Below are 114,684 nucleotides of genomic sequence, written 5' to 3' on the forward strand. Positions count from 1 at the left end.
TGGCGCAATACCTGTCCAGTTTTTTGTTGAGGCGAGACGCCATCATGTCCACCATCGGTCTTTCCCAACGGGTTACCAGCATGTGGAAAACTTCTGGATGAAGTCCCCACTCTCCCGGGTGAAGATCGTGTCTGCTGAGGAAGTCTGCTTCCCAGTTGTCCACTCCCGGGATGAACACTGCTGACAGTGCTATCACATGATTCTCTGCCCAGCGAAGAATCCTTGCAGCTTCTGCCATTGCACTCCTGCTTCTTGTGCCGCCCTGTCTGTTCACATGGGCGACTGCCGTGATGTTGTCCGACTGGATCAACACCGGTTTTCCTTGAAGCAGAGGTTCTGCCTGGCTTAGAGCATTGTATATTGCTCTTAGTTCCAATATGTTTATGTGAAGAGACGTTTCCAGGCTCGTCCATACTCCCTGGAAGTTTCTTCCTTGTGTGACTGCTCCCCAGCCTCTCAGGCTGGCGTCCGTGGTCACCAGGATCCAATCCTGTATGCCGAATCTGCGGCCCTCCAATAGATGAGGACTCTGCAACCACCACAGAAGAGACACCCTTGTCCTTGGAGACAGGGTTATCCGTAGGTGCATCTGAAGATGCGACCCTGACCATTTGTCCAACAGATCCCTTTGGAAAATTCTTGCGTGGAATCTGCCGAATGGAATTGCTTCGTAAGAAGCCACCATTTTTCCCAGGACTCTTGTGCATTGATGTACAGACACCTTTCCTGGTTTTAGGAGGTTCCTGACAAGCTCGGATAACTCCTTGGCTTTTTCCTCCGGGAGAAAAACCTTTTTCTGAACCGTGTCCAGAATCATCCCTAGGAACAGCAGACGAGTTGTCGGCATTAACTGGGATTTTGGAATATTCAGAATCCACCCGTGCTGTTTTAGCACTTCTTGAGACAGTGCTAATCCCATCTCTAGCTGTTCTCTGGACCTTGCCCTTATTAGGAGATCGTCCAAGTATGGGATAATTAATACGCCTTTTCTTCGAAGAAGAATCATCATCTCGGCCATTACCTTTGTAAAGACCCGAGGTGCCGTGGACAATCCGAACGGCAGCGTCTGAAACTGATAGTGACAGTTTTGTACAACGAACCTGAGGTACCCTTGGTGTGAGGGGTAAATTGGAACGTGGAGATACGCATCCTTGATGTCCAAGGATACCATAAAGTCCCCCTCTTCCAGGTTCGCTATCACTGCTCTGAGTGACTCCATCTTGAACTTGAACTTCTTTATGTACAGGTTCAAGGACTTCAGATTTAGAATAGGCCTTACCGAGCCATCCGGCTTCGGTACCACAAAAAGAGTGGAATAATACCCCTTCCCTTGTTGTAGAAGAGGTACCTTGACTATCACCTGCTGAGAGTACAGCTTGTGAATGGCTTCCAAAACCGTCTCCCTTTCGGAGGGGGACGTTGGTAAAGCAGACTTCAGGAAACGGCGAGGTGGATCTGTCTCTAATTCCAACCTGTACCCCTGAGATATTATCTGCAGGATCCAGGGATCTACTTGCGAGTGAGCCCACTGCGCGCTGTAATTTTTGAGACGACCCCCCACCGTCCCCGAGTCCGCTTGAGAAGCCCCAGCGTCATGCAGAGGCTTTTGTAGAAGCCGGGGAGGGCTTCTGTTCCTGGGAAGGAGCTGCCTGTTGCTGTCTCTTCCCTCGACCTCTGCCTCGTGGCAGATATGAATAGCCCTTTGCTCTCTTATTTTTAAAGGAACGAAAGGGCTGCGGTTGAAAGGTCGGTGCCTTTTTCTGTTGGGGAGTGACTTGAGGTAGAAAGGTGGATTTCCCGGCTGTAGCCGTGGCCACCAAATCTGATAGACCGACTCCAAATAACTCCTCCCCTTTATACTGCAAAACTTCCATATGCCGTTTTGAGTCCGCATCGCCTGTCCACTGTCGCGTCCATAAAGTTCTTCTGGCCGAAATGGACATAGCACTTACCCGTGATGCCAGTGTGCAGATATCCCTCTGTGCATCACGCATATAAAGAAATGCATCCTTTATTTGTTCTAACGACAGTAAAATATTGTCCCTGTCCAGGGTATCAATATTTTCAATCAGGGACTCTGACCAAACTACCCCAGCACTGCACATCCAGGCAGTCGCTATAGCTGGTCGTAGTATAACACCTGCATGTGTGTATATACTTTTTTGGATATTTTCCATCCTCCTATCTGATGGATCTTTAAGTGCGGCCGTCTCAGGAGAGGGTAACGCCACTTGTTTAGATAAGCGTGTTAGCGCCTTGTCCACCCTAGGAGGTGTTTCCCAGCGCTCCCTAACCTCTGGCGGGAAAGGGTATAATGCCAATAATTTCTTTGAAATTATCAGCTTTTTATCAGGGGCAACCCACGCTTCATTACACACGTCATTTAATTCTTCTGATTCAGGAAAAACTATAGGTAGTTTTTTCACACCCCACATAATACCCTGTTTAGTGGTACCTGTAGTATCAGCTAAATGTAACGCCTCCTTCATTGCCAAAATCATATAACGTGTGGCCCTACTGGAAAATACGGTTGATTCGTCACCGTCACCACTGGAGTCATCGCCTGTGTCTGGGTCTGTGTCGACCGACTGAGGCAAAGGGCGTTTCACAGCCCCTGACGGTGTTTGAGTCGCCTGGACAGGCACTAATTGATTGTCCGGCCGTCTCATGTCGTCAAACGACTGCTTTAGCGTGTTGACACTATCCCGTAGTTCCATAAATAAAGGCATCCATTCTGGTGTCGACTCCCTAGGGGGTGACATCCTCATATTTGGCAATTGCTCCGCCTCCACGCCAATATCGTCCTCATACATGTCGACACACACGTACCGACACACAGCAGACACACAGGGAATGCTCCTAACGAAGACAGGACCCACTAGCCCTTTGGGGAGACAGAGGGAGAGTTTGCCAGCACACACCAAAAGCGCTATATATATATATCAGGGATAGCCTTATAATAAGTGCTCCCTTATAGCTGCTTTGTTATATCAAAATATCGCCATAAATTTGCCCCCCCTCTCTGTTTTACCCTGTTTCTGTAGTGCAGTGCAGGGGAGAGACTTGGGAGCCGTCCTGACCAGCGGAGCTGTGAGAGGAAATGGCGCCGTGTGCTGAGGAGATAGGCCCCGCCCCTTTTCTGGCGGGCTCGTCTCCCGCTATTTAGAGAAATCAGGCAGGGGTTAAATATCTCCATATAGCCTCTGGGGGCTATATGTGAGGTATTTTTAGCCTTTATATAGGTTACATTTGCCTCCCAGGGCGCCCCCCTCCCAGCGCCTTGCACCCTCAGTGACTGCCGTGTGAAGTGTGCTGAGAGGAAAATGGCGCACAGCTGCAGTGCTGTGCGCTACCTTTAGAAGACTGCAGGAGTCTTCAGCCGCCGATTCTGGACCTCTTCTGACTTCAGCATCTGCAAGGGGGCCGGCGGCGCGGCTCCGGTGACCATCCAGGCTGTACCTGTGATCGTCCCTCTGGAGCTTGATGTCCAGTAGCCAAGAAGCCAATCCATCCTGCACGCAGGTGAGTTGACTCCTTCTCCCCTCAGTCCCTCGCTGCAGTGATCCTGTTGCCAGCAGGAATCACTGTAAAATAAAAAACCTAAGCTAAACTTTTCTAAGCAGCTCTTTAGGAGAGCCACCTAGATTGCACCCTTCTCGGCCGGGCACAAAAATCTAACTGGAGTCTGGAGGAGGGTCATAGGGGGAGGAGCCAGTGCACACCACCTGATCTGGAAAAGCTTTACTTTTTGTGCCCTGTCTCCTGCGGAGCCGCTATTCCCCATGGTCCTTTCAGGAACCCCAGCATCCACTAGGACGATAGAGAAATAATAGTTATATAGTGAGTAGGGTACACAGGGTGATATAATAAGTATATAGTGAGTAGGGTACACAGGGTGATATAATAGGTATATAGTGAGTAGGGTATGCAGGGTGATATAATAGGTATATCGTGAGTAGGGTATGCAGGGTGATATAATAGGTATATAGTAAGGCAGGTACACAGGGTGATATAATAGGTATAGTGAGTAGGGTATGCAGGGTGATATAATAGGTATAGTGAGTAGGGTACACAGGGTGATATAATAGGTATATAGTGAGTAGGGTACACAGGGTGATATAATAGGTATATAGTGAGTAGGGTATGCAGAGTGATATAATAGGTATATAGTGAGTAGGGTACACAGGGTGATATAATAGGTATATAGTGAGTAGGGTACACAGGGTGATATAATAGGTATATAGTAAGGCAGGTACACAGGGTGATATAATAGGTATATCGTGAATAGGGTACACAGGGTGATATAATAGGTATATAGTGAGTAGGGTATGCAGAGTGATATAATAGGTATATAGTGAGTAGGGTATGCAGGGTGATATAATAGGTATATCGTGAATAGGGTACACAGGGTGATATAATAGGTATATAGTGAGTAGGGTATGCAGGGTGATATAATAGGTATATAGTGAGTAGGGTATGCTGGGTGATATAATAGGTATATAGTGAGTAGGGTATGCAGGGTAATATAATAGGTATATAGTGAGTAGGGTATGCAGGGTGATATAATAGGTATATAGTGAGTAGAGTATGCAGGGTGATATAATAGGTATATAGTGAGTAGGGTATGCAGGGTGATATAATAGGTATATAGTGAGTAGGGTATACAGGGTGATATAATAGGTATATAGTGAGTAGGGTATGCAGGGTGATATAATAGGTATATAGTGAGTAGGGTATGCAGGGTAATATAATAGGTATATAGTGAGTAGGGTATGCAGGGTAATATAATAGGTATATAGTGAGTAGGGTATGCAGGGTGATATAATAGGTATATAGTAAGGCAGGTACACAGGGTGATATAATAGGTATAGTGAGTAGGGTATGCAGGGTGATATAATAGGTATAGTGAGTAGGGTACACAGGGTGATATAATAGGTATATAGTGAGTAGGGTACACAGGGTGATATAATAGGTATATAGTGAGTAGGGTATGCAGAGTGATATAATAGGTATATAGTGAGTAGGGTACACAGGGTGATATAATAGGTATATAGTGAGTAGGGTACACAGGGTGATATAATAGGTATATAGTAAGGCAGGTACACAGGGTGATATAATAGGTATATCGTGAATAGGGTACACAGGGTGATATAATAGGTATATAGTGAGTAGGGTATGCAGAGTGATATAATAGGTATATAGTGAGTAGGGTATGCAGGGTGATATAATAGGTATATCGTGAATAGGGTACACAGGGTGATATAATAGGTATATAGTGAGTAGGGTATGCAGGGTGATATAATAGGTATATAGTGAGTAGGGTATGCTGGGTGATATAATAGGTATATAGTGAGTAGGGTATGCAGGGTAATATAATAGGTATATAGTGAGTAGGGTATGCAGGGTGATATAATAGGTATATAGTGAGTAGAGTATGCAGGGTGATATAATAGGTATATAGTGAGTAGGGTATGCAGGGTGATATAATAGGTATATAGTGAGTAGGGTATACAGGGTGATATAATAGGTATATAGTGAGTAGGGTATGCAGGGTGATATAATAGGTATATAGTGAGTAGGGTATGCAGGGTAATATAATAGGTATATTGTGAGTAGGGTATGCAGGGTAATATAATAGGTATATAGTGAGTATGGTATGCAGGGTGATATAATAGGTATATAGTGAGTAGGGTATGCAGGGTGATATAATAGGTATATAGTGAGTAGGGTATGCTGGGTGATATAATAGGTATATAGTGAGTAGGGTATGCAGGGTAATATAACAGGTATATAGTGAGTAGGGTATGCAGGGTGATATAATAGGTATATAGTGAGTAGAGTATGCAGGGTGATATAATAGGTATATAGTGAGTAGGGTATGGAGGGTAATATAATAGGTATATAGTGAGTAGGGTATGCAGGGTAATATAATAGGTATATTGTGAGTAGGGTATGCAGGGTAATATAATAGGTATATAGTGAGTAGGGTATGCAGGGTAATATAATAGGTATATAGTGAGTAGGGTATGCAGGGTGATATAATAGGTATATAGTGAGTAGGGTATGCAGGGTGATATAATAGGTATATAGTGAGTAGGGTATGCAGGGTGATATAATATGTATATAGTGAGTAGGGTACACAGGGTGATATAATAGGTATATTGTGAGTAGGGTATGCAGGGTGATATAATAGGTATATAGTGAGTAGGGTATGGAGGGTAATATAATAGGTATATAGTGAGTAGGGTATGCAGGGTGATATAATAGGTATATAGTGAGTAGGGTATGGAGGGTAATATAATAGGTATATAGTGAGTAGGGTATGCAGGGTGATATAATAGGTATATAGTGAGTAGGGTACACAGGGTGATATAATAGGTATATAGTAAGGCAGGTACACAGGGTGATATAATAGGTATATAGTAAGGCAGGTACACAGGGTGATATAATAGGTATAGTGAGTAGGTATGCAGGGTGATATAATATGTATAGTGAGTAGGGTACACAGGGTGATATAATAGGTATATAGTGAGTAGGGTACACAGGCAGGAGCGGATCTTGCCACGGGCAAGCAGGACTTTTGCCCGGGGCGCCGCCTTCCGGAGGGCGCCGGCGCCATCCAGAGGGCGCCGCACCACGGCAAGATCCGCTGCTGATGTGCCGTGCGCCCCCCGCTGCCCGCCGCCGCGAAGGTAACTAGACGCGTAGCGTCTAGTTTTCCTTCGTCGAGAGGACGTTTACTGTGCGGTGCGCGATGACGTCATCGCGCACCGCACATCTTTCATCGGCGCTACTACTGTACAGGGGGCGTAAGTGACAACGCCCCCTGTATGAAGCCACGCCCCCATCGCCTGCCCGGGGCGCTCAAAACCCCGGAGCCGGCCCTGTACACAGGGTGATATAATAGTTATATAGTGAGTAGGGTATGCAGGGTGATATAATAGGTATATAGTGAGTAGGGTATGCAGAGTGATATAATAGGTATATAGTGAGTAGGGTACACAGGGTGATATAATAGGTATATAGTGAGTAGGGTATGCAGGGTGATATAATAGGTATATAGTGAGTAGGGTATGCAGAGTGATATAATAGGTATATAGTGAGTAGGGTACACAGGGTGATATAATAGGTATATAGTGAGTAGGGTATGCAGGGTGATATAATAGGTATATCGTGAATAGGGTACACAGGGTGATATAATAGGTATATAGTAAGGCAGGTACACAGGGTGATATAATAGGTATAGTGAGTAGGGTATGCAGGGTGATATAATAGGTATAGTGAGTAGGGTACACAGGGTGATATAATAGGTATATAGTGAGTAGGGTACACAGGGTGATATAATAGGTATATAGTGAGTAGGGTATGCAGGGTGATATAATAGGTATATAGTGAGTAGGGTATGCAGAGTGATATAATAGGTATACAGTGAGTAGGGTACACAGGGTGATATAATAGGTATATAGTGAGTAGGGTATGCAGGGTGATATAATAGGTATATAGTGAGTAGGGTACACAGGGTGATATAATAGGTATATAGTGAGTAGGGTATGCAGAGTGATATAATAGGTATATAGTGAGTAGGGTACACTGGGTGATATAATAGGTATATTGTGAGTAGGGTATGCAGGGTGATATAATAGGTATATAGTGAGTAGGATATGCAGGGTAATATAATAGGTATATAGTGAGTAGGGTATGCAGGGTGATATACTAGGTATATAGTGAGTAGGGTACACAGGGTGATATAATAGGTATATAGTAAGGCAGGTACACAGGGTGATATAATAGGTATAGTGAGTAGGGTATGCAGGGTGATATAATAGGTATAGTGAGTAGGGTACACAGGGTGATATAATAGGTATATAGTGAGTAGGGTACACAGAGTGATATAATAGGTATATAGTGAGTAGGGTATGCAGGGTGATATAATAGGTATATAGTGAGTAGGGTATGCAGAGTGATATAATAGGTATATAGTGAGTAGGGTACACAGGGTGATATAATAGGTATATTGTGAGAAGGGTATGCAGGGTGATATAATAGGTATATAGTGAGTAGGGTATGCAGAGTGATATAATAGGTATATAGTGAGTAGGGTACACAGGGTGATATAATAGGTATATAGTGAGTAGGGTACACGGGGTGATATAATAGGTATAGTGAGTAGGGTATGCAGGGTGATATAATAGGTATATAGTGAGTAGGGTATGCAGGGTGATATAATAGGTATATAGTGAGTAGGGTATGCAGGGTGATATAATAGGTATATAGTGAGTAGGGTACACAGGGCGATATAATAGGTATATAGTGAGTAGGGTATGCAGGGTGATACAATAGGTATATCGTGAGTAGGGTATGCAGAGTGATATAATAGGTATATAGTGAGTAGGGTACACAGGGTGATATAATAGGTATATAGTGAGTAGGGTATGCAGGGTGATATAATAGGTATATAGTGAGTAGGGTATGCAGGGTGATATAATAGGTATATAGTGAGTAGGGTACACAGGGTGATATAATAGGTATATAGTGAGTAGGGTACACAGGGTGATATAATAGGTATATTGTGAGTAGGGTATGCAGGGTGATATAATAGGTATATAGTGAGTAGGGTATGCAGGGTGATATAATAGGTATATAGTGAGTAGGGTATGCAGGGTGATATAATAGGTATATAGTGAGTAGGGTACACAGGGTGATATAATAGTTATATAGTGAGTAGGGTATGCAGGGTGATATAATAGGTATATCGTGAGTAGGGTATGCAGAGTGATATAATAGGTATAGTGAGTAGGGTATGCAGGGTGATATAATAGGTATATAGTGAGTAGGGTACACAGGGTGATATAATAGGTATATAGTAAGGCAGGTACACAGGGTGATATAATAGGTATAGTGAGTAGGGTATGCAGGGTGATATAATAGGTATAGTGAGTAGGGTACACAGGGTGATATAATAGGTATATAGTGAGTAGGGTACACAGGGTGATATAATAGGTATATAGTGAGTAGGGTATGCAGGGTGATATAATAGGTATATAGTGAGTAGGGTATGCAGAGTGATATAATAGGTATATAGTGAGTAGGGTATGCAGAGTGATATAATAGGTATATAGTGAGTAGGGTACACAGGGTGATATAATTGGTATATAGTGAGTAGGGTATGCAGGGTGATATAATAGGTATATAGTGAGTAGGGTATGCAGAGTGATATAATAGGTATATAGTGAGTAGGGTACACAGGGTGATATAATAGGTATATTGTGAGAAGGGTATGCAGGGTGATATAATAGGTATATAGTGAGTAGGGTATGCAGAGTGATATAATAGGTATATAGTGAGTAGGGTATGCAGGGTGATATAATAGGTATATAGTGAGTAGGGTACACAGGGTGATATAATAGGTATATAGTGAGTAGGGTACACAGGGTGATATAATAGGTATATAGTGAGTAGGGTACACAGGGTGATATAATAGGTATATAGTGAGTAGGGTACGCAGGGTGATATAATAGGTATATTGTGAGTAGGGTATGCAGGGTGATATAATAGGTATATAGTGAGTAGGGTACACAGGGTGATATAATAGGTATATAGTGAGTAGGGTATGCAGGGTGATACAATAGGTATATCGTGAGTAGGGTATGCAGAGTGATATAATAGGTATATAGTGAGTAGGGTACACAGGGTGATATAATAGGTATATAGTGAGTAGGGTATGCAGGGTGATATAATAGGTATATAGTGAGTAGGGTATGCAGGGTGATATAATAGGTATATAGTGAGTAGGGTACACAGGGTGATATAATAGGTATATTGTGAGTAGGGTATGCAGGGTGATATAATAGGTATATAGTGAGTAGGGTATGCAGGGTAATATAATAGGTATATAGTGAGTAGGGTATGCAGGGTGATATAATAGGTATATAGTAAGGCAGGTACACAGGGTGATATAATAGGTATAGTGAGTAGGGTATGCAGGGTGATATAATAGGTATAGTGAGTAGGGTACACGGTGATATAATAGGTATATAGTGAGTAGGGTACACAGGGTGATATAATAGGTATATAGTGAGTAGGGTATGCAGGGTGATATAATAGGTATAGTGAGTAGGGTACACAGGGTGATATAATAGGTATATAGTGAGTAGGGTACACAGGGTGATATAATAGGTATATAGTGAGTAGGGTATGCAGGGTGATATAATAGGTATGAAGTGAGTAGGGTATGCAGAGTGATATAATAAGTATATAGTGAGTAGGGTACACAGGGTGATATAATAGGTATATAGTGAGTAGGGTATGCAGGGTGATATAATAGGTATATAGTGAGTAGGGTATGCAGAGTGATATAATAGGTATATAGTGAGTAGGGTACACAGGGTGATATAATAGGTATATAGTAAGGCAGGTACACAGGGTGATATAATAGGTACTAACTGATTTTGTGCAGTTTCTGAGTATCCCAGGACTTACTCAGCCGCTGCGATCACATCAGCCTGTCCGGGACCAGAATTGACGTCAGGAACCCTCCCTGAAAATGCATGGACACACCTGCGTTTTTCCAGACACTCTCTGAAAAAGGTCATTTGACACCCACAAATGCCTTCTTCCTATCAATCTCCTTGCTATCGCCGTTGGGAATGGATCCGTCGCACAAACCCATCATTGAGCGGCGATCCGCTTTGTTCCCGTGTGATGTGCCTGCGCATTGCGGTGCATATGCATGTGCAGTATTGTACCACAGCCTGTTCCAGTTGCGCTTCCCAGCATTCTGTTCCAGCTCTTCTGCAAAGAGGTAAATACTGTAAATTCTACGCTTACCTAATACTCCAGCTAATAGGCAAATCCTGAAAACCTGCACTTGCCTAACACTCTAGCTAATAGGCAAATCCTGAAAACCTGCTCTTGCATAATCCTCTGGCTATTGGCAAATCCTGTAGACTTGCAACTGCTTCATGGGCCATCCTGCAGGCCTGCCGTGTATCCAGCCTTATAGGCATGTTTCTGCTAAAGTGCAGGTATAGTAATGTAGAGATGTTGCCGATATGAACCAATCATATTCTATTATCTTCTAGAAGGTGCTAGATAAATAATTGGAATCTGCTTGGTTGCTAATGGCAACATCTCCACAGATGGCAACATCACAGGGTGATATAATAGGTATAGTGAGTAGGGTATGCAGGGTGATATAATAGGTATAGTGAGTAGGGTACACAGGGTGATATAATAGGTATATAGTGAGTAGGGTACACAGGGTGATATAATAGGTATATAGTGAGTAGGGTATGCAGGGTGATATAATAGGTATAGTGAGTAGGGTACACAGGGTGATATAATAGGTATATAGTGAGTAGGGTACACAGGGTGATATAATAGGTATATAGTGAGTAGGGTATGCAGGGTGATATAATAGGTATGAAGTGAGTAGGGTATGCAGAGTGATATAATAAGTATATAGTGAGTAGGTACACAGGGTGATATAATAGGTATATAGTGAGTAGGGTATGCAGGGTGATATAATAGGTATATAGTGAGTAGGGTATGCAGAGTGATATAATAGGTATATAGTGAGTAGGGTACACAGGGTGATATAATAGGTATATAGTAAGGCAGGTACACAGGGTGATATAATAGGTACTAACTGATTTTGTGCAGTTTCTGAGTATCCCAGGACTTACTCAGCCGCTGCGATCACATCAGCCTGTCCGGGACCAGAATTGACGTCAGGAACCCTCCCTGAAAATGCATGGACACACCTGCGTTTTTCCAGACACTCTCTGAAAAAGGTCATTTGACACCCACAAATGCCTTCTTCCTATCAATCTCCTTGCTATCGCCGTTGGGAATGGATCCGTCGCACAAACCCATCATTGAGCGGCGATCCGCTTTGTTCCCGTGTGATGTGCCTGCGCATTGCGGTGCATATGCATGTGCAGTATTGTACCACAGCCTGTTCCAGTTGCGCTTCCCAGCATTCTGTTCCAGCTCTTCTGCAAAGAGGTAAATACTGTAAATTCTACGCTTACCTAATACTCCAGCTAATAGGCAAATCCTGAAAACCTGCACTTGCCTAACACTCTAGCTAATAGGCAAATCCTGAAAACCTGCTCTTGCATAATCCTCTGGCTATTGGCAAATCCTGTAGACTTGCAACTGCTTCATGGGCCATCCTGCAGGCCTGCCGTGTATCCAGCCTTATAGGCATGTTTCTGCTAAAGTGCAGGTATAGTAATGTAGAGATGTTGCCGATATGAACCAATCATATTCTATTATCTTCTAGAAGGTGCTAGATAAATAATTGGAATCTGCTTGGTTGCTAATGGCAACATCTCCACTTCTAAAAACCCACACTTTAGTAAATGTACCCCCTAGTGTTTGTTCTGCAGAATACACCCCTAGAATTCTGGCTGTGGATACCTCTCAGTGGCATCAGCCTCCCCCTACCACTACCAGTGGTCTGCATGAAGAATTACCTCATAAGACCATCCGGCTTCAGTCTTACTCCAGTATGTTCAGCTTGCCCAAGGGGTCTAATCCCAAATGTCAATCCTCCTACTGCCATGACAGTTAAGTTACCTAAGGCTCCATGGAGTCTTACCATGGCTGTGGTTGTAGGTACCTAATTACTATGACCTAATGAAACCCCTTTTCAGACATACAGTAAAACCCTGGCTTCAACATGACAAACCGCTGCGTGCGAACGGGTCGGAATGACCCCCCATGTGCAGTGCAGGTGGGGCAGATGTAACATGTGCAGAGAGAGTTAGATTTGGTTGGGTAATTTTGTTTCTGTGTAAGAAAAAACAATTTGTGTTCCCTAATGCATACTGAGTGAGAAATAATAATACTACATAATAGTCAGATAATACGGAGATCTTAGTTGCGTATATTTGCAGATATAAGGTTAAGCCCCCCGGCCGTTCGGCAAGGCGTAGCCGACCTGTGCCGACGTGATGGGGTCCTGCACCCCGGACCCATACCTAGTGTTAGGGACCCCCAGTGACGGAGACGCCTCAGTGTGCATTAGGGAACACAAATTGTTTTTTCTTACACAGAATTACCCCTCCCTTTTAGCACCTGAGTGACATCAAAATCTGATTGAGCAGCTTTCCATTTTGTGCATTGTAATTTTGTTTCTGTGCAGGGTAAATAGTGGCTGCTTTATTTTTACACTGCAATTTAGATTTCAGTTTGAACACACCCCACCCAAATCTATCTCTCAGTGCACATGTTATATCTGTCCCACCTGCACTTCACATGGGGGGTAATTCCAAGTTGATCGCAGCAGGATTTTTGTTAGCAATTGGGCAAAACCATGTGCAGGACACGGTTTCGACTGTCATAATCCCAACAGCCATTGGTCTATAGTCAAAATACAGACACGCAGGGCCGGATTAACAATGGGGCGGATGGAGCTGCAGCTCCAGGCATCCCCATCACAATAGGCCCACAGCATCTGCTGTGCTGCTGCTGCAAGGAAAGTTTTTTTCCCTGCTACAGCAGCTTGCAAGTGACAGTCTGAAGCACCGCTCCCACCTGCGCGTAGATGTATTGTAGTAGTAGTGGGACTGACTGCGTCTGCTGCTGCTGGCCGAACGGCTCAAAACGCCAGCAGTACACAGCCACACTTCCGCAGAGGATCAGGAAACTCGTCAGGGGGCGTGGCTACACGGAGTCCATGGGGGCGTGGCTACACGGAGTCCAGGGGGCGTGGCTACACAGGACTATCTCAGGCTAGGGATGGACATCGAAAGCAAACCATCATATGATGGCAATGTTCTACCATTGAAACTTTCGATGCAAAGGTTACTAACCATCACATCAAAAGTATTAGATGGTGAAAACTATTTATATGACTAGTTCATGCGCAAAAGCCTGTATTTTCGTTTGCAATGTGGGAATTGGGATCGGGGGCAGGGCCAGACTCTGAGCAACATATTACTTTATCACTGGACATTGTGTGTATAATATACATATATAATATACACACACAATGCCCAATGATGAAGTAACATTACCCCATCAGTGCCAAATATACAATGCCCCCACTGTGCCAGATATACAATGCCCCCACAGTGCCAGAGATACATTGCCCCCACTGTGCCAGATATACAATGCCCCCACAGTGCCAGAGATACATTGCCCCCACTGTGCCAGATATACATTGCCCCCACTGTGCCAGATATACAATGCCCCCACTGTGCCAGATATACAATGCCCCCACTGTGCCAGATATGCAATGCCCCCACAGTGCCAGATATGCAATGCCCCCACAGTGCCAGATATACATTGCCCCCACAGTGCCAGATATACATTGCCCCTACAGTGCCAGATATACATTGCCCCCACAGTGCCAGATATACAATGCCCCCACAGTGCCAGATATACATTGCCCCCACAGTGCCAGATATACAATGCCCCCACAGTGCCAGATATACATTGCCCCCACAGTGCCAGATATACATTGCCCCCACAGTGCCAGATATGCAATGCCCCCACTGTGCCAGATATGCAATGCCCCCACAGTGCCAGATATGCATTGCCCCCACTGTGCCAGATATACATTGCCCCCACAGTGCCAGATATACATTGCCCCCACAGTGCCAGATATACATTGCCCCCACAGTGCCAGATATACAATGCCCCCACAGTGCCAGATATACAATGCCCCCACAGTGCCAGATATACAATGCCCCCACAGTGTCAGATATACAATGCCCCCACTGTGTCAGATATACAATGCCCCCACTGTGTCAGATATACAATGCCCCCACTGTGTCAGATATACAATGCCCCCACTGTGTCAGATATACATTGTCCCACTGTGCCAGATATACATTGCCCCCACTGTGCCAGATATACATTGCCCCCACTGTGCCAGATATACAATGCCCCCACAGTGCCAGATATACAATGCCCCCACAGTGTCAGATATACAATGCCCCCACTGTGTCAGATATACAATGCCCCCACTGTGTCAGATATACAATGCCCCCACTGTGTCAGATATACAATGCCCCCACTGTGTCAGATATACATTGTCCCACTGTGTGCTCATTGCCCCCCACCCCTTACCGCTGGCTGTTTCTTCTATGTGAGGGGAGGAGAGCGTAGCATAGTGTCTCTCTTGCCCCTCAATTCTCTTTGATGCCCGGTCTCACTCTCCAACGGCGGCGGGGTCTATCTGAAATGATGCGCCGGTTTGTTAGCCAATCAGAGCTCGCGGACCGGCAGCCAATCAGGAGCCGCGGCTGCCGGTCCATAAGCTCTGATTGGCTAGTAAACCGGTGCCTTATTCAGATTGACCGCGCCGCCGCCGTTGGAGAGTGAGACTGGGCATCCAAGAGAATTGAGGGGCAGGAGAGGCACTGCGCTGCGCTCTCCTCCCCTCACACAGAACGAAGCCAGCGGAATGCAGTATTGTGGACGACCCGGTGGTACGGCGTACCGGCTGGGAATTTCTTACAATAATGTGGATGGCAACTTGCTCAGTGCACGGTTTGCTTTGCTGTCTCACATGGGACCAATTCCGATGATTATGGTGTGGAGTTTGTATGTTCTTTCCATGGTTTTGTGTTTTCTCTTGGTTTTTCCCACAGTCCAAAACATACTCAAGCAAGGACTTTGTCCATAGCCCTCCTAAATTATTCCCCCTGAATCTGATCAATGGTGGTGTATAGCTGGAGTGATATAAATATCAGTGAGGTCACTCTGTCTCCTCTGAATCCTCCTGAGCTCCGAGTGTCTGTGGCTTCTGCTGCTGCAGGGTAAGGTCTGGGATCTGATTGGCTCTCTGAGTCAGTGAGAGCCAATCAGAGCTTGCAGTGGGCCCTGTTGCCTAGCAGCAGCCTAGAGAGGGGAGGGGGTGAGGGGTCTGGCTGAGCAGGCTCATGTCTGAAACAGACAGCCTCCAATGGACTTAGGAAGTTTCCCTGATAGACACAGCAGCAAGAGGAGGCATAGCTATTTGGAATTAGAAAAAAACAAGCCACCATCGGAAGAACATCAAATGACTATCATTCGATGGTGAAAAACATCGGGAGGGCACCATTAAATGCTAAAAACACTACCATCGAAATGAAACATCGATGGTTCGGAAACATCGACCATCGATGTCCATCCCTATCTCAGGCTGCCTGCTGCTCACATGGCTGCTGCTGTGCTGTGAGAGGGAGAGTTGAAGCTGATGCACATGCAAGGCAGCCAGTGAGAGTACACTCTGCTGTAGTGTGTAAGGTAAGAGTGAGTGGGGGGGAATTGAGTGTGTGAGCTTCTGTGAATGTGATTTCCATGTGAACTTCTATATGTGTGTGTGTCTTGTATGTGAGGTTCTGCAGGGAGTATGATTTAATATAGCAAGGGTGAGAGAGTGCAGGTGCAGGGAGTGTGGATAGCGCAAGGGTAAGAGTGTGTGATACCCCTTTTCCACTAACGAGCACGGGTCGCAGCCGGGAGCCTGACACGGGAGCTGCCCCCTGCTGCGACCCGTGCTCGGTCCCTTTCTCATTAGCAGTCACAACCCGGCAAATGCCGGGTTGGTGATGCTTCTAGTGACACGGCAGGGGCGGCGCAGGGAGATCACATGATCTCCCAGCGCCGCCTTCCCTATGCACTGTGAACGGGAGCCGTGTCACCTCGACACGGCTCCCGTTCACACTAGACAGCTAGCCGGGTTGAACACGTGTTCAACCCGGCTAGCTACCAGGGTAGGATTCCCGGATCACTTGATCCGGGTTTACCCTTTTCCACTTGCAAAAAACACGGGTAAATGCGCGCCCCCGTGCATTTACCCGTGTTTTTTGAGCTAGTGGAAAAGGGGTATGAGGGTGATACAGCGCTGGGGGCTGGAGTGAGTGACTGTAATAGAGTGCAGGGGGCAGGGAGTGTGTGAGTGTGATACAGCGCTGGGGGCTGGAGTGAGTGACTGTAATAGAGTGCAGGGGGCAGGGAGTGTGTGAGTGTGATACAGCGCTGGGGGCTGGAGTGAGTGACTGTAATAGAGTGCAGGGGGCAGGGAGTGTGTGAGTGTGATACAGCGCTGGGGGCTGGAGTGAGTGACTGTAATAGAGTGCAGGGGGCAGGGAGTGTGTGAGTGTGATACAGCGCTGGGAGCGGGAGTGAGTGACTGTAATAGAGTGCAGGGGGCAGAGAGTGTATGAGTGTGATACCGCGCTGGGGACGGTAGTGTGTGAGTATAATAGAGTGCAAGGTGCGGGAGTGTATGAGTGTAATAGAATGCAGGGGCGGGAGTATGAGTGTAATAGAGTGCGGGGGGCAGGGAGTGTGCGAGTGTGATACAGCGCGGGGAGGGAGTGTGTGAGTGTAATAGAGTGCAGGGGATGGGAGTGTGTGAGTGTAATAGAGTGCGGGGATGGGAGTGTGATACAGCGCTGGGGGTGCGAGTGTGTGATTGTAATAGAGTGCCGGAAAGCAGGGAGTGTGAGAGTGTGATACAGCGCTAGGGGCGGGAGTGTGTGAGTGTAATAGAGTGCAGGGGTGGGAGTGTGTGAGTGTAACAGAGTGTAGGGGTGGGAGTGTGAGTGTAATAGAGTGCAGGGGTGGGAGTGTGAGGGTGTATTAGAGTGCGGGGGTGGGAATGTGATACAGCGTGGGGGGTGGGAGCGTAATAGAGTGTAGGGGCGGGAGTGTAATAGAGTGCAGGGGCAGGAGTTTAAGGGGCCGACTAGATGGGCCAAGTGGTTCTTATCTGCCGACAAATTCTATGTTTCTATGAGTGTATGAGTGTAATAGAGTGTAGGGGCGGGAGTGTGTGAGTGTGATACAGCGCTGGGGGTGCGAGTGTGTGATTGTAATAGAGTGCCGGAAAGCAGAGAGTGTGATACAGCGCTAGGGGCGGGAGTGTGTGAGTGTAATAGAGTGCAGGGGTGGGAGTGTGTGAGTGTAACAGAGTGTAGGGGTGGGAGTGTGATACAGCATGGGGGGCGGGAGTGTGAGTGTAATAGAGTGCAGGGGTGGGAGTGTGAGGGTGTATTAGAGTGCGGGGGTGGGAATGTGATACAGTGTGGGGGGTGGGAGTGTAATAGAGTGCAGGGGCGGGAGTGTATGAGTGTAATAGAGTGCAGGGGCGGGAGTGTATGAGTGTAATAGAGTGCGGGGGTGGGAGTGTGTGAGTGTAATAGAGTGCAGGGGTGGGAGTGTGTGAGTGTAATACAGCGCTGGGGGCGGGAGTGTGTGTGTAATAGAGTGCAGGGGTGGGAGTGTGTGAGTGTAATAGAGTGCAGGGGGCAGGGAGTGTGTGAGTGTGATACAGCGCTGGGGGCGGGAGTGTGTGAGTGTAATAGAGTGCAGTGGTGGGAGTGTGAGGGTGTATTAGAGTGCGGGGGTGGGAATGTGATACAGCATGGGGAGTGGGAGTGTAATAGAGTGCAGGGGCGGGAGTGTATGAGTGTAATAGAGTGCAGGGGCAGGAGTTTAGGGGCAGACTAGATGGGCCAAGTGGTTCTTATCTGCCGTCAAATTCTATGTTTCTATGAGTGTAATAGAGTGTAGGGGCGGGAGTGTGTGAGTGTGATACAGCGTTGGAGGCGGGAGTGTGTGATTGTAATAGAGTGCAGGGGGCAGGGAGTGTGTGAATGTGATACAGCGCTGGGGGCGGGAGTGTGTGAGTGTAATAGAGTGCAGGGGGGAGGGAGTGTGTGAGTGTGATACAGCGCAGGCCGCGAGGGGTGGGAGTGTGGGGCCAATGTGTTTTTCTTACTGAGGCCATTCATTTTTTTTCCGCCCCTTTGGGGTCCAGTGTGTTTTATTTTACCTGTAGGGGCCAGTATTTTTATTTGTATTTTTCTGGCGGTGCCAATGTGTCTTAAGAATGATGACTAGCTCAGTGGTATAAATATGAAGTCCACTGTTTTCCCATAACTGTTCGGCGATTTCTCAAGGTGATATAAAATTGAAAAGTGGTTATATCATTTATGTATCGGTGCCCTGTTAGTGGAAAACCGTCTGCATGTGTTCACCGTTTGATGCGGTGACATTACAGGTAGCCAGGGCCGGATTGCCCATTGCTGTTACCGGGGAAGTCCCCGGTGGGCCGAGTGGCGTGAGGGGCCGCCTCTCATATGTGGCTCCGCCCCCCTCCTTTGTGTCACCCTGCGTCGCGGCAGCTATAGAGAGCACAGGGCAGGCTCTCTAGGGAGGAGAGACTGTGCAGTCCTGCAGCAGAGCCGGCCCCCCCACCACCTCCTCCCCCGGGCTCCAGCCTGCAGCTTGCTATCGGGTAATTTCTAAAAGGGGGCGTGGCCACGGGGGGGGGACCGTGATTAGGCCACGCCTCCAACTATGCCTGGGGTCAAGTGATCGTCTGTGTGTCCCGTAGCCTGCCTCCCTCTGTGCTGTGGGGACCTGGAGGTAACATTTGACATATATGTGTGTATGCATACATACATACATATATGGGCCTGTGTGGAGGGTGGGTGGATGTGTGTGGTGAATGGGATGTATCAGGATGTGTGTGTGTGTGGTAACTTGGCGGGTAACAGGCTGTGTGTGTGTGTTACTGGGATGTAATAGGCTGTGTGTGCGTCTGTGAAGTGTAAACGTGCCCCCCCCCCCAGTGTCCTGTGACGTGTCTATCCCCCCTCGCCCCCCCCCCAGTGTTCTGTGAAGCGTCACCCCCCCCCCCAGTGTTCTGTGAAGCGTCACCCCCCCCCCCCAGTGTTCTGTGAAGCGTCACCCCCCCCCCCCCCCAGTGTTCTGTGAAGCGTCACCCCCCCCCCCCCCAGTGTTCTGTGAAGCGTCACCCCCCCCAGTGTTCCATACCCTCCAACATTTTACACAGAAAAATCGGTACAAATCCGAAAAAGGGGCGTGGTCGCGTGTAAAGGGGGCGTGGCCACGCCCCTTTTCCTATACTTTCAATGGAAGTTTGGAGAGGCAAAAATCGGTACAGACCATGAAAAAAAGGTACTGTACCTATTAAAAAGGTACAGTTGAAGGGTATGGTGTTCTGTGAAGCGTCACCCCCCCCCCCCCAGTGTTCTGTGAAGTGTCACCCCCCCCATTGTTCTGTGAAGCGCCAACCCCCCCCCCCCATTGTTCTGTGAAGGGTCACCCCCCCAGTGTTCTGTGAAGCGTCTCACCCCCCCCCCGTGTTCTGTGAAGCGTCAACCCCCCCAGTGTTCTGTGAAGTGTCACCAGCCCTCCCAGTGTTCTGTGAAGTGTCACCAGCCCTCCCAGTGTTCTGTGAAGTGTCACCAGCCCTCCCAGTGTTCTGTGAAGTGTCACCAGCCCTCCCAGTGTTCTGTGAAGTGTCACCAGCCCTCCCAGTGTTCTGTGAAGTGTCACCAGCCCTCCCAGTGTTCTGTGAAGTGTCACCCCCCCAGTGTTCTGTGAAGTGTCACCCCCCCCATTGTTCTGTGAAGCGTCAACCCCCCCCCCATTGTTCTGTGAAGCGTCAACCCCCCCCCCCATTGTTCTGTGAAGGGTCACCCCCCCAGTGTTATGTGAAGGGTCACCCCCCCAGTGTTATGTGAAGTGTCACCCCCCCAGTGTTATGTGAAGTGTCACCCCCCCAGTGTTATGTGAAGCGTCACCACCCCAGTGTTATGTGAAGCGTCACCCCCCTGTGTGTGGGGTAACTTGGTGGGTAACAGGCTGTGTGTGTGTGACTGGGATGCAATAGGCTGTGTGTGTGCCTGTGAAGTGTAAATGTGCCCCCCCCCCCCCCCCCCGGTGTTCTATGAAGTGTCACCCCCCCCCAGTGTTCCGTGAAGTGTCACCCCCCCTAGTGTTCCGTGTTCTGTAAAATGTCACCAGCCCTCCCAGTGTTCTGTGAAGTGTCACCAGCCCTCCCAGTGTTCTGTGAAGTGTCACCCCCCCCAGTGTTCTGTGAAGTGTCACCCCCCCCCAGTGTTCTGTGAAGTGTCACCCCCCCCCAGTGTTCTGTGAAGTGTCACCCCCCCCCAGTGTTCTGTGAAGTGTCACCCCCCCCCAGTGTTCTGTGAAGTGTCACCCCCCCCCAGTGTTCTGTGAAGTGTCACCCCCCCCAGTGTTCTGTGAAGTGTCACCCCCCCCAGTGTTCTGTGAAGCGTCACCCCCCCCAGTGTTCTGTGAAGCGTCAACCCCCCCCCCCCCCATTTTTCTGTGAAGGGTCACCCCCCCAGTGTTCTGTGAAGCGTCACCCCCCCCCCCGTGTTCTGTGAAGCGTCACCAGCCCTCCCAGTGTTCTGTGAAACATCACCCCCCCAGTGTTCTGTGAAACATCACCCCCCCAGTGTTCTGTGAAGTGTCACCAGCCCTCCCAGTGTTCTGTGAAGTGTCACCAGCCCTCCCAGTGTTCTGTGAAGTGTCACCAGCCCTCCCAGTGTTCTGTGAAGTGTCACCAGCCCTCCCAGTGTTCTGTGAAGCGTCACCCCCCCCCCCAGTGTTCTGTGAAGTGTCACCCCCCCATTGTTCTGTGAAGCGTCAACCCCCCCCATTGTTCTGTGAAGCGTCAACCCCCCCCCATTGTTCTGTGAAGGGTCACCCCCCCAGTGTTCTGTGAAGCGTCAACCCCCCCAGTGTTCTGTGAAGCGTCAACCCCCCCAGTGTTATGTGAAGTGTCACCCCCCCAGTGTTATGTGAAGCGTCACCACCCCAGTGTTATGTGAAGCGTCACCCCCCTGTGTGTGGGGTAACTTGGTGGGTAACAGGCTGTGTGTGTGTGACTGGGATGCAATAGGCTGTGTGTGTGCCTGTGAAGTGTAAATGTGCCCCCCCCCCCCGGTGTTCTATGAAGTGTCACCCCCCCCCCAGTGTTCCGTGAAGTGTCACCCCCCCCTAATGTTCCGTGTTCTGTAAAATGTCACCCCCACCCAGTGTTCTGTGAAGTGTCACCAGCCCTCCCAGTGTTCTGTGAAGTGTCACCAGCCCTCCCAGTGTTCTGTGAAGTGTCACCAGCCCTCCCAGTGTTCTGTGAAGTGTCACCAGCCCTCCCAGTGTTCTGTGAAGTGTCACCAGCCCTCCCAGTGTTCTGTGAAGTGTCACCCCCCCCAGTGTTCTGTGAAGTGTCACCCCCCCCAGTGTTCTGTGAAGTGTCACCCCCCCCAGTGTTCTGTGAAGTGTCACCCCCCCCAGTGTTCTGTGAAGCGTCACCCCCCCCCCCCCCCCAGTGTTCTGTGAAGCGTCACCCCCCCCAGTGTTCTGTGAAGCGTCACCCTCCCCCCAGTGTTCTGTAAAGCGTCACCCCCCTGTGTGTGTGGTAACTTGGTGGGTAACAGGCTGTGTGTGTGTGTGTGTGTGACTGGGATGTAATAAGCTGTGTGTGTGTCTGTGAAGTGTAAATATGCCCCCCCCCAGTGTCCTGTGAAGTGTCTAACCCCCCCCCCCCCCCCCCTGGTGTTCCGTGAAGTGTCACCCCCCCAGTGTTCCGTGAAGTGTCACCTCCCCCTCCCCAGTGTTCTGTCACTGTGCCTCCCCCCCAGCGTTCTGTCACTGTGCCTCCCCCCCAGCGTTCTGTCACTGTGCCTCCCTCCCAGCGTTCTGTCACTGTGCCTCCCTCCCAGCGTTCTGTCACTGTGCCTCCCTCCCAGCGTTCTGTCACTGTGCCTCCCTCCCAGCGTTCTGTCACTGTGCCTCCCTCCCAGTGTTCTGTCACTGTCACCCCCCCCCCCCCCCCACTGTTCTGGGAAGCGTCCGTCCCCCCCCGTGTTCTGTGAAGAAGTGTTTCACCACCCCAGTGTTCTGTGAAGTGTCACCCCCAAAGTGTTCCGTCATTGTGTCACCCCCCCCAGTGCTCTGTCACTGTGCCTCCCCCCCAGGGCCCTGTCACTGTGCCTCCTCCCCCAGTGTTCTGTCACTTTGTCACCCCCCCCCCCCCCCCAGTGTTCTGTCACTTTGTCACCCCCCCCCCCCCCCCCCACTGTTCTGGGAAGCACCCGTCCCCCCGTGTTCTGTGAAGCATCACCCCCCCCGTGTTTTGTGAAGAAGTGTTTCACCCCCCCAGTGTTATGTGAAGTGTCACCCCCAAAGTGTTCCGTCATTGTGTCACCCCCCCCCCCCTCCCCAGTGTTCTGTCACTGTGCCTCCCCCCAGGGACCTGTCACTGTGCCTCCTCCCCCAGTGTTCTGTCAGTTTGTCACCCCCCTCTGTGTTCAGTCACTGTGTCAACCCCCCTGTCTGTGTTCTGTGTCTGAACAGGTCAGGGCTGTAACTAGGTGTGTGCCGATGGTGCCTTGCCCGCAGCGCAAGTGCAGTGAAGGCGCACCATCTGGTAGCACACCCCTACCTACGGCTGTTTTGGTCAGTGATGGAGTAGTGAAATTTACGCTGTCCACCGGTGCCTGCCTCTGTAAGCGACGGGGAGCGTGCCATTTGGTGTTACCCTTTGTGCAGTAATTCTGGCTGTGAGCTCCGCTGCCACCTCTGAAGTGGAGAGGGAGCGCTCCTTCAGCCACCTGGTCCCATATAGGAGCCGCCTCTGCCTCTATTGATGCCACCAGGGAGACCCGCCGCCGCCACCTCTGAAGTGGAGAGAGAGAACGCTCCATCAGCCGCCTGGTCCCGTATAGGAGCCGTTGCTGCCTCTACTGTGACACCCGCTGCAGCCTGAGCACTGGAGAGGGGACTGTGAGCGCCAGTAAATGAGCGTCTGCGCCTGGTAGTCCTGGATGCCACATCGCCCTAACAGGTGACTTGAGACACACTCACACACCAACACTCTCTCTCTCACTCTCTGTTGCTGTAATATATAACAAAGGGTGACTGCTGCTATAATGTGTAAAATGGTACTCTACGTGCCGTACTGTGTTAAATACCTGCCTAATGTGTAAAAGTGGACTCTACCTGCCGTACTGTGTAAAAGGGAGCTATGTGGACACGCCCCCTTCCCCATAAAGTCACGCTCCTATATTTTGGCGCGCGCATTGGCCCGGTTTTATATTTGGGGGGAGGGGGCGCCGATGCTGTTTTTTTGCACACAGCGCTAAAATGTCTAGTTACGGCACTGGTACAGGAGCCTCACCCCTCCATGCCACGCGGGTCAACCTGCCTCACAGGCACCATGCAGAAGCAATGCCTGGCATGGGCTGTCAACTCCGGCACGCTGTCCATTTGTGAAGTATGGGAGGGAGGGTGCAAATTTATAGTTTGCAGGGGGTCGTCGAACACCCTAGCACCGGCCCTGCCCCTATAAGTAAAGTCTAGATCCGCCACTGGTATAAGTCTACTCTGACCTCTGCCAGCACTGTGCTCCCGGCCACCACCAGACTGTAATGCCAGACTGTCTGCAGGGAGGGGGGACGAAGCTGGAAGAAATGGTGACATGGAGCCTGTCCTGATTGCAGCAGTCAGACATATCTCCATCTACCACTATCAGGTACTGCAGTTTGCAGGACATTTTTTTTAAAGATTGAGAGCTGCAGTGCCAGTGTAACATGGAGATCGGGATGGGGGGGGTGTAACAGTATGCAGAAGAGGAATACTCTCAGTTCAGTTTCCTCCACCCCACTTTGTCCAGCCATGAGAATTCTTTAGTGCAGCGCTGTAGTGTAGCCGCAGCTCCCACACAAATAGAAGGGATGGTGGGCAGGCGGCGCTAGACTTATACCCTTAGCCCACCTCCCTAGTCCTCCTCCAATGGTGCTGGACTGCGGAGGGAATAAGGAGCTGGTGGCGCACTGAGAGCAGACACCACTGAGAGATGAAGCAAGTGGAGTGGGGGTGACATTTATTATGTGTAAAAGGTGCATGCTTCCGTGGACATGTGTATAAGCAGCACTGCTACAATGGCCATTATTATGTGTATAAGCGGCACTGCTACCGTGGGCATTATGTATACAAGCGGTACTGATACCGTGCTAATTATGTGTATGAGCGCCACTGATACTGTGCCCATTATGTGTTTAAGCGGCACTGCTACCGTGGACATTATGTGTTTATAAGCGGCACTGATACCATGGCCATTATGTATATAAGCGGCACTGCTACCGTTGGCATTATTATGTGTACAAATGGCACTGATACCGTGGGTATTGTTATGTATGTAAGCAGCACTGATACCGTGCCCATTATTATGTGTATAAGCGCCACTGATACTGTGCCCATTATGTGTATAAGCGGCACTGCTACCATTGGCATTATGTGTACAAATGGCACTGATACCGTGGGTATTATTATGTATGTAAGCAGCACTGATACCATGGCCATTATGTGTATAAGCGGCACTGCTACCATTGGCATTATGTGTACAAATGGCACTGATACCGTGGGTATTATTATGTATGTAAGCAGCACTGATACCGTGCCCATTATTATGTGTATAAGCGCCACTGATACTGTGCCCATTATGTGTATAAGCGGCACTGATACCATGGCCATTATGTGTATAAGCGGCACTGCTACCATTGGCATTATGTGTACAAATGGCACTGATACCGTGGGTATTATTATGTATGTAAGCAGCACTGATACCATGGCCATTATGTGTATAAGTGGCACTGATACCGTGGGTATTATTATGTATGTAAGCAGCACTGATACCGTGCCCATTATTATGTGTATAAGTGGCACTGTTACCTTGGGTATAAGCGGCACTGATACTGTGGGCATGCGTATAAGGGGCGCAACGGTGTAGCATAGCGTGAATATAGGGCACTACTCTGTGGTGTAACATGAAATAGAGGCACTATGGGGGTCATTCTGAGTTGATCGCTACGGATTTTCGCAGCTCAGCGATCATGTCGAAACGGGGCTGATCTGCGCATGTGCTTTTGCACAGGATCTAGAAACGCTTTGAGTCGCACTGGCGTGGTTAGGCGTTTTGCAGGGCGGGTATCTGACATCAATACCACGTCACTCGTTGCAGCAATCATCGCACAGTATAAGTAACTGCAGGGCTGGGTTGGGGGCTAACACCCTACCATCGCCCCTGCCTCTGCTTAATGGGAGGTGAGTCAGTGGCGGGGGAAATGAGTTCCACCACCTCTCCAGAACCACTTTAAGCCCTGGTAGGGAAAGACAACACACAAGGAGGAGGGGAATAGGGAAGAAACTGGAGACAAGAAGGTAACAGAAGGTGAAAGACAGACAGGTTATAGATAGATGAAGACATACACACAGATAGGGAACAGACAGCAGAAAGTGGAACAATTGTCAAAGCATGGGGAAGCGAATTGCTCAGAATTCTTCACCCAGTGGAGATGCAGTAAAGGTAGGATCAGGTGGTACAGCAGTAAGCTGTGCCCCCTATTTAAACAGGGTGGCTGCATGATTCCAATTGTGGCTGTCCCATTGGCGTAGAAGCCTCAAGTGACTGGCCGAAGCTTGGCAGATAAAAGGGGAGAGAGGCAGAAACGGTGCAGAAGGAGAAAGGCAGGTGGTCAGTGAATAGACAGAAGGAAACATGCATAAGGGAGAATGATATAGGTGTGAAAATGAGAAAAGAGAGGCTGGGAGAAACATGCAGGAGATGGACTGAGAGGGAGGAGGAGACGCACGCAGAAGATGGACTAAGAGAGCAAACATATTCAGAAGATGGACTTAGTGGGGGAGATAGACTAAGGGGTTCATTCAATTCAATGCGGATTGGATAGCACCTGGAGGGAGCTTCTGGAGCTAATCAATGCAGCGTGATGCTAAGTCTGAGAATACACACATATTCATGGACTAAATAAGGTGTTTAGTCGCGAGAATGGGCATTCTCCGACTAAACTGCCTCGCCGTGGTGCTGTTTGCACAGCGTTAGGTCACAAAGCAGCACTGAGGACCTAGTTTTGTTGAATTTCGGCTCGCACCCTTAGAAGGGTGCAAGAAGAAATCCTCTAGTCAGGGATAGCATCGCTCAGAATTGAATAGCACCAGGAGCTCCCTCCCAGCGCTATTCAATGCGTGTTGAACTGAATTGACCCCTTAGAAGCAGAGACAAATGAAGAAGATGGACTGAGATAGGAGTGCAGAGGATTAAATGTCACCCCAGTTTTAATTTAACTACTCCTGCTACAACACAATACTTTCTAAACTTTTAATGTGTTAGGTCCAGCTAATTTGACATGCTCCGCCTTTTGTTGGTGTAACTCCGCCTATATTCAATGTTGAAGTAATCCCGCCTACTTTGGTATTGGCTCCGCCTGTAGTTGGTTTGGTGCCGCCCACATGAGGCCACTTCTAGAAACTTTTCCAGGGCCACTTTTGTTTCCCAATCCGTCCCTGCAGGTAGCCTTCCACCCTTACTGATGAGACTGCAGGAGGAGTGCATCTTGCTTTAAATAACAATTCATATATATATGTGTTTATATAAGCATGTATTTTACACAGAAATTAGGATCAAGAACTCGCTTTTATAAAACGAGGGTCTCAGGAGATGCGCTCTATGTACAGCCAATCACTGCGTGCCTGTGACTGCGGCCAATCTCTATCACCCCATATCTAGCCACTGCCAGCGTATGGCTGCTGAGACCTTAGCACCCCACAGTACATGTAAGGGCTGGATAAAGAAAACATTTGTGTATAGTAAACACTGATTGGGGGAGGGAGCAAACAGAGTGTGCTGCCTGTAGTGTTTTATATACTGTTTGTGGGCCCTTATTTGTGTATTGCCAGTCCACTTCAATAAAAACCAAAGCCCACTCCCCTGTCCACCCAAAAATAGTTTGTGCGTGTAGCACCAGAATATAATATACAGATAGTCCTCTCATTTTGCATTATACATTTTAGCACCATTAAAACGGGATCTGGTTAGGATCCCTGTGGTCGGAATCCCGACATTCGAAATACAGACGCCAGAATCCCGAGATTACTCAGAGTGCTGGAGCCAGGATCCCGACATTATTGATCACTACCCGGCGTCGGAATCTCGAACACTGATTACAGAGACCACCAGAGATAAGCAGCGGGGGGGGGGGGGGGGGGGGGGTGTTCGGGAGGGGAGGTGGGTAGTTAGGTTTAGTCTGCGAGGGGGGGGGGGGGATTTGAGGAAAGGCTCAGGCTGCAGGGAGGGTGGGCTAGGGTTAGGAACCCCGGGGATGGTTAGTGTTAGGCTGCGGTGGTGGTGGGGTGTTTAGGTTTAGGGTACGGGAAAGGTGGGTTGGGGTTAGGGGGGTTAGCTTAGTTAAATAGTTCATGTCGGTATTTTCAACATCGGAATGCCTATGTCGGTATTTTGACAGCCAGCATGCCAACCATCGGGATCCTGATACCAACCCCATTAAAACATATATAATAACCCAAAAATTGGGCCTGATTTTGAGTGAAACTCAGGCACATCTGTGTGTGCATCTTCTGCCGCTGTAGTGTGTGCGACTTTATGCTGATCTTACAACACAAACGTCAAAACCTGCACCTGCCCCATGCTATGTGCAGATCTCTGGTAGACTACTGCCTTCAATGTTAGCGATTAATCATCTGATTCCGCTACAACTGCAGTAACACTCCTATAACATGTCCATAAGATAGTGCGTCTCCGTGTGTCTTATGCCATTCCCCAGTCAGGAGCCCCTAATACATTATACTGTAGCTATGTATTGGATATTAGCAATTTGGGTTTCTATCTATCTATCTATCTATCTATCTATCTATCTATCTATCTATCTATCTATCTATCTATCTATCTATCTATCTATCTATCTATCTATCTATCTATCTATCTATCTATCCATCTAACTATATGCTGGGTCACCTCAGTTTTCCCTGTTCTGCCCTGTCTAGGCGACACCCTCCATCCAGCCCCACCATTCCTTCTCAGTATAACTACTTATTACAAAAGTAAACTTTTTTCTCTGACGTCCTAGTGAATGCTGGGAACTCCGTAAGGACCATGGGGAATAGCAGCTCCGCAGGAGACTGGGCACAAAAGTAAAGCTTTAGGACTACCTGGTGTGCACTGGCTCCTCCCCCCATGACCCTCCTCCAAGCCTCAGTTAGATTTTTGTGCCCGGCCGAGAAGGGTGCACACTAGGGGCTCTCCTGAGCTTCTTAGTGAAAGTTTAGTTTTAGGTTTTTTATTTTCAGTGAGACCTGCTGGCAACAGGCTCACTGCATCGAGGGACTAAGGGGAGAAGAAGCGAACTCACCTGCGTGCAGAGTGGATTGGGCTTCTTAGGCTACTGGACACCATTAGCTCCAGAGGGACCGAACACAGGCCCAGCCTCGGAGTCCGGTCCCAGAGCCGCGCCGCCGGCCCCCTTACAGAGCCAGAAGCAAGAAGAGGTCCGGAAAATCGGCGGCAGAAGACATCCTGTCTTCACCAAGGTAGCGCACAGCACTGCAGCTGTGCGCCATTGCTCCTCAGCACACTTCACACTTCGGTCACTGAGGGTGCAGGGCGCTAGGGGGGGGGCGCCCTGAGCAGCAATAAAAACACCTTGGCTGGCGAAAATACATCACATATAGCCCCCAGGGCTATATGGATGAATTTTAAGGGTGCATACACACGGTGAGATTCGGACTTATCCGATTCTCACCGTGCGACAGGGGGCCGGGTCGGCACTTAGCCAGTATCGCAAGCACATAATGAGTGTGCTTGCGATGCGATTTTGGCTAAGTGTCAATCCTGACTATCTCTTCTATAGAGATAGTCAGGATTGACTTGCCTGCACAGCCTATTTTTTCGTCCGATGCCGACCGAGCGGGGCCGCGCATCGGCATCGGATCGGGATCGCAAGGTGACTGTCACCTTGCGATCTGCACTATATTTTCTTCCGATTCTGACTATATAGTCAGAATCGGAAGAAAATATCGTACCGTGTGTACACACCTTAACCCCTGCCAGATTCCACAGAAAAACGGGAGAAAAGGCAGCCGAGAAGGGGGCGGAGCCTATCTCCTCAGCACACTGGCGCCATTTTCTCTCACAGCTCCGTTGGAGGGAAGCTCCCTGGCTCTCCCCTGCAGTTACTACACTACAGAAAGGGGTTAAAAAAGAGAGGGGGGCACTAATTAGGTGCAGTATAACAATACAGCAGCTATAAGGGGAAAAACACTTATATAAGGTTATCCCTGTATATATATAGCGCTCTGGTGTGTGCTGGCATACTCTCCCTCTGTCTCCCCAAAGGGCTAGTGGGGTCCTGTCCTCTATCAGAGCATTCCCTGTGTGTGTGCTGTGTGTCGGTACGTTGTGTCGACATGTATGAGGAGGAAAATGATGTGGAGGCGGAGAAATTGCCTGTAACAGAGATGTCACCCCCTAGGGAGTCGACACCTGAGTGGCTGAGCTTATGGAAGGAATATGTGACAGTGTCAGCTCTTTACAAAAGATTGATGACATGAGACAGCCGGCGACTCAGCCTGTGCCTGTCCAGGGGTCTCAAAAGCCACCAGGGGCTCTAAAACGCCCGTTACCGCAGATGGCAGATACAGACGCCGACACGGATACTGACTCCAGTGTCGACGATTAAGAGACGAATGTGACTTCCAATAGGGCCACACGTTACATGATTGAGGCTATGGAAAATGTTTTTACACATTTCTGATAATACCAGTACCACTAAAAAGGGTATTATGTTGGGTGAGAAAAAACTGCCTGTAGTTTTTCCTGCATCTGAGGAATTAAATGAAGTGTGTGATGATGCGTGGGTTTCCCCCGATAAAAAGTTATTAGCATCATACCCCTTCCCGCCAGAGGATAGGGCACATTGGGAAACACCCCCTAGGGTGAATAAAGCGCTCACACGCTTGTCTAAACAGGTGGCACTACCGTCCCCGGATATGGCCGCCCTTAAGGAACCTGCTGACAGAAAGCAGTAAAATGTATATACACTCACACGGGTGTGATACTGCGACCAGCAATCGACTCAGCCTGGATGTGCAGTGCTGGGGTGGCTTGGTCGGATTCCCTGACTGACAATATTGATACCCTAGATAGGGACAGTATATTACTGACTATAGAGCATTTAAAAGATGCATTTCTATATATGCGTGATGCACAGAGGGATATTTGCCGACTGGCATCAAGAGTAAGTGCGCTGTCCATTTCTGCCAGAAGAGGGTTATGGACAAGACAGTGGTCAGGTGATGCTGATTCCAAAAGGCATATGGAAGTATCGCCTTATAAAAGGGAGGAGTTATTTGGGGTAGGTCTAACAGACCTGGTGGCCACGGCAACGGCTGGGAAATCCACATTTTTACCCCAGGTAGCCTCTCAACATAAGAAGACGCCGTATTATCAGGCGCAGTCCTTTGGGCCCCATAAGGGCAAGCGGGCAAAAGGCTCCTCATTTCTGCCCCGTGGCGGAGGGAGAGGAAAAAGGCTGCAGCAAACAGCCAGTTCCCAGGAACAGAAGCCCTCTCCCGTTTTCTGCCAAGTCCTCAGCATGACGCTGGGGCTTTACAAGCGGACTCAGGCACGGTGGGGGCCCGTCTCAAAAATTTCAGCGTGCAGTGGGCTCACTCACAGGTGGACCCCTGGATCCTTCAGGTGGTATCGCAGGGGTATAAATTGGAATTCGAGACGTCTCCCCTTCGCCGTTTCCTAAAGTCTGCTTTACTGACGTCTCCCTCCGACAGGGAGGCGGTATGGGAAGCCATTCACAAGCTGTATTCCCAGCAGGTGATAATCAAGGTACCCCTCCTACAACAGGAAAAGGGGTATTATTCCACGCTGTTTGTGGTACCGAAGCCGGACGGCTCGGTGAGACCTAATTTAAATCTGAAATCCTTGAACACTTAAATACAAAGGTTCAAATTCAAGATGGAGTCACTCAGAGCGGTGATTACAAACCTGGAAGAAGGGGATTATATGGTGTCTCTGGACATCAAGGATGCTTATCTCCATGTCCCAATTTACCCTTCTCACCAAGGGTACCTCAGGTTTGTGGTACAGAACTGTCACTATCAGTTTCGGACGCTGCCGTTTGGATTGTCCACGGCACCCCGGGTCTTTACCAAGGTAATGGCCGAAATGATGATACTCCTTCGAAGGAAGGGAGTTTTAATTGTCCCTTACTTGGACGATCTCCGGATAAGGGCAAGATCCAGGGAACAGTTGGTAGTCGGGGTAGCACTATCTCAAGTAGTGTTGCGGCAGCACGGTTGGATTCTTAATATTCCAAAATCGCAGCTGATCCCGACGACACGTCTTCTATTCCTAAGGATGATCCTGGACACAGTCCAGAAAAAGGTGTTTCTCCAGGAGGAGAAAGTCAGGGAGTTATCCGAACTAGTCAGAAACCTCCTAAAACCAGGCCAAGTGTCAGTGCATCAGTGCACAAGGGTCCTGGGAAAAATGGTGGCTTCCTACAAAGCAATTCCATTCGGCAGATTCCACGCAAGAACTTTCCAGTGGTACCTGCTTGAAAAATGGTCCGTATCGCATCTTCAGATGCATCAGCGGATAACCCTGTCACCAAAGACAAGGGTGTCTCTCCTGTGGTGGTTGCAGAGTGCTCATCTTCTAGAGGGCGCAGATTAGGCATTCAGGACTGGGTCCTGGTGACCACGGATGCCAGCCTGCGAGGCTGGGGAGCAGTCACACAGGGAAGAAATTTCCAGGGCTTGTGGTCAAGCCTGGAGACATCACTTCACATAAATATCTTGGAACTAAGGGCCATTTACAATGCCCTAAGCCAAGAAAGACCTCTGCTTCAAGGTCAGCCGGTGCTGATCCAGTCGGACAACATCACGGCAGTCGCCCACGTAGACAGACAGGGCGGCACAAGAAGCAGGAGGGCAATGGCAGAAGCTGCAAGGATTTTTCGCTGGGCGGAAAATCATGTGATAGCATTGTCAGCAGTGTTCATTCCGGGAGTGGACAACTGGGAAACAGACTTCCTCAGAAGAAGTTTTCCACATGATTGTAAACCGTTGAGAAAAACCAAAGGTGGACATGATGGCGTCCCGCCTAAACAAAAAATTGGACAAGTATTGCGCCAGGTCAAGGGACCCTTAGGCAATAGCTGTGGACGCTCTGGTAACACCGTGGGTGTACCAGTCAGTGTATGTGTACCCTCCTCTTCCTCTCTTACCAAAAGTACTGAGAATTATAAGACGGAGGGGAGTAAGAACTATACTCGTGGCTCCGGATTGGCCAAGAAGGACTTGGTACCCGGAACTTCAAGAGATGCTCACGGAGGACACGTGGCCTCTACCTCTAAGAAGGGACCTGCTCCATCAAGGACCCTGTCTATCCCGAGACTTACCGCGGCTGCGTTTGACGGCATGGCGGTTGAACGCCGGATCCTGAAGGAAAAAGGCATTCCGGATGAAGTCATCCCTACCCTGATCAAAGCCAGGAAGGATGTAACCGGAAAGCATTATCACCGCATTTGGCGAAAATATGTTGCGTGGTGCGAGGCCAGTAAGGCCCGATGGAGGAATTTCAACTAGGTCGATTCCTGCATTTCCTGCAAACAGGAGTGTCTATGGGCCTAAAATAGGGGTCCATTAAGATTCAAATTTCGGCCCTGTCAATTTTCTTCCAGAAAGAACTAGCTTCAGTTCCTGAAGTTCAGACATTTGTTAAAGGGGTGCTGCATATACAGCCTCCTTTTGTGCCTCCAGTGGCACCTTGGGATCTCAATGTAGATTTGGGGTTCCTAAAGTCACAATGGTTTGAACCACTTGAATCTGTGGAGTTAAAATATCTCACATGGAAAGTGGTCATGCTGTTGGCCCTGGCCTCGGCCAGGCGCGTGTCAGAATTGGCGGTTTTATCCTGTAAAAGCCCTTATCTGATCTTCCATTCAGACAGGGCGGAATTGAGGACTCGTCCTCATTTTCTCCCTAAGGTGTTTTCAGTGTTTCATCTGAACCAACCTATTGTGGTACCTGCGGCTACTAGTGACTTGGAGGACTCCAAGTTGTTGGACGTTGTCAGGGCCCTGAAAATATGTTTCCAGGACGGCTGGAGTCAGAAAATCTGACTCGCTGTTTATCCTGTATGCACCCAACAAGCTGGGTGCTCCTGCTTCTAAGCAGACTATTGCTCGTTGGATTTGTAATACAATTCAGCTTGCACATTCTGTGGCAGGCCTGCCACAGCCAAAATCTGTAAAAGCCCATTCCACAAGGAAGGTGGGCTCATCTTGGGCGGCTGCCCGAGGGGTCTCGGCTTTACAACTTTGCCGAGCAGCTACTTGGTCAGGGGCAAACACGTTTGCTAAATTCTACAAATTTGATACCCTGGCTGAGGAGGACCTGGATTTCTCTCATTCGGTGCTGCAGAGTCATCCGCACTCTCCCGCCCGTTTGGGAGCTTTGGTATAATCCCCATGGTCCTTACGGAGTTCCCAGCATCCACTAGGACGTCAGAGAAAATAAGATTTTACTCACCGGTAAATCTATTTCTCGTAGTCCGTAGTGGATGCTGGGCGCCCATCCAAAGTGCGGATTGTCTGCAATACTTGTACATAGTTATTGCCTAACTAAATCGGGTTATTGTTGTTGTGAGCCATCTATCCAGAGGCTCCTCTGTTATCATGCTGTTAACTGGGTTCAGATCACAGGTTGTACGGTGTGATTGGTGTGGCTGGTATGAGTCTTACCCGGGATTCATAAATCCTTCCTTATTGTGTACGCTCGTCCGGGCACAGTATCCTAACTGAGGCTTGGAGGAGGGTCATGGGGGGAGGAGCCAGTGCACACCAGGTAGTCCTAAAGCTTTACTTTTGTGCCCAGTCTCCTGCGGAGCCGCTATTCCCCATGGTCCTTACGGAGTTCCTAGCATCCACTACGGACTACGAGAAATAGATTTACCGGTGAGTAAAATCTTATTTTTTTACATATAGAAAGATTTCACATTCATGACATCGCTGAGCGACCTGTAACCTCTTTCGTTGAGAGGTTTCATATTTATGTCATCACTAAGCACCATTTTCTATATTACAGTCACGTTAACAAGAGATGTTTTCCTTTGGTCATTTTTAGATTGTCACATTACACTGTTGATATAATTGAAGAAGTGAGGGAGACTGAGGTTTTTCAAGGTAGGTGCTAGTCACACCCCCTGTGCAGACCACACCCTCACAACATCAACCACACCCCTAACATTACTAGTCACACACCCATGGTGTTTTCACATCCCCTGCCGTGGCATAAAATAGGCCCTTCATAAATTTCAGCTCCAGGCCCATATGGACCTTAATCTGGCACTGGATGTATTATCACCTCGTGGTCTTAATGAATATATAAGCTTTGCTTGTTTCAATTAGTCAGTTTCTATTTATAACTCATTTGCTGAGTATATATTTGTATTTAAAGTAATATGATTTTTTTCTGGTGTAAGTCAGTTCCTGTTTTATATAGGAACACATAATTGCACTGTTTCTTAAAGTAATATGAACTCTTTTCCGATGCAGGTCTGTTCTTTTCGCTTATGTGTTGTCATCGTGATGGTTTGTGAGCGCAAACGCGCTGACGTCACACGTTATTGTTTCCGGAACGGGACCCTGAGCGGGTTTTCCGAACCGGCGTCTCACATGGGTGTTGATCATATAAAAGGTATGTAGATGTTATCTTGTTTTTAACCTGATGATAGTGCAATAAAAAGGAGCACTCAAACGTTGTTATACACGCCAATCTACTGGAATTTCTTCTCGAGCCGAGTGCCGCACCAGCAGTGATTGTATGTATATACAGAGGTATATGTGAGGGCACCAGCTGTTCATTATATTCATCGGAGTGCCGGTCTGAACATTGTGTGTGTATATATATATATATATATATATATATATATATATATATATATATAAAGGCGTGCATACTCCTGGGAAAGTGGACATGGTCTCACAATTTTATATTATGATATCAAACTATAAGTATATAATCACCCCCCCGACATATGCACACACACAATTAGCAGCCTTACACACAATACCCACAGTAGTTCTCCTTACACATAATATCCCCAGTATAGTGTCAGATGCACATAATGTCCCCCAGTATAGTGCCAGTTACACATAATGACCCCAGTAGTGCAGTGCCAGATACACATAATGCATCAGAGTATAGTGCCAAATACACATATGCCCCCACAGTGCCAGATACACATATGCCCCCTCAGTGCCAGACACTTGTATGCCCCTACAATGCCGGACACACAATATCTGCTCATAATTCCTAATTGGTTTCTAACAGGGTTAATCTATCCATCCAAAGTACACACATGAGTACTAGCCAAAAAGGGACATTATTATAGTCCATGTATTGTACTTGTTTAAGTGGTTTATTATATTAACCATATGTGGTGACAATATACTGTAGAGATTTAATCTATTATTAACTCCTTGCTATACATGAGTATTATACTCCAGCATAATTCCTAATTGGTTTATAATCACATCAGGGTTAATATATTCATCCAAAGTACACACATTAGTACTAACCAAAAAGGGACATTATTATAGTCCATGTGTTGTACTTGCTTAAGTGGTTTATTATATTAACCATACGTGGTGACAATATATTGTAGAGAATCCTAGTGATACCTTTCAATAGGGACAGATTGCATAATCGGAGGTTTGTATCAATATCTGTCAAGGATATAATCAGTGGTTCAGAACATATTACAGATGGGAGATCCAATATTGAGAACCCCGTGTTAGACAGTGATATTTCATATTAAATTGTCCATCAAGATTTTTGTTTTGGTACATACTGTATTTACTTCTACATAATATTGAGCATCAATTCACGATAAGGATAAAATATGACTGGTACATGAACTTGAATCACAAGCCTTTTATTCTAGTGAGGGAACTACGGCGTAGGGTATTACTAACATTGCAACCCACATAATTAGCCCTATGGACAAACATTGATAGTAGGCATATTGATTTTGTCTGATTTATTAAGAACAAAATTATTTAGTATATATCGAATAAATTTGAGACCAGTGTGTGTTCAAGCTTGTTTATTTAATTTTTCTGTCACACATTCACTTTTTTTACACATATTTTTTCTTTGAATACTTCGCAAGCTATTAAATATTGGTATTTTATACAAATAATAATAAATGTTATGTTTTATGGGGAGGTATTCTGCACCTCGATTGAGGACTATTAGTCTAATCAGTTACAAATGAGTGCCCCATTGTGGAATACTTTTTCTTCTTTGTTTTTTTTAATGCCGGACACACGTATGCCCCCACAGTGCCAGATACACGTATGCCCCCACAGTGCCGGATACACATATGCCCCCACAGTGCCAGATACACATATGCCCCCACAGTGCCAGATACACGTATGCCCCCACAGTGCCAGATACACGTATGCCCCCACAGTGCCAGATACACGTATGCCCCCACAGTGCCAGATACACGTATGCCCCCACAGTGCCAGATACACGTATGTCCCCACAGTGCCAGACACACGTATGTCCCATGTTGATTTTACTATTAAATGCATAGGTAGATTCACTTTTAGAGGCAGTAGCTATCCCCCCACCCCCGTGTAGTTCCTCAACATCAGGGATGCCCATTAATGATCAAAGAGTGTAGCAGCAGCAGCCACTGTAATTGGCGCCAGGGTCCAGCACCGCACCGCAATACAGACAAGAAACTCTACATAAACTACACCTTTCAGCAGCCGCTGCTGCATGCTGTGGTCATTACTGGGCATCCCTGCTGATGAGGAACTACACAGGGGTGGGGGATAGCTGCTGCCTCTAAAAGTGGATTTACCTACTGCCTGCGGGTGGCACCTCTGGGCGGCGCCCCTTCTCAGCTGGCGCCCCTGGCGAGTGCCACCCTGGCCAATAGGAATATACACCCCTGTTGACAGATCACTCAGTATACTTCTCCGGGAGAAATCTCCCCATCAGTACTGGCTTTTATGGTCACTGGGGGATCTGTCGGTGCCCTTTACACAACAGATAAGCAGTTGCAGACAATCAAGGTTTCCTTTAATGCATTTAAGAGTCAAAATATATCACTCTCCTTTCCTCCTATTGCTCTCTGAGAAGTTTAGCAATGTTTAGTTCAAGTGACAGGTTAACGTCTGATAATTGAGACACTATCCCTTCCTGAGTGGAAATAGGTTGGTTAGGTATTAATATCCGAAATCTATATATATAAAAAGCAAATACCACTGACTCCTAACAAATTATCCTGAACTATAAGGCTGCACTTCCTTGCCAGTGGCAGTTGCAGAGTAGTCGATTATTCAAATAGGGGAGCCACACTCAGCGAAGTTTGCCAGTGTTTAGGGGGTGGCAGTTGATGTGGTTCCCCTATTTAATTAATGGACTGCTGTGCAACTGCCACTGGCAAGTAAGTCCAGGAACAGAGCACTGTGTCCTCCCTGCTCTGCAACTTGGTATTGCCGGCACCATGCATTCTTTATAACCCCGGCTTGGTGGGCTGTCTTAACTCTCCTCTGTGATGGGGGAATTATCTCACCCCTATTAACCTCTTTGTGGGCGGAATTTTGAAAAATCCCACCTTACTGGGTGGCTACGTCACAAAAGCAAGCTATTTTCCAAATCTCAAGTTCCTAGTCATTATGGTTCAGGAGATCTTGTGATGAGTCAGGGGTATTTATATATATATATATATATATATATATATACATACATACATACATACATACATACATACATACATACATACATACATACACACACTGTATATAGGAGGTCATTCCGAGTTGTTCGCTCGCAAGGCGAATTTAGCAGAGTTGCTCACGCTTTGCCGCCGCCTACTGGGAGTGAATCTTAGCATCTTAAAATTGCGAACGATGTATTCGCAATATTGCGATTACAAACTACTTAGCAGTTTCAGAGTAGCTCCACACTTACTCGGCATCTGCGATCAGTTCAGTGCTTGTCGTTCCTGGTTTGAGGTCACAAACACACCCAGCGTTCGCCCAGACACTCCCCCGTTTCTCCAGCCACTCCTGCGTTTTTTCCGGAAACGGTAGCGTTTTTATCCACACGCCCCTAAAACGCTGTGTTTCCGCCCAGTAACACCCATTTCCTGTCAATCACACTACGATCGCCGGAGCGATGAAAAAGCCGTGAGTAAAAATACTATCTTCTTAGCAAATTTACTTGGCGCAGTCGCAGTGCGAACATTGCGCATGCGTACTAAGGAGAAAAACGCTGCGATGCGAAGAAATTTACCGAGCGAACGACTCGGAATGAGGGCCATAGATAGATAGATAGATAGATAGATAGATAAGTATAATGGAAACAAGATATTTACTATTCCATGTTTATTATTCGATTTTGTACTAAAGCCGACTTGATACATTTCTTTCTTTTCAAAAAATGTCAATAAACAAATGTTAAGGAGTCGCTTCAGTGGTTTTTAATTCCTAACTTCGCTTTTTTTTAAACAGAGTTAATATTTTATTTTGAGATCAATCTACATGACCTCCGTTTATTGCAATGACAACAATTCTCATACAGACCATAATAGTTAAATGTAGAAATCCTGTGATATATTTAAAATAAAACTATCACCCCTTTGGATAACAGGGCATTCTTACCATGTATGAAGAAAGAAATTGCATTCATATTATATTATTATGTCATAAAGAGTTTTATTGTTGTAATCTGCATGTTCTAGGTTACATGTTCCTTTGCACATACATGTAGCAATTGGCCGGTATGTTGACCTGATCATAGTAAATATAAATGTGGAATGGATAAAATAAGCAGCAACAACAAATTAAAGCAGAGACCAGAACTTCCGTTGGTGCAGGCGTAACGCGTTGAATACGCAATACTTTTTGGTGCTTCAATGAAAATACCATCACATATGTCTTTTGTAGCACAGCCACTCCATGATGATGACGACTGAACTGGTTCTGTTGAAGTAAGCATAAGAATATAGCAGTAATAAAATATACTAACATGTAGACTGAAATATCCGATGTAACAATCATAGCATGCGTAGCATTTTATGTTCTGACAATCAACAATGGGGAAGATGTAATAAGACTGGGGAAGTGATAAAGCAGTGATACAGGTTGAGTATCCCTTATCCAAAATTCAAAATCACACATTTTTGGTTCCCCTACTGAGATAATGACACATATATGTATATATTATATTACTAGGTGATACATCGCGCCCTACGGGCGCTCTTCACACCGTCGGTTGGGGCTACGCCCCATTAACCCCTGCACGCCTTTGAACATACACAGGCCAGTAGATAGGTGGTCAAGAGGTGCTGCGGGTGGGGAAGGGGAGGGTGTGGTAGGTCCGCAAATGGGGGAAGGCAGAGCCGGATTAAGAACATGGGGGGCCCGGGGTGCTTTAGACAGTGGGGTCCCTATTGAAGAGAGGGGTGGGGGGTGCACCTATTAACGGGGCCTGATGCCCACCATGCGCCCTCGGGCCGGGAGGGCCCGACTATAAATGGCCACAGGCCGACTACATACCCACAGGCCGGGAGGGCCAGACTGTACCTACGGTCCTAGTGCCCGATCCCTGACGGTCTAGGGAGGAAAGGGGGGGTGAGTGAGAAACCACCTCACTGAGGCCTCACCTGGTCCGGGTCATTTTCCATCAGGAGCACGGCGTCTTCCGCTCTTTTCAGCGGGCACCGGAGCTCTTCTCCCTCCATCCAGCTGTTCACCGCTCTTCAGCGCGGCCTCCCTCTTCGGCTCCCACCCGGCATCTGACGTCAGATGACGTGGGTGGGGCCAATGACCCGGCGAGACAATCTGATTGGCCGGTGCCCCGCGAGCCATGATTTACTCGTGGATGGTGCCGGAAAAGAACTTCCGCCGCCAGCGCTTCAGATTGGGGCAGGGGGGTGCTACAGGAGGGGAAGGGAGTGCTGCGGGTGTTGGAGGGGAGTGTGGGGTGGAGGGTACCGGTGGGGGGAGAAGTGGTATGGGGGTGCTGCGGGTGGGGGAGGGGTGGGGGGTGCAGCAGGAGGGGGAGGGGACGGGAGTGCAGTGGTTGGGTGAGGGGTGTGTGCCGCGGGTGCTTTGGGTGCCGCGGGTGGGAGGGTGCGGGGTGCCGCGGGCCGTGTGCCGCGGGTGGGCGCGGGCCAAGTGCCGCGGGTGGGGGGCTGGTGTGTTGGATGCTGTGGGTGGAAGGAGGGCCGTGCACCGAGTGTGGGAGGAGGGCCGTGCGGCGCGGGTGGGGTGCTGCGTGTGGGAGGAGGGTCATACGGCGCGGGTGGGGTGGAGGGTGCGTGGGTGTAGGGGGGGGAGATGGGGTAGGGGGGGTGCTGCGGGTGGGGGAGAGAGAGGGTGGGCTTTTTGGGTTGTGGGTGCTACGAGTGGGGGATAGATGTGGTGGGTGCCACTGGTGGGGAAGGGGTAGGGGGGGTTCTGCGGGTGGGGGAGGGGCGGGGGGGTGCTACAGGAGGGGACGGGAGTGCTGCAGGTGTTGGAGGGGAGTGTGGGGTGGAAGGTGCGGGGGGGGGGAGAAGTGGTATGGGGGTGCCGCGGGTGGGGGAGGGGGGGGGGTGCAGCAGGTGGGGGAGGGGACGGGAGTGCAGTGGTTGGGTGAGGGGTGTGTGCCACGGGTGGGAGGAGGGCCGTGCGGCGCGGGTGGGATGCGGTGTGCGGCGCGGGTGGGAGGACGGCCGTGCGGCGCGGGTGGGATGCGGTGTGTGCCGCGGGTGAAAGGAGGGCCATGCGCCGCGGGTGGGGTGAATGCTGTGGGAGGGGGGGGCCTCCGGACTGTGCGGTGACGGCGAGTCCGGCTTACAGTCCCCGCTCCCCGGCTGCAGGATCACCAGGGTACGTACAAGGAGTGTACGGGTAGGAGAGAGACAGGGCACTGGGCGGAGACGGGGCGGGGATGGGCGGACCAAGGGAGGGGACTGTTCCTGGCCTGCATGCAGCCACTGTGACTCCGCCCAGTGTTACGGGCACAGAGTCACAGACTAAGGCAAATATATAGGAGATATATCTATATAATATTTCTGTATATACACATAATATATAATATATATGTTATTATCTCAGTAGGGGGGCCAAAAATGTGTGATTTTGGATAATGGATTCTCAACCTGTAACACATCAGCCAATCATTATGGGTTTGGAAAAAGACAGGAGCTGATTGGCTGGAGTATTATCACCTTCCACGTCTTTATCACTGCTTTAGCACTTCTCCAGGCTTAATACATCTGCCCCAATGGCTCCTAGCATAAACTCAGACCCCCAGCCTATCGCATGGCCGGCTTGTCAAGCATCAGGAACCTTATCCCTGTGTACAGACAGCATTTTTAAAGGCAGCTAACAGGTGCTACTAATCAACTTGGCTGAAGTACATTCCTGGCATCAATGAAAACCTTGATTGGATACTTAACAACTTAACCACTTAACTGACAATTTCCCCCCCCAAAAAGCTCAGAAATTGTGTTGTTTCTATGAGTGAATTAGGTGAAGAACATGAATTTAACCCTATCCAAAATGATTTTAGTTACAAACAAAGAAAATTCTTTTTTTTTTAATCTTTTTTTTTAACCATCGGAATATTGATCGGGAACATTGCAATCATCGGAACATTGGTAACATCGCGACTTTAGTTTTTAGAGCCAGGACAGCTGCTAGGTACACAGGGGGGAGGGCATGGGTGGCGATGATTTACACTTACCAGTAGCTGCTACAGCCGCCATTCTCACCGGTCAGCAATGATTGCAGCACGGCAAAACTGAGGGCTGGGTGCTGGAAGGTACTTACCTACATTTATTTTCTCCTCTCCGGGAAATAGTCAAAGAACAGAAGCAGGTGGGCGGCGACGAAGGTGGGGCCGAGCCAATGATGTCATTAGGCCCCACCCACAACACAAGCAAATACTGCGATTGGATGTTATTTGCATATGGGCAGAGCTTCGATGATGCTATTATCAGATAATCGCATCCCTAAGCCCCACCCCTCCGCCAGGCCTGCAATTTGGCACTATTTATCTCCCCATTCTGCCCACTTACCTAGGAAGTGGGCAGAATGCGGGAGGGGTGTCCACTCTTCCAGGGCTGCAGGGGACTACTCAAAAAACCGTGCGTCTCCCGCAGAATCCGGGAGAGTAGGCAACTATGAGTGGAAGGAAGTTTCCCTTCCCTGCCGCTGCTAACACTGTTTATCTGACCGGTCGCATCCTGTGCGACCAGGTCAGATAAGACACTTGCAGGCATCTGATGCCAACATGCCAGGCAAGTGGTTAAACAGGGAAATCCTGCTGTCCCACAGTTGCTAAATATTTTGTTGATGAAACAAAGTTGTCACTATCTCAGTCACGCATACCCAACCCGCTCAGTCAAGCTCAGAAAATTCTGTATTTCAAAATATTCCATATTCTGGAATTTGGGATATGAGAGACTCAATTTGTATCTGTCTGGCCAGACAATAAAAAAAGAGGCATATTAAATACATGTAGGTATTTGACACCGATTAACACTTAATTACTAAATATATTTATGAGAGCGCAATTTATTTAATGAATTGATTATTGAGGGCAAATAAACAACCTAAAATAACAATTGATTACACAGATAATTTTAATTGAATGGGAAATCCTTTGTGAAACCAGCCTTGTGTTAGCCTAATAGGCCCTACACACTAGGTGATATCACTCAAAGATATGAACGATCTCGTTCATTAATGAACGAGATACCGTCATATCTTTGAGTGTGGAGGCACCAGCGATGAATGATGTGCGGCCCCGCGCTCGTTCATCGCTGGTGCCCCGTCGGCTGTGCATGCAGGCCGATATGGACGATCTCGTCCATATTTGCCTGCACTTCTATGGAGCCGGGTGACGGGGGGAGTGAAGAAACTTCACTCCCCCCCCCCCCCCCGTCACTGCCCCCCCTCCGTTGGGTCACCCGTGATCCGTATCCGCCATTGGGCAGATCGGCGGCGGATCGGTCAATGTGTAGGGCCAATTAGGAACTTCCAGTAGATGATGAAACTACACAAACTGTATATTGTAAGAATAATGATTTACCTGTCACAGTTGTAACTTGAGAAATACATTTTCTCTCGTTTCCAAGACATTCCACGAATACATCAGAATGACACTGTTCAGTTTTGTTGTCGGCACAGGTCATGCAGGTGATGCCATTCTTATTGAAGTTATCTGGTGGCACTTAATTGTAAGAAAACACTAGAGGTTAGTAGGCTGATTAATCCTGGGTGAAGAATTAAAATTTATTACCAAAGCCAGTATTTAGCCTTGGCTTAAACTGGATGAAAACTGAAAGAAAACATCTAAAAACTCATACAACAACAGACGGACTTCTTTACAACTTCCATTGTGTGTTCATATTTATTGCTCTGCAATTCTCACTCTGTGAACACTATGCAAGCAATTTCCAACAAGGAACATTTGTAAGATGAAGATTCTATCTATAATCAGGATCACACAAGATCTTCATTGACACAACAATTGTGCTTTCACCTTTTCACCACACCAAAAGTCTCCTGCGCGTGTAACCTGGACAATCAGCACTGTATTTCTATGTTTTTGATGCAGCTACAACTTTCCATTTCTCCTTCAGTTCCTTGTACAGTATGTTTATTTGCAGTATTCACAAACATCTTCGAGCACATGCTGAACCTATGTCATTTTGTCTTTATACAGCTGCAAATCCAGTCTGAATTTCCTTTTTTTGCCAACTCTCACATTTCTAACATCTCATTCAACTTCTATTTCTGCAACAACATAAACTCTTTCTGCTTGAAACCAAACTGCTGCCAATAAACACTTCCAACACTGCACTTTCACCTGCAATTCTACTGCTCTGTTTATCATACATACATACTGTACATCACTCCTATTTCCAAATTTATACCCCTATTTACCTAATCCACATTACAGTATGTCCAGCCTGTCACTAACGTCACCCAACACTCCTTGTCTGCCCTGTCCTCTATTCTGTCCACTTCTCCAGAATCTATTCTTCTCTCCTAGGGGGTCATTCTGACCCATTCGCTTGCTGCTTTTTATCGCAGCCAAATGAATGAGTACCCACTGCGCATGTGCCGGTGCATGCCAGAAGGCCGAAGGCGGGAGGGGGCGGAACGGCGGCATTTGGCCACCGTTTCGTGGGGGCAGTCTGGCCAACTCAGGTGTGGCGGGACCGTGTGGTGGGCGGGCCGCAGCGGCTGCGTGACGTGACACGCAACCGCTGTGGGCCGGGGAGTGACGAGTAGCTCCCGGCCAGCACGCTAAAGCTGCGCTGGTCGGGAGCTACTCTTGAAGTGCAAAGGCATCGCCGCCGTGCGATGCCTTTGCACTTCTGCGGAAGGGGGGGGCGGCACTGACATGCGGGGCGGACTAGCCCTGTGCTGGGCGTACCCCCACATATCAGTGTGAATGATCGTAGCGGTGCTAAATTTAAGCACCGCTACGATCATCTCGGAATGAGGGCGCTAGTATCCTTCATCTCCCCTTCTCTCCCCTCCTCTATCTCCCATCCACCCACTGGTGAATTTCCCATTAGGCACTTGAGTCACGTGCCTAGGAGCGGCATCTGTTTGGGGATGGCAGATGGATGCCTGTGTTGGTACTGTCAGCCTGAAATGTACCAGCAACTGCAAAACATTTCCACTGTACTGTAATTTATGCCTTTCGAATGGAGTGTAACCGAGTAAGAAATGCACAGACTGCCCCAGGAAGCTGCCCTACTTAGTAACTATGTATACATAATTTAAGAAAAAGTTATAGTTAGTAGATTTTATTTATTAACTATTGTCAAATGAGGGCTTATAACCAACTAAAATACTAAAACTGGGTTAAGGGGCATTCTGTTGTGCCTATTCATGCCCTCGCCCCTAAATCTGCCTCTGCTTAAACCGTACTGCTTCCTTTCAACTCCTCCCCTGTTACCCCACTGTCATTCACCTCTGCCCCCACCTTGGGCCCACTCCTCCACCACTCAGCCATGCTTCCTCCCTCTTCGTCCTGCCACCTCACCTCAGTTCCCTCACTACCAAGCTTTACTCCCTCAGTGCTCAACTCCAACAACGTCCCTTCCTAGCCCTGGAGCCAGGACTATCAATACAAACTCTGTATTCCTGCCTTCTAAATCCATCTCACCTCATTTCTACAGCAACCCTGATAATCTCATTCACATCCCTCCCTCAGACTCTCTCCCTCTCTCCTGTGCCCCCTGGAATGCCAGATCTGTCTGTAATAACTGGTCCCCACCCATGACCTTTTCATCTCCAATTCCCTGCATCTCCTAGCCATCACTGAAACCTGGATTACCCCCTCTGACACAATTTCTCCTGCTGCTCTCTCTGCTAGGGGTCTCACGTTCTCACACACATTCTGACCCAGGGGTCCCCATTGTGATGTTGTTGTTGTTCTACTGCCTCTAGATACTCATGCCAACTCATACCACTAGTGCTGTCCCTTACATTCTGTCTATTTGAGGTCCATATTGTACACCTCTAGAAATCTGTTAATCTTCAAGTAGCTGTCATTTACTGCCCCCTGGCATTCCCTCCAAATTCCTTGACAAATTTGCTTCCTCACTTCCTCTTATCTGATATTACCTCCATTATCCTAGGTGATTTCAACATCCCTATTGATATCCCCTCTGTCTCTAAACTCCTTAACCTCACATCTTTGCTTGGTCTCTCTCAGTGGACCTCCTCCCCCTCCCATGCAAATGGGAGCTCACTGGATCTGCTCTTCACTTACCCCTGTGATATTTCTGATTTCTCCAACTCCCTGTTCCCCCTCTCTGACTATCAACTCCTCTCTTTTAACTTATCTCTCTCTACTTCTCCATCACTACCTCCTAAGGCTTCCATCACTAAGCGTAACATTGAGATTATTGACACCACTTCCCTATTCTCCCTGTTTGACTCACTCCTCTCTCCTGTTATCTCTCTCTCCTGCCCTGAAAAAGTTACTTCCCTATACAGTGCATCACTTACTTCTGCTGCCCCACTGACCACGATTTACCCTCGCAGATTGACACCTCAACACCGGCACTCCAAATACACCAGATATCTGCAAAATGCTGACATACCACTAAGCGACAGTGGAGGAAATCACGCTTTAAGGCAGACTTCCTCCATTATAAATTTATGTTCTCATCCTGCAGTGCTTCCCTTTCCCTTTCTAAACAATCATACTTCAAGAACCTCATCTTCAACCAGTCCTCAAAACCTTGGTTCCTTTTTGCCATTGTCAACTCGCTCCTCTGTCTCCCCCACCTCAACTCCCCTCTTCACTTTCTGCTCTTGTCTTTGCCACCTACTTCACATCCAAAATTGACTCCATATGTCAGGACAGAACATCCCACCAGAACCTAAGCAATACCCCTTCTCCATTCCCTGACCTCCCCTCTCCTTTCCTCTTACCAACTCTGACATCTTACTTCCCTGTATCTGTAGAGGAAGGCATGGGCCTCATCCATTCTTCACCCCCTCCACTACCCACTTGACACTATCCCCTCCCACCTCCTCCGCTACCTCTCTCTTTCTGCCTGTCACCTTCACATCAGGCACTGACCCCCTCTGCCTTCAAGCATGCACTCGTCTCGCCTATTCTTAAAAAAACCTACCCTTGATCCAAACACCCTCCGCAACTACCAACTCATCTCTCTCTTTCTTTTGCCTCCAAATTATTTGAGCATACTGTATATAACCATCTCACTGACTTACATTCCTCCCACTCACTGCTTGACTCATTCCATTCTGGGTAACGTCCTCCCCACTTCACTGAAACTGCCCTCACAAATGTCTGCAACGACCATCTTACTGCTAAATCCAAGGGCCACTACTCTCTGTTTATTCAACTTGACCTCTCTGCTGCATTTGACACTGTGGACCACCCTCTCCTCCTGCAAATACTTTACTCACTTGGTTTGTGTGATACTGCCCTCTCCTGGCTGTCCTCCTACCTTTCTGACCATTTCTGCTCTGTCTCCTCTCATGACTCCAACCCCCCACTTCCTCTACAAGTAGGTGTCATCCAAAGATCTGTTCTGGTTCCTCCTATTTTTTTCTCTACACAAACAGCTCATTAGTTGTTCTGACTTACAATATCATCTCTATGCTGATGATACTCAACTCTACTTTTCCTCCCTTGACCTCTCCCCCACTCTCCTCACTCGTATTTCCAACTGTCTTGGATTAATCCTTGACTCCTCTCTCTCCTTCAAACCACACAGTCAAACCTTCAGTTTCCATCTCAAAATAATCTCCAGGATCAGACCCCTTCTCACCCAGGATGCTACTAAGACACTCATCCACTCACTGGTCATCTCAGATAGGACTACTGTAATCTACTCATATCTGGCATCCCTGATAAATGCTCTCCACTCCAATCTGTCCTCAATACTGTTGCCTGTCTTATCTTCCTCACCAAGCATAGCACATCCACCTTTCCTCTCTTGCAGGACCTTCACTGGCTACCCTTCTCATTCAGAATCCAATTCGAGCTTCTCACACTCACCTACAAAGCCCTCACCCACTCTTCTCCCTCTTATATCTCTGACCTTATCTCACATTACATTCCCACCCGTCCTCTTCGCTCTGCTAATGCACGCCGTCTCTCCTACAACTGATTATTTTCTCCCACTCCTAACTATAAGATTTTTCATCTGCTGATCCCTAGCTCTGAAATCATCTACATCTCTATCTCCACATCTCTACAAAGATTCAAATGGGCTATCAAGACCGACTTCTTCACCAAACCCAGCCAGCTGTCCTCTTAATCCTCTTGTCTGTGCACACTGTCTACCCCTTCTGTCCCCCCAGTCTGTTAGCCCTTCACCTTTCAGATTGTAAGATCACAAGAGCTCCTGTGCCTTTCCTTCTCTTACTTACACTAACTTATACTCCATACTTTCTATGATGGCACCTGGTTTTCCATACTTGTCCTATATTGTCTTGAAATGTAAGTGCTATTTTCTTGTTTTGCTCATGTGTTTATGTACTTTTTAATGGTCCCTGGGGAATCCTTGTGAGTGTGGCATGTTTGCAGTTTATGCGCCAGAGGACTCGAGGTAGAAGAGGAAACGGCGGGAATAGGTAGATGAGCTGAAACGTCCAAGGCTTCATTAAGGTATCCAACACCTCGGCTTCTGGGACCCGAGTTCTGGAGCAGTACTGAGGGACCTGATGGTTTTGCCTGGAAATTAAGAGGTTTATTTGAGGCTATCCCCAATGGCAGACCAACTGCGCTAAGACCTGTGGATGTTATGCCCATTCTCCTGGATGAAGATCCTGTTTACCCAGGTAATCTGCTTCCCAGTTGTCTACTCCGGGGATGAAGATTGCTGAAATCTCTGTGGCATACTATTTGTCCCAGAGGAGAATGCAACTTACTTCCTGCATGGCTTCTCTGCTTCGAGTCTCCTTGTCTGTTTATGTATGCTACCGTCGTGACATTGTCTGACTGGGCTCTAATTGCCTAACCTCTGAGTAGAGGAAATGACAGACAAAGGGCATTGAGCTCCAGAATTTGATTGACAGGGATGACTCATGAAGACATCACCGCCCCAGGAAGTGACTGTCCATTGTCACCGCACCTCAACCTTGGAGACTGGCATCCATCATGAGGAGAACCCAGTTCCATATGCCAAATCAACAACCTTCTTGGAGGATAGAGGTCTACAACCACCAGAGGAGCGAGACCCATGTTCTGGGTGTTAAGCGAACTAGGCGATTTAGCTGTGAGATCCAGTTGAAAGAGTCGTGAATGAAAATGACCGCACTGGATGTCTTTGAATGTAGCCACCATCGTGCCCAGCCGGCAGATACAAAGGTGTACGGAGATTCGCTGAGGTTGGAGAACTAGCTGGGCCAGCTCCTGTATCGCAAGAGCTTTGTCCAGAGGAAGGAAACCCTTACGAGTAGAACTTGGTGACAAGCAATAATGATAAGTGCGTAAATGCTTGCAAAGATTAATATGAGATGGACAGTAGTGTGGAAACGTTCTGAAGATTCTGATGAAATTAACAATTATGTGGTTTATGAATAAGCATAATATTTTAGCCATTACCTGATTATGGAATTTATAATGAATACATGGATTATGTAATTTTCAAAAGCCTCTGATTGCACCCTGGAGATTCCTCATTATTTAATTATTGTTTAAAAAAATCATAATTTATGTATAACTAGATATATATATGTATATACAGTGGGATATAGTTATGTCACCGGCGGCTACATCCCGCCCCCCTCTAAATCCTGGCAGTTGGCATGCCGACTAGGAGGAACTGTTACCACTCGAGGGTGTCCATGACACCTGCGTTCGCCACCGGGCCCACAGCGCGGCAAGTGCAGTGAGCCCACAAGGGGCTCCGTTGCGCTCACCCCCCCCTTAATGGAATTCTGATGGGATCCCGCGGTCGCTATGCTGACCGCCGGGATCCCCAGTGCAAGTAATCCATACCCAAACCTATACAGTATAAATAATACATGCTTTGTACTTACCTCGTAATACCCAAATTGTATTTCATTTAAATTCAGGGAATGTTTGTTACAAAATATTGCAATCATTTATCGAGCTGGACAACTACATCAAAGTCTCCCCTTCTGGCTAGTCCCTACACTGACTCACACAGGCTGGACAATGGTTCTGCAGCATTGCCATACAGATTTTATACACAGACTACGCTATTATGATGGGTAGACTTGCTAATGTTGTGGTCCCACTCCTGGTGTTCATTAGCAAATATCCATTCCCACCTCACTCTCTATCCAGCAATTTATATAACCACATACCACAGTTTCATAGAAATCAGTACTGACAATGACATCCCTTCTATCTCTGACTCTTCTATAAACATATTCCAATTTGTATATTTAGGTTTATCCTGCAATTCAGACATAGCCTCCTTAGTCCAAACAGTAATAAGCCTATATGTAAGCCTGATCTGCTTAACCAGAGGTTTATATGCTAAAGCTAAAAATAGAGAAACATGATCAGAGTGACTGATACAGTATCTAAACATGACGTCACGTACAGTATGCATCTCTAAGACTGGAGTATTCATGGTCCAGTAAAATCTCTCCTCCTGGTAGGTATGGAGACATACAGCATACCTCCCAATTGTCCCAATTTTCACGGAACACTCCCATTTTATGGGGACTGTACTGCTGTCCCACCTGTGGGCCGCAGTGTCCCGCGGTGGTGGTGTGTGTGTGTGTGTGTGTGTGTGTGTGTGTGTGTGTGTGTGTGGGCAGTTGGGAGGCTCCTTTTACTGTTCAGAGCAGTGGTGAATAGACACTGTCCACAGCTTCTATTCACGAGTGACAGAGGTAGAGCCTACCTGACCCTCTCCATGAGGGAGAAAATTCTCTGTTCCTGGACTTTCCTGGTAATGTATGATTGCCATCACCTGTGGTGAGCTGGGTAATTGATAAGAAAGGCGTTTCACCACAGGTGATGGCAATCATACATTACCAGGAAAGTCCAGGAACAGAGCATTTTCTCCCCCATGGAGAGGGTCAGGTAGGCAAGTATGCCATAGGGGTACAGAGGAAACCCCCGGTGGGCCCTACTACCTGAGGGCCCACACTTTCCTCTAGGGATCAGGTTATAGACTGTGTGCTTGAATTACACATTGGGGGTCATTCCGAGTTGTTCGCTCGCAAGGCGATTTTAGCAGAGTTGCACACGCTAAGCCGCCGCCTACTGGGAGTGAATCTTAGCATCATAAAATTGCGAACGACGTATTCGCAATATTGCGATTACACACCTCGTAGCAGTTTCTGAGTAGCTTCAGACTTACTCGGCATCTGCGATCATTTCAGTGCTTGTCGTTCCTGGTTTGACGTCACAAACACACCCAGCGTTCGCCCAGACACTCCCCCATTTCTCCGGCCACTCCTGCGTTTTTTCCGGAAACGGTAGCGATTTTTCCCACACGCCCATAAAACGGCCTGTTTCCGCCCAGTAACACCCATTTCCTGTCAATCACATTACGATCACCAGAGCGAAGAAAAAGCCGTGAGTAAAAATCCTAACTTCATAGCAAATTTACTTTGCGCAGTCGCAGTGCGGACATTGCGCATGCGCACTAAGCGGAAAATCGCTGCGATGCGAAGAATTTTACCGAGCGAATGACTCGGAATGAGGGCCATTATACATATAATATATTATACCATACTTGCCTACCTGACCCTCTCCATGAGGGAGGAAATGCTCTGTTCCTGGACTTTCCTGGTAATGTATGATTGCCATCACCTGTGGTGAAACACCTTTCTTATCAATTAACTAGCTCACCACAGGTGATGGCAATCATACATTACCAGTAAAGTCCGGGAACAGAGCATTTTCTCCCTCATGGAGAGGGTCAGGTAGGCAAGTATGATGTCTACGAGCTTGCAAGTTCCAGATATTGGTTATTAAAACAAACTGTTTTACAATGGAGATAAAGTGCAATAATAAACAGTAGCAATAGTTTAAGATTAGTTAGTAAAATTGCTGGGATAAATGTGTCTCCTGAAGGATATGTAAGACTGCACCACTTGCATCCCAGTGGGGTTGTAATGTTAGTAATTCTCTGATTAGGCTCTCACAGTACATGCACCTAATGAGTAATGACTAGTAACAGCATGCAGTCACGTAGTAACATGTATAGTTACCACCGTGCTGGTTCCTGTATAGCAGTCAGGGATCCTGTAGCAATAATGCATACCTCCCAACATGGGGGGTAATTCTGAGTTGATCGCAGCAGCAAGTTTGTTAGCAATTGGGCAAAACCATGTGCACTGCACGGGGGACAGATAATAATAATAATAATAATAATTTTATTTATATAGCGCTCTTTCTCCAATAGGACCCAAGGCGCTTAACAGATACATAGCATAATATAGTACAGAAAATAATGAAGTACATTTTCATAAAATACAGAAGCATGAAGATACTAAAAGGGACATTATGGAAATGCTTGAGAAAAAATAAAAGTCTTGAGTCTACTTTTGAAGGATTCTATAGTTGGGGCCTCTCGCACTGTGCGGGGGAGTGAGTTCCATAGAGTCGGAGCCGCATGACTAAAAGCTCCACCCCCAGATGAATTACGGTAGATTCTAGGTACTGCTAAAAGTCCTTCATCTACAGATCGCAGTAATCGAGTGGGGCAGTATGGGATCAGAAGCTGTTTCAGGTACCTTGGGCCTTGGTCATGTAATGCTTTGAAACTCAGTAAGCCAATCTTGAAGATGATTCGCCATCGTACAGGCAGCCAGTAAAGGGAGTAGAGGATGGGTGTTATGTGGCTAGAACGGGGCTGGTTGGTTAATAGCCTGGCAGCTGTGTTTTGCACCAGCTGTAAGCGCTGCAATTCTTTTGCTGGTAGACCAAGGTAGAGGGCATTACAGTAGTCTAAACGAGATGATACAAATGCATGTATTACTTTTGGCAGATCATCTGAGGGAATTAAGTGCTTGATTCTGGCTATGTTCCTCAGGTGAAAGAATGAGGATTTGATTGTGGCTGATATCTGATGTTTAAGTGTCAAGCCACCATCCAGGACAACGCCAAGATTCCACACATGATCACTAGTCTGTAATTCTGAATCCCCGAGTGTAAGTCCAGTTGGTTGGCTATGCTGCAGTCTTGTCCTTTGATGTTGCGGTCTTATCATAAGGACCTCTGTTTTATCCGGGTTCAGTCGCAGCCAACTGGCGCTCATCCACTCCAGTAGTTCAGCTAGACAGCCATTTAGGGTTGCTATTGGGTTATCAGTGCCCGGAGCAAAGGACAAGTACAGTTGTGTATCATCTGCATAGCAGTGGTAGACCAGGCCATGGCGCCTGATTATTTCGCCCAATGGGAGCATTTATACTGCAAAAAGCATGGGGGATAGTATAGAACCTTGTGGGACACCACATGGCAATGGCACTGGTGGTGATGAGTATAATCCAGATGATACTCTCTGTGACCTGCCTGTGAGAAATGATTTGAACCAGCTTAGGACTGTGCCATCCAGACCACAGAAATATATCAGTCGCTCAATCAGAAGCCGATGGTCCACGGTATCAAATGCTGCAGAGAGATCCAGAAGGATTAATATTGAACAGTCACCTCTGTCTTTTGCAATCAGAAGATCATTTAGCACACACACACCAGGGCTGTTTCAGTGCTATGTCTTCTCCTGAATCCTGATTGAAATGGATCATAAATATCATGGGTTGTCAGGCGGGTTTCCAGTTGATTTGCAATGACTTTCTCAATGACCTTTCCTAGGAAAGGAAGGTTTGATACCGGTCTGTAGTTGGTCATGCAGTCGGGATCTAAATTAGGTTTTTTAAGAAGCGGTCTAACAATTGCTTCCTTTAGGGGTCCAGGAAAAATGCCTGTCTACAAAGAGCATTGAACAATTTTTGTAAAGACAGGACCAATTATATCCATACAACCTATTAGAAGCTTGGTTGAGGCTGGATCCAGATCACAGGTGGTGGGACGCAAAATCCGGACAATTTCTGCAGTGTCCTTTACATCCACTGGATCAAAGCTGGTCCATGAAGGCAGGTAGCTTATATTGGCAGGCTTTGTAGTTTGGCACTCCTTTGATGGCACTGTGGAGATTCCAGCCCAGATGGTGGATATTTTATCTGCAAAGAAGTTTGCAAACTCGTTGCATCTTGCCTGGGAGAGGGTCTCATCAGTCTGCAGGCATGCTGGCTTGCAAAGCATCTCCACTGTGCGGAAAAGTTGAGCTGGCCTATTGTTTGCTGCTGTGATCTCATTTGACAGGAACTGTGCTTTCTTACGAGTGATTGTCGATTGATATTCTACGTTATGCTTTATTAGTTTTATTTTGTCATCCACTAGGTTAGTCTTCCTCCATCGTCTTTCCAGTCTACGCCCCCTTTTCTTGAGCTCACTAACACTGTTGTCGAACCATGGAGCTTGACGTTGTGGTTTACGAGGTCTTAAACGCACAGGGGCGATAATATCAATTGCAGCCTTAACATCCATATTATAATAATGGACTAGGGAACAGGGATCTTCACAGGCACCCAGTATAGCCAGTATAGCAGAGAGATCCAGATTTGCTGCAAGAGCAGAGGGAATGACCTGTGTGAAGCCCAGACCATTCATTGTGCACAGGAGGTCTTGGCCAAGGCGTGAGAGCTCATCATCCACCCATGCATTGAAATCCCCGAGGATGAGCCATCTTTGGTGTTCCAGAACCAGGCCAGTGACAGTGTCTGCAATTTCTTGCAGAAATATCTTTCCATCTCCAGGTGGCCGGTAAATGAGAAGTACTCTGAAACCTAATCCTGTCGAACTCCAGGCAGCAATGCACTCAAATGAGCGAGTAGTTTCAATAGGGTGGACCCTAAGTTTAAGTTCTTTTTTTGAAGCAGATAGCCACCCCGCCACCCCTGCGGTCCAGTCTTGGGTTGTGGATGACAGAGTAGTTTGTTGGTACTGCAGCCTCCAGTATAGGTGCTACATTTTCATCTAGCCAGGTCTCTGTAATACAGGCTAGATCTGCAGATTCAATAAGGTCAGCAATTGTTGCAGTCTTGTTTCTTATAGATCTGGCATTACAAAGGACTGACCTGATTGGGCATACCAGGGGGCCTTCAGTTTTCTTTATGTTAAGTGCAGGAGCTCTGGGTATGGGGGTCACAAAGTGAGAGTTGACAGTTCTGTCCTTCCAAACACAGGGCCGTCTTTTGGGTATCACTTCTATTTGATTGTTCTTTGAGTATAGGGGTGAGCAGGTGGGCAAAGGACTTAGATGGTTATCGGAGGAAATACATTTCCGGCCTGCTCGCTTCCCACGAATGCACCAGTGTTTTCTTTTTAAAATGCCAAGGGATTGGAGAATAGAAGCCTGTGATGGTGTGATAGGAACTGCAGAACGTGATGGGCGGAGTGAAAGAATGAAGCTGGAGCAATACGTATACATTTGGTCATCAATGACAGATTACTATAAATTTTAGCTGCATATGACGATGAGAGAGGGAGAGAAAGCAGTGTTTTTTGATTTTTTTTTTTTTTTTCCTTTTTGTGTTTTGTTTTCCCTTAATTCGGTATAACATTTGCAGAGAGAGTTAGATTAGGGTGGGTTATTTTATTTCTCTGCAGGGTAAATACTGGCTGCTTTATTTTTACACTGCAATTTAGATTTCAGTTTGAATACACCCCACCCAAATCTAACTCTCTCTGCGCATGTTATATCTGCCCCTCCTGCAGTGCACATGGGGCCTAATTCTGAGTTGATCGCAGCTTCAAATTTGTAAGCAGTTGGGCAAAACCATGTGCACTGCAGGAGGGGCAGATCATAGGTGTGCGCAGGGGGGGTGCCTGGTGCGCACAGGCACCCCCTAATGTCCGGCACCCCGATATCTGTCCCCTCTTCGCTGCACACTGTCAGGACTGCATTACTGACCAGACACCTGGGGTAATCAAGGGTGCCACTGCCACCGGCTTTCAAACTCCCGGCTCCATCTCCATGTAGAAAAACTGCGTGATGTGACGTGATGACGTCATGCTGCTCGCATGCCCACCTGTCACACCCGCCACACACCCACCTCTCTCTTATGTAGACAAATTCAATACTGGCAGGCGGTCAGCAGTAGCATTGACACGTCACTCGTTTTTCCAGCAGCAGCAGCACTACTAGTCTGCGACTGTCACTGTCAGTGTCAGTGAGTTACTGACTTGTAAGTAAGCTGCTGGAGCTTGCAGGGGAAAGAGAGGGGTAGCCTGACCAGGCTGAGGAGGAGCACTGTAATTGCAGTGAGTGCCATCAGGAGTGTTTGTTTGGGGCACACCACAACATCTGACAATCCATCTGTATTATTAGGATTGGTACATGGGTGGATATTTTATATTGCGTTGACCATCAATAGATGGTGCTAGACTTGACCAAAAGGCGGTGCTAAACACACCCCTCCAATGGTGCACCCCCTAATAAAATGTGCTGCGCACGCCTATGGGGCAGATATAACATGTGCAGAGAGATTTAGATTTGGGTGTGATGTATTCAAACTGAAATCTAAATTGCAGTGTAAAAATAAAGCAGCCAGTATTTACCCTGCACAGAAACAAAATAACCCACCCAAATCTAACTCTCTCTGCACATGTTACATCTGCCCCCTTGCAGTGCACATGGTTTTGCCCAATTGCTAACAAACTTGCTGCTGCGATCAACTCAGAATTACCCCCCATGGTTTTGCCCAACTGCTAACAAAATTGCTGCTACGATCAACTCAGAATTGCCCCCATGACCCTCTCCAGGAGGTACACAATGCTCTGCTTCTGTACTTTTCGCTTAATTAATGATTGCCTGCATCTGTTTTGAACAGGTTAATGGATTAGAAAGGTGTTTCACCACAGATGATGGCAATCAGAAATTAAGAGGGAAGTCCAGGCAGGGACGGATCTAGACTTTTCTTTTAGGTGGGGCGGTTTATTTATTCCTGACTCCTACCCTACACCACCAGAGGCGTCACTCACCTCTGTGACACCTGGTGCGGCAGCGAGGAGAAAAGAGGCGGGGCTTCGCGGGAATGGACGGGGCTTAAATAGAGGGGCGGGGCTTCGCGGGTGGAACCTATTTTTACACCATTGCAGGTACGCAAAGGGGGCAGGGCTTTGCGGATGGGCGGGGCTTCGCGTCCCGACACCCGTTTTTTTTTTCACTGAGGGGTGTGGGAGGTGAGGGCTGACTCTCGGGAGGTGCTGTCCCTGCAGTGCTGGCTCCTACAAAGTGACAGGAGCCGAGTGCTGCACATAATATAACAGTGCAGCACTCGGCTTCTGTCACTCTGCAGGAGCCGGCATTTTGGTGTCACCCCTCGGCGGGTGACACCCGGGAGCGGGCCGCACCCCCCGCACCCCCCTTGTGACGCCACTGCCCTACACTCATTACTCCTCCCACTTCCCATTGTTGTACTGTAGTGTAACGTGTATAAGTAGCTCTTCTGTGGTGTAACGTGTATAAGCTGTTGTACTGCGGTGTAACGTGTATAAGCTGTTGTACTGTGGTGTAACGTGTATAAGTAGCTCTCCTGTGGTGTAACGTGTATAAGCTGTTGTACTGTGGTGTAACGTGTATAAGTAGCTCTTCTGTGGTGTAACGTGTATAAGCTGTTGTACTGTGGTGTAACGTGTATAAGTAGCTCTTCTGTGGTGTAACCTGTATAAGCTGTTGTACTGCAATGTAACGTGTATAAGTAGCTCTTCTGTGGTGTAACGTGTATGAGCTGTTGTACTGTGGTGTAACGTGTATAAGTAGCTCTTCTGTGGTGTAACGTGTATAAGCTGTTGTACTGTGGTGTAACGTGTATAAGTAGCTCTTCTGTGGTGTAACGTGTATAAGCTGTTGTACTGTGGTGTAACGTGTATAAGCTGTTGTACTGTGGTGTAACGTATATAAGTAGCTCTTCTGTGGTGTAACGTGTATAAGCTGTTGTAAAGTGTAACGTGTATAAGTAGCTCTTCTGTGGTGTAACGTGTATAAGCTGTTGTACTGTGGTGTAACGTGTATAAGTAGCTCTTCTGTGGTGTAACGTGTATAAGCTGTTGTACTGTGGTGTAACGTGTATAAGTAGCTCTTCTGTGGTGTAATGTGTATAAGCTGTTGTACTGCGGTGTAACGTGTATAAGTAGCTCTTCTGTGGTGTAACGTGTATAAGCTGTTGTACTGCGGTGTAACGTGTATAAGTAGCTCTTCTGTGGTGTAATGTATATAAGCTGTTGTACTGCGGTGTAACGTGTATAAGTAGCTCTTCTGTGGTGTAACGTGTATAAGCTGTTGTACTGCGGTGTAATGTGTATAAGTAGCTCTTCTGTGGTTTAACGTGTATAAGCTGTTGTACTGTGGTGTAACGTGTATAAGTAGCTCTTCTGTGGTGTAATGTGTATAAGCTGTTGTACTGTGGTGTAACGTGTATAAGTAGCTCTTCTGTGGTGTAATGTGTATAAGCTGTTGTACTGTGGTGTAACGTGTATAAGCTGTTGTACTGTGGTGTAACGTATATAAGTAGCTCTTCTGTGGTGTAACGTGTATAAGCTGTTGTAAAGTGTAACGTGTATAAGTAGCTCTTCTGTGGTGTAATGTGTATAAGCTGTTGTACTGTGGTGTAACGTGTATAAGTAGCTCTTTGGTCTAACGTGTGTGTATAAGCTGTTGTACTGTGGTGTAACGTGTATAAGCTGTTGTACTGTGGTGTAACGTGTTTAAGCTGTTGTACTGTGGTGTAACGTGTATAAGCTGTTGTACTGTGGTGTAACGTGTATAAGCTGTTGTACTGTGGTGTAACATGTATAAGTAGCTCTTCTGTGGTGTAACGTGTATAAGCTGTTTTAACGTGTAACGTGTATAAGTAGCTCTTCTGTGGTGTAACGTGTATAAGCTGTTGTACTGCAGTGTAATGTGTATAAGTAGCTCTTCTGTGGTGTAATGTGTATAAGCTGTTGTACTGCAGTGTAACGTGTATAAGTTGTTGTACTGTGGTGTAACGTGTATAAGTAGCTCTTCTGTGCTGTAACGTGTATAAGCTGTTGTACTGTGGTGTAACGTGTATAAGTAGCTCTTCTGTGGTGTAACGTGTATAAGCTGTTGTACTGTGCTGTAACGTGTATAAGCTGTTGTACTGTGGTGTAATGTGTATAAGTAGCTCTTCTGTGGTGTAACGTGTATAAGCTGTTGTACTGTGGTGTAACGTGTATAAGCTGTTGTACAGTGGTGTAACGTGTATAAGTAGCCCTTCTGTGGTGTAACGTGTATAAGCTGTTGTACTGTTGTGTAACGTGTATAAGTAGCTCTTCTGTGGTGTAACGTGTATAAGCTGTTGTACTGCGGTGTAACGTGTATAAGTAGCTCTTCTGTGGTGTAACGTGTATAAGCTGTTGTACTGCGGTGTAACGTGTATAAGTAGCTCTTCTGTGGTGTAACGTGTATAAGCTGTTGTACTGCGGTGTAACGTGTATAAGTAGCTCTTCTGTGGTTTAACGTGTATAAGCTGTTGTACTGTGGTGTAACGTGTATAAGTAGCTCTTCTGTGGTGTAATGTGTATAAGCTGTTGTACTGTGGTGTAACGTGTATAAGTAGCTCTTCTGTGGTGTAATGTGTATAAGCTGTTGTACTGTGGTGTAACGTGTATAAGCTGTTGTACTGTGGTGTAACGTCTATAAGTAGCTCTTCTGTGGTGTAACGTGTATAAGCTGTTGTAAAGTGTAACGTGTATAAGTAGCTCTTCTGTGGTGTAATGTGTATAAGCTGTTGTACTGTGGTGTAACGTGTATAAGTAGCTCTTCTTTGGTCTAACGTGTGTGTATAAGCTGTTGTACTGTGGTGTATCGTGTATAAGCTGTTGTACTGTGGTGTAACGTGTTTAAGCTGTTGTACTGTGGTGTAACGTGTATAAGCTATTGTACTGTGGTGTAACGTGTATAAGTAGCTCTTCTGTGGTGTAACGTGTATAAGCTGTTTTAACGTGTAACGTGTATAAGTAGCTCTTCTGTGGTGTAACGTGTATAAGCTGTTGTACTGCAGTGTAATGTGTATAAGTAGCTCTTCTGTGGTGTAATGTGTATAAGCTGTTGTACTGCAGTGTAACGTGTATAAGCTGTTGTACTGTGGTGTAACGTGTATAAGTAGCTCTTCTGTGGTGTAACATGTATAAGCTGTTGTACTGCGGTGTAACGTGTATAAGTAGCTCTTCTGTGGTGTAACGTGTATAAGCTGTTGTACTGTGGTGTAACGTGTATAAGTAGCTCTTCTGTGCTGTAACGTGTATAAGCTGTTGTACTGTGGTGTAATGTGTATAAGTAGCTCTTCTGTGGTGTAACGTGTATAAGCTGTTGTACTGTGGTGTAACGTGTATAAGCTGTTGTACAGTGGTGTAACGTGTATAAGTAGCCCTTCTGTGGTGTAACGTGTATAAGCTGTTGTACTGTTGTGTAACGTGTATAAGTAGCTCTTCTGTGGTGTAACGTGTATAAGCTGTTGTACTGTGGTGTAACGTGTTTAAGCTGTTGTACTGTAGTGTAACGTGTATAAGCTGTTGTACTGTGGTGTAACGTGTATAAGCTGTTGTACTGTGGTGTAACGTGTATAAGTAGCTCTTCTGTGGTGTAATGTGTAAAAGCTGTTGTAACGTGTATAAGTAGCTCTTCTGTGGTGTAACATGTATAAGCTGTTGTACTGCGGTGTAATGTGTATAAGTAGCTCTTCTGTGGTGTAACGTGTATAAGCTGTTGTACTGCGGTGTAACGTGTATAAGTTGTTGTACTGTGGTGTAACGTGTATAAGTAGCTCTTCTGTGCTGTAACGTGTATAAGCTGTTGTACTGTGGTGTAACGTGTATAAGTAGCTCTTCTGTGGTGTAACGTGTATAAGCTGTTGTACTGTGGTGTAACGTGTATAAGCTGTTGTACTGTGGTGTAACGTGTATAAGCTGTTGTACTGTGGTGTAACGTGTATAAGTAGCTCTTCTGTGGTGTAACGTTTATAAGCTGTTGTACTGTGGTGTAACATGTATAAGCTGTTGTACTGTGGTGTAACGTGTATAAGTAGCTCTTCTGTGGTGTAACGTGTATAAGCTTTTGTACTGTGGTGTAACGTGTATAAGCTGTTGTACTGTGGTGTAACGTGTATAAGTAGCTTTTCTGTGGTGTAACGTGTATAAGCTGTTGTACTGTGGTGTAACGTGTATAAGCTGTTGTACTGTGGTGTAACGTGTATAAGTAGCTCTTCTGTGGTGTAACGTGTGGGATTATATATATATATATATATATATAATTGTATTTTAATTATAATGATCTTTTTTTATTTTAATTTTTTATTTTATTTAATTTTATTTAGGGTTTTTTATTTATTTATTGTAAAATATATTTTTATTTGTGTTCTTTTTTTTTTGTTTGTGGGGGGGGGGGGGCGCAATTTTACTGTCTTGCCTCGGGTGAGAGCAATCCTAGTTTCGGCCCTGGCCACCTTCCATGTCACAGTTACATGTGTTATATACAGGGTGTAGCTACCATAGGTGCAGGGAGTGCAGCTGCTATGGGGCCCAGAGCTGAGTGGAGCCACCTTCCCTGTCACAGTTACATGTGTTATATACAGGGTGTAGCTGCCATAGGTGCAGGGAGAGCAGCTGCTATGGGGCCCAGAGCTGAGAGGGGCCCACCTTCCCTGTCACAGTTACATGTGTTATATACAGGGTGTAGTTACCATAGGTGCAGGGAGTGCAGCTGCTATGGGGACCAGAGCTGAGAGGGGCCACCTTCCCTGTCACAGTTACATGTGTTTTATACAGGGTGTAGCTACCATAGGTGAAGGGAGTGCAGCTGCTATGGGGCCCAGAGCTGAGAGGGGCCACCTTCCCTGTCACAGTTACATGTGTTATATATAAAGGGTGTAGCTGCCATAGCTGCAGGGAGTGCAGCTGCTATGGGGCCCAGAGCTGATAGGGGCCACCTTCCCTGTCACAGTTACATGTGTTACATACAGGGTGTAGCTACCATAGGTGCAGGGAGTGCAGCTGCTATGGGGCCCAGAGCTGAGAGGGTCCACCTTCCCTCTCACAGTTACATGTGTTATATACAGCGTGTAGTTACCATAGGTGCAGGGAGTGCAGCTGGTATGGGGACCAGAGCTGAGAGGGGCCACCTTCCCTGTCAGTTACATGTGTTATATACAGGGTGTAGCTACCATAGGTGCAGGGAGTGTAGCTGCTATGGGGCCCAGAGCTGAGAGGAGCCACCTTCCCTGTCACAGTTACATGTGTTATATACAGGGTGCAGCTGCCATAGCTGCAGGGAGTGCAGCTGCTATGGGGCCCAGAGCTGATAGGGGCCACCTTCCCTGTCACAGTTACATGTGTTATATACAGGGTGTAGCTGCCATATGTGCAGGGAGAGTAGCTGCTATGGGGCCAGAGCTGAGAGGGGCCACCTTCCCTGTCACAGTTACATGTGTTATATACAGGGTGTAGCTACCATAGGTGCAGGGAGTGCAGCTGCTATGGGGCCCAGAGCTGGGAGGGGCCCCCTTCCCTGTCACAGTTACATGTGTTATATACAGGGGTATAGCTACCATAGGTGCAGGGAGTGCAGCTGCTATGGGTCCCAGAGCTGAGAGGGGCCACCTTCCCTGTCACAGTTACATGTGTTATATACAGGGTGTAGTTACCATAGGTGCAGGGAGTGCAGCTGGTATGGGGACCAGAGCTGAGAGGGGCCACCTTCCCTGTCACAGTTACATGTGTTATATACAGGGTGTAGCTACCATAGGTGCAGGGAGTGCAGCTGCTATGGGGCCAGAGCTGAGAGGGGCCACCTTCCCTGTCACAGTTACATGTGTTATATACAGGGTGTAGCTACCATAGGTGCAGGGAGTGCAGCTGCTAAGGGGCACTGAGCTGAGGGGTGCCACCTTCCCTGTCACAGTTACATGTGTTATATACAGGGTGTAGCTACCATAGGTGCAGGGAGTGCAGCTGCTATAGGGCCCAGAGCTGAGAGGGGCCACCTTCCCTGTCATAGTCACATGCAGAGGCGGATTTAGACCTCATGGGGCCCTAAGTGAAACACTGATCTGGGGACCCCCTTTCTCAAACAGTCTTCAGTGTACCTCCCCCCACCAATTGTAGCAGACAGGCCACCGCTCATTGTGCCACCCCCCAAGTCAGAGTACCCTTCCCAATCTGCTCCCTCCCACCTCATTATAGCAGGCAGGTGGCAGTTGTACTACTAGTGTACTTAAGATCACACTGTAGGCACTGCGCACAGGCAGGTACAGGCAAGTGGCAGCTGGCAGCCATCTAGTGACTGGCAGTCTGCTGAGAGTATTCAGCCAGAAATCAGAAATGCCCTCCTGAGTCCATGACCTGTCAGCACGGCCCCCTGGGACACCTTTGCAGCTGCTTTAGCTGCTTAGTGGTAAATCTGCATGGTGGTGAGTTGGCATACTTAATTGTCAAATCTGGTAAAATGGAGTCACACTAAAGGCACTGACTGATCTATAGTCACTACAGTCACTGACTGAGGGGATGGTGACAGTGGAGGCTGGAGATGAGCAGAATCGTCCCTGAAAGTTTCCGTATCGACTGACCTTCATGTCTTAAAGTAATGATGGACTGTCGATTCTCTTTGCTGAGTTGAGTGGTTTGTGCCATAATATGGATTACAACAGTAGTCAAATAGGGGTGTCCACTGTGTACTAACCCTACCTCTGCACACAGAGCTGGCCCTAACCAATATGATGCCCTAGGCAAGATTTTGGCTGGTGCCCCCTAGCACCGCCGCTAGTTCTGCAGGAGATGCCTGGCATGAGTCAGCTGGCAGCTCTGCTAATGTTGGGCGCCTTTTGTTTATGAAAATGCATCTTCTTTGCATTACTGTGTGGCTAGGATGCACAAGCAGCTTCCGCTGATAAAAATTATATGCAGCATGCCTATATTCTGTGTGCGACTGCGGCTGTATCTGCATATGAAATGCTACATTACAGTGATTTCCAGGAATACACTATAATGTAGCATTTTGCATACAGATACAGCCGCAGTCACACTCAGAATATAGGCATGCCGCATATCATTTTAATCAGCAGAAGCTGCTGGTGCCCCTAAGACAGGCATGTCCAAACTGCGGCCCTCCAGCTGTTGTGAAACTACATATCCCAGCATGCACTTACACAGTTTTGCTATCAGAGAATGCTAAAGGTGTGTCAGGGCATGCTGGGATTTGTAGTTTCTAAACAGCTGGAGGGCCGCAGTTTGGACATGCCTGCCCTAAGCATACCAAATTCCCTAGGTATTTGCCTAGTTTGCCTATGCCTAAGGCCGGCTCTGTCTGCCCAACACAACTGATGGTCTCAAACACATTAAGAAGGCAAGTCATTCCACAGATTGACTCTTGACAAGGCACACCTGTTAATTCCAAACCATTCCAGGAGACGACCTCATGAAGCTGATTGAGAGAATGCCAAGAGTGTGCAAAGCTGTCATCAAAGCAAAAGGGGGCTACTTTGAGGAATCTCAGATATAAAACATTTTGATTTGTTTAACACTTTTTTGTTTACAACATAATTCCATATGTGTTCTGTCATAGTTTTGATGTCTTCAGTATTAATCTACAATGTAGAAAATAATTCAAATAAATACACGTAACAACCATTGAATGAGAAGGTGTGTCCAAATTTTTGACTGGTGCTATCTATCTATCTATCTATCTATCTATCTATCTATCTATCTATCTATCTATCTATGCCACCTTTGATCTGGCAATCCAGTGTGCCTTTGCTCAATTGTACATCCAAGTGTAGGGATACCTGAGAAGTTAGTATCACGCATGGCACTGCTGTTGTATAAAATCAACTGTATTCAATAAGTATTACAGCATTGCAGTCAGCAATAAGTGATACTTATTGAATACAGTTGACTTTATTAACATCAGTGCCGTGCGTGATACTCTTTTCTAAATTATCTTTACACTTGGATATATATATATATATATATATATATATACATGTAACAAGGAGAAGCGGCACTCACGGCTGGATGTAAATAAATACAGAGACCACAGCAGTACGTATCAACGTTTCAATTCCAAAGAATTTTCGTCAGGATACAGATAACATGTAAAAAATAGCTCACCTTATATCCCTCACCAATTGTGTCCAGGTGTGCTCGCTGGGCGGCCCGGTGGTCCGGAAGCGGCACCTGAGGAAGACGTCACCGCGCATGCGGCTGACGTCAGTGCAACCCATCACCATAGAAACCCGGGAGCGTGTATACAAAAAGGAACTGGGGAAAATACAAATAACTACATATTGAAAGGACAATCTTAATCCATATGTTACAATAAATAAAGAAACATGAAAAGAAACATAAAAGGAACACACTGATACCTGCTTGTCAATTTAGAATTAAATATAAACTGAACATTAGATATATTAGCTTGATATTTTATAGCCCTGTCACGCAGTATTATATCCTAACACGGTAATATATCAATTAAAGCCAGATAGAGGTAGTGCATCATTAAGCCCCCTAGGATTAATGGTATCTAGGCGAAGAATCCAACGGGATTCACATCTTAATAAGGCAGCTCCCCGATCACCGCCCCTCAAAGACTGGGAGATATGGTCGATCATCCTGTATTTTAAACTGCATAGACTATGTCTAGCAGTCACAAAATGACGTGCGGCTGGTTGGTCGCTCGAACCACTGGCCAATGCTGATCTAATCGCAGAACGGTGAGCCGTCATCCGCTCCTTGAATTTACGAGTAGTTTTACCTACGTATACCAGTCCGCAGGGACATACGATCTGGTACACGACAAAGGTTGATTCACATGTCAAATGATGTCTAATTAAAAATTTCTTACCAGACCAGGGGTGACAGAAAGTATCACCAGTGAGCATGAATTTTCATGTAGTACATGCACACTTAAAACATCCATGCGGTTTGTGTTTCAAAAAACCTGTAGAGGATTTACCCTTACCTGCTATATCGGTTTTTACTAATATATCGCGTAGATTCCTCGCTCGTTTATAGCAAGGCATAAGTCTAGTATCAGATAGGCCAAGATTGCTATCCGATTGGACAATGGTCCAGTGTTTTTTTGAGATTTTATTCACACCACTGGACAGGGTGTTAAATTGATTGACCCAGGGTAAAATGGCTTTAGATCCACTATCCTGTTTTTTGCAGAGAAGGCTGATTCTATCCATAGCAAGAACCTTTTCTTTGATTGCTATTAATTGTTTTAAACTATATCCTCTGACCAGAAATTTATCAATTAACTCATCCATTTGTAATACTGCTACCTCTCTATCACTATTAATGCGCATAATGCGCATCATTTGTGAATAAGGTAACCCACGTTTCAGACTGACAGGATGACAACTAGTGTTGTGCAAAAAGGTATTGCGGTCTGTGCTTTTAGAAAATACCGTGGTGTGAATTCTGGATTGTTCAATCTTAATAAGGACATCTAAGAATTCTATTTCACATTGACTCATTTTGTATGTTAATTTAACTGGACTGGTACTTTCATTGTGATTCTCCAGCACCTGTGTCAATTTTTCCAGGGGACCATTCCAAAACAAAAGCAAATCATCTATATATCTGGTATAAAAAAACACCATAGATGATATAGATGAATCACTAAAAAAGATGTCACGTTCGACGTCCAACATATATATATTTGCATATGTCGGAGCGACGGCAGATCCCATCGCACAGCCACGATTTTGTAAAAAGAACTTGTTGTCATACAGGAAAAAATTCTTACTGAGAATCAATTCCAATAGGATCAAAATCATATCAATATGGGACAATGACATTTCACTCTTAGACGTCAAAAACTTCTTAACCGCCATTAACCCTTCATGGTGGGGGATCACAGTGTAAAGGCTAGCTACATCTATGGTAACTAACCACATATCATCAGGTAACTCTCCTAAATTGGCTAATTTATTAAGCAGCATCGTAGTGTCCATTAAAAACAGTGGCTGCTCATGTAATAAAGGTTGTATCATACAATCCAGCAATATGGATGTCGGTTGAAACAATGATCCGCGAGCGGATATAATTGGACGGCCTGGAGGCGGGTTCATGCCTTTATGTATTTTTGGCAAAGTGTACAACAAAGGGACTAAAGGGTATTCCGGGATAAGTAAATCAAAAACATCATCAGAAATGAATCCCACATCTTTAGCCATAATTAATGCTTCTTTGAGTTCATTTGCAAAAATGGTAGTTGGATTGCCACGTAATTTACAATAGACTCCAGGTTCGTCCAACTGTCGTTGGATCTCATTTTTGTAATCCGGTAGGTCTTGCAACACGATGGCTCCCCCTTTATCTGCTGGACGTATAATTATTGAATCATTTCTGGACAAAGAGTTAAGAGCTAATCGTTCAGATTTAGTCAAATTGGCATGAATCTTATCAGCCGAGGTAAATAGAGCACTAACATCCTGATCTAATACCCTAATAAAAGTTTTAATGCTGGCATTATTAGAAAGAGGATCAAAAGACGACTTCTTCTTGAACTGACACAATTTTTTTGGAATCGCAGAAGATATAGATGTTGGTTTATCAAAAAATAATTCTTTTAATTTCAACTTGCGGTTGAGTTGGTTCTTCTCAACTTGCCACTGTAACGGATCAAACTGATTGCTAGGAACAAATGAAAGGCCTTTGGATAGGACCTTTATTTCATTAACTGAAAGCTCATAGCTGGACAGATTGCAAATCAATTCTTCTTGTTTTTCGCGGACTTGTTTCTTCCACGCCCGGCTGCGCTTGTACTGGCCTCCTCTCCTTGTGTGTCTATTTTGTGTGCATATTTTCTGCGGGTGGTCATCCCTAAAGGGACATTCCTCCCACCACCACGCTTTCCACTAGTTGATTCATATTCACTGTTGGTACTGCTGTTCTCAGCCGAGGTCTCAGTATCAATGGCAGAGCGTGGATATCTCCGTCCACGAAAGAACGGGCGTCGGTTCTCATCTTGATTAGAACCTGATAGCCAACGATATACCTGATGGTTCTCGTAGTCCTTTTCCACTTTAATGAATTTGTCCTTTTTGAACTTGATCAGGTCTCTTTTGTAGGTGGCAATCTGGTTATTGAGCTTAGATATCCAATCACCCTCATTATCTGAGATGAGTGTTGACATGTGTATTGTCTCAAAATTACTGATTTTGTCTTTTAATGTTTGTACCTCTTTGTTAGAAAATTCAATTACCAGTAGCATTAGATCAGAAGAACATTTATTTAAAATGGATACCCATTTACGACAAAACACCGGATCGAATCTGCCAATAGTAGGGCAATTCCGTACCCTGAATCCACGAGGGATTTTTTTAACACGGAAATAGTCACTGAGTGTAATAGAATGTAAATTAAAATCAACCTCCTTCTTCTTTAATTTTAACAACTCCTTGAAAATACCATCTAATGATAAAGCTTCTGGCTGATCAAGAAGCTGTTCTTTATGTAAAATTTCTTCTGTTTCAGTTTCAGAATAACTGAAATGCTCTTGTAGTGGTATTAGCAAAGGGTTAAACTGTTCATCAATAACAGCAGCAGATTCAGTCATGGTTCCCAAAGTGCAGTTTGGATAAGTCGGCTAGATCAATATGCAGGAAAACAAGATTCCCCAGACGTTAAAATATACTGAGAGCAGTACAGCACATATATACTGAACTCAATTAGTCCTGGAATTAGTGCATAAACAATGAAACAGTATGCAGAGTGTTGCCTTGTCTGGATACAAATCCTGTGGCAGGGATTTGTGCAATAGATATCGACACCATAGAAGACCGGCACTCACTTAACAGACATTATGGTGCCCGGTGCCCTCAGCAACAAAGTTTAGACACATGTAACAAGGAGAAGCGGCACTCACGGCTGGATGTAAATAAATACAGAGACCACAGCAGTACGTATCAACGTTTCAATTCCAAAGAATTTTCGTCAGGATACAGATAACATGTAAAAAATAGCTCACCTTATATCCCTCACCAATTGTGTCCAGGTGTGCTCGCTGGGCGGCCCGGTGGTCCGGAAGCGGCACCTGAGGAAGACGTCACCGCGCATGCGGCTGACGTCAGTGCAACCCATCACCATAGAAACCCGGGAGCGTGTTTACAAAAAGGATCTGGGGAAAATACAAATAACTACATATTGAAAGGACAATCTTAATCCATATGTTACAATAAATAAAGAAACATGAAAAGAAACATAAAAGGAACACACTGATACCTGCTTGTCAATTTAGAATTAAATATAAACTGAACATTAGATATATTAGCTTGATATTTTATAGCCCTGTCACGCAGTATTATATCCTAACACGGTAATATATCAATTAAAGCCAGATAGAGGTAGTGCATCATTAAGCCCCCTAGGATTAATGGTATCTAGGCGAAGAATCCAACGGGATTCACATCTTAATAAGGCAGCTCCCCGATCACCGCCCCTCAAAGACTGGGAGATATGGTCGATCATCCTGTATTTTAAACTGCATAGACTATGTCTAGCAGTCACAAAATGACGTGCGACTGGTTGGTCGCTCGAACCACTGGCCAATGCTGATCTAATCGCAGAACGGTGAGCCGTCATCCGCTCCTTGAATTTACGAGTAGTTTTACCTACGTATACCAGTCCGCAGGGACATACGATCTGGTACACGACAAAAGTTGATTCACATGTCAAATGATGTCTAATTAGACATCATTTGACATGTGAATCAACTTTTGTCGTGTACCAGATCGTATGTCCCTGCGGACTGGTATACGTAGGTAAAACTACTCGTAAATTCAAGGAGCGGATGACGGCTCACCGTTCTGCGATTAGATCAGCATTGGCCAGTGGTTCGAGCGACCAACCAGTCGCACGTCATTTTGTGACTGCTAGACATAGTCTATGCAGTTTAAAATACAGGATGATCGACCATATCTCCCAGTCTTTGAGGGGCGGTGATCGGGGAGCTGCCTTATTAAAATGTGAATCCCGTTGGATTCTTCGCCTAGATACCATTAATCCTAGGGGGCTTAATGATGCACTACCTCTATCTGGCTTTAATTGATATATTACCGTGTTAGGATATAATACTGCGTGACAGGGCTATAAAATATCAAGCTAATATATCTAATGTTCAGTTTATATTTAATTCTAAATTGACAAGCAGGTATCAGTGTGTTCCTTTTATGTTTCTTTTCATGTTTCTTTATTTATTGTAACATATGGATTAAGATTGTCCTTTCAATATGTAGTTATTTGTATTTTCCCCAGATCCTTTTTGTATACACGCTCCCGGGTTTCTATGGTGATGGGTTGCACTGACGTCAGCCGCATGCGCGGTGACGTCTTCCTCAGGTGCCGCTTCCGGACCACCAGGCCGCCCAGCGAGCACACCTGGACACAATTGGTGAGGGATATAAGGTGAGCTATTTTTTACATGTTATCTGTATCCTGACGAAAATTCTTTGGAATTGAAACGTTGATACGTACTGCTGTGGTCTCTGTATTTATTTACATCCAGCCGTGAGTGCCGCTTCTCCTTGTTACATGTGTCTAAACTTTGTTGCTGAGGGCACCGGGCACCATAATGTCTGTTAAGTGAGTGCCGGTCTTCTATGGTGTCGATATCTATTGCACAAATCCCTGCCACAGGATTTGTATCCAGACAAGGCAACACTCTGCATACTGTTTCATTGTTTATGCACTAATTCCAGGACTAATTGAGTTCAGTATATATGTGCTGTACTGCTCTCAGTATATTTTAACGTCTGGGGAATCTTGTTTTCCTGCATATTGATCTAGCCGACTTATCCAAACTGCACTTTGGGAACCATGACTGAATCTGCTGCTGTTATTGATGAACAGTTTAACCCTTTGCTAATACCACTACAAGAGCATTTCAGTTATTCTGAAACTGAAACAGAAGAAATTTTACATAAAGAACAGCTTCTTGATCAGCCAGAAGCTTTATCATTAGATGGTATTTTCAAGGAGTTGTTAAAATTAAAGAAGAAGGAGGTTGATTTTAATTTACATTCTATTACACTCAGTGATTATTTCCGTGTTAAAAAAATCCCTCAAGGATTCAGGGTACGGAATTGCCCTACTATTGGCAGATTCGATCCGGTGTTTTGTCGTAAATGGGTATCCATTTTAAATAAATGTTCTTCTGATCTAATGCTACTGGCAATTGAATTTTCTAACAAAGAGGTACAAACATTAAAAGACAAAATCAGTAATTTTGAGACAAAACACATGTCAACACTCATCTCAGATAATGAGGGTGATTGGATATCTAAGCTCAATAACCAGATTGCCACCTACAAAAGAGACCTGATCAAGTTCAAAAAGGACAAATTCATTAAAGTGGAAAAGGACTACGAGAACCATCAGGTATATCGTTGGCTATCAGGTTCTAATCAAGATGAGAACCGACGCCCGTTCTTTCGTAGACGGAGATATCCACGCTCTGCCATTGATACTGAGACCTCGGCTGAGAACAGCAGTACCAACAGTGAATATGAATCAACTAGTGGAAAGCGTGGTGGTGGGAGGAATGTCCCTTTAGGGATGACCACCCGCAGAAAATATGCACGCAAAATAGACACACAAGGAGAGGAGGCCAGTACAAGCGCAGCTGGGCGTGGAAGAAACAAGTCCGCGAAAAACAAGAAGAATTGATTTGCAATCTGTCCAGCTATGAGCTTTCAGTTAATGAAATAAAGGTCCTATCCAAAGGCCTTTCATTTGTTCCTAGCAATCAGTTTGATCCGTTACAGTGGCAAGTTGAGAAGAACCAACTCAACCGCAAGTTGAAATTAAAAGAATTATTTTTTGATAAACCAACATCTATATCTTCTGCGATTCCAAAAAAATTGTGTCAGTTCAAGAAGAAGTCGTCTTTTGATCCTCTTTCTAATAATGCCAGCATTAAAACTTTTATTAGGGTATTAGATCAGGATGTTAGTGCTCTATTTACCTCGGCTGATAAGATTCATGCCAATTTGACTAAATCTGAACGATTAGCTCTTAACTCTTTGTCCAGAAATGATTCAATAATTATACGTCCAGCAGATAAAGGGGGAGCCATCGTGTTGCAAGACCTACCGGATTACAAAAATGAGATCCAACGACAGTTGGACGAACCTGGAGTCTATTGTAAATTACGTGGCAATCCAACTACCATTTTTGCAAAGGAACTCAAAGAAGCATTAATTATGGCTAAAGATGTGGGATTCATTTCTGATGATGTTTTTGATTTACTTATCCCGGAATACCCTTTAGTCCCTTTGTTGTACACTTTGCCAAAAATACATAAAGGCATGAACCCGCCTCCAGGCCGTCCAATTATATCCGCTCGCGGATCATTGTTTCAACCGACATCCATATTGCTGGATTGTATGATACAACCTTTATTACATGAGCAGCCACTGTTTTTAATGGACACTACGATGCTGCTTAATAAATTAGCAAATTTAGGAGAGTTACCTGATGATATGTGGTTAGTTACCATAGATGTAGCTAGCCTTTACACTGTGATCCCCTACCATGAAGGGTTAATGGCGGTTAAGAAGTTTTTGACGTCTAAGAGTGAAATGTCATTGTCCCATATTGATATGATTTTGATCCTATTGGAATTGATTCTCAGTAAGAATTTTTTCCTGTATGACAACAAGTTCTTTTTACAAAATCGTGGCTGTGCGATGGGATCTGCCGTCGCTCCGACATATGCAAATATATATATGTTGGACGTCGAACGTGACATCTTTTTTAGTGATTCATCTATATCATCTATGGTGTTTTTTTATACCAGATATATAGATGATTTGCTTTTGTTTTGGAATGGTCCCCTGGAAAAATTGACACAGGTGCTGGAGAATCACAATGAAAGTACCAGTCCAGTTAAATTAACATACAAAATGAGTCAATGTGAAATAGAATTCTTAGATGTCCTTATTAAGGTTGAACAATCCAGAATTCACACCACGGTATTTTCTAAAAGCACAGACCGCAATACCTTTTTGCACAATACTAGTTGTCATCCTGTCAGTCTGAAACGTGGGTTACCTTATTCACAAATGATGCGCATTATGCGCATTAATAGTGATAGAGAGGTAGCAGTATTACAAATGGATGAGTTAATTGATAAATTTCTGGTCAGAGGATATAGTTTAAAACAATTAATAGCAATCAAAGAAAAGGTTCTTGCTATGGATAGAATCAGCCTTCTCTGCAAAAAACAGGATAGTGGATCTAAAGCCATTTTACCCTGGGTCAATCAATTTAACACCCTGTCCAGTGGTGTGAATAAAATCTCAAAAAAACACTGGACCATTGTCCAATCGGATAGCAATCTTGGCCTATCTGATACTAGACTTATGCCTTGCTATAAACGAGCGAGGAATCTACGCGATATATTAGTAAAAACCGATATAGCAGGTAAGGGTAAATCCTCTACAGGTTTTTTGAAACACAAACCGCATGGATGTTTTAAGTGTGCATGTACTACATGCAAATTCATGCTCACTGGTGATACTTTCTGTCACCCCTGGTCTGGTAAGAAATTTTTAATTAGACATCATTTGACATGTGAATCAACTTTTGTCGTGTACCAGATCGTATGTCCCTGCGGACTGGTATACGTAGTTAAAACTACTCGTAAATTCAAGGAGCGGATGACGGCTCACCGTTCTGCGATTAGATCAGCATTGGCCAGTGGTTCGAGCGACCAACCAGTCGCACGTCATTTTGTGACTGCTAGACATAGTCTATGCAGTTTAAAATACAGGATGATCGACCATATCTCCCAGTCTTTGAGGGGCGGTGATCGGGGAGCTGCCTTATTAAAATGTGAATCCCGTTGGATTCTTCGCCTAGATACCATTAATCCTAGGGGGCTTAATGATGCACTACCTCTATCTGGCTTTAATTGATATATTACCGTGTTAGGATATAATACTGCGTGACAGGGCTATAAAATATCAAGCTAATATATCTAATGTTCAGTTTATATTTAATTCTAAATTGACAAGCAGGTATCAGTGTGTTCCTTTTATGTTTCTTTTCATGTTTCTTTATTTATTGTAACATATGGATTAAGATTGTCCTTTCAATATGTAGTTATTTGTATTTTCCCCAGATCCTTTTTGTATACACGCTCCCGGGTTTCTATGGTGATGGGTTGCACTGACGTCAGCCGCATGCGCGGTGACGTCTTCCTCAGGTGCCGCTTCCGGACCACCGGGCCGCCCAGCGAGCACACCTGGACACAATTGGTGAGGGATATAAGGTGAGCTATTTTTTACATGTTATCTGTATCCTGACGAAAATTCTTTGGAATTGAAACGTTGATACGTACTGCTGTGGTCTCTGTATTTATTTACATCCAGCCGTGAGTGCCGCTTCTCCTTGTTACATGTGTCTAAACTTTGTTGCTGAGGGCACCGGGCGCCATAATGTCTGTTAAGTGAGTGCCGGTCTTCTATGGTGTCGATATATATATATATATATATATATATATATACACACACACACACACACACACACACACACACACACACACACACAGCAGTGCCATAATTAGGCATTTTAGCGCTGCATGCAAGAGACGGCATTGGTGTCCCTCCCTTATGTAAAATACGTGCAGTGAGCGCTTCACGCAAAAACTTTAGGGGCATGGCTTCACGGGGAAGGGGTGTGTCCACTCAATAATACCAATTCATACTACGGTGCACAGTAGTCTCCATTATTCAAATTACGCCGCTCAGTAGCACCACTACACCAGGTAGAGCCCCTTTTACACATTATGGCAGACAGTCCCCCTTTTTACACATTACGGCAGCCAGTCCCCCTTTTTACACATTACGCCAGACAGCGTCCCCCTTTTTACACATTACGGCAGCCAGTCCCTTTTTTACACATTACGGCAGACAGCGTCCCCTTTTTACACATTACGGCAGCCAGTCCCCCTTTTTACACATTACGGCAGCCAGTCCCCCTTTTTACACATTACGGCAGAGAGTGCTCCTTTTTACACATTACGGCAGACAGCGTCCTCCTTTTTACACATTACAGCGGACAGAGTCCCTCTTTTTACACATTACGGCAGACAGCGTCCCCCTTTTTACACATTACGGCAGACAGCGTCCTCCTTTTTACACATTACAGCGGACAGAGTCTCTCTTTTTACACATTACGGCAGCCAGCGCCCCCTTTTTACACATTACGGCAGCCAGTCCCCCTTTTTACACATTACAGCAGACAGCGTCTCCCTTTTTACACATTACAGCAGACAACGTCCCCCTTTTTACACATTACGGCAGACGGAATAGATAGACAGATAGACAGAGATAAATAGAGAGAGAGAGAGAGATAGACAGACATACAGACAGATACTTACCATCCCTCCCCGCTGCCAGTCAGGCTCCTCGGTGCTGGCAGATCCCGGGAAGGTGAGGAGGAGGGAGGGGGACTGGAGCCGCAGCAGCGCTGTGTAATTGGTAGAGGCGCCACTGCAGCTGTCCCTCTGCTTCCGCACTGGCTGCCCACCGCCGCTGTGAATGCTGGGATGAGGGAAGCGCATCCCAGCATTCACAGCAGCACCGGCCAGCTAATGCGGAAGGAGAGGGACAGCTGCAGCGGCACCGTTACCAATTACATAGAACTACTGCGGCTCCAGTCCCCATCCCTCCTCCTCCGGGTCCTCCCCTGACGCTGGTCCTCTCCTCTTCTCCGGCGGCGCACACAGCACAGGTGGCTTATAATGAGTCAATTTGACTAATTACAAGCCGCTGACATAGTTGCTGGCCGTGCGTCCTCAGGGCGACTGCGCCAAGCACCACACATAGTTACAGCTCTGATACACAGTATATAAAAAGTCTCTATTAAATGTTGCATTCAAAATAGTTGAATCTCTATGGTAAGCACTGTGCACTCACAGACAGGCATCGGAGGAGAACATTTGTTAGTGGAACAGCAGCTGACGCTGGTCTTGGTTGTGGTATTAAGGACACTCACACTTCCTTGCTTAGAACAAAATTTTTGCGCTCGACATCCTCTATCAAAAACTTCAAAGAGACGTAACCCATCTGCAAATCAGTGAGGAGACAAAACAAATGATCAGGCATGTGTACTGTACTGTACTTTTTTTGTTGCAGGTAATAGAACATGGCTTTGACCAAAGAGGAGAGAATTGAGGTCATTTTGATGTCTGCAGCAAAAGAAGTGTTGTAACTTTTGAACCGTTACCGCTATTTAAAATCTGTTTGCAGCAATAAACTTTTCAGCAAATTCCCATGTTGTTTGACATGTTACATGATCCCCTTTCTATTTGAAATAAAAAACATGGTGCCCTACCACTGCACCCCCCCCCCCCCCCCCCCCCATAGGCCCTTCATGCTCCAGTCCGACAATGTGTATAACTTAAGGTTATGGTATCTTTACAGAGCATTTTAGCTTTCAAAAGACTTATATGTTTTCCATGTTGGTGTACCTGTATAGGGGGAATTCAATTCAGCACTATGTTCTGCTATTGCTGTACTGACCCAATGACCAGATGGGACAGATGTGTTAACCTGGAGAAGGCATAAGGAAGTGATAAACCAGTGATAAGTGCAAGGTGATAAATGCACCAGCCAATCAGCTCCAATATGTAAATTAACAGTTAGGAGCTGATTGGCTGGTGCATTTATCACCTTGCATTTATCACTGGTTTATCAGAACCTGTGGCGGGAGCAGCGAAGATTAAAGCTGAAGTCGGTTATTGTGCATCTATCAGTTTAGACACAGAACAATTTTACGAATCTTGAATGAGATTAATAAAATTGGTGTGTGAGTAAATATAAAAAAAAGAACTTATTGTTGCTATTACATAAGCTTGCTGCATTATGCTATGCGATTAAATTTTATGTGATGTCATGAGTCACATAATTAATATGATGTCATCAATCACATGTTATCTCACGTCATTTGCTAAAATGTCATCATTATCAATTTTTTTTAAGTGGACAGTAATTATAGTTATGTGCAATGTTATCCTTAAAGGTTTTCTGTATTCCCCTTCTCTCAGGATCGGTATATTTTATTATCACAATTGTATATCACATTTGGGAGCTAGACAGACTCCATGCTACTTATAGAACATAACCATACCAGAGGATGAGGTCACGGCATGAGTGGAAGCGCAAGCAGCATCTGAAAAGCCGCAGTTTACTGTAGAACCAGAACACAGCGTACCATTAAAGTTTGTGCATTTTACACAGGATAGGGAATAACCTATAAGATAAAAAAGTGCATTTTATTTATTAGCAGTTACTTATATAATGCACACATATTCCGCAGCTCTTTACAGAGAATAATTGTGTCATTCACATCAGTCACTCTCCTATGGAGCTTACAATCTATATTCCTTTACCACATGGTCACACAAACACACTAAGATTACTTTTTTGTCAGAAGCCTGTTAACCCATACCTCCCAAATTCTGTCCCTTGGGAATCGGGACATGCTGCTCCAGAGGTGCGACCACGACCAAAAAGGGGGTGGAGCTCCAGACAGAGGGGTGAGGTCTCGTAGCAAGGGGGCGTAGCCTATTGTAGCAACCCTCGTTTTAGTCATTTTGGGGGCGTGTCCAACGCTTCATGAGCTGCTGGACAGCCCCCGGCTCCCCTCCTTGTGCTGAGCGTGATCACCGGCCGCTTTGCAAAGCAGAGCAGTGGTGATCGCTACCTCTCCCAACTGCATCCCCCGCCCCCACCCGCGGGACACTAAAACCCGCAGGAGGGACAGCGGGACAGTGTCCAATTAGCAGGTCTGTCCCGCTGAAATCAGGACAGTTGTGAGGTAAGGTTAACCTACCCTACCTATGTTTTTGCAGTGGGGGAGGAAACCATAGCTCCCAGAAGAAATCCACAAAGCAAGGAGAGAACGTGTAAACTCCACACACATGGTCCATGACTGGGAATTGAACTCATAACCTCAGCGCTGTGAGGCATTAATGCCATCCGTGTTTCCCTCATTTTGTATACAACATTTGTACAGGATGTGCACTGGCCAACAGCTTGGTCATTATACAAGAAGAAACCCCAAACTGGGCCTTCTCTAGCAGTAAAGTGATTTGAGAAAACATATTTCAATCTTAGTGTTATACAGTATGTATGCCATGCAGAGGGATAGCAGCAGCAGTAATAAATGTATGCAGAGGGATAGCAGCAGCAGCAGTAATAAATGTATGCTATGCAGAGGGATAGCAGCAGCAGTAATAAATGTATGCCATACAGAGGGATAGCAGCAGCAGTAGTAATAAATGTATGCAGAGGGATAGCAGCAGCAGCAGTAAATGTATGCCATGCAGAGGGATAGCAGCAGTAGTAGTAATAAATGTATGCAGAGGGATAGCAGCAGCAGCAGTAAATGTATGCCATGCAGAGGGATAGCAGCAGCAGTAGTAATAAATGTATGCAGAGGGATAGCAGCAGCAGCAGTAAATGTATGCCATGCAGAGGGATAGCAGCAGTAGTAGTAATAAATGTATGCCATGCAGAGGGATAGCAGCAGCAGTAGTAATAAATGTATGCAGAGGGATAGCAGCAGCAGCAGCAGTAAATGTATGCCATGCAGAGGGATAGCAGCAGTAGTAGTAATAAATGTATGCCATGCAGAGGGATAGCAGCAGCAGTAGTAATAAATGTATGCCATGCAGAGGGATAGCAGCAGCAGTAGTAATAAATGTATGACATGCAGAGGGATAGCAGCAGCAGTAGTAATAAATGTATGACATGCAGAGGGATAGCACCAGCAGTAGTAATAAATGTATGCCATGCAGAGGGATAGCAGCAGCAGTAGTAATAAATGTATGACATGCAGAGGGATAGCAGCAGCAGTAGTAATAAATGTATGCCATGCAGAGGGATAGCAGCAGCAGTAGTAATAAATGTATGCAGAGGGATAGCAGCAGCAGCAGTAAATGTATGCCATGCAGAGGGATAGCAGCAGTAGTAGTAATAAATGTATGCCATGCAGAGGGATAGCAGCAGCAGTAGTAATAAATGTATGCCATGCAGAGGGATAGCAGCAGCAGTAGTAATAAATGTATGACATGCAGAGGGATAGCAGCAGCAGTAGTAATAAATGTATGACATGCAGAGGGATAGCACCAGCAGTAGTAATAAATGTATGCCATGCAGAGGGATAGCAGCAGCAGTAGTAATAAATGTATGACATGCAGAGGGATAGCAGCAGCAGTAGTAATAAATGTATGACATGCAGAGGGATAGCACCAGCAGTAGTAATAAATGTATGACATGCAGAGGGATAGCAGCAGCAGTAGTAATAAATGTATGACATGCAGAGGGATAGCAGCAGCAGTAGTAATAAATGTATGACATGCAGAGGGATAGCACCAGCAGTAGTAATAAATGTATGCCATGCAGAGGGATAGCAGCAGCAGTATTAAATGTATGCAGAGGGATAGCAGCAGCAGTATTAAATGTATGCAGAGGGATAGCAGCAGCAGCAGTAATAAATGTATGCCATGCAGAGGGATAGCAGCAGCAGCAGTAATAAATGTATGCAGAGGGATAGCAGCAGCAGCAGTTCTAAATGTAAGCCATGGAGACTGATAGCAGCAGTTGTAATAAATGTATGACATGCAGAGGGATAGCAGCAGCAGTAGTAATAAATGTATGACATGCAGAGGGATAGCAGCAGCAGTAGTAATAAATGTATGCAGAGGGATAGCAGCAGCAGCAGTAAATGTATGACATGCAGAGGGATAGCAGCAGCAGTAGTAATAAATGTATGCCATGCAGAGGGATAGCAGCAGCAGTAGTAATAAATGTATGCAGAGGGATAGCAGCAGCAGCAGTAAATGTATGCCATGCAGAGGGATAGCAGCAGTAGTAGTAATAAATGTATGCCATGCAGAGGGATAGCAGCAGCAGTAGTAATAAATGTATGACATGCAGAGGGATAGCAGCAGCAGTAGTAATAAATGTATGACATGCAGAGGGATAGCACCAGCAGTAGTAATAAATGTATGCCATGCAGAGGGATAGCAGCAGCAGTATTAAATGTATGCAGAGGGATAGCAGCAGCAGTATTAAATGTATGCAGAGGGATAGCAGCAGCAGCAGTAATAAATGTATGCCATGCAGAGGGATAGCAGCAGTAGTAATAAATGTATGCCATGCAGAGGGATAGCAGCAGCAGTAGTAATAAATGTATGCAGAGGGATAGCAGCAGCAGCAGTAAATGTATGCCATGCAGAGGGATAGCAGCAGTAGTAGTAATAAATGTATGCCATGCAGAGGGATAGCAGCAGCAGTAGTAATAAATGTATGCAGAGGGATAGCAGCAGCAGCAGTAAATGTATGCCATGCAGAGGGATAGCAGCAGTAGTAGTAATAAATGTATGCCATGCAGAGGGATAGCAGCAGCAGTAGTAATAAATGTATGCAGAGGGATAGCAGCAGCAGCAGCAGTAAATGTATGCCATGCAGAGGGATAGCAGCAGTAGTAGTAATAAATGTATGCCATGCAGAGGGATAGCAGCAGTAGTAGTAATAAATGTATGCAGAGGGATAGCAGCAGCAGCAGTAAATGTATGCCATGCAGAGGGATAGCAGCAGCAGTAGTAATAAATGTATGCAGAGGGATAGCAGCAGCAGCAGTAAATGTATGCCATGCAGAGGGATAGCAGCAGTAGTAGTAATAAATGTATGCCATGCAGAGGGATAGCAGCAGCAGTAGTAATAAATGTATGCAGAGGGATAGCAGCAGCAGCAGTAAATGTATGCCATGCAGAGGGATAGCAGCAGTAGTAGTAATAAATGTATGCCATGCAGAGGGATAGCAGCAGCAGTAGTAATAAATGTATGCCATGCAGAGGGATAGCAGCAGCAGTAGTAATAAATGTATGACATGCAGAGGGATAGCAGCAGCAGTAGTAATAAATGTATGACATGCAGAGGGATAGCACCAGCAGTAGTAATAAATGTATGACATGCAGAGGGATAGCAGCAGCAGTAGTAATAAATGTATGACATGCAGAGGGATAGCACCAGCAGTAGTAATAAATGTATGCCATGCAGAGGGATAGCAGCAGCAGTAGTAATAAATGTATGACATGCAGAGGGATAGCAGCAGCAGTAGTAATAAATGTATGACATGCAGAGGGATAGCACCAGCAGTAGTAATAAATGTATGACATGCAGAGGGATAGCAGCAGCAGTAGTAATAAATGTATGACATGCAGAGGGATAGCAGCAGCAGTAGTAATAAATGTATGACATGCAGAGGGATAGCAGCAGCAGTAGTAATAAATGTATGACATGCAGAGGGATAGCAGCAGTAGTAATAAATGTATGACATGCAGAGGGATAGCAGCAGCAGTAGTAATAAATGTATGACATGCAGAGGGATAGCACCAGCAGTAGTAATAAATGTATGCCATGCAGAGGGATAGCAGCAGCAGTATTAAATGTATGCAGAGGGATAGCAGCAGCAGTATTAAATGTATGCAGAGGGATAGCAGCAGCAGCAGTAATAAATGTATGCCATGCAGAGGGATAGCAGCAGCAGCAGTAATAAATGTATGCAGAGGGATAGCAGCAGCAGCAGTTCTAAATGTAAGCCATGGAGACTGATAGCAGCAGTTGTAATAAATGTATGACATGCAGAGGGATAGCAGCAGCAGTAGTAATAAATGTATGACATGCAGAGGGATAGCAGCAGCAGTAGTAATAAATGTATGCAGAGGGATAGCAGCAGCAGCAGTAAATGTATGACATGCAGAGGGATAGCAGCAGCAGTAGTAATAAATGTATGCCATGCAGAGGGATAGCAGCAGCAGTAGTAATAAATGTATGCAGAGGGATAGCAGCAGCAGCAGTAAATGTATGCCATGCAGAGGGATAGCAGCAGTAGTAGTAATAAATGTATGCCATGCAGAGGGATAGCAGCAGCAGTAGTAATAAATGTATGCCATGCAGAGGGATAGCAGCAGCAGTAGTAATAAATGTATGACATGCAGAGGGATAGCAGCAGCAGTAGTAATAAATGTATGACATGCAGAGGGATAGCACCAGCAGTAGTAATAAATGTATGCCATGCAGAGGGATAGCAGCAGCAGTAGTAATAAATGTATGACATGCAGAGGGATAGCAGCAGCAGTAGTAATAAATGTATGACATGCAGAGGGATAGCACCAGCAGTAGTAATAAATGTATGCCATGCAGAGGGATAGCAGCAGCAGTAGTAATAAATGTATGACATGCAGAGGGATAGCAGCAGCAGTAGTAATAAATGTATGACATGCAGAGGGATAGCAGCAGCAGTAGTAATAAATGTATGACATGCAGAGGGATAGCACCAGCAGTAGTAATAAATGTATGCCATGCAGAGGGATAGCAGCAGCAGTATTAAATGTATGCAGAGGGATAGCAGCAGCAGTATTAAATGTATGCAGAGGGATAGCAGCAGCAGCAGTAATAAATGTATGCCATGCAGAGGGATAGCAGCAGCAGCAGTAATAAATGTATGCAGAGGGATAGCAGCAGCAGCAGTTCTAAATGTAAGCCATGGAGACTGATAGCAGCAGTTGTAATAAATGTATGACATGCAGAGGGATAGCAGCAGCAGTAGTAATAAATGTATGACATGCAGAGGGATAGCAGCAGCAGTAGTAATAAATGTATGCAGAGGGATAGCAGCAGCAGCAGTAAATGTATGACATGCAGAGGGATAGCAGCAGCAGTAGTAATAAATGTATGCCATGCAGAGGGATAGCAGCAGCAGTAGTAATAAATGTATGACATGCAGAGGGATAGCAGCAGCAGTAGTAATAAATGTATGACATGCAGAGGGATAGCACCAGCAGCAGTAATAAATGGATGCCATGCAGAGGAATAGCAGAAGCAGCAGTGTCGGACTGGGACATGAAGGGCCCACTGGGGGATGCAGTTATAGGGGCCCATACTTAGGGGTGTGGCCAGCCTACAAAGGGGTGTGTGGCCAGCCCATAGATGCCGACTTTTGGGCTGCTGTCTCCAGGAGAGAGCAGCCCGTCGGCTCAGCAGGGGGAGGCGGGCAGTGAAGTGACGAGCCAGGGGGGGGGGGGGGGGCAGAGGCGGGGGGGAAGCGGACCAGAGGCGGGACGGGGCGTGGCTTCCGGGTCGCATCATTTAAGCCACGCCGCCCGCTGTGTAATGCCGCGATTACCGGCATTATACAGCATTATACAGCATGGGGCGTGGTTATGATGACGCGATTCAACAAGAATCGCGTCATCACCTACCCGGACCGCCCACGTTACTCGTTAAGTGGGCGGCGGGCAGGGGGTGACCCCCATAAATCGGGAGACTTGCCTGCGCTTCCGGGGGGCCGGGAGGGTCACCCGTTTTTCGGGAGCCTCCCAGCCATTCCGGGAGGGTAGGCAAGTATGGGCCAGCCTCCACAGAGACATGAAATACACAATAGTCTAGTGCAGTGTAATGCGACATATCTACCATGTATAATACAATTGCACAGTCTGGAACCTGATCCCTAGAGGAAGGAGTGGGGCCCTCAGGCAGTAAGGCCTACCGGTGGTTTCCCGGGTTCAGTATGGTATGCCGGCGGTCGGGCTCCCGGCGACCAGCCCGACCGCCGGCTTACCAACAGTGTGGTGAGCGCAAATGAGCCCCTTGTGGGCACGTTGGTGCGCTACTCACACCACACTATTTTATATTCCCTCCAGGGGGGTCGTGGAACTCCATGAGGGAGAATAAGTGTTGGTATGCCTGCTGCCGGGATCCTTTCAGTCGGCATACTGAATACCACCCTGGTTTCCCCTGTACCCCTGTGGGCCAGTCCGACCCTGAGAAGCAGTAATGCTTTGTCAAATTAGAAAATGCACCAAGGTGTGATATGGTCTGAGAACTTCATCACGTTATTACCAGTGTTACACAGCGTGCATGTCATGGCAATGTAGACAATCAGTACAATACTCACACTCCTTGATTGGGAGAATGCAACTGTCTGACAACAGTCTACATTGAACGTTATTGATCTATGTTGATTATTGAAATGTAACTTTTATTATTATAACTAACTGAAATCAGGTTACTATACAACACCAGACTGATGTATGATAAAAAGTAAAAACACATGGAAAAAATTCCCAATTAAACACAATAAAGGGGGCATACTATGAACACAGGTGTGCTAAGTGACTGTGCAAAGCACAGCAGTAAAGAGGAGCCATAGTTCTATGACCCTATTAGGGGCTAATAACCAAGGGGGAAATTCAGACCTGATCATAGCAGCAATGGCCCTCATTCCGAGTTGTTCGCTCGCTAGCTGCTTTTAGCAGCATTGCACACACTAAGCCGCCGCCTACTGGGAGTGAATCTTAGTTTAGCAGAATTGCGAACGAAAGATTAGAAGAATTGCAAATAGAAATTTCGTTGCAGTTTCTGAGTAGCTCGAGACTTACTCTGCCACTGCGATCAGCTCAGTCAGTTTCGTTCCTGGTTTGACGTCACAAACACACCCAGCGTTTGCCCAGACACTCCCCCGTTTCTTCAGACACTCCCGAGTTTTTTCCAGAAACGATAGCGTTTTTTCGCACACACCCATAAAACGGCCAGTTTCCGCACAGAAACACCCACTTCCTGTCAATCACATTACGATCACCAGAATGATGAAAAATCCTCGTAATGCCGTGAGTAAAATACCTAACTGCATAGCAAATTTACTTGGCGCAGTCGCACTGCGGACATTGCGCATGCGCATTAGCGACTAATCACTCCGTTCCGAAAAAAAATAACGAGCGAACAACTCGGAATGAGGGCCAATGTTTGCTCGCTATGGTTTTTTGGCAGCCCTGTGCTCAGATAGTCGCCGCCCATAGGGGAGTGTATTTTAGCTGTGCAAGTGTGCGATCGCATGTGTAGCAGAGCTGTACAAACAGATCTTGTGCAGTCTCTGAGTTGCCCAGAACTTACTCAGCCGCTGCGATCACTTCAGCCTGTCCGGTCCCGGAATTAACGCCAGGCACCGTCCTGCAAACGCATGGACACGCCTGCATTTTTCCAGACACTCCCAGAAAATGGACAGTTGCCACCCACAAATGCCTTCTCCCTGTCACTCTCCTTGCAACCGCCTGTACAATCGCTTTTTTCGCACCAATCCGCCGCAATGCCCCAATGCCCTGTGCAGTCGTCCAACGCGCCTGCGCATTGCGGTGCATATGCATGCGCAGTTCAGACCTGATTGCAGGCTGTGAGAAAACACAGCCTAGCGATCAACTCTGAATTACCCCCATGTAACATGTGCAGAGAGAGTTAGATTTGGGTGGGGTGTGTTCAAAATGAAATCTAAATTGCAGTGTAATAATAAAGCAGCCAGTATATACCCTACACAGAAACAATATAACACACCTGAATCTAACTCTCTTTGCACATGTTACATCTGCCACACCTGCAGTGCACATGGTTTTGCCTATTAGAGAAAGATTTTGCTTTTGTGATCAGGTCTGAATTAGAAAAAAAAGAATGATGTGGGCGCTCGAAGGGGATAATAGTACAACGGCTGCTGGTTTTGTAAATAATAAATTTGTTTATTGGTAAAAGAAATTCCTAACAAATAGACACTAAATGGCTGGAGTGCCGTCTGTAATACATATACACAAAAAAATAAACCTCTGAAGAAACCGCCCACCTTGGGGGCTGAGAAACGCGTCAGATGACCAGTTACGACTGTGGAACGCAAGTGGACCGCAGCCAGAAGCCTGAAGCTCCGAACCCGGAAGCCGCGGAACGCGGCATCACAGCGTCCCCTGCTACCCAGGACTTGCACGTTTAACTCCCTGTCTCTGTCTCCATCCTGGCTTAGTGCTAGCTGACAGCACACCACGCCACCTACAACAGACATTGCTAAAGGGAACCGCCGCTGAGCGGTTTGTCACCAAACCAGTGAGTGGATCAAACAAGCCTCACGGACATGAGACGGATGCAAGATTGGCTCGTTTTACATTCAGCCACACCACTGAATGCTTCGTCCATCAGCTCCTTCTGGTGAAGTATCAACAGGCTATAGTAAATACTAACCAGCCTTTTCTCCTTCAAAGTGCAGTTTGAGCTTACTATGCACTAACCTCTGTTGCCAATAACAGCCGGCTTATGCATGCAAGAAAATTAACACTAATTAGGGTTGGTGTTTAAATACCAGCAAGTTCTGAGGCCCAGGACACAGTCATTTATTTTTAATCATTGTTTTAATTTGTTTTTTATTTTTTTGTGTATATGTATTACAGACGGCACTCCAGCTATTTAGTGTCTATTTGTTAGGAATTTCTTTTTCCAATAAACAAATTTATTATTTACAAAACCAGCAGCCGTTGTACTATTATCCCCTTCGAGCGCCCACATCATTCTTTTTTCCCTTCTGTTTAGTACGGTGGTTATCCAGGTCCACCATTGTGGGCAGCCAGAAGGGTGATTGGTCTTTTTTAGAAAATCATACAAAATATAAAAAATATTACTAATTAATTCTTTTAATATTCAAATTAATCAGCGCCCACTTTTGTCTTCGGACTCCCTCTCTTTTTCAGGTCTGAATTAGGCCCAGCGAGCTGTAAGTGTACTTCTCAACTGTGCAACACTTGTAGTGTCTAGTAATGTGTGTACACTAGGGGCATTATACACAACATTAGAGAGTGTAACTTACAGTGTGGGAGAACGGAAGAAGTGTAGTGGTATCTGCTGGAGGGGGAGCAGCCCAAAATTAACCCCCAGCGGAAACCAGCACGGGATCAGTCAGGCTGACTGTAACCAGTGAGAGTGACAGAATACATCACACAAAAAAAGGAAAAAGGAAGCCATTTTGTTTTTGCACTTGAAAAAGCCTTGATGGAATGGCCGTCAGCTCTCCGATGGTTGTACTGTTTAAACTGAGCTGTTATCGTAACCTCATGTAATAATTCCGATTGGCAAAATATTGGTACATTTAAGCCTATTACACACTAGGCGATCCCAACAAACTGAAATCTAAATTGCAGTGTAAGAATAAAGCAGCCAGTATTTACCCTGCACAGAAACAAAATATCCTACCCAAATCGAACACTCTCTGCACATTTTACATCTGCCACACCTGCAGTGTACATGGTTTTGCCCATTAGAGAAAGATTTTGCTTTTGCGATCAGGTCTGAATTGGGCCCAGTGTGCTGTAAGTGTACTCCTCAACTGTGCAACACATCTAGTCTCTAGTGTGTGCAGGGACGGATTCAGCCTTGCACATAAAACAGGGGGACCCCAGTGGAAGATTGTGCATACCTTCCAACATGACCCATTCCAGGAGGCACAAATGCTCTCTACCTGGACTTCCCTTTTAATATGTGATTGGCGTCACCTGTGTTAAACTATTTAATTGTAAAGAAGAAGAAAAAGACAACTCTCTTTGTCGGGGCACTCTTTAGAATAATTAAAACTTAACTTTTAATAATTATATATCAATTATGGGACTTATACAGACATAACAATGAAAAACATATAATAATAATACCCACAGATGAAACCAAATATTATTGGACTCTCTCCTATAGAATAATTTTTTTTAGGGATGTAGCACTGTTGTTAAATAATTTCCTATTGTATCTTATAAATGAAGCTGTTTACATTTTAGACATTTATACCCCTTTCACATCGCACAAATAACTCGGTATCGACACGGCATATTGCCGTGTCGACATGGGTCAGTGTGCGATGTGAAAGCACTTTCTGTGAATTAGCGGGTCGCCTGACCCGGTAATTAAACCCGGTATAAAAGAAGGATTATACCCGGGTTGAATACCGGGTCAGGTGCAGTGTGAATGGGAGCCGCGTCGATGCGTCACGGTTTCCATTCACAGCATAGGGAGAGGCGGCGCAGGAGATGAGCTCATCTTCCAGCGCCGCCTCCAACCCCGACCTGCTGCTGCTGCGCCCCCCCCCCCCCCCCCCCCCCGCTGCTATGGCAACCGACCCGGTATATTGCCGGGTCGGAAAGCCAGCAGAGGGGAGCAAATGCCGGATCCCACCCGGTAAGGACATGTTTCTTTTACAGGGTGGGAGCAACTAGAGTTCTCCAATACTAAGGCTCATGCAAGAGTATTTTCACCAGGATATGTTCCTACTGTATGTGTCTAAAAATTAATAACAATAGTAACAATTTATCAAAGCAAGACTGACTGGTACTTTAGATACAGTTATTTAACAGTCTCACATATTAGAAACATTTCTTATACCCCATTTACACTCGCACTCCCGGGTCACTCGCAGGATGCATTCCCGGGACTGACCCCTTTCACACTGCACTAAGACCTGCGATCGACCCAGGACAGCCCCATTTACACTGATCCCGGGATATCCCTGCAAATGCATATGTATGTCATTAGAAATGGCCTTTTCTGGCTCACATAGATGAGGTCACACTAGTCAACAAAAGGGAGGGGTGAAGAAGAATCAACACAACATGTTTGGTGAATTAATTTTTTTGTATTTTTATAGGGTTTGCGGTGTATCTCTAGGTGTTTTGTGTTGTGTGTACTTTGTACCCCCAGCGCGGCGTTTGTGCACAAAATCCGTTTACCGTGCGGGACTCTGTAAGCAAACGGTGTACAAAGTACGTAGGTTGCGTACAGAGTACAGCGGCCGCTGCGGCTTTCTCTTACGCTTTCTGGACGCTCTCCAGGGCTCTGAAAAGTGACATCATCTTTTCAGAGCCCAAGAAAGCTCCAATCCGAGGCATTTTAACAGTCCCGGGATAGTGAATCCCGGGACGGGCCCTTTCACACTACACAGCTTCCCGGGACGGTCCCAGGACCAACCTTGGACGAGACCTGGGTTGAAATCCCGGGATGCTCGTCCCGAGAAATTGACCCTGTACCCTTTCACACTGAGAAAAATCCTGGGATGATGCGCGTTCACGTGCAATATCCCGGGATATTCATGCGAGTGTAAAAGGGGTATTATTATTTATTAGACACATTCATTCCATTGCTGGCTTCTTTGGCACCTTTAGTTTTAACACATATGTGGTGATTAAAGGTATCAGTCAGAAGGAAGAGGGGATATATATTATGTGACTGGTTTCTGCTTTTGAAAATCTGCTAATTAGCATTGAATTTTCAATGAGAGAACCATTTTTGACACACATATAGATCCCAAGATCTGTATCTGCTTTTGACCTGTCGTGTGACCATCGCTTAGCACAAGTCAATGAGAGTACAGAGGAGAGGTCCCTGATAAAAATAAGTATTCTTTTTCATTTTTTTAATGTTTAAGTGGTGCCCACCGAAAAATATATTAAATATTTATATCATAACATGTAAAAGCATGCTTACATTTTTTTGAACAGAGTAGAAATTCTTAATCAAAAGGTGTAAAATTGTTGAAAATTGTGCATGTCAAATATCCTATTGGCTGGTATTGCTAGAAAGAAGCTTCACATGTGCTTCTTCTGTCGGTATCCAGACATCCAGATACCAATGAGAGGGCACAGAAACAGAAGTTATTGGCAACAAAAAAGGGGAAAATACAATATATGCTTTTAATATCAATTATACCTATACTCATATAATGTACAAAATTCACACAACACGCTTATATATCATCTATGTGTGAGTTTATAAACCACAGGTATTGGTGATTAGTAATTTAATTGGGTCCTACATTCAATTAAACAAGGACATCTGATACTCATCCAACCACTTTGTTGGAATATAATTAGCATATAATTAGCATCCCCTCTTGATGTAAGTATTTATAGAAAGTCCCGTGGGTCCCATAAATTCTGTACCACATTATATACAGTACTCCACATCCATGCGTATAATCCATAAATGACTTGTTAATCATGTGAATAGTTAAATGAGTATCTGAGTCAAATAAAGGTATGTAATATTTCCCCAGCACTGTGTTGGGAAATAGTAGACAAACCTGCATATATAAATAACCAAATAAATTACTGGCATCGATGAATAGAGACAAATTATCTAAAAAGTGATACGCCTATATTGGTCATAGGATATATTCTCAAAAATTCATAGGTAAACTTTTATATCCTATGTACACGTCTATCCAAACTATCCATATAAGACCACAGTAGTTGGAGAAATATGTGCCTATATTGGTCATATGATAAATTCCTGGTTAGTGAAGGCATTATCACACCTCTATAGAATGGTAAATTTTGGCCCAAATGTTTTAGATTTAATCAATTTGTATACATATGTAAATATCTATTTAGACTTTGACAAATGTCCAAATAAAGAATTTCCTAAATGTCAACTCATACATGTACACATAATTATTTATACTATTTCAACATGATTATTTAGCAACAAGGATTTCAGTTCATGTATATACACACGCACATATTTATTTTTTCTATTTCAGCATGATTTTTTACAAGAAAAAATAATAACTAAAAAGTAGAAAGAAATTCAAATTCATTCATATGATTTTGATTCTCCTCAAAGGGCGCTCTGCTCCTGCACTTCCTGTGTCAGGGCACGGAGACACGGAGCGGCTGCTTCCCCGGTGTGTCAGGACGGACAATCGTCCTTGAAATAAGTAATACTATATTTGTTGTTAGGGATCTAATTACCAATCTACGCATTATTTGTTTCTTCAGCTTTACACGTCTCCTTATGAGATATGAATTGAGGTGACTTAGCGGCCCGGCGTCTCACCTTCTATTTTCTTCATCTGCATAAATGATGCTGGTATAAAACAGATTACTAATTAAATCGTGTGTATAGGTAATAATTGCAATCCATGAACTTGGACAATAGAATTGATACAGACAGATATGTGTACACATATGAATGAATTTGAATTTCTTTCTACTTTTTATTTATTATTTTTTCTTGTAAAAAAATCATGCTGAAATAGAAAAAATAAATATGTGCGTGTGTATATACATGAACTGAAATCCATGAAATGCTAAACAATCATGTTGAAATAGTATAAATAATTATGTGTACATATATGAGTTGACATTTAGGAAATTCTTTATTTGGACATTTGTCAAAGTCTAAATAGATATTTACATATATATACAAATTGATTAAATCTAAAACATTTGGGCCAAAATTTACCATTCCATAGAAGTGTGATAATGCCTTCACTAACCAGGAATTTATCATTTGACCAATACAGGAACATATTTCTCCAACTACTGTGGTCTTATATGGAGAGTTTGGATAGACGTGTACATAAGATATAAAAGGTTACCTATTAATTTTTGAGAATACATCCTATGACCAATATAGGCGTATCACTTTTAAAATAATTTGTCTCTATTCATCGATGCCAGTAATTTATTTGGTTATTTATATATGCAGGTTTATCTACTATTTCCCAACACAGTGCTGGGGAAATATTACATACCTTTATTTGACTCAGATACTCATTTAACTATTCACATGATTTACAATTAATTTATGGATTATACGCATGGATGTGGAAAGTACTGTATATAATGTGGTACAGAATTTATGGGACCCACTGGACTTTCTATAAATACTTACATCAAGAGGGGATGCTAATTATATGCTAATTATATTCCAACAAAGTGTTTGGATGAGTATCAGATGTCCTTGTTTAATTGAATGTAGGACCCAATTAAATTACTAATCACCAATACCTGTGGTTTATAAACTCACACATAGATGATATATAAGCATGTTGTGTGAATTTTGTACATTATATGAGTATAGGTATAATTGATATTAAAAGCATATATTGTATTTTCCCCTTTTTTGTTGCCAATAACTTCTGTTTCTGTGCCCACTCATCGGTATCTGGATGTCTGGATACCGACAGTAGAAGCACGTCTGATTCCTTGGGAAAGCTTCTCTTTGGTCCTCTCATCAGCAATTCAATGTCCCTTTATTTGATTGCTGACAGCAGAAGCCATCGATGCTAGTTACATGTGAAGCTTCTTTCTAGCAATACCAGCCAATAGGATATTTGACATGCACAATTTTCAACAATTTTACACCTTTTGATTAGAAATTTCTACTCTGTTCAAAAAAATGTAAGCATGCTTTTACATGTTATGATATAAATATTTAATATATTTTTTGGTGGGCACCACTTAAACATTCAAAAAATGAAAAAGAATACTTGTATTTTATTAGGGACCTCTCCTCTGTACTCTCATTGACTTGTGCTAAGCGATGGTCACATGACAGGTCAAAAGCAGATACAGATCTTGGGATCTATAAGTGTGTCAAAAATGGTTCTCTCATTGAAAATTCAATGCTAATTAGCAGATTTTCAAAAGCAGAAATCAGTCACATAATATATATCCCCTCTTCCTTCTGACTGATACCTTTAATCACCACATATGTGTTAAAACTAAAGGCGGTTGTATGCACATCAGGACTGTGTGTTTCTGCTCAGCAAACAGGTGCCAAAGAAGCCAGCAATGGAACTGATGTGTCTAATAAGAAATAATTCTAATATGTGAGACTGTTGAATAACTGTATCTAAAGTCCCAGTCAGCTTTGCTTTGATAAATTGTTACTGTTGTTATTACAGGTTGAGTCTCCCTTATCAAAAATGCTTGGGACCAGAGGTATTTTGGATATGGGATTTTTCCGTATTTTGGAATAATTGCATACCATAATGAGATATCATGGTGATGGGACCTAAATCTAAGCACAGAATGTATTTATGTTACATATACACCTTATACACACAGCCTGAAGGTAATTTTAGCCAATATTTTTTATAACTTTGTGCATTAAACAAAGTGTGTGTACATTCACACAATTCATTTATGTTTCATATACACCTTATACACACAGCCTGAAGGTCATTTAATACAATATTTTTAATAACTTTGTGTATTAAACAAAGTTTGTGTACATTGAGCCATCAAAAAACAAAGATTTCACTATCTCGCTCTCCCTCAAAAAAGTCCGTATTTCGGAATATTCCGTATTTCGGAATATTTGGATATGGGATACTCAACCTGTATTTTCTCTGACGTCCTAGTGGATGCTGGGACTCCGTCAGGACCATAGGGATTAGCGGCTCCGCAGGAGACAGGGCACAAAAATAAAGCTTTAGGATCAGGTGGTGTGCACTGGCTCCTCCCCCTATGACCCTCCTCCAAGCCTCAGTTAGGTTTTTGTGCCCGTCCGAGCAGGGTGCAATCTAGGTGGCTCTCCTAAAGAGCTGCTTAGGAAAAGTTATTAGGTTTTTTATTTTCAGTGAGTCCTGCTGGCAACAGGCTCACTGCAACGAGGGACTTAGGGGAGAAGAAGTGAACTCACCTGCGTGCAGGATGGATTGGCTTCTTAGGCTACTGGACACCATTAGCTCCAGAGGGATCGAACACAGGCCCAGCCATGGAGTCCGGTCCCGGAGCCGCGCCGCCGACCCCCTTGCAGATGCTGAAAAGTGAAGAGGTCCAGAAACCGGCGGCAGAAGACTTTTCAGTCTTCATGAGGTAGCGCACAGCACTGCAGCTGTGCGCCATTGTTGTCACACACTTCACACCAGCGGTCACGGAGGGTGCAGGGCGCTGGGGGGGGGCGCCCTGGGCAGCAATGATAATACCTTGTTCTGGCTAAAAAATACATCACATATAGCCCCTGGGGCTATATGGATGTATTTAACCCCTGCCAGGTCTCACAAACACCGGGAGAAGAGCCCGCCGAAATAGGGGGCGGGGCCTATCTCCTCAGCACACAGCGCCATTTTCCTGCACAGCTCCGCTGCGAGGAAGGCTCCCAGGACTCTCCCCTGCACTGCACTACAGAAACAGGGTAAAACAGAGAGGGGGGGCACTTTTTTGGCGTTTTTTGATATATTAAGCTGCTATAAAGGAAACAACACTTCTGTAGGGTTGTTCCTATATATATTTATAGCGCTTGGGTGTGTGCTGGCAAACTCTCCCTCTGTCTCCCCAAAGGGCTAGTGGGGTCCTGTCTTCGATAAGAGCATTCCCTGTGTGTCTGCTGTGTGTCGGTACGTGTGTGTCGACATGTATGAGGACGATGTTGGTGTGGAGGCGGAGCAATTGCCGGTAATGGTGATGTCACCCCCTAGGGAGTCGACACCGGAATGGATGGCTTTGTTTATGGAATTACGTGATAATGTCAGCACGTTACAAAAATCAGTTGACGACATGAGACGGCCGGCAAACCAGTTAGTACCTGTACAGGCGTCTCAGACACCGTCAGAGGCTGTAAAACGCCCTTTACCTCAGTCGGTCGACACAGACCCAGACACGGACACCGAATCTAGTGTCGACGGTGAAGAAACAAACGTATTTTCCAGTAGGGCCACACGTTATATGATCACGGCAATGAAGGAGGCTTTACATATCTCTGATACTGCAAGTACCACAAAAAGGGGTATTATGTGGGGTCTGAAAAAACTACCTGTAGTTTTTCCTGAATCAGAGGAATTGAATGAAGTGTGTGATGAAGCGTGGGTTAACCCCGATAGAAAACTGCTAATTTCAAAGAAGTTATTGGCATTATATCCTTTCCCGCCAGAGGTTAGGGCGCGCTGGGAAACACCCCCTAGGGTGGATAAGGCACTCACACGCTTATCAAAACAAGTGGCGTTACCGTCTCCTGAAACGGCCGCCCTCAAGGATCCAGCGGATAGGAGGCTGGAAACTACCCTGAAAAGTATATACACTCATACTGGTGTTATACTGCGACCAGCCATCGCCTCAGCATGGATGTGCAGTGCTGGGGTGGTTTGGTCGGATTCCCTGACTGAAAATATTGATACCCTGGATAGGGACAGTATTTTATTGACTTTAGAGCAATTAAAGGATGCTTTTCTTTATATGCGAGATGCTCAGAGGGATATTTGCACTCTGGCATCGAGAGTAAGTGCGATGTCCATATCTGCCAGAAGAAGTTTATGGACGCGACAATGGTCAGGTGATGCGGATTCCAAACGGCATATGGAAGTATTGCCGTATAAAGGGGAGGAATTATTTGGGGTCGGTCTATCGGATTTGGTGGCCACGGCAACAGCCGGGAAATCCACCTTTTTACCTCAGGTCCCCTCCCAACAGAAAAAGACACCGTCTTTTCAGCCGCAGTCCTTTCGTTCCTATAGGAACAAGCGGGCGAAAGGACAGTCATATCTGCCCCGAGGCAAAGGAAAGGGTAAGAGAGTGCACCAAGCAGCTTCTTCCCAGGAGCAGAAGCCCTCCCCGGCTTCTGCAAAGCCCTCAGCATGACGTTGGGGCTTTACAAGCGGACTCCGGGGCGGTGGGGGGTCGACTCAAGAATTTCAGCGCACAGTGGGCTCACTCACAGGTGGACCCCTGGATCCTGCAGATAGTATCTCAGGGTTACAGGTTGGAATTCGAGAAGTCTCCCCCTCGCCGGTTCCTAAAGTCTGCTCTGCCAACGTCTCCCTCAGACAGGGCGACGGTATTGGAAGCCATTCACAAGCTGTATTCTCAGCAGGTGATAGTCAAGGTACCCCTCCTACAACAGGGAAAGGGGTATTATTCCACACTATTTGTGGTACCAAAGCCGGACGGCTCGGTAAGACCTATTCTAAATCTGAAATCTTTGAACCTGTACATACAAAAATTCAAGTTCAAGATGGAGTCACTCAGAGCAGTGATAGCGAATCTGGAAGAAGGGGACTTTATGGTGTCCCTGGACATCAAGGATGCTTACCTACATGTCCCAATTTGCCCTTCACATCAAGGGTACCTCAGGTTCGTGGTGCAAAACTGTCATTATCAGTTTCAGACGCTGCCGTTTGGATTGTCCACGGCACCTCGGGTCTTTACCAAGGTAATGGCCGAAATGATGTTTCTTCTGCGAAGAAAAGGCGTATTAATTATCCCTTACTTGGACGATCTCCTGATAAGGGCAAGGTCCAGAGAACAGCTGGAGGACGTAGTAGCACTAACCCAAGTAGTGCTGCAACAGCACGGGTGGATTCTGAATTTTCCAAAATCTCAATTGACCCCGACGACACGTCTGCTGTTCCTGGGAATGATTCTGGACACGGTTCAGAAAAAGGTGTTTCTTCCGGAGGAGAAAGCCAGGGAGTTATCCGAACTTGTCAGGAACCTCCTAAAACCAGGAAAAGTGTCTGTGCATCAATGCACAAGAGTCCTGGGAAAGATGGTGGCTTCTTACGAAGCGATTCCATTCGGCAGATTCCACGCACAAACTTTTCAGTGGGATCTGCTGGACAAATGGTCCGGATCGCATCTGCAGATGCATCAGCGGATAACTTTATCGCCACGGACAAGGGTGTCTCTTCTGTGGTGGTTGCAGAGTGCTCATCTGTTAGAGGGCCGCAGATTCGGCATACAGGACTGGGTCCTGGTGACCACGGATGCCAGTCTGAGAGGCTGGGGAGCGGTCACACAGGGAAGAAACTTCCAGGGAGTATGGTCAAGCCTGGAGATGTCTCTTCACATAAATATACTGGAGCTAAAAGCGATTTACAATGCTCTAAGCCTGGCAAAACCCCTGCTTCAGGGTCAGCCAGTGTTGATCCAGTCGGACAACATCACGGCAGTCGCCCACGTAAACAGACAGGGCGGCACAAGAAGCAGGAGGGCAATGGCAGAAGCTGCAAGGATTCTTCGCTGGGCGGAAGATCATGTGATAGCACTGTCAGCAGTGTTCATTCCGGGAGTGGACAACTGGGAAGCGGACTTCCTCAGCAGACACGATCTACACCCGGGAGAGTGGGGACTTCATCCAGAAGTCTTCCACATGATTGTGAGCCGTTGGGAAAAACCAAAGGTGGATATGATGGTGTCTCGCCTCAACAAAAAACTGGACAGGTATTGCGCCAGGTCAAGAGACTCTCAGGCAATAGCTGTGGACGCTCTGGTAACACCGTGGGTGTTCCAGTCACTGTATGTGTTTCCTCCCCTGCCTCTCATACCAAAAGTACTGAGAATTATACGGCAAAGGGGAGTAAGAACGATACTCGTGGCTCCGGATTGGCCAAGAAGAACTTGGTACCCGGAACTTCAGGAGATGCTCACGGAAGATCCGTGGCCTCTACCTCTAAGACGGGACCTGCTTCAGCAGGGACCGTGTCTATTCCAAGACTTACCGCGGCTGCGTTTGATGGCATGGCGGTTGAACGCCGAATTCTAAGGGAAAAAGGCATTCCGGAAGAGGTCATCTCTACACTGGTAAAAGCCAGGAAGGAGGTGACTGCACAACATTATCACCGCATTTGGAGAAAATATGTTGCGTGGTGTGAGGCCAGGAAGGCCCCCACGGAGGAATTTCAACTGGGTCGATTCCTACATTTCCTGCAAACAGGATTGTCTATGGGACTCAAATTGGGGTCCATTAAGGTTCAAATTTCGGCCCTGTCGATTTTCTTCCAGAAAGAATTGGCTTCAGTTCCTGAAGTCCAGACTTTTGTAAAAGGAGTACTACATATACAGCCCCCGGTTGTGCCCCCAGTGGCTCCGTGGGACCTTAATGTAGTTTTGGATTTTCTCAAATCCCATTGGTTTGAGCCACTCAAATCGGTGGATTTGAAATATCTTACATGGAAAGTAACCATGCTACTGGCCCTGGCTTCAGCCAGGAGAGTATCAGAATTGGCGGCTTTATCGTATAAAAGCCCATATCTGATTTTCCATTCGGACAGGGCAGAACTGCGGACGCGTCCTCATTTTCTGCCTAAGGTGGTGTCAGCGTTTCACCTGAACCAGCCTATTGTGGTGCCTGCGGCTACTAGCGATTTGGAGGATTCCAAGTTGCTGGACGTTGTCAGGGCATTGAAAAAATATATTTCAAGGACGGCTGGAGTCAGAAAATCTGACTCGCTGTTTATACTGTATGCACCCAACAAGCTGGGTGCTCCTGCTTCTAAGCAGACGATTGCTCGTTGGATTTGTAGCACAATTCAACTTGCACATTCTGTGGCAGGCCTGCCACAGCCTAAATCTGTCAAGGCCCATTCCACAAGGAAGGTGGGCTCATCCTGGGCGGCTGCCCGAGGGGTCTCGGCATTACAACTCTGCCGAGCAGCTACGTGGTCGGGGGAGAACACGTTTGTAAAATTCTACAAATTTGATACCCTGGCTAAAGAGGACCTGGAGTTCTCTCATTCGGTGCTGCAGAGTCATCCGCACTCTCCCGCCTGTTTGGGAGCGTTGGTATAATCCCCATGGTCCTGACGGAGTCCCAGCATCCACTAGGACGTCAGAGAAAATAAGATTTTACTTACCGATAAATCTATTTCTCGTAGTCCGTAGTGGATGCTGGGCGCCCATCCCAAGTGCGGATTGTCTGCAATACTTGTACATAGTTATTGTTACAAAAAAATCGGGTTGTTATTGTTGTAAGCCGTCTGTTCAGAGGCTTCTACGTTTGGCATACTGTTAACTGGGTTCAGATCACAAGTTGTACAGTGTGATTGGTGTGGCTGGTATGAGTCTTACCCGGGATTCAAAATCCTTCCTTATTGTGTACGCTCGTCCGGGCACAGTATCCTAACTGAGGCTTGGAGGAGGGTCATAGGGGGAGGAGCCAGTGCACACCACCTGATCCTAAAGCTTTATTTTTGTGCCCTGTCTCCTGCGGAGCCGCTAATCCCCATGGTCCTGACGGAGTCCCAGCATCCACTACGGACTACGAGAAATAGATTTATCGGTAAGTAAAATCTTATTTTTTTAGACACATAGGAACATATCCTGGTGAAAATACTCTTGTATGAGCCTTAGTATTGGAGAACTCTAGTTGCTCCAATAAATGTCTAAAATGTATACAGCTTCATTTATAAGATACAATAGGAAATGATTTAACAACAGTGCTATAAAAATGATTCTATAGGAGAGAGTCCAATAATATTTGTTTTCATCTGTGGGTATTATTATTATATGTTTTTTCGTTGTTATGTCTGTGTAAGTCCCATAATTGATATAATTATTTAAAGTGAAGTTTTAATTATTCTAAAGAGTGCCCCAACAAAGAGAGTTGTCTTTTTCTTCTTCTTTGTAATCTATAGTCATTACAACTCCTGGGAGCACCGCCGGTCCTATAAATTATACTCACCATACGAACCAGTTCTTTTTCTTTTGAGAAATAACAATTTATTATTTACTAATATTTCTTATACCGGGTTTCACAAATGGTAGTTCATTTTCCCATTTGGGATTAACCAAGTGCGCTATTCCAACCCCACCATTCAAATTGCTAAGAAAGGTTTTTTAATACAGGTGATTACAATTATAACTTAAGAAGGAAGTCCAGGTAGAGAGCATTTTGTCCCTCTTGGACTGGGTCATATTGGGATGTATGGAATGTGTATATTCAATTTAAATCCAATGGTGTATATTAGATTCAAACTAATAGTTTGCTAATGCCTGGGTACTGTTTAGAGCACCACTTAATTTAGAGACAGCTATTTTATAAAGATTTCTTCTAGTGGAACAAAGACAACTTAACCTTAAAATACACATAGAAAAATGAAATCTAGAATTTATCTTGTCACATGCAAGAATAGCAGCATTCTCTGTACTACTTACACACTGGGTAAGGACTCAGGAGGACTCTGTGTGTGTGTGTTTCTCTAGATCCTGATTAGATAACAGGTTACACGGGACCCAGACACCCAGGCAGGGAGGAGGAGAAGCTGGGATTCCTGGGTCACTTAAAGCTTTCTCCTCCTCCTATCTGGTCAGAAAGCTCTGTCTGTAGCTCATGAAACCTGATATTCCTGTGTCTCTGCCTGCACTGAACACTGTCCTGCTTTCATTCTGTTTGCCTGTTCTGCTGCAGGGTAAATACTGGCTACTTTATTTTTACACTGCAATTTAGATTTCCATTTGAACACACCCCACGCAAATCTAACTCTCTCTGCACATGTTACATCTGGCCCCCCCTGCAGTGCACATGGTTTTGCCCCTTAGCTAACAAATTTGCTGCTGCGATCAGATCTGCATTAGGCCCATTGAGTGTACACACTGAATCCCGCAGCTCACCTATTTCCAGTTCTGGTGTGGGCAGAGATGGTGCGGAGCGCAGGCAGCTGTGTTAATAACCACACAGACAGAGAGGCTGGGTGACTGTAGAGGGAGCTGCAGCGTCAGCACGCAGCCCCTCTAGGGAAGTTCCCATGGGGCACTGCATGAGACCTGCTGCCGGGACTGCAGTCGCTGGTGTTTTCCGGAAGTGCTTTTCCTAAGAGAGACTGGTGTGTGTCTCACGGCGGAAGCGGGCGGCAGGAGGGGGGGGGGGGGGGGTTGTGGGGGTGTGTTCTATAATAAATTATGCCTAGTAGATGTGCAATGTGTGTGTGGTGTACTATATGTGTGTGCAGTGTGCATGATGAGCATATGTATGTACGCTGTGCTGTTTATATGTGTGTGCATTGTGAATGATTGTGTGGTGTGCAATGCATTTGAATGCAATGTATGTGTAGTGTGTTGTGTGTTCAATATGTGTGTGTGTGTGTGTGTGTGTAATGTGTGTGTGTTGTGTGCTGTGTATATGAGTGTGCCCCATGTGTATAGTATGTGTGTGTTGTTTGCTGTATAAAATGTGTGGTGTACTATGTGTGTGTGTGTTATGTATGTATGTAGGTGTGTGGTGTGCTGTGTGTTTATGTGTGTGGTGTACTATGTACAGATGTATCCTCATACATCGTTGCTCATATCGCACTATTTAGGGTTTATGTGTATAGTGTGCTATGTATATTTGCGAGTGTGCAATGTGTATGGTGTGCTATTTATGTGTGTGCAATGTGTATGTATGTGTGTATTGTGCTATGTATACAGTATGTGTGTGGGCAGTGTGTATGGTGTACTATGTACTATGGGGGTCATTCCGAGTTGATCGTAGCTGTGCTAAATTTAGCATAGCTACGGTCATCTTCGTTGACATGCGGGAGGATGCCCAGCACAGGGCTAGTCGGCCCCGCAGGTCCGTGCGCCCCCCCTCCCCCCACGCAAATACAAAAGCATTGTAACTCCCGGCCAGCGCAGCTTCTGCGGCTGGCCGGGAGTAAATTGTCGCTGCCACTGGCCGCAGCGGCTGCGTGATACGTCACGCAGCCGCCGTGGCCCTCTCCCCAATGATCCGGCCACACCTGCGTTGGCCGGACCGCTTCCCCTAAACGGCGGCTTAACGCTGCCATTCAGCCCCCTCCCGCCCAGTGACCCCCTCTGTCTCAGAGGCGATCGCTGGGCAACGAAAGCTGCAATGCGTCGGCGCACTGCGGCGCCGGTGCATGATCGGTTCCAACCCGATCACTGCGCTGCAACAAACTGCAGCGAGCGATTGGGTCAAAATGACCCCCAGTTTGTGTATAGTGTATGTGTGTGTGTGTATAGTGTGCTATATATATGTGTGTGTGTGAGCAGTGTGTATGGTGTACTATGTACTGTGTGTGTATAGTGTGCTATATATATGTGTGTGTGAGCAGTGTGTATGGTGTACTATGTACTGTGTGTGTATAGTGTACTATGTGTATATGTGTGTGAGCAGTGTGTATGGTGTACTATGTACTGTGTGTGTATAGTGTACTATGTGTATATGTGTGTGAGCAGTGTGTATGGTGTACTATGTACTGTGTGTTTATAGTATGCTATATATATATATGTGTGTGAGCAGTGTGTATGGTGTACTATGTACTGTGTGTGTATAGTGTACTATGTGTATATGTGTGTGAGCAGTGTGTATGGTGTACTATGTACTGTGTGTGTATAGTGTACTATGTGTATATGTGTGTGAGCAGTGTGTATGGTGTACACATTAATTTTATGTGCCTGGGGTAAATGAAATTCAATGTAAGCTTCACTGGGGCAGAGACTGTTGCACATAAACCTTATCTGATTGTGCAGCGCTATATAATATATAGCATGTGTATTTATTTATTACCAGTTATTTATATAGCGCACACATATACCGCAGCGCTTTAGAGAGAATATTCGGCCATTCACATCAGTCCCTGCCCCAGTGGAGCTTACAATCTATATTCCCTATCACATGTACACAGACACACATTCACGCTTTGTTGCGAGCCAATCAACCTACCAGTATATTTTTGCATTGTAGGAGGAAACCTACGTAAGCAGGGGGAGAATATACAAACTACACACAGTAATAGGGTCATAGCGGGAATTGAACCCACGACCTCCATGCTGTGAGGCAGTAATGCTAACCATTACACCATCTGTAGATGCACTGTATAAAATAATAGTTATTGTAATATAGAAGAGTGAGTGTTGTTCTGTCACTTACCAGTAGCTGCGAGAGCTGATAGGATGAAGAAGAAGAGGAGTTTGGGGTTTGCCATGTTCACAGTCGTCTGGATGTAAAGATATGGATTGTATTAAGCTTTGTAGAAAGGAAGGTGTGTAGAAGGGGTGATTAATATATGACACAAAGGGGAAAGAAAACGGTTGAAGGAAAGTGTTGCAAAAATTTGGTAAACTGAAGTTGTGAAAGTTCTTACCTTCCAGTAACGGGTTGTTAGAGATTAGTCAAGCATTTTGTATTGCGTCAAACTATAAACAACTCCATCTAGTAAGGTGTGGTTGTTTTTTTTAATAGGTTTTGATTTTGCTAATACAATTTGTGCTAGCTTGTAATATGTGTGATGAAGGGCATAATTGCCTTTACTAATCTCTGCCCTGGCAGAGGGCCAGACAGGAGATGCAGCTGGCATGTGAAAGGAAGCGGTCCGGACTGTTCACATCATTATGCCTCACCTTCCTGCAGACTCATCACTGTCATTAATTAGCAACTGATCTAATACGTCTGATCACATGACCTCATCTCAGCAGCTGACTGCTTGAAACCCATATCAGGGCCGCCACTAGGGGGGAGCTAGTAGGGCACATGACCCGGGCACAGGTTTAGGGGTCACTTAGAGAGTGAGAGAACTGGGGGCAGTCCCAAGCAGTAACTGCAATACAAGCAACAGCCTCTCTAAGTGCCCATCAGTGGAGGATATGGAACCTGGAGCTGTGCAGCAGTGAGAGGTGGACCCGGGGTGGAGCTGTGACACAGATGCCGGCCTCTCCTTGGAACACTGGTGAAGCTGAACCTCCCAATTCCACAGCTGTCACTCACCCTGGATTCTCCACCTGCCACAGCCGCAGGTCTTCTGTTACGCTGCTCTCTCCGTGGGGCTGATGTATTAACCTGGAGAAGGCATAAGGAAGTGATAAACCAGTGATATGTGCAAGGTGATAAACGCACCAGCCAATCAGCTCTGACATGTAAATTAACAGTTAGGATCCGATTGGCTGGTGCGTTTATCACCTTGCATTTATCACTGGTTTATCACTTCCTTATGTCTTCTCCAGGTTAATACATCTGCCCACCTGTTTGCTGTCGCAGCTCTCTTACAGCCTGCTCTCAGATGGTCACTAGCAGGCGGTCTGGCTGAAGGAGAGGAGGCGGGCTATCAGAGTGTCAGTGAGAGCATCCAATCTCTGCTGCGCCCATCTCATCTGCAAGTGATCTGTTATAAGTGGTGGCTGGTCCCCCCTCCAGGACTAACCACCCGAGTGCTGCTGCTGTGGACCAGGTCCACCCGCCTTCACTCCACTGACTGAGTTCACTACATGCCACCCTGATTCAAAGCTATCTGGAGCTCCATACAGTATAACAGAGGCAAGAGACTGAGAGATCTTCCTCATGGTAAGGTCATGTGGAGGGAAGCACTGCGATGTTCTATTGTTATTGTCTATTGTTAATGGGGAATGTAGTGTAGTGTTTAGAGGCATGTAGTGTAGTGATGTTGCACCAGGGCCGGTTCAAAGGGCCCTCGGCGCCCCGGGCAAGCGTATAGGGGCATGTAGTGTGCTGATGTAGTGCAGTGTATAGGGGCATGTAGTGTGCTGATGTAGTGCAGCGTATAGGGGCATGTAGTGTACTGATGTAGTGCAGCATATTGGGGGATGTTGTTTAGTGATAAGTGCAGCGTATAGGTAGGTGCATGTGTGACACTTCCAAGGAGGTGGCACATTATATTCAATTCTCGGGTAAGTATGATAGGTTTCACAGACTTCCTAGAGCGGGGCTTGAGACTCCGACTTCTTACCGTGGTTGCCAGTCCGGTGGTTTCCGTAGTACAATTTGAAAGCCTGCAAGTGTCTATTATACCAGCTGTTCAACCATTAATGACAACATTTAACATAAGAGGTTTATTTAACTGGAACGCTTCATTCGCTGCAAAACTTAGAAGCGGTTAAACCATAAACACATTTGTTGGTTTACTCGACACGTGTTACTGACATAAAATACAATGCACTGCACATTATACAACAAATAACAACCTTACTAGACTTAGATTTCGGGATTACCCAGGCCTACACTTGCAAGTTCACTCTTCAATTGGGGGCCCACTTTGTAAACCCGGTAATATATGGAAAAGTAACTATATTTTTATGTTTATAGTGCACTGTCTATAGTTAGTTAATTTCCTGGAGATAGTCACTGAATCCGGGCTTTAGTAAAAGTTGCAACACAAAAGTTTCACAAGTAGAAGCAAATCTCATTAATTGCAGGGCCTTATACGGTAACCCTGTCTATGGCCGATTGCTACAATATATCCTTTAGGTTTAGGACCCTGAAGGAGCCTTGTCTATTCTGGACGGATGGACTGTCCCTTGCACTGTGAGCACTAAGTATTGGCGCTGCAAACCTGGTTCCAGCGTAGTGTGGCTGCAGCCTCTAAATTGTGATGCTGTGTTGGCCGCTAACCGGCCTCCAATATGTAGCAGGGTCTGCCTGGGCGTCTTTCTATCAATAGATATATTTGATGCTGAAGGCCTGACGGGATGACTGAACTAACCATAAATAGACTGTTCCACTTAAATGTACTCAAAGGTTAGGGGCAACGCGTAGCCAGGAGGGGATTAATGGCCTTCAATCTGATGCTGTCGAGCACTACTGGGTGTGAGTGTAGCACTAGGACTATGGCTCAATGTAATGGGGGGAGGGGAGAGGGCCAATTTGTCCAATAGAATTCCATGGAATCCAAATATTTGATAATTTGATAATTTTGCCTTCCCCCGGGTGAGGAAAAATAGGATTTTGGTACCTACCGGTAAATCCTTTTCTCTTAGTCCGTAGAGGATGCTGGGGACTCCAAAAGGACCATGAGGTATAGACGGATCCGCAGGAGCTTGGGCACACTATAAAGACTTAATCTGGGTGTGAACTGGCTCCTCCCTCTATGCCCCTCCTCCAGACCTCAGTTAGAAAACTGTGCCCAGGAGAGATGGACAATTTCGAGGAAAGAATTTATTTTTATAAACACGGTGAGTGTCCTACCAGCTCACACCTCCAACACACCGTAGAACGTGGCATTCAGTAGAATACCAGCCAACGGTATGAACAAAACACAGCCACATGCTGAGAAAATATGTAACACAACCCGTGTGTCCACAGAAGCAAAAAATAGGACCCTGCATGCTATGTCATGAACAACGGTAGCAACCGCCAGACAGAGAAGACACACCACCAGGGTGTAACCAAAAGCAATAACTGCAGATACCGTACGCACTGGGACGGGCGCCCAGCATCCTCTACGGACTAAGAGAAAAAGATTTACCGGTAGGTACCAAAATCCTATTTTCTCATACGTCCTAGAGGATGCTGGGGACTCCGAAAGGACCATGGGGATTATACCAAAGCTCCAAAACGGGCAGGAGAGTGCGGACGACTCTGCAGCACCGAATGAGCAAACATTAGGTCCCCAACAATCAGGGAATCAAACTTGTAAAGCATCGCAAAAGCGTTTGACCCCGACCAAGAATCCGCTCGGCAAAGTTGAACCGCCAAGACTCCTCGGGAATTCGCCCAAGAAAAGCCCATCTTCCCAAAAGAAGGAACCTCCACCGACTTCGGTGACGGCAACGTAGCCATAGAACAAACCTGCCAAACCGTATCACAAATTCAGTCTGTAACAAACTGCAGAACGCAGTCTCCCAAAGTAAGCTGGGAACATACCAGTTAAACAGGGCCTCTGTTTCCGCAAACTGAGCCAAAATGATGACCTGCATACTCAAATCCCTGGCTAGATCAAGGGAATTTGAAAGAGCTACTGCCTAAGTAACCCCCGGCATCAAACTAGGCCGACTACAGCGAAACCCAGAAACCACTCTTGGTAGAACTACCAATCGAGTACTCAATTCCTTTCTATCCACCTGAAAGATCAAACAAGGCTCTTGTGAGACAAAACCACCACTTTCGACACCCGCCTTGCGGACGTCAAAGTCAAAAGCCTGGCCACTTTCCAAAAGAGAAATTTCGTAAAGAAACTTAATAGGCTTGCTGCCACATCGGCTTGTAACGTATGGATAAGCAGGACCTAGCTGAAAGTCCTTGCTAGGAGCCTTCCTGGATATACACCGAGACACATAATTACTCCAACAACAGTTGTAACGCTGTTCCATCAGTTCTTTCCTAGCCTGAAGAATTGAAGAAATGACTTCACTGGGAACACCCATTCAGCTTAGGATACGACCTCCAACCGCCCCGCCGTTAGACGCAGCCGCGGTAAGTCCTGATACACGCCCCGATCTTGTTGTCACATTACCTCACGTCAAGGAAGAGGGCAGTAAGTTTCTATGAGTAAACAATGAAAACTGGATAGCCAACGCTCTCTGGTTAGACCAGATTTCAGAGGATCATCGGAACCATTGATCATCTTACGCTTACCACTGTCAGAAAAGTGAAAGCGGAGAGGCCACCTACACTGACTAAAAACACCCACGTGTGTCACGAGGATGTCCGCTGCTATATCCTAAGTGTCCCTTAACCTGGAACAATCTTCTCGAGGTCTCTCGTTGAGGCGAGACGCCAACATGTTCAATTGCGACACTCCACCAAGACTTGTCACGTCTGGGAAAGCTTCTCGATGATGACAGTATTTTTCCCGGCTGAATATGATGTCCACAAAGGAAATCTATTTCTCCGTCTTTTACCGTTGGAATGACGGAATGACGGAATGAAGACTGCTAACATAGCTTTTACCAGACTTCTCCCTCAACTGCAAACTGTGATCTAACCTGAATCCCTAACCTTCATTCCTCTAGAAGGAAATAACTGAGCAGACACCACAGGCGCGATGTCCTGGCCGTTTTGATTATATTCCAGTGCATGCGCAGGTGAGATCCGGACCACATTCCCAACTGGTCCCATGAAAATCACTCTGGCATTAGACCTGCTCTCCGAAAAAAAGGGCCTCTCATGCCGCATCCATCTGTCTTATTAACTGAACCTATTGATGAGGTGTCACCTCAAAGCCGATCCAACTCTGGATCCTCAGACCTCTTTCCACAGGAACAACACCGAACCTTAACCGGTCAGTATCTACTCTGAAAGCTACTTCTGACATCTGCGTCGTTGGGAACAGGCCAATTCCTGCGCCGAAGAACAGTCAGAGATAAACCACGATATGCACCGTTATACAGGGACAACCAGACAATGTCCTGAACGTGACGCCCTTTGTATGGCGTCGCGCGTTACGTCCCCTTCCATAGGGGAGAGGCAAAATCTATTAGAAAAACAGTAAGGGGAAACAACCGTGACTCAGAATGTTCTCCTATGGCTTCTATAAATAACTCACAGGTCCTAGTCCATTCCTGGACTAACTGAAAAGTAGGAGACAAGCGGTCACCGGAGTGGGGACCAGCCCGATAGACTCAGCGACCAGTGGTGTATGTAGTGGAAACAGAAACTACGTCAACTTCTGCGAACCTAACAAGGCTGCAGAACACTTACCTTTTCACCTTCTACTGTCTACACAGAAAAGGAAAAAAGAACGGTCTTGAACCGGTTAAACAACTGCATCCCACAAAAGAATGCGTCATCAACCGTTGTGGAGAGGTTAACTCACGAATTTAGACTTACCAGCGAATACCGCTGAGACTGACTGAAGAGAGGCCACACCAAACAGCTGTATACCTCCCACCAGCATCTCCCGGAGACATCATCCACATTTTTCCGGTCACACCACCTGCCGTCACTTGGCAGCCTGCTGTAATGTTATAAGGAAAAATAAACATAGGCAAGCCTACCCACTCTGGGTAGAATAATTATATCGGATGCTTCCCGACTACCACACTTCCTCAAGTGCATACATTGCAAATAAGGTCAAAGTATAGAAATAAAATTTCACTTAGCTGCCTGTGTATGATCCTTTGCGACCGGGCTCTGCGTCGACCAGGAGTTGATTGTCATAATTTTCTCTCCGCGTTGTGGAGACTAATATTCTGACTCCTTGAGATGATCGAAACCAACTCGTCCCGGCCAATCTAGAGCTTAATCAACAGAGCGATCAGCACATGAGAAGAATACCATTATTTCAGCATTCATGGATATACAAAATGTAATACACAATAAAACACCCATATCTTAATCATGCATATATAAAGTCATATCTACACATATATACATATAGACATAACCTATACGCAAGTGGATTGTCCAGACTTGTCAGGTCCCTAGTGACAGTAATGTGTTGTGAATGTGTGTGACCATATATTGACGTGCGCCCGATGTGGATCTACCAGGAACTTTACGGCCGACAGAAACTGAGTAAATTTCGACAGCGCGGAATAGTAAGCAGGCAGAAACAATAATAATCTTGGAAACCCAAGGAGTCTGAGGGAAGCATACCTCTACAATTGTAATAACACTCCCCCTACGTATATATATATATATATATAATATATATCTATAAATACCAATACAGGCACAAGGCAATAACAGCCTGTTAATTCTTTTACCCAGGAATTACCGTTGATGACGACAGGGCATCAACCGACCGCCGTGTCTTCCCTAGCGTGTTTACTTGTTTTTAAGTACACAAAAGTAACCTGCCCATACTTAGTTGTTTGAAAAGTATCGGCAAGTGTCGGCAAAACCGACAGTTATCCCCACAGGCGCCTTTGACAAAGCCCTCACACCTGTCGACATATGTCGACTAACCAATAGTGGGTAAATAAAAAAGGGAAACAGTGTATTTATGTATTACAACAAGGATTCTGCGTTATCAATCCTAATGCCATATGACACCCATACAGCCTTAAAATACTCTGTGCCCCCCTTCCTTCTTAGTGCACAGCAAATCCCGGTGGGGGACGTATGAAAATGGCACGGACCTCTCTGTTAGGGCTAAGCTCCGCCCCTTCCCGGCGCGCTTAAGCCCGCTCGACAAAAAAAATATATATATCTATACATATATATATATATATATATGTATACACACATATTGAGCCTGGGGTCCCTACACAGGGAGATTTCACCTCTAGGAGGGCAACAGAACCCAAACACTATGTCCCCCACTGTGTTTGTGCTTGGCGGGGACAGCAGGGAAAAATGGCGCTGACTCTGTGTGAGGCTAAGCTCCGCCCCTCTCGGCGCACTATAGCCCCCCTGTATATCTAAAGCACAAAAGGCCAAGCACTAAATATATGGTAAAAACTCCATATTTACCCTTCACCATGCTGCTCAGGGCGGCCCCCTTGCGCGCCCTGCACCCCAGGCAACCGATCGGGAAGCGGGAGCCCCGGCGCATCACGCAGTCTCACGGCGGGTCCTCGTGTGCGGCGCCCGGGAGCTCTAACAATCTGTGCTGCACCGGGCGCCACCCCCAGCGCCCTGCACCCATGGCGACCGACGGGGACCCCTGCATAACGCGCCTGCGGGGGTCTGTACGGAGCCCCCGGCAGCGCGAGTGAGAAAACTGTTAAGCACTAACTCGCTGCCCAGGGTGCTCCCCACCCCCCCGCGCGCCCTGCACCCATATAAGCGGTGGCGGGAAATCAGTAAAGTATGCTGGCGGGGGATGAACAACAATGCCTCGGCAGCTAAATGCTCTCTCTTTTTTTTTTTTTTTGCCAGTTCTCCACATTAAAAAGACCAGTAACTTGCTGCCCAGGGCACTCCCCTCCCAGCGCCCTGCACCCTGTGAGTGCCGTTGGTGTGTGGGAGCAAGGAGCGCAGCACTACCACTGTACCTCCGTTACTGAAGTCTTCTGCCGTCTGAAGTCTTCTTTTCTTCCAATACTCACCCGACTTCTTTCTTCTGGCTTCTGTGAGGGGATTGACGGCGTGGCTCCGGGAACAAGCAGCTAGGCGCACCAAGTGATCGAACCCTCTGGAGCTAATGGTGTACAGTAGCCGAGAAGCAGAGCCTTGAAACTCACAGAAGTAGGTCCTGCTTCTCTCCCCTCACTCCCACGCTGCAGGGATCCTGTAGCCAGCAGGTCTCCCCGAAAATAAAAAACCTAACATAAAGTCTTTCAGAGAAACTCAGTAGAGCTCCCCTAGTGTGTGTCCCATCACTCCTGGGCACAAAGTCTAACTGAGGTCTGGAGGAGGGGCATAGAGGGAAGAGCCAGTTCACACCCAGATTAAGTCTTTATAGTGTGCCCAAGCTCCTGCGGATCCGTCTATATCCCATGGTCCTTTCGGAGTCCCCAGCATCCTCTAGGACGTATGAGAAATTCTAGTTTCGGCCCTGGTATAGACCAGGGGTTGGAGATGAGCAATGATCAGGGGAGGGAGCATAGATAAGGGGAATTAGTAGTCAGAGGGAAGAGCATAGCTCAGAGCAGGGCTGGACTGCCCATCTGGCACTTCTGGCAAATGAGAGCTCAGGGGAGGGAGCATATATCAGGGGGAGAAGCATAGGTCAGGGGGAGGAGCATAGGTCAGGGGAAGGAGCATATTATCAGGGGGAGGCGCATATATCAGGGGGAGGAGCATAGGTCAGGGGAAGGAGCATATATCAGGGGGGAGAGAATAGGTCAGGGGAAGGAGCATATATCAAGGGGGAGAGCATAGGTCAGGGGAAAGAGAATATATCAGGGGGAGGAGCATAGGTCAGGGGAAGGAGAATATATCAGGGGAGGAGCATAGGTCAGGGGAAGGAGCATATATCGGGGAGGAGCATAGGTCAGGGGAAGGAGCATAAATCAGGGAGAGGAGCATAGGTCAGGGGAAGGAGAATATATCAGGGGGGAGAGCATAGGTCAGGGGAAGGAGAATATATCAGGGGGAGGAGCATAGGTCAGGGGAAGGAGAATATATCAGGGGGAGGAGCATAGGTCAGGGGAAGGAGAATATATCAGGGGGAGGAGCATAGGTCAGGGGAAGGAGAATATATCAGGGGGGAGAGCATAGGTCAGGGGAAGGAGAATATATCGGGGGAGAGCATAGGTCAGGGGAAGGAGAATATATCAGGGGGAGGAGCATAGGTCAGGGTAAGGAGAATATATCAGGGGGAGGAGCATAGGTCAGGGGAAGGAGAATATATCAGGGGGAGGAGCATAGGTCAGGGGAAGGAGTATAAATCAGGGGGAAGAGCATAGGTCAGGGGAAGGAGTATAAATCGGGGAGGAGCATAGGTCAGGGGAAGGAGCATATATCAGGGGGAGGAGCATAGGTCAGAGGAAGGAGCATATATCAGGGGGAGGAGCATAGGTCAGGGGGAGGAGCATAGGTCAGGGGAAGGAGAATATATCAGGGGGGAGAGCATAGGTCAAGGGAAGGAGAATATATCAGGGGGAGGAGCATAGGTCAGGGGAAGGAGAATATATCAGGGGGAGGAGCATAGGTCAGGGGAAGGAGAATATATCAGGGGGAGGAGCATAGGTCAGGGGAAGGGGTATAAATCAGGGGGAAGAGCATAGGTCAGGGGAAGGAGTATAAATCAGGGGGAGGAGCATAGGTCAGGGGAAGGAGCATATATCAGGGGGAGGAGCATAGGTCAGAGGAAGGAGCATATATCAGGGGGTGCAGCATGTGTGTAATACCCCACAAGGAGTTTGGTGCCACCCATAGGAAAAGTTTCCCCTTGGCCAGCAACAGCATACCCTCCAACATTTTACACATAAAAGTTGGTACAAATCAGAAAAGGGTGTGTGGTCATGGTTAAAGGGGCGTGGTCATGCCCCTTTTCCTATACTTTCAATGGAAGTTTGGAGAGCCAGAAATCGGTACAGACCATAAAAAAAATGTACTGTACCTACTAAAAAGTTACAGCTGGAGGGAATGCAACAGCCCTTACCCGGGAAAATCCCTCCTCCTCTGCAGAGGATTTGATGCTTAGGTAGCAGGGCAGAGGAGTGCAGAGGCTGGCTGTTACCAGGGGCCCTCAGGCCAGGGCGAGGCTGCAGACCCTGAGGCAGAGGTGGACCAGCAGCAGGAGAGATAACAAGAAGGGGTGTGGTTCGTTTTATCGACAGTATCTAGGTCGACAATGTTTAGGTCGACCACTATAGGTCGACAGTCACTAGGTCGACATGGATGGAAGGTCGACAGGGTTTCTAGGTCGACATGTGCTAGGTCGACAGGTCTAAAGGCCGACATGAGTTTTTAACAATTTTTTTTGGGGGGGGGGATTTTTTCATACTTAACGATCCCAATAAGAAGCAGCTGAGGGGGGACAGGGAGCTCGTACAGATGGGAAGTGTACCTGTGCAGGAGCAGCCATGTAGATCAGAGACACACAGATAGGAGCCTGCCTGTGAGGAGGGCAGTAATGTAGCCACCAGTAATGCTGAGAGGGGTCTGGCAGGGAGAGTAGGTGACCAGTGGCCAGTAGGACAGAGACGGCAGGAGTGGTCTGGGTGCAGGGGCGTGCAGTCAGGGGAGGCAGAGCCCATTTTTAAAAGCGGGGTAAGCGGCACTAGTGTGAGTGCCTCAGTGACAGGGGCGTGCTTTCAGCAGATATGACTGGGCACCAGAATCACAGCTCTCCCTGGGATCCACCCTGAGAGAGGCCCCTGCAGCAGTGCACCTGTTCCCCTGCTCACCTCTCATTGATTGCCGCTAATAGAGGTAGCCACTCTCACTGCCATTGCTCCAGGTACGGGCCGGCGTCACACTTAGGGGGGCACCGCAGCCCGACATACTCGAGCCTCCACCATCCTCGACTCGTGAACTATGCGCTCCGCTCCTCCACAGGTCTGTCCCTGCTGTCAGCAGCGCTGCCAGACAGCCGGCCGGTGTGTATAACCCGCCATCTCCCGGAATCCGTGCTGAGCGCTGCTGTGTACTGACCATGGGCTGCCCTGCGCCCTGTGTTTCAGAGAGCAGGGCAGCAAATGGTCAGTACACAGCAGCGCTCAGCACGGAGATGTGCGCAATGTGCCGGGGTATAAAGGGAGGGGAGGGGTAGTGATTACTGTGTGCCTGCTGGGGGGGGTGATTACTGCAGTGTATATGTGCTGGGGTATAAGAGGATGGGGGGGTGATTACTGTGTGTCTGCCGGGGGGGGGGGGGGGGGGAGGGTGATTTCTGCAGTGCATATGTGCTGGGGTATAAGAGGATGGGGGGGTGATTACTGTGTGTCTGCGGGGGGGGGGGGGGGGGGGAGGGTGATTTCTGCAGTGCATATGTGCTGGGGTATAAGAGGAGGGGTGGGGGGGGGGGTGATTACTGTGTGTCTGCCGGGGGGGGTGAGGGGGGGAGGGTGATTTCTGCAGTGCATATGTGCTGGGGTATAAGAGGAGGGGTGGGGGGGGGGTGATTATTGTGTGTCTGCTGGAGGGTGATTACTGCAGTGTATATGTGCTGGGGTATAAGAGGAGAAGTGGGGGGGTGATTATTGTGTGTCTGCTGGAGGGGGGGGGTGATTACTGCAGTGTATATGTGCTGGGGTATAAGAGGAGGGGTGGGGGTGGGGTGATTACTGTGTGTCTGCTGGGGGGGGGTGACTACTGCAGTGTATATGTGCTGGGGTAAAAGAGGAGGGGTGGGGGGGGTGATTACTGTGTGTCTGCTGCAGGGTGGAGGGTGATTACTGTAGTGTATATGTGCTGGGGTATAAGAGGAGGGGGGGATGATTACTGAAGGGTTACCTCTTCTGTCTTTGTACATATTACTTTTTATATGATCAGTTTCCTTGTGGTGGTTACAGTGTAAAAGTGAATATTTCTATTTCCCTAGTGAAGGGTTAAAACATGCTTTATGAACTCTTATGTGTTTGCAATGGATGCGTGCTGCCCTGTGTTAGATGCCTTTGTCTCTCATACAGATACCAGGCTTGTGTGGGTCTGGCATCCAAGGTCAGCTCTATACTAGATGAAACCTGCTTTTTCTACTTCTGTGTGTTACTAAAAGATCCTTTGTTAAGTTCCGTCTGATGCAACGTATATAACATCTGCCTAGCAACTGCTATATCCAATTATGTTATGTCAAGTATTAACCACCCCTACGTACCCCACCCAGGCACCTACCCCTAAGCCAATGAGCCCTTTTACACTTATCAGTTACACCCTTATGTGTTCTCTTTTTATACCAATGTTAAACATTCAATAAAACAGTGTGAATTCTTACTGCTTGTGTTGTGCATGTACCTTGTGGCTAAGAGTTTACACTCCAGACGTCTAAGAGGCCATCACATCGAGGGTTAAGGTATAAGGGCAAATCCTTTCAGCTGGGGGCTACGTCCGC

The 114,684-nt window shown here is 46.2% G+C and overlaps 1 protein-coding gene across 1 annotated transcript; it reads right to left on the reverse strand.

Annotated features, from left to right (window-relative positions):
• Nucleotides 1-39,388: 39,388 nt before the first annotated feature.
• On the reverse strand, nucleotides 39,389-102,605 carry LOC134965892 (phospholipase A2 inhibitor gamma subunit B-like). Its single transcript, XM_063942284.1, has 5 exons — nucleotides 102,501-102,605; nucleotides 77,404-77,526; nucleotides 76,191-76,340; nucleotides 43,783-43,923; nucleotides 39,389-39,680 (listed from the first exon to the last, which is right to left on the reverse strand). The coding sequence occupies exons 1-5, from the start codon at nucleotides 102,553-102,555 to the stop codon at nucleotides 39,493-39,495; spliced, it is 657 nt and encodes a 218-aa protein (XP_063798354.1). The 5' UTR covers nucleotides 102,556-102,605; the 3' UTR covers nucleotides 39,389-39,492.
• Nucleotides 102,606-114,684: the final 12,079 nt, after the last annotated feature.

Source organism: Pseudophryne corroboree, chromosome 10 (genome assembly GCF_028390025.1).
Source record: "Pseudophryne corroboree isolate aPseCor3 chromosome 10, aPseCor3.hap2, whole genome shotgun sequence".
Classification (NCBI taxonomy): domain Eukaryota; kingdom Metazoa; phylum Chordata; class Amphibia; order Anura; family Myobatrachidae; genus Pseudophryne; species Pseudophryne corroboree.

Coding starts and splice junctions, on each gene's coding strand:
- LOC134965892 (XM_063942284.1), bottom strand. CDS start 102,555: ATGGCAAACCCCAAACTCCTCTTCTTCTTCATCCTATCAGCTCTCGCA. Junction 43,924..76,190: donor TTCTCCTCCGATGCCTGTCT/GTGAGTGCACAG, acceptor CTTACAATTAAG/TGCCACCAGATAACTTCAAT. Junction 39,681..43,782: donor TCAAGTTACAACTGTGACAG/GTAAATCATTAT, acceptor TTACTTCAACAG/AACCAGTTCAGTCGTCATCA.